Genomic DNA, 144,179 nt, shown 5'->3' with positions numbered 1-144,179 from the left:
CGTTGACTACCTGATACGCTGCAGGAAAGGATGTCCCGAGGCATGGTACATTGGGGAGACCATGCAGACGCTACGACAACAGATGAATGAACACCACTCGACAATCACCAGGCAGGAGTGTTCCCTTCCAGTCAAGGAACACTTCAGCAGTCAAGGGCATTCGGCCTCTGATCTTCGGGTAAGCGTTCTCCAAGGCGGCCTTCACGACACACGACAACGCAGAGTCGCCGAGCAGAAACTAATAGCTAAGTTCCGCACACATGAGGACGGCCTCAACCGGGATCTTGGGTTCATGCCACACTACCTGTAACCCCAACAACTTGCCTGGGCTTGCAAAATCTCACTAACTGTCCAGGCTGGAGACAATACATACCTCTTTAACTTGTGCTTCGTCCTCTCTCCACTCACATTGTCTGTACCTTTAAGACTTAATTACCTGTAAAGACTTGCATTCCAACCATTATCTTGTAAATTGAGTTTGTGTCTGTATATGCCCTGTTTGTGAACACTCATCTGATAAAGAAGCGAGACTCCGAAAACTTGTGCTGCCAAATATATCTGTTGGACTTTAACCTGGTGTTGTGAGACTTCTTACTGTGCTCACCCCAGTCGAATGCTGGCATCTCCACATCATAGTAATCAGCAGAACAGGTATCAAGGATTGTAATAGTTTGCTGTGTGTAATGCTGCACAACCTCACAATCATGAAGGGACAGCCCTTGCCACCAGCTATATGGCAAGCAGCTTAGGACAAGAAGGAAGAGCACAAGGAAAAGGCATCGTAGAGAGCCCCTTTCTGGTCAGGCAGTTAGTCTGATTGTTCTACCAGTAACTGCAACTCCAGTTCCCCATTGAACAACCTTCCCTCTGTCACTGACGTTCATGGCATCTAATTATCCAAAATGCAAAAATAAAAGCCACCACAAATAAATATTTTAAACTAACTTTATAAATTTAAAAAAATCCAAATTACATACCAAAGTCAACAAGTGCCCTTGTGCTTTCCCTTTACTTCTGTCCTCACTAACTGAGTGGCTGCAGCATGGCTGGTAGAAGGCTATGACTTTATGTGGAGGAGACTGCAAAACAGTGATTAAAATTATAAAAAATAGAACTCAAGAGTAAACTAGCCAAGAATATAAAAGTAGATTGCAAGAGCTTTTACAGGTTTATAAAAAGGAAGAGAGTAGCTAAAGTAAATGTTAGTCTTTTTGCGGCAGAGACAGGAGAAATGATCGTACATACTAATGTGCAAATGAGGAGCAGGAGTAGGCATTCAGCCTCACAAACCTGCTCCACAATTTAATTAGATCATGGCTGATCTGATTGAGGTCTCTACCCCACTTTTCCTTGACTCCCTCGTTAGGCAAAAATCTGTGTTCAGAATATTCAATGACCGTGTCTCTATCATTCTGTGGGGAAGAGAATTCACAGTAAGAAGTCTAACAACACCAGGTTAAAGTCCAACAGGTTTATTTGGTAGCAAACGCCTCTAGCTTTTGGAGCGCTGCTCCTTCGTCAGTGGAGTGGGAGATCTGAGAATTCCACAGACTCCTGACCCGCTCAGAGAAAAAAATGTATTTAAATAAATTAATTCATGGGCATGAGGAAATGGCAGAGCCCTTTTTTGTCTGTCTTCACAAATTATTTGACAGAAATAGAGAGTAACCAATCTATGATAAGAGTAAGTAACTTAAAGTAATTAATAGCAGCAGAGAAAGAGTACAATTAGAAAAACGTAAGGGGCTAAAAGCTGACAAATCCACAGGATTGATGGCCGACATGCTAAGGTTCTTAAAAAAGGTGGCTGCCAAGATAGTGTATGCACTGGTTATGATTTTCTAAATTTCCCTAAATTCTAGAATGGTTCTAGAGATTAGGAAATGTGACACTGTTATTCAGGAAGTGAAGGAGAGAAAAAACAGAGAACTACAGAACAATTAGCCTGATATCGTCATCAGGAAAATCTGTTGTTAAGCCCGTTTTAACAACTGGCTTAGAAAATATTGGTATAATCAGACAGCCAACATAATTTTATGAAAGGGACAATATGGTGGAGACAGGTTCAATCAAGGCATTCAGAAGGGAACAAGACTCTTATCTGAAAAGGTAGAATGTGCAGGGTTATAGGGAGAAAGTGGGTGAATGGCACCAAGTGAATTGCTCATCTGAAGATACGGTTCAGACACGATGAGCCGAATGGCCTCCTTCTGTACTGTAACAATTCTGTAATGCTATGATATTTGACAAATCCATTAGAGTTTTCTAAGGATATAATTGGTAGGGCAGGTAAAAGGGATACAGCAGATGTGGTATACTTGGATTTCCAAAAGGCATTTGATAAGGTACCACATAAAAGGATAATATGCAAGATAAAGGCTTATGGAGTTGGGGGTAATATATTAGCATAGATGTAGGATTGGTTAATGGATAGGAAGCAGAAAGTTGGAATAAATGGGGGTATTTTCGAGTTGGTAGGCTGTGGCTAGTAGAGTGCTGTAGGGATCAGTGCTGTGACCTCAGCTATTTACAATCTATATTCTCAAACTATTTTCCAATGTGACCCCATTTCAACATTTGAAAATTAACGTGACTCAAAGCGATACAAAGCTAGCTGAGAAATTAGCTGTGTGGAAGACAAGGAGGCTGCAAAGAGATGCCAATGAAACAGCAACAAATCAGCATACTAACATTCAGTACCTCACTATCTGGAGATTCCCCTCCAAGTCACTCACCATCCTGATTTGGAATTATATCACTGTTCCTTCATTGTCGCTGGGTCAAAATCCTGGAGTTCCCTCCCTAACAGCACTGTGAGTGTACCTACACCTCGGGCACTGCAACGGTTCAAGAAGGCAGCTCACTACCACCTTCTGAAGGGCAATTAGAGATGGCCAATAAATGCTGACCTAGCCAGCGATGCCCACATCCTGTAAATAAAAAACATAATTATTAACGCCTGCCCATATAGTTCAACACATAATACTTCAAACGAAAATCTGTGTTCTAATCTACTTTATGAAAATGTTATTACTTTGTATACGTAAGCAAGTTTCAGTCAAGCCCTCCATATACCTCAGTGATAGAAGACTATGGTGAAGGCCTCCTGGCTCCCAGCCCAGGACAGCTGCATCGTCATCCTGCTGCATATTGCGGTGCCACCCTCTAAAAATGGTGGCAGTTGACCATGGCCTGTCACTGGGAGAAGCTCCGCCGCTGCTGCGCTACTTGGTGCAATTGCGGGCCATTTAGCTGCTTATTTGGGGTTTGCGGCCTACACAAAATATTTATGAAGCCACCCCTCCTACTTTCCAGGTCCATTGCTCTCCTCTGCCATGCATCAGAGAGAAACCAAGAGAGGAGCAGGGCAAGGGCAAGGCTGGACATTGCCTGAGCCTTGGTACGAGGCACAGTCTCGGAGAACGGAGAGCTCCCGATCCCATCCGCTGTTTAAATGAGCCCAACGGGGTTGCAGTTCAGGAAGGAATGATCTATATTAATTATATTAATGGCTTAGAAAAGAAACAAAGAGTAAAGATTTTTGGCAATACAAAGCTAGGTGGGAAGTTAACTATACGGAGGACACAGAGGTTGCAAAGAGAGGTTAAGTGAGTGGGCAACAAGGTGGCAGATGGAACATAGAATCATAGAATCCTACAGTGCAGAAAGAGGCCATTCGGCCCATCGAGTCTGCAATATAATGTGTGGAGTGTAAGATTATTTACTTTGGTAGTAAGAATAGAAAAGCAAAACATTATTAACAGTTATGGAACTTCTAAATTTCATTGTTTGAAGAGACTTGGGTCTACTTATCCAAGCAACACAAAGTTAGTATACAGGTACAGTAAGCAATTAGGAAGGCAAATGGCATGTTAGCCTTTATTGCAAAGGGATTGAAGTAAAGAATAAACAAGTCTTCCGACAATTGTATAGGGTTTTGGTGAGATCACACCTGGATACTGTGTGCAGTTTTGGTCTCCATATGTAAGAGAGATCTTTGCATTGGAGGTGTTACAGTGAAGGGTCACTAAATTGATCCCTGGGGTGAGAGGATTATTCAATGATAAGAAGCTGAATAAATTGGGTCTATTTTCTCTGAAATTTTGAAGAATGAGGAATGATCTCATTGAAACATACAAGATTCTGAAGGGGCTTAACCTAGTGAACAATGTAAGTTTGTCTTTCCTGACTGTAGAATCTGGAACATTTCAAAATAAGTGACCAATCACTTAGGACTGAGATGTGGAGAAATGTCTTCACTCAAAGGGTTGTGAATATTTGGAATTCTCTAGCCCAGCGTTCTCTAGATGCTCAACTGGAGAAGAAATTAAAGCATAAAGATACTGAAGTTTAGTTAGCAAAAGCCATTTTTAGTCAGATGACCCTTCCCTAAAACAAAAAGTGGGAATCAGTATTTGTTGACCATAATGGATGTGTTTACTAGGGGCTCGATTCTCCCATTGCGACCCGCAACTTTTCTGGCGGGTCCAGTCGGGAGAATCGCGTCGTTGGTCTTTTTCTGGGATTTGCGCATGCGTTGGGGACGCATGCAAGCCTCCCAGAGCTGGAGAACAGTCGCAGTCCAGACCAGACTGGAAACCGGCAGGAAGAGAGGTAAGTCATTTGAATCTTTTTTTAATGTAGTTTAAATATGTTTTGCATGTGATTATTGGGCCCGGCACGGAACTTACCGGTCCCGATAGAATCTCCCACCCCGCCAGGAGTAATTCCGGTGGGGTTCAGAGTAGCACCCCACATTCGGGGAACTAGCGGGAGACCCCGCCAGAATGAAGTGGAGGCAATCGGGGGCTGCCCAAGGGGTTGGGTAGGTAGGGGAGGGGGGTGGTGCACCCTGGGCATGGGCACCCTGGCAGTGCCAGCCTGTGTCCCCTGTAGCGCAAAGTGCCCATGTCCAGGGGGCACCTTGGCATGCCCACTGGGCATCGGGCAGTGCCAAGGGGGGTGGGGCCTCTTGTGGGTGGGGTCTAGCAGCGATTGGTGGGGGTGGGGGGGTCCCGCTGCCACTCTGCATGGGGATCAGTCTGGGACAACGGGAGGCCAGCAATCGGGGCTGACTGGTGGGGGGTGGGCGGGGGTGGGGGTGGGGGGCGGATGGGAGTGGTTTGCCAGGGGGAGGGTCTGCCCCCCGGGAGGGGTCTGACCCCGGGGGTAGGTCAGCGGCGGGGGAGGGAGTCTGCCAGGGTGATGGGGCTGGGGGGATCGCCACTGCTGGGGGGGGTTGGGCTGGACATCGGGGTGCTCTGGGGCGGCGGGGGAGGGGGGGGGTGGTCAGGGCTGGCCTGGGAATTGTGGGGGCCGCAATCGGGCTGTGATGAGGGGCTGGAGAGGCAGCACTGTGGGGGTCCTGGGCTGGCCAGCGATTGAGCTGGCTAGCAAATGGGGAGACTGACAGATTGGGCCCATTGCGCGTGCACAGAGTTCTGGAGCTGTCAGATTCCAGCATGAATAGCCCCCCCACCCCCCACACCCCCCACACTCCTCGGGTTTTTAATGAGATTCCCAATTGTGACCTCTGCGTTGCACAAAGTGGGGAGATTCGAGTGTGAAGCTGCACTGAAAAAACAGTGATGATCCAGAACAGTTTTCCCACCAATTCAGCACTTTTGGGAGAATCACCTCCTAGGTTTCCAGAGGCCATTACACAATATTACAGCTAAAAGGATTCTAGGGGAGTTACTTAATTTTTTTTACTAAATACGGTCTACCCATAGAAATACAATCAGATTAAGGATCAAATTTTATATCAAAGTTATTCAGGGAAGTTATGAACAGTTTAGGAATAAAGAAATTTAAATCAATTGCACTATCTTTTAAGCAGGCAGTTTGTTGGTCTTCAGTAAGAATTTGAGTGAGAATGAATTAGCAAACAGAGGAAAGAAACTTTCATCTCATCAGTGTGTCTGGGTTCCAGGCTAATGTTCTGGGGACAAGAGTTCAAATCCCACTACAGCAGCTGGTAGAATTTAAATTGAATTAATAATCTGAAATTGAAAAATGAGTCTCAGTAATGGTGATCATGAGACCATTGTTGATTGGTGTAAAAATCCATCTGGTTCTCTGATATCCTTTCGGAAGGAAATCAGCCTTCCTCACCTGGTCAGGTCTACATGTGACTCCAGATCCACAGCAATGTAGCTGACTCTTAACTGCCTTCTGAAATTGCCTAGTGAGCCACTCAGTTGAAGGACAATTAGAGATGGGCAACAAACGCTGGCCTTGCCAGCGACGCCCAAATTTAATGAATGAATAAAGGGAAAAAAAGCTTGGGTAAATTGATAGAGGATCAGAATCATAGAATCCTTACATTGCAGAAGGTGGCCATTTGGCCCATCAGTCTACACCGACCACAACCCACCCAGCACCTATTCCTATAGCCCCACGTATTTACCCTACTAGTTCCCCTGATACAAAGGGCCAATTGACTACGGCCAATCAACCTAACCCGCACCTCTTTGGACTGTGAAAGGAAACCGGAGTACTCAGAGGAAACACACGCAGACATGAGGAGAATGTGCAAACGCCACACAGACAGTGATCCAAGCCGGGAATCAAACCCGGGTCCCTGGCGCTGTGAGGCAGCAGTGCTAAACACTGTGCCACCATGCCACCCCCTGGAGAAGAGCATTTATCATAATGCAAGCTTAGTCTAATAGAACTTAACGTGGCTATGATTAACCTAATTGAAAGGTACAAAAGCAAAAGGTAGATGCCACAGAAGAAACATATTCACTCTTTTCCCACAGCTTCTTGGTGACCGATCTCTTCGGGTTGACATAGCAGAAGGCAGAAAGCAGGAGAAGGGTGGTTTTGGCTTCAGGAGATCGGAAGATAGAGGAGGTGAGAAACTTGTTCCCTCCAATGTGTTAATAAATTCTGAGGTTCCGAGCATTTCTCCATGCAGCTGCACTGCAATACTAACATAACTATGTTGTAATGTGACAGTGTAAAGTGGTTTTACATAGAATATTTAACTTAAGCTGATTTTTAGCAGAAATGTGCTTATCTAGTCAGCGGGATTGCCAGCTTTTGAAATGTTTGAATTATTTCCCATGTTATATGTGACAAATGATACTCTCATGTGGTAACAACATTCTTCTGTGTTTTTAAACACCTGTGTTTTACCCAATTTCTTTCACAGTGTGTCGCCTTGGTGTAAAATCTACATTAGTCTGAGTTTTATTTTCAGTTTATTTAGTTGCTGAAGAGAATCTATGCTTCTTGGCTTGATGAATGAGTTTTATTATATATTCATAATTGTTGAAAAAGAGGAACTGATAGATATGTCTTGGTGGAACATGCCAAATACCTTTTTTTTATTCCGCTGAATTCCTAATCAACCACTCACAACAAAATTGGGCGACACGGTGGCACAGTGGTTAGCATTGCTGCCTCACAGCACCAGGAACCAGGTTCAATTCCCAACTTGGGTCATTGTCTGCGTGGAGTCTGCACATTCACCCCGTGTCTGCGTGGGTTTCCTCCGGATGCTTTGGTTTCCTCCCACAGTTCAAAAGACATGCTGGTTAGGTGCATTGGCCGTGCTAAATTCTCCCTCAGTGTATGCGAACAGGTGCTGGAGTTTGGTGACTAGGGGATTTTCACAATAAATTCATTGCTGTGTTAATGTAAGCCTACTTGTGACACTAATAAATAAACTTTAAATTCAATTTGAAAGAAATAAGAAAGTCTTACATTACTGTGACACTGAATCAAATCGTCAGGACATCCCAAAGTGCCTCACAACTACTGAGCTACTTTTGGAGTATTCACTATTGTTTTGAATGCAAACATGGTTGCTAACATGCACAGCAAGGCTTTACAAATAATAAATCAGGTGATTGACTAGTTAGTCATTTTTTTGCAGTCTCGGCTGAGGGAGGAATGTTGACCAGGATTCTAGAGGAGTTCTTTGTTCTCAAAAAGCAGTTGGGATCCTGATGTATAATCCCATATACAAAAAGAAAATCTCCAACAATGTAGCACTCCCTAGGTACTGACCAGAGTTGGTAGCTAGATTTTGTTTTTGTTCATTCATGCAATGTGGGTTTCACTGACTGGGCCAGCAATTAATGCCCATCCCTAATTGCGCTTGAGAGGATGTTGTAGGTTACATGCTCAAGGCCTAAATTAGGACTTGAAACCACTGTTTTCTGACTTAGATGGAAGCATGCTTGCAGTGAAACAAGCTGTCCATTCAGCTGGTAGCATGTCCAATACTGACAGAGGAGTGCTGTTTTTCTACAGAGGCACTGACTTAACCAGGTGTGTTGTGAGGTTGTGGTGACAGCAACACACTTTCCCTAGTCAGGGTTTTGGTAGCTGTTGTCCATTTGATCAGTGCAAATTTGCCTGCACTATGGTTGCACTGAGCAGGAGAAGAGGAACTGTTACAGATGAGTATTGGTTTATTGATCAATACAGCAACAGGTTGCAGAACTCAAAACTGGACAAATTCTGGACTTTACTATTCAATCATTTTGTTTCCCTTCACTTTAATAACATTGAAAAGTAACATTTTGGAACAGCATGTTGGAGTCCCAAGATATTCCTCCGTGTAGTGTTAAACAAGTTGACTCCTACAGCCCTTCACATGGTGAGGTGGTGATCTGAGCTGCGCTTTTTGAGGAATTGCCATGCATAACCCTTCCAGATGCAATTTTACAACTCATCCGCTTCATCCTGGACCACAATGTCTTCACCTTCAACAACCAGTTCTTCATCCAGACACACGGAACAACCATGGCGACCAAATTCGCACCTCAATATGCCAACATCTTCATGCACAGGTTCGAACAAGACTTCTTCACCGCACAGGACCTTCAACCGATGCTATACACTAGATACATCGATGACATTTTCTTCCTTTGGACTCATGGTGAACAATCATTGAAACAACTATATGATGACATTAACAAGTTCCATCCCACCATCAGACTCACCATGGACTACTCTCCGGAATCAGTTGCATTCTTGGACACACGCATCTTCATTAAGGACCGTCACCTCAGCACCTCACTGTACCGCAAACCCACGGATATCCTCACGATGTTCCACTTCTCCAGCTTCCACCCTAAACACGTTAAAGAAGCCATCCCCTACCGACAAGCCCTCCGTATACACAGGATCTGCTCGGATGAGGAGGATCACAACAGACAGCTCCAAACACTAAAAGATGCCCTCATAAGAACAGGATATGGCGCTCGACTCATCGATCGACAGTTCCGACGCGCCACAGCAAAAAACTGCACCGACCTCCTCAGAAGACAAACACGGGACACGGTGGACAGAGTACCCTTCGTCGTCCAGTACTTCCCCGGAGCGGAGACCCTACGGCATCTCCTCCGGAGCCTTCAACATGTCATTGATGAAGATGAACATCTCGCCAAGGCCATCTCCACACCCCCACTTCTTGCCTTCAAACAACCGCACAACCTCAAACAGACCATTGTCTGCAGCAAACTACCCAGCCTTCAGGAGAACAGTGACCACGACACCACACAACCCTGCCACAGCAACCTCTGCAAGACGTGCCGGATCATCGACACGGATGTCATAATCTCATGTGAGAACACCATCTACCAGGTACACGGTACCTACTCTTGCAACTCGGCCAACGTTGTCTACCTGATACGCTGCAGGAAAGGATGTCCCGAGGCATGGTACATTGGGGAAACCATGCAGACGCTACGACAACGGATGAATGAACACCGCTCGACAATCACCAGGCAAGACTGTTCTCTTCCTGTGCGGGAGCACTTCAGCGGTCACGGGCATTCAGCCTCTGATCTTCGGGTAAGCGTTCTCCAAGGCAGCCTTCACGACACACGACAGCGCAGAGTCGCTGAGCAGAAACTGATAGCCAAGTTCCGCACACATGAGGATGGCCTAAACCGGGATGTTGGGTTTATGTTACACTATCACTAACCCCCACAGCTTGCCTCCTGGACTTGCAGAATCTCACTGGCTGTCCTGTCTGGAGACAATACACATCTCTTTAACCTGTGCTTAATGCTCCCTTCACTCACATTGTCTGTATCTTTAAGACCTGGTTGGCTGTAGAGATTTGCATTCTAATCAGTATTCTGTAACTTGATTTTGTGTCTCTGTGCCCTGTTTGAGAGCAGATTTCCACTCCATCTGACGAAGGAGCTGCGCTCCGAAAGCTAATGGCATTTGCTACCAAATAAACTTGTTGAACTTCAACCTGGTGTTGTTAAAACTCTTACTGTGTTTACCCCAGTCCAACGCCGGCATCTCCACATCATAACCAGTACTTCCCCAGAATCAGTAGGCTTATTCATATGCATGCCATAGCCAGAGGGCATGTCCCCATCCTGAGGCCATGAACCCAATCTCTCTCAGTTTACAACAGTGAGATTTATGAGCTATGTGAATTCTTCCCTCATAGTTACTTCTGTGCATTTTCCAAATTTATTGAAACCCATCATGACTGAAGCAACGTAGTCATATCAAATCTCACTGTTGTGGGTAACAATTATGTATTTATATAAGTGTGTCACAAACATGTAGTTATGATATTACAGATTTTCAGGACAACTTTTTTATAGGTATATTTCAGATATTTACATGAGTTTAAAAGCCTTTTTCAAAATGGAAGTATGCACAGACAACATGGCACCTTTCTGTGTTTGTTCAAACCTTGTCAGATTCATATCTCTACAGCAGGCTATAAAGAGTGATGACAATACAAAGACAATACCAAGGACGTCCATTGAATCTTGTAAAATGTGTGAAAAATCATTTTATTTCTGAGGGTACAAAATACAGGAAGGTACATCGAAGAAGCAAAACATAATTAACTTCTTTGCCTGTTGTAACAATAACTCCTTGAAAATTAACATAAGTCATTTTTGTGCTTTGTGAACTGTATAAAAGGGGTTGTAAGAAGCCATCCTGGTGTCAGGGTGCAGAACCCCAGGAAGAACTCTGAGACACATCATCATAGAACATTACACTCAACAAATATATTTATCGGATCGAGATACTTCCGTTCACAGAGAAACTGGCCAGGTTCTTCCAGGTCCTTTTGCTTGTAGCTTCTTACAGTGATGGTCTCGAGTTCTGCTGCTGGGGGCTATTCCTTTTATAGGTACTTTACTTATGGATGTTCTTTTGGTCAGTATATGATTCAGTTATCCTCTTGTCTCCATCAACAATCTGTGATTGAGACAATTATCCTTTTAATTCCATCAGCGGTTCATCTTGTTATGCAACAGTATGTGGCTGACACAATTATGTCATGCAGCAGTCTGTGGCCAGCAAACCAATATCATTCTCTTTGGTATTTGACTCATGCACTGGGTCACATAGGTTGTTAACCCACCATATTCCAGTCTCCTTTTACAGCCCCTTGGTCAACACCACAAAGTAAATTGGCAGGGAAAAATTAATGAAAAGAGAAAAGGAAATTGCATTTTTACAAAGTTGTGATGACTTCAACCAGGCTAATGAGGTTGGCTTGCTAGAGCATGAATTACCTGATGAGTCTTACGGGTATGAGGGCGATCTGGCTGCGACATCTGTCACCCCATTGATCGCTAGGGTTGATTCGGCTGATCTGGCTGGCTAGGCGGGTGTCCCCCTTCCCTCATAGCTCCATGTGCGTCCCTCTCGAAGCTCCGCGCCAGGTCGCAGAGGTGACCCCCTAGAAGAGGACCGCTCCGTCGGTCTAGGGTATATGATGTAGTTACACTCCGCTGCTAGGCTAAACCTCCAAGACCATTTGTAGGATGACGTAGGAACCTTAAAAGAGATACCTGATGAGTCTTAATTGATGGGTAAATCAGAGAGCCTCATGCTCCCTATTTAAAGCAGGTGTGTCAGACTCCCAGCCTGCATTCAGCAGGTCGCCCCTGTTCGAGCTGGCTGTGTTACAGATGTGTATGGTGTGAAGAAAGAAAGTGACTTGGTGACGGGACTTTCGCCTTCGTGGAGTGTTCAACCTGAAGGAGGAAGGAAGAGCCATTGCCCCAAAACCTCCAGCCACTGGCACGTGCTCTCTTCTTGGGAGAGGAGAGGGAGAGAAAGAGAGGCCCAAAAAGACCAGAGGCCTTGGGCCTGGATGCTCAGCGTCCAGCTTTCATCTACAGGAGGAAGGACAACACCCAAAGGAGAGGAAATTACATCAAAGGACTGAGTTGTGGGGCTGGTGTCCCCTTTCATCCAAGGTCTGTGCCTCAAAGGGAGGGGGGGGAAAGAATACAGGAACATCGTTTTACAGAGGTGAGGGGTGAAAATAACTTGGATTTTATTGCTGGCCCAATCAGGCTGAAGAGGAGAAGTCCCCCCACCCGCTGCTGCTGCCCCAACACCGGCAACCCCCCCTCCTTCCTCCTGACTGGGGCACCAGCCCTCCTCGGTGCCCTGTCCTTCGTCCTCCCACCTGCCCCTCCGTCCCCCTCTCTCTCCCTCTCTGATGCCTGAACCCTCACCCACCCCTCCCTCCCTCGTTCCCTCTCTGTCCCCCACTACCAGGTCAGAGACACCCCCCCCACACCCATACTCCCTTCCCTCTCTACCCCCCCTCTCTTTGCCTCACATAAAGGACAGGGAGGCCCCTCACCCAACCCTCACTGCACCCCCCACCCTACGGACATCTCTAGTCTCAATACGCCCTGCCGTACATCTGAGCAGTCTCGGGGTGGGCGTAGCACCAGTCATTAAATCATGGCGACCATGACACCGTCGCCGGTGGCAGGGCCCTCCAGGCCCACCTATGCAGGTGTGGCGGCGGCCAGAGCCCCCGCCGCTCCCAAGGCCCTGCCACCATTTCGACTAATTACAAAACAACTCGGGGTGAAGTGCTATGCCCACCCCGACATGACCATCGAGGCATGCGTTCGGGCAATGGCTGGGGTTGTCGGCCCCTCAGCCATTATCGCAGCCTCAAAGATGTACGGCAAGGCTGTATTCTTTCTGAAGGCCGAGCGGGCGGTCCACCTCGCCCTGGAAAAGGGGCTCACGGTGGGCGGGACGTTCTTGGCGGTGGACCCCCTGGAGGCCACCGCCCATTGGGTGGTCATCTCGAACGTCCCGCCCTTCATCCCCATGGAGCTCCTCCTCCCCCACCTCCATCCACTGGGGGAGGTCAGGTCCGAGGTGGCACCGGTCCCGCTCAGTCTTCGTGACCCAACCCTTAGGCACGTGTACTCCTTCCGGCGCCAGGTATATATCCGCCTGGCCCGGGAGGAGTGCCTGGAAGGGGGCTTTAACGTCCCCGTTGAAGGGACCACCTACCGGGTCTTCTGGTCCACGGACGGCATGTGGTGCCATGCCTGTAAGGAGGCGGGGCATATTAGAAAGAACTGCCCCGTCTCCAAGGCGGCCGCCGACCCACAATCTAAGGCGGCCGCAGCTGGCGCCGCAGCCCCCTCTCCCCCCAACCAAACACCACCTGGCCCCCCGCAAGGGGAGACCACGCCGGCAGCAGCCGCCACCTTGGCTGCCGGCGGCGGGGAGTGGAGCCTCCGCGAGGCCAGAAGACCCCGAGAAAAGGAAAGAAAAAGGGGGGGAATGCGACCCCGACCCCCTCCACCCCAGTCACACCGGCTGCCGGCTCAGGGAAAATACCCTCCTCCGGCCCCCCTCCCAAACCATCTCCCGGGCCCGTGGGCGCCTCAGCGTCCTGTGCTGGGCCCGGCGTCGCGGGTGCGCGCGCTCCCGGGTCCGGGCATGGGGGGGTACGCGACCCTGAGCTGGCGCAACTTACACCAACAGGGGACGTGACGGGGAGAAAAAAGGAGCGTGGCAAGGTTAAGAGGGGCGGGGTGCGGGCAGCGTCTCCCACCCATGGGCATGACAACAAAAAGAGGCACTGCCCCTCAGGAGCCGTGGGGTTCGAGGTTTGTGCCCCCCGTTCATGTCATCGCCTGCCACGCCCCCACCTGTCTTTACACCTTGTCCCCAAACCGGGGGCAAGAAGAAATTAAAAATAAAACACCTTGGCTGCCAGAGCCCCCGCCGCTTTCTCAAAGATGTACGGCAAGGCTGTATTCTTTCTGAAGGCCGAGCGGGCGGTCCACCTCGCCCTGGAAAAGGGGCTCACGGTGGGCGGGACGTTCTTGGCGGTGGACCCCCTGGAGGCCACCGCCCATCGGGTGGTCATCTCGAACGTCCCGCCCTTCATCCCCATGGAGCTCCTCCTCCCCCACCTCAGTCCCCCGGACGGGTCTCCCTGAGGCCGGGTGTGAGCGGGGCCCTCGCGGCTCCGTTTAGCCCGGTCGAATTTGACCCGGAGTTCTTTTATAGCTTGCTGGGGGACTGGAGCAGCACCCCAATCTTTGGGTCCGTGGGCGGCGTTGGCGAGGAATTTATCTCCTCCTCTCTGTCCCAATCTTTGATGCTGGGCACCCCCAAAGTGAATCCGGAGGGTTCTCCGGGCTTGGGGGGTGTCCAGGCGTACGGGGCAGGGAGGGGGACTGAGCCGCCGCCGCCCACGGACCCACAAACTCAGGGTCAAGAGCCCGGGATGAACCCCTCCTCCGCCGATCCTGGGGGTGGGACCAGGGGGGAGTCAGGACTAGTTGGCGGCTCCGTGCTGCCCGCCGCACGTTCTGCGGCGGGGGACTCGGAGTCGAAGGGCGATGGCCCCGAGGAGGTAAGCTCCTCGGTGGTGGGCACGGGGATCGTTTCAGGGTCCACCTGTAGCGAGAAGGGGGACTCCCTCGTGCCCCACACCGAGTTGCCCCTCATCCCCTTTGGGGAACTCAGGGCTTTCATCGAAGACCATTCTGGTCGCCCTGACAGCGTCCGACTAGCCCTCGACCGTTGGTCGGACCTGGCGCTGCTCGTCCGGTCCACGCGGGCCTGCTCCCAGGCCACGTCGGACCTGACTGAAAGAGAGCAGCGTCAGGTACGGGAGTTCCTCGACGGGCTCGAGGGGGAGCGGACTGGCGCGTCTTGCGCCAGCACCCCCCCACGCAGTTAGATAAGTGGTGACGGTGGCACAATGCTACTGACATGAAGGTGATTATAGCCAGCCTCAACGTCAGCGGCAGCAGCGAGCCACTCCGCAGGTTCCAGAACTTCTCAATCCTCCGCGACGGGAAGTATGCGGTGTGCTTCCTGCAGGAAACCCGTACCATTCCGGGAGATGAAGCCCGATGGCTCCTGGAGTGGCGAGGGGGGGTCTACATGAGCAACCTCACTCTCGCTTCTAGCGGGGTGGCTATCTTGTTGGCCCCGAATTTTCAACCGGAGATCTTGGGAGTCAAGGAGCCGGTGCCAGGCCGGTTGCTGCACTTGACGGTCCGTGTGGGGGGCGTGGTCATTCACTTGCTGAACGTCTACGCCCCGGGCGCCGGACCGCAGCAAATGACATTCTACGAGAAAGTGTCCGCTCACCTCGACACCATCGCTGGGGGCGAATGCACCATCCTCGGGGGGGATTTCAACTGCACCCTCAAGGCACGGGACCGCGCCGGCTTCTGGCAGCGCACTCCGGCGATGATGAAGTTGCGGGACCTGCTCGGGACCCATGACTTGGTGGACGCCTGGAGACATCTCCATCCTGGCTCCAGAGTTTTCAGTTTCGTGAAGCCTGGAGGCGGAGCGTCCAGAATCGACCGCCTTTACATTTCGAGGGCGCACGTGTCCGGCGTGCCGTCGGCCTCCATACGGCAGGTGCCGTGCACGGACCACCACCTGGTGTGGGCGGAGTTTGCTCCGTCTCGCGTCCGGGGTGGGTCCACGTACTGGCACTTCAACAACCCGCTGCTGGAGGACGAGCGCTTCCTGGACTCGTTCCGTCGATTCTGGGCTGGCTGGAGAAGGAAGCGGGGAGGCTTCCCCTCCTTGAGGCTATGGTGGGATGTGGGCAAGAGTCACGTCCGGACCTTCTGTCAGGAGTACGCGAGGGGGTCGACGAGGAGGCGGAAATCCAGGCTCGAGGAGTTGGAGAAGGAGCTTTTCGACCTGGAGGCACGTCTCAGTCAGCCCAACGTGGACCCAGCCCTGCGGCTAGAGTACAGGGAGAAGAAGGGCGCGCTGCGGGACCTGCAACTGGTCGGGTCCCGCAGCGCGTACGTGAGGTCACGGCTCCAGTTCCGGGTGGACCTGGACCGCGGCTCCCCCTTCTTCTACTCGCTGGAAAAAGGGCGGGCTAACCGTCAGCAGCTCCTTACGCTGCTGGCCAGCGACAGTTCCCCCGTCTCGGATCCGGAGGGCATCCGGGCCATCGCCCGGGATTATTACACCTCCCTCTTCTCTCCGGATCCGTCCAGCGAGGATGCCCGCAGACTTCTGTGGGAGGACCTTCCGCAAGTCAGCCCGGAGGGCGTCGGCAAGCTCGAGGCCCCCATCACCGTGGCCGAGCTGGCCGGCGCCCTCAATGGCCTCGGTCGGGGCAAGGCCCCGGGGCTGGACGGGCTGACGGTAGAGTTCTTCAGGGCGTTCTGGGACGTCCTGGGGGGCGACTACGCGGGGGTCCTGGAGGAGAGCAACGCCACCGGGGAGATGCCCCTTTCGTGGCGCAGGGCCGTCATTGCCCTGCTGCCAAAGAAGGGGGATCTCCGGTGCCTTAAAAATTGGCGCCCGGTCTCCCTCCTCAGCACGGATTATAAAATCTTTGCCAGGGCATTAGCTTCACGCCTTGGGTCTGTGCTGGACCACATGATCCACCCTGACCAGTCCTACATAGTCCCGGGCCGATCGATTCACGATAACCTCCATCTGGTCCGGGACCTGATCCACCATTCCCAGAGGGCTGGTCTGTCGAGCGCCTTCTTGTCCTTAGATCAGGAGAAGGCGTTCGACAGGGTGGAGCACGAGTATTTGCTCGGGACTCTGCAGGCATTCGGGTTCGGGACGCAGTTTGTCGCCCGGATCCGTTTACTCTACTCTGCCGCAGAGTGTCTGATTAAGGTTAACGGGTCCCTGACGGCGCCCCTTCGCTTTGGGAGAGGAGTACGGCAGGGCTGCCCCTTGTCCGGCCAACTTTATTCTATATGCGTGGAGCCATTCCTGCGCCTCTTGCAGAGGAGGTTGTCGGGTTTGACTCTGCGCGGCCCGGACGTAGGGGTGGTCCTGTCTGCTTACGCCGACGACGTGCTCCTCATGTTCACGGACCCGGCTGACCTGCGGAGGATGCGAGAATGCGAGGCGGTGTACTCCGCCGCGTCCTCCGCCAGGATCAACTGGGCCAAGTGCTCCGGACTCCTGGTCGGTCCGTGGGAGACGGACCCCCTTCCGGAGGAGCTCAGGCCTTTCACCTGGAGCAGGACCAACCTCCTCTACCTGGGGGTCCATCTCTGCCCAGCCGAGGAATCCTGGCCGGCGAACTGGCGGGAGTTGGAGGCCAAAGTCTCCGCCCACCTGGGTCGCTGGACAGGACTGCTCCGAGTGCTGTCCTACAGGGCGCGAGTTCTCGTCATAAACCAGCTGGTCGCCTCCATGCTGTGGTACCGGCTGGTCACTTTGACCCCTCCCCCTGGCTTTGTCACCGATATGCAGAAAGCCCTCGTGCGGTTTTTCTGGGACAACCGACTGCACTGGGTCGCTGCCGAGGTGCTGCATCTCCCGATTGAGGAGGGCGGACAAGGTCTGGTGTGCCTCCGCACGCAGCTAGCGACCTTCCGCCTCCAGACCCTGCAGCGATACCTTTACGTCGAGCCTCCTCCACGATGGCGTGCGATGGCGACGTATTTTTTCCGCCACTTGCACGGCCTCAATTACGACGTGCAGCTCCTGCACATCAACCTGGGGCGTATTCCCACCTTCCTGCGGGAGTTGCCCGTCTTTTACCAGGACCTGCTCACGGTCTGGAACACGGTCGCCTCGCGACGCAGCTCTCCCCCGTCAGGAGTAGCGGCTCTCGCGCGAGAGCCGCTGCTCAGGAATCCGCACCTCCAGCCTTACGACTTCAGGTGGCTGGCGGAGAGGAGGGCCGTGGACGCCGGGGTGACGAGGATCGGGGACGTGCTGGATGGCGGAGGAGCGGGCTGGATGAGCCCCGACGTGCTGGCTGAGCGCGCGGGGGTGACCGTCCGGCGCGCGGCCAAAGCCATCCAAGACCTTAGGACGGTCGTGCTCGGCCCCGAGTGCGCACGCGGTCTAGAGGCGGCGCAGGCGTGCGGTGGGATCCCGCCCGAGCGTTCCCCTGCTCGGACGGAATTTCACATTGGCCCGAAGCCTAGACTTCCCCCCCCGGGTCAGGTGCCCCACTGCGTGTGCCGCCTCGCGGAAATGCCCTCCGTGCCCTTTTCCACCGCGCGGAGGCGTTTCCTGTACGGGCTGCTGCTGCACACCTTTCACTACCGCGTCCTCGCCCGTCGCCCGGATACACCTTGGCGGGCCTTGTTGCCGCCGGGCGGCGGAGGTCCCCAGTGGAGGTCCCTCTACGGAGGGATCTCCCCCAATTATCTCGGGGACCTGGGGTGGAGGGTGCTGCACGCAGCAGTGCCGTGCAACCGTAGGTTTTTCCGGTACACGGGCTCCCGAGACTGCCCTTTCTGTGGCCTCGTGGAGTCCGTGGACCATGTCTACGTTCTGTGTTTTAGGCTGCACACCCTTTTTGGTTTCCTCAAACACCTTTTACTGATGTTTTGTTTGCACTTCAGTCCCACGCTCCTGATCTACGGGCACCTGGTGCGGAGAGGGGCGGGTCGGGATGCCGACCTCCTCGTGAACCTGCTCCTGGGCCTGGCGAGACGCGCCATCAATAGGTCCAGGCAGCGGGCGATCGACGGGGCCGTCCATCCCGACTGTCTGCCCCTCTACCGCGGCTACATTCGCGGCCAGGTGTCTCTGGAGAGGGAGCATGCGGTGTCCACGGGCGCGGTTGACGCCTTCCGCGACCGCTGGGCGCCGCAGGGGCTGGGGTGTATTATCGACCCCGATAATCACCTTTTGGTTTGACGTTTTAAGTTTCCTTTCGACTTTGATTTTGGTTCGGGCTGTTCCCCCCTTCCTTTTGGGGAGCCGCCCCTTTTACTTTGTCCCTAAGTTAATTTGAGTTCGTTTACTTGATTGGTGCCGAAAGAGCTACCTGATGAGTATTGATGGGTAAATCAGAGAGCCTCATGCTCCCTATTTAAAGCAGGTGTGTCAGACTCCCAGCCTGCATTCAGCAGGGAGCAACTGGAGAGTTGGCTGTGCACAGATTTATGATGCAAATAAAGTAACTTGGTGACGGGACTTTTGCCTCCGTGGAGTTATTACAAAAGTATACAGGACTCCTTTCTCACTCAGCACATAAAAAATACAACAAAAAAAAATTATAATGGATAATTAACTGGAACAGATAGGAGAAGTTAGACCACCAGAACATCTTCGTAGTAGTGATCGCAACCTAGTAAGATTCAAGATTAGATCTGAGTAGGACAAACACTAAAGTAATAGATTGGAAAAGTTCACATTTTGAGGGAATAATGATAAAATGGAAGAAGGTAAACTAGAAGATATTCTTTGAAAAAAAGAGGGTTTGGAGTTTGGGAGGTATGGGGGGGTGGGGGCAGTGGTGAAAACCTAGATAAATGAGAGTAATCGTGAAACTAACTCCACCCTGCAGACCTCTCAATTTAAACTGCCTGTGTAAAGCTGCTTGCGAGTCTAATCCCTTGGGAGAGGCAAGTTGCCTATTGAGATATGCTAAATTGCTCAATTAGACTGATAATTGAACTCATTTTGAAATTGAACAGTACTTCAATGAGATTCCCTGGATTCTTGAAACTCAGCATTGAAAGCAAATCAAGAACAATTGAGGCTGAATCAAAATCATGGAAATGCTGCAATAAATTCTCTTAAATTACAGCTGCTTTCTGATCTGCTAGTGGGAAAGGTTTTGTTCATAATACTTGTGTTGAGATGTTACGAAGTTTGAGAAGTTTTCTGAATCCCTTCAGGATGGGCGGCACTTTGTTGGACCTCAGATAAGGACCAATATGACCAGTATCTTTAGCTGCAGCCTGCTATTTAGAGATCTGTAGTGGGTCTGCAGGGAGGGGAACAGCAGAGCAACATGACAAGAGGCACAACTTGCAACATAAGGCACATGGGCAGAGGCTGAGTTTCCTTGAATAGCAATGTTTCAGGAAGCTCAGATTGTTATATTCGGTGGCTGCAGAATTTGCAGCCTTCTCGGAGAAGACCTGCTCCTGCTGGATTTGATGGTCCTCGTTATCAGTGGCTGTTGAAGTGACCCCATAGCTTTAACTTTTAAAGCCTCCAGATCATCCCAGGGCTCTGCTGGAAGATGTATCCAGGATCTCCCAGTCAGCAACTCACAAATGCATATGACAGATGACTGATGGATTGTTTGTCCAGGCCAGAGATTGTATAAGTCACAATTAGTGGTTGTTTGAATTTGTGTCTCTGGCCAGCTTCCTACAGCTGCAAAGATATCATCAACTGAAAACACATGGCAGTCCAGACACCCTCAGATCAACCAAAAATATTCTTCTATCACAAGGACTGCCACTCCATCAATGTGCAGCTGGTGTGGAACAAAGATATTTCTGAAGGTATCTGCAAGATTCGGGGAGGAGCTGTCTTTGTCCTGCAGCAGTCCAAACTCCAGAGGGCTGAATTTTCCTGTCCCGCCTGCCATGGGACATGGACCATGCAAAGGTCTGTTGACCTCGGGCAGGATCTTCCCACATGGGGGCGAGCGTGGCGAGAAAACCCCGTCCCATAATGTTTTTCATTCTGAAAGTGCACTTATGGGACATTTTTTTAATGAAACAAGGGACATATCCGGTGAACCTGTCAAAAACCCAACCAGTGAAGCCCAACAATGTTACAACGAATGTCATATAAAATATCAGATGTGTGATTTGAAGAAGTCATCAACAATCGATGTGTAGGCCACTATGGAAGTGTCCTTCAGTATGCACCCCTAGGGTGTTCAGAATGGTCGTGGTGTGCTGTGCTTTGTACACTTTACACAGCAGCAAAGTTTGGATTTGCAGCAGGAACAAGACATAAAACTCAGATCCTCTTTGGATGGTTACGAGCAGGAGGAAACTTGAACTAAACAACAGTAACTTCACAACATTACACTTTCCCATACACCCAAGTGCATACCCTAATCAGCCTCAAAGTTTTCCTTCCACTCCTGTGTGGTGAAAACCTCTGGTTAGAGCACAGGTAGAAGTGGGCTATTCAGATCTTTGCTCTCACTGCTGCCATTCGCTTGATTGACAGCCTTCGTGTTCTGGAGCCTGTTAAAGATTACTGTGCCTGCGTTAATAAAAAGTAAGAAATGTCCATCTGGAGGCACCATGAGGGGTACTAACTAATTGGTGAGAAATTAAGGCACTTTGATGTACCCCCCATTTCCCTGTCTTCTTTCATCATCATCTCTCTCAATGCCCAAGCTGCATATCACTGCTGGAGTGCACTTTGGTGCTGAACAATGCACCTTTGTAAGGCGAAAGCTATGGTACCTGTCATTCTTTTTAAGGTGACAGCATTCCACATGAACTGGAACTTTTGGAAAAATATCACAACAACAAATAAAGTGTAGTAATTGAGTTGAACTAATATGCTGAAACACTCATTACCAACAATGAAGCTACCTATATTCATTATTTCAGAGTCTCTTGCATTGAATGTTATTGTGCTGTAATGTCAATTCTCACCTCAGAACAAGTAACTCTGTTGTAGCATTGCTGTTCGAGCCTTGCCTGGTGAAAGCCCTTCTGATTTAGTGGTCTAATTCCTCCTTGGAATGCCCCTTTAACAGGTTTCAGAGATGAAGACTACAGTGACCGTTCTGTGGGTGGATTTGGAGGAAGTAGGGCCCGAGGTACTCGTCCTGGAGACAGACGAGGAGGAGGAGGAGGAGGAGGCCGCTTTAGAGATGGACTGCCTCGTGGATCTTCCATGGAGTTCAGAGAGGCAACAGAAGGTGCATATACATTATTTGTGTTAGATATATTTGATGCCATATTTTATATTTATGTTCAGTTTCCAATTCATTTAGCATTCTTTAGCATTGGGCAGGTATGATATTCAGACAGTTGCTTAAACTTTTATCTCCCAAATACAGTGACATGAATGTTCTTCCTTGATGTTCACATCCTGGCGTCATCAAGTTTTCATTCCCTCTGCCCCTGCCAGTTTGACTGTGCCCCTTCCCTGTACACTACACATAAATGCCACTAGGTGGTGGAAAGATATGAATGGTATGGCCTGTTGGGAGGAACAAGTTTGAGTCTATAAGTTACCTTATCAAAATCCCTCACAGTTCTAGACATCTACTTCTGACCTGCTTTGATCTTGCTGTCTCGTGAAAATAAGCCATATTTCTTTTGGAAAAATATATACATTCTATGAATCTATGTAAGGATGCTAATTGATCTGTTGAGTGTTTCCCACCTCACCTGTTTTAATTTCAGATTTTCAGCATCATAGAGTACCCTACTTCAGAGAGAATGTCAAAACTCTGGAAAATCATATAAACAATACCTTATTGAGAGGTTTTATTTGAAAAGAGATAGCCTGTGCTATCATTCAAGCCCTAAGCTCTAAAATTTCCTCTGTACACTGTTTACCTGTCCTAATATCTTTCTTGGCTCAGTGTTGATTTTGTCTGATTAATCTGGAATTAAAAACTAGTATCAGTAATAGTGACCATGAAACCATCACGTATTGTCGTAAAAACCCATCTGGTTCACTAATGCCCTTTAGAGAAAGAAGTCTGCCATCCTTACCTGGTCTTGATTATATGTAACTCCAGATCCACAGCGATGACTTTGACTCTTAACTGTCCCCTGAAGTGGCCTAGCAAGCCACTCAGTTCAAGGGCAACTAGAGATGGGCAACTTGCTAGTGATGCCCACATCCCATTGGAGCAGGCTCAAAGAGCTGAATTTGCCTACTTCTGCTCCTAAATCCTGTGTTCCTATGAAAGAATTTTTAAAAAGATGCAAGTTTGTTATTATAAAATGCTCAACTGGGGAAAAGGGGATTCTGCTTTATGGAAACACATCCATCAGGAGCACACATTGCAAATTAACAAATCTACAGTATGCAATTTCAGTATATTTAAAATTATAATGATGTTATGTTCAGTGAAGGCATGCCCTATTCATAATTTCAGACATGGACTGTGTCCCTGTGAAAACTTCTGAAAGAACTGTCTTTTATATTTTAAAATGGACACTCACAAACTATTTAAGATGGCTGCTAAAAGTCAGGTGACTTTTGCAACTTGATAGACTATCTCAAGCATCCAGAAAGTTCTAATTGAATCGCCTAGGTGGGGAACTCCGCTTGGAATAAATATCTGTGGATTTACATCAGCGATTGTCTGTAATTTACCTAAAACTTAAAGTTAATAGACCTCTAGACTTCTCATCCAAGATCAATTCATCTTAAAACAGAGCTGAAGAGATTACTTAGCTACAAAATATATGTGAAAAACCACTATGTATCTCCTATTCTTTAATTATGAACTTTTAACTTTAAGCCATTCTGGGTGGACATTGACTGTTGACCATGTGACTGAAACTGGCCTTTGATACTGAAATCCTTTGTTATCCCTGTTATGGAGCATTGATGCTGTGGGGTGTGATAACAAGTAACATAGAGGTGCCACGCGAGGGTTGGAACAGAATACAGCAAACAGGTTTATTGCTGAAATGTTCATTGTTCAGGGTTAAGATCTAGACTGCCCGCAGCCTCTGGTAGGCTCGATGATGTCATGGGGTGACCACACGATTGTTCCCTTAAAGGAACCATGCCACAACACTGTAACTACCCCAAATATATAACATTCCCCACCTTTACTTCATGGCCACATTGACAAATTACTAAAGTGTTTATATATACCTGATGAAGAGCAGCGCTCCGAAAGCTCATGATTCCAACTGAACCTGTTGAACTTTAACCTGGTGTTGTGAGACTTATCCTGTTCCATGACAGGCACTAGAGGTGTGGCCCAGTCAATTGTAGTAATAGGTTCTAACACACCAGTGTCGACAAGTCACATTAACTCTGTTTCAACCTTTGGACAAATTGCATACAGTACCTCTCACCTTGAGATTTTTAGGCTGGCTGTTTAGCTTAATTTTGAATTTCACTTGTTATGGAGCACTGATGCGATAACAAGTAACATTGAGGTACAGACGAAGGCTGAAACAGAATACAGCAAACAGGTTTATTGCAGAAATGTTGACTGTACAGGGTTAAGATCCCTTGCCCGCAAGCCTCCAGAAGGCCCGATGGCATCATGGGGTGACCACATGATTGTCCTCTTAAAGGGGCCACAATACTATAACTACCCCAAATATTTAACAATTCCTAGACCCAGGAAATGGCCTGGGGTGTCTGCAGAGAACATTGAAAGAGACAACAACTGCAGAAATGTTCTTTACTCTTACTCTTTAAGAACCAGGAGATTGTAAAGTCTTTAAAAACCTACTAGCCTGATCTGTAAAGAAATTTGACCTGCTGATATGAAAACCACAAGTGCCAAGTTTCGTGATTTCCTGAAGATTCACCTCTTCAAGGGAATCCTGTGAGAATCCAAATATCTTCAGCTATTTGAACTACAATCCAAGAGTGCAAATGGACTCCTTTCTCTGCCAGGCCCACAATGACTGACCACCTACAAGCCAAACACATGTGCCAGAATTGTACCGGTCTGCCCGCCATTGAATCGGAGCTGGCAAGGGATGGATAATGGAAACGTCCATTGATCTCGGGCAGGATTTTCTGGTTTTGGGTTGAACGAGGCTGTAAAATCCCGCCCATGATCTGTTATCTCTTCTTTTGGCTTAACACTTGTAGAAATGCACTATCTTCTTTAATTGTCTCTTCCTTGAGGCTGACATAGCATTTAGATTTTCGGGGTGAATCTGTAAATAAGTAATCTCCTTTATTTAAACCCATGGAAATCTGCCATTGGTTCTTTAAATTGATCACATACTAAAGTGGATTGAGAAACTCACACATCTATCTTTCCAAGAAAACCAGACTGATTACCAACCAATTGGGAATGGAATTGGGAGTTTCAGCTTGTCTCTCCACCTCTGTCCATAACAGAATTGGGTGCTGTTTTAGGGATTTGAAACACTTGAACTAAAATGAGCCTAACCTGACATTAAAAGAAAACATTGGAAGCAAGAAGAGGAAAGTTCAATAGCTGAAATTGTGTCTTCAAAGCAAAAGACGACAGCAGCAGGTTTCCTATATTAACAATAGAAAGCAGAATGACTAGCTCTTTGATGTGAAATTGTTCATTGAACAGGAGGATTTAACTTGGCATAAATTAGCAGCCCTAACCATAGAACAGCATAAAGCAATAGCTGATCAGGTGGTACTTCCTGTTAGAAAACAGGCACAACACCCCAAGGTGCTAAACATGCTGGCCTCACCTGAGAATTGGAAGAGGCAGAAGATGTAGAACCAGAAACTGAATAGGTTAAAATTTGCCTCAAAGAGCAGAGTAGACTTCAGGTTTCAGGCAAGAAAGGAGGACCAGAACAGGCAAGAGAAAGAGAGGAGAGAAAAGAATGGAAGATCCTATTTCCCTTGCTTTATCAGGAAAGCAAAAAAAAAAATCATGGGCGGCACGGTAGCACAGTGGTTAGCACTGCTGCTTCACAGCTCCAGGGACCTGGGTTCGATTCCCGGCTTGGGTCACTGTCTGTGTGGAGTTTGCACATTCTCCTCGTGTCTGCGTGGGTTTCCTCCGGGTGCTCCGGTTTCCTCCCACAGTCCAAAGATGTGCGGGTTAGGTTGATTGGCCATGCTAAACATTGCCCTTAGTGTCCTGAGATGCGTAGGTTAGAGGGATTAGTGGATAAATATGTAGGGATATGAGGGTAGGGCCTGGGTGGGATTGTGGTCGGTGCAGACTCGATGGGCCGAATGGCCTCTTTCTGTACTGTAGGGTTTCTATGATTTCTATGAAAAATTTGTTTTTATTCTCAAGCAGCAGGGGCATGTCATGCCCAGTGAAGGCATGGCCTATTCATAATTTCAAACATAGACCGTGTTCCTTTGGAAGCTTCTGGAAGAGTCAGGTGACCTTTGCAACTTCAACACAGACTGTCTCATGCCTTTGGAAAGTTCTAATTGATTCACCCTGAATGGGAGTCCTTCTCTGGAAACGACATACCAAGATAATGTTATCTGTGGCATTTACATATACTGTTGCCCAAAACTTAAATTCAGTAGCTCTCTAGACTTCTGGTCTCCAAGATCAATACCTCACAAAGGAGAGCTGAAGACACCAGTTAAGCACAAACTAAGTTTGAAAGACTACCATCTATCTCCTGTTGAATATAAATGGCCTTTCAGTTTTTAGCCATTATGGATGTACAATGGCCATTGACTGAAACAGCCCTCTGAGACTTTATTATTCCAATGCTAAGAAAAAGTCCTGTGCAGTGTGGAGAAGACACTGAAAGAGACAGCAGTTGCAGAAAAGGCAGTGCCATCTTTGCCTTTTAAGAACCATCAATGGCTGTTTCTACAACCCATGGGTTAGATATTTCTGTTTCTGGGACCTTGATAAATCTTATTTCTAGATTTATGAATTGTTTTTTTAAGTCCTTGCAAGCTGTTTGTGTTCACCTCCTGCACTTTGAGTTTATTTATTTTATTATTTATTAATCACAAGTAGGTTTACATTAACACTGCAATGAAGTTACTTTGAAAATCCCCGAGTCGCCACACTCGGGTGCTGGTTCGGGTACACTAAGGAAGAATTTAGCATGGCCAATTCACCTAACCTGCACATCTTTGGACAATGGGAAAAAACTGGAGCACCCGGAGGAAACCCACGCAGACACAGGGAGAATGTGCAAACTCCACACAGACAGTGACCCAATCTGGGACTCGAACCTGGGTCCCTGGCGCTGTGAGGCAGCAATGCTAACCACTGTGTCACCGTACACAGTGGGTTCTAAAGCTGAATCGTTAGGTCTGGTGAGATTTGAAATTTGAACTTGGCCCTGGGAGGCTATGAAAGCCTCCCATCCTGATTCCAAACCTCCAAGTCCATCTTTAAAAAAATGTAACCTCCTGATATGAAAACCACAGGTGCCTCGATCCATGCCCAGCTGAACATTCATCTTTTCAAGAAAATCCTTTAAATTGACCACATGCTAAAGAGGGCTTAGAAACACACAAATCTACCGTTATAAGAAAACCACACTGATTATGGGCAGTAATGATAGGGGTTTAGGGGTTTCAGTTATCTCTCCTCCCTGTCCGTAACAGTAGACAATCATGGTCTTTGGCTGCGCAGTTTACTGATATGTGCTCACGCAATCACAGCTCCATGCCAAAAAACACCAGTTAGTAATTCATCTTAATATTCCAACTGTGGCTAACCATGACTTTCCTCTGTCTTTTCCTCCACAGCCTAATTCATAAAACCAAGAATTTCCATACATCTTTTTTTTGAAAACCAGCGTTTATCAATTTCTGATCCCACTGCTAAAGGCTTGTGTATATCAACCTCATGTCTTTCTGCTCTTCACTCCATTTTAAAGTTTTACATTCTGTCTGTAGCTCCACTCCTTGTTCTTTCAGCCAAACTTTATCGCCTCACGTGTCTCTATGTTAAATTCCACCTAACATCTGACCCATGAACATACTAATCTGGTAACTATGTCTGAGCTCACTTACAATTCTCTTCACTCTGAATATTTAAATTTTCAGGCAGGAGAAATTATTCAAAGTTCAGACTAGACCAAAGAAAATTACAGCACAGGAACAGGCCCTTTGGCCCTCCAAGCCTGAACTGACCATGCTGCCCTTCCAGGGACCATATCCCGCTATTCCCATCCTATTCATATATTTGTCAAGACACCCCTTAAAAGTCACTATTGTATTTGCTTCCACTACCTACCCCGGCAGTGAGTTCCCAGGCTCTGTGTAAAAAAAATTTGCCTCGTACATCTCCTTTAAACCTTGCCCCTTGCACTTTAAACCTATGTCCCCTAATAATTGACTCTCCCACCCTGGGAAAAAGTTTCTGACTAGAATACAAGATTTTAAAGAAAGCGTCATCGTTCTTAAACCAAGTGGACAACCTAATCCATTCCCTATTGCTATTTTGTTTCCTGCTATCTGCTTGAAAAGAAAAGTATAGTGTGCAGGCTTCAGTCACAGCAGATAGTTGCGACCATTTTTTCTCTGCTGGTGTATCTCCCAACTGACAAAAGTGGGTAAACCAATGACCTTTATTTCACAAATGTCACAGAAGAATTTCCTCCTTCCAATTTTTGAGACAATTTCATCACTTTCCAATTCACATTTTGTATTCTGTATTGACAAAGGTTTTATCTTTGTGTCTTTCAGAGGAGCGTGCACAGAGACCCAGACTGCAACTTAAACCTCGCACAGTCGCTGCTCCACTTAACCAAGTAGCTAATCCAAACTCAGCCATATTCGGTGGAGCCAAGCCTCGGGTGGAAAAATCTGGACATGAGGACCCTTAGCCTGGCTGGACTCATGGAAAGTAGGCACGGCACTTTCCATTTCTACTAAACAGCTTTCCTTTTGTCTTCTCTTCCAATTCTCCACATTGCTCTGAATGCATATTGGCTGTTTACAATGGTTTTTCTCTAAGAACGCTCCAGCTTATTTGTATTTTAAAGTCTGCCTGATACCATCTTTTTGCTTTGAACTGTTTGATTTCTGCCAATGGTAGCTGCTCCACATTACTAAAAAGAAGTCTTAAATGGATTTTAAATGGTACTTGTGAATATTGCAGTATTGAGTTTCTCAGAAACACATTAGGACTTGATTTCATCATCCTTCTCACCAAACACAGTTGTCCAACCAGCATGTAATATTCTCTGATCTATACATACATGTGTATATATTGTATGCATATATACTAGTTACACACCAAGGCAAACAAATATTCACACACACACTCAGACATTTTGTAGATCTGAGAATATGGCACGCCTTGAATATGGAGAGATACCATTTGAACTACACTGAAAACTCTATAGCTACAGATCAAGCAGTTAAGCATTCAGGAAGATATGGGCGCATCTTGTACATTCAGACAACGAGTGGCACACTCAGCTTCTCTCTTTCGTTGCCAATGAAGGCACCCACCAATTTTTCAACATCTTATGCTGTGGTTCTTTTCTGTAGGAGTTCCAAACAATTGACAAACAAAAACAAAAGAGTCCTTTTTACCAGACTGTGATCTACTGTTGTCCTGGAAGTAAACCCCCTTTATCTATTAGTTCAGAAAGATACGGATCCAGCAAATCTCATTTTGACTCCGATCTTCGGAATGTTGGAGTTTTTAAGTCTTATTGAATGTGGAAAACTTTTTTTTAGACCATCCTAGATAATTAATGTCCCACACTAGCTTCACTTTAAGAATTCCTAACATTTTACAAATTCTATTTCATAATATATAAAATAAATTTGATATTTTGTGAATTATCTTTTAAATAAAAGAAAAATATTCAATAACCCTGTCTCCTTATGGGTTCCATATTTGCCATTAAATGAAATTATGGTTTTTGAGTGAGAAATTGTATAATTTTCCCACAAGAGAGATTTCCCACTTACTTCTTCTATCAATGTATGGGAGAGAAAGAGGCACAAGACCGGCCCATATATCCGTTGTCAAGCTAACTTCGGCCATGCTCTCACACCCCTAACTTGCATAGTAGCAACATTCAGAAAAGGTCACCCCTGTCAACCTGACCATAGGAGAAGGGATTCTGAAACAGGATGAACCAAATGAAAGGGAAAGCAGGAATAGTAAATATATTTGAAACTGAGGAATAAAAAAATAATTATCCTGAACTATTTCATATCATATACACTAAGTATTAAATGGAGCAATTACCAATACTGCATAAACTCAAAAGCAAAATACTACAAAATATTTGAAATCTGAAACAAAATGCAAGAAATACTCAACAAGTCAGGTAAAAAGACACAGGCAACATTTCAGGTTGGTGACTTTTCATCAGAACTGGGAAATGTTCCAGGCATATAAGTGTTTAACAAATACAGAGGCAGGGAAAGTGGGGAGGGGAGGAAAGAATAATAGAACAGACCTGTGATAGGTTGGAAGACAGGAGTAATTAAATGTAAATGAAATGAAAGAATGTGGTCAGAGACTGGGAATTCTGCATTGAGTAACTCAGTGCCTGATTCCCCAAAGCCTGTCCACAAGCTACAAGGCGCAAATCAGGAGTGTGATAGAATACTCCTGGTTTGTCTGGATGAATGCAGACAACATTCAAGAAGCTTGACACCATCTAGGACAAAACAGCCTGGTTGGCACCCCATCCACCACCTTAAATTTCACTCCCTCTGCTACAGGTGCACAGTGGCAGCAGTGTGCACATAGATATCTACAAGATGCACTGCAGCAACTCACCAAGGCTCCTTCGGCAGCAACCCACTGACAGAATGGAAGGTAAGGACAAGGGACCCATGTCATGGTTCAGAGAGGAAGGGAAAAAACTAATCTCAGGAATGTGGGAAATGGGGTGGGCACACTGAGGGCCCTATCAAGCAGAGTGAAGGGGAACCCTCGCTTGTGAGAAAAGGTGGACATTGGAAGCTGTAGTATGGAATGTGGCATCTTGCACACTACAAGAATGAAGAGTCCTTAAGGAAGCGGGCTGGGAGGAAACATAATCAAGGTATCTGTGAGAGTTAGTGGGCTTATAATAGATATTGCTTGACAGCTAATGCCCACAAATGTGCAGAGAGCAGTTGAAGGGCAAAGAAGAGCTGAAGATAGAAACATAGAAAGAAACATAGAAAAACTACAGCACAAAACAGGCCCTTCGGCCCCACAAGTTGTGCTGAACATATCCCTACCTTTTAGGCCTACCTATAACCCTCCATCCTATTAAGTCCCATGTACTCATCCAGGAGTCTCTTAAAAGACCCTATTGAGTTTGCCTCCACCACCACTGATGGCAGCCGATTCCACTCGCCCACCATCCTCTGTGTGAAAAACTTCCCCCTAACGTCTTCCCTGTACCTACCCCCCAGCACCTTAAACCTGTGTCCTCTCGTAGCAGCCATTTCCACCCTGGGAAAAAGCCTCTGAGAGTCCACCCGATCTATGCCTCTCAACATCTTATATACCTCTATTAGGTCTCCTCTCATCCTACGTCTCTCCAAGGAGAAAAGACCGAGCTCCCTCAGCCTATCCTCATAACGCATGCCACTCAATCCAGGCAACATTCTTGTAAATCTCCTCTGCACCCTTTCAATCATTTCCACATCCTTCCTGTAATGAGGCGACCAGAACTGAGCACAGTACTCCAAGTGGGGTCTGACGAGGGTCTTATATAGCTTCATCATTATCCCCGGACTCCTAAACTCAATCCCTCAATTGATAAAGGCCAGCACACCATACGCCGCCTTAACCACCTCCTCCACCTGCGGGGCCAATTTTAGAGTCCTATGGACCCGGACCCCAAGGTCATTCTGATCCTCTACAGTACTAAGAGTCTTTCCCTTTATATTGTACTCCTTCATCCCATTTGACGTGAAGATGAGGGCTATAAATTTGAAGCACAGTTGTTAAGCATTTTCCAGTTTGGAGTGACCTTTTGTCGATAATTAGGTGGCTTTATTCTTTTAATTAATACATTTCTCATAGAATTTCTTCAGCATTTGAAGAGACGGTAAAATGTACCAGCAGAATTAGCAAGTGAAGTAGAGACCATGTCAGAATTTAAGAAGTGTTAGATAAATGTTTGAAGCAAAGGGGAACAAAGAACTGAAAGAACAGTGTAGGTACGTGTGTGTGTGTGTGTGAGCCAGTTGATTCTCATAGTTGTTATTACTACAACCCATTGAAAACAGATGAACGGTTCAGTAAAAGTTCCTCCCATGTTTTGTATGCAGACCTTTATTTATTGTACTACATTACAAGAATACTTTTATTTAATCAATCAAAACTTAACTATCTTTGAGGCGATTACATATACATTTGCAACCCTAACCCATCATTCAGTGCTTTTCTTTTCAATGCCCGTTCACTGACCTCCACCAATGCTATTTACACCAAAAATGCGAGGAGGAACAAAATATAATCCTGGGAATGAGGCACTTTATTTTCTCTCTGGGAGGCCCACTTTAACTTCTTACTCTCAACTGCTTAATTTTCAGCATGTTTGCTGGCACTTGCACCCATTACAAGCATTGCTAATAATCTAAGTTTGATCCCAGTCTAGTTTTCAGTTGATAATTCTGAGTGTTGACAATTATAAACTAGAGGCCAAAACTCGATAGGCCCGAAATTCTGATTTTTTTTATTGCTGTAAAATTAGGGTAGTGATCCAAAAAGTCGGACCTGAATCATTTACTCAGGAATTGGTCCATTTTAAAATAAATGCCAAGTTCCAATGGAATCAGCTGCCAGCGGAAGATATGCCTAAGTGATAGGATAACAAGGGCCAAAGCTGCTGGTCTGGAAATTCCAACATTTAAGCCAGAACTGCTCCTTTCTTAAGTTTAAGTGTGTAGAAAAGAGGAATGAGTGGGGTTATCTGTATGGTTTGTCAAGCCAAGAAGTGGTTCAGTTCACAGGCTTCGAATCTCCAGAGACTTGGGATGGAATTTTACCGTCCTGCCCGGCATGGGAATCAGAGTGGGCGAGAGGCGGACCATAGAAAGGTCTGTTGACGTCAGTTGGAATTTTACGGTTCCGGGACGAGCGAGGCCATAAAATCCCACCCTTGATCTGAAGCATCAGGTTTGAGTAAAGCGATTCGAAACATCTTTCCTCAGTTCTATTACTAAGAAAGGATTCTGCAGGCTGCCTTTCAGCAGTTTCAGGCAGGAAAACCTTTTGCAGTGCACCCTTCTGTATTGGAGCTTCGACTGTGGGGTCAGTATGGCCTATATATATCCTAATAATAGAGGCAGAAACAAGGAGAAGGAGAAAAAGGAAATGACGAAGCATGGAGGATAAGGCTTCACCAGAGGAGAAAAACCATCAGGGAGGTAAGGACCATTCCAAAATTCCCCCTGTCTTAGATGAAGATTTTATGTTTGAACTTACCAGGTAGATTTGTTTGACAGTGATTTTCCCTTGCTGAAATTGTTGTGATCCACAGATGCTAGATCCTCCAGTTTCTCACTCAAGTTCCATTATTTATGTATGTGCTGAGACAGTGGGGAGTATATTCCCATATTTCTGCAGAGTGGTGCAGTGGACGGGATCAATGGGGTGGAAGGTACTGGCCCCAAGGAACAATCCCTCTGTCGTATTTTTAGCCACTTAGTCCAAAAAAAAAGTTAAGGGGCAGTTCCCACATGGTTACGCCAGCGGAACAGACTGTGATTGATCCTGACCTGCCAGCAATTTAGGTTTTCCATTTTAAAAATATATAAATAGAACCCCCTGCCATGCAACCACCCCACAACCCCTAGTGGTGACCCCACATAATTCCCCCACCACCATGCAACTATCACCCCCCAGGTATACAGAACTACCTCCTCCCCAACCAGGACTCTCCCACTCCTCTTTCATTTTTAAAATTTTATTTATTAGTGTCACTAGTAGGCTTACATTAACACTGCAATTAAGTTACTGTGAAAATCCCCTAGTTACCACACTCCCCCAGTGTTTGTTCGGGTACACCGAGGGAGAATGTAGCATGGCCAATTCACCTAACCAGCATGTCTTTCGGACTGTGAGAGGAAACCGGAGCACCCGGAGGAAACCCACGCAGACATAGAGAGAACGTGCAGATTCCGCACAAACAGTGACCCAAGCTGGGAATGGTTAACACGGCTGCCCTGGTGCTGTGAGGCAGCCATGTTAACCATTGTGCCACCGTGCTGCCCCCTGTCCCCAGAAAACATCCCCCCCACCACCACCACTGAGCACCCCGCTACTTCATGAAGCCCTCCTTCCCCCCTCCTTCCCACATCACAGAACAACCATCCACGCATTGAAATGGGGATTCTGACATTCAACATTGGGATGCCAATGCAATGGGAATTCTCGTCAACGTTAAACCTGTTTTGGGATTCCTGCGGGATTGTCCTCCCCAGGCGCCGATCTCGTCCCCTGAAACCGGAGCGCAAAATTCCCTCCAGTGTCTACAAGCTCAATGATCTGTGCAGCACTTATAACCAAACCTAGACCTGTCTCCTCACTCCTTATCCATTTTGGCAGGAGGCAGTGGATCATAATCTGGGGGAGGAGAGTAGTTGGTCGACTTTTGCTCGATCCTGGACTGGGGGCATTGAGATTAATTGTCGATCCCAGTTATTGACACAACTGGTGGCAGTTCATTCAGCTGAAACTGTTCTGGAGCAGCCTTATGTATATTTGCTTCAATATCATTCCTGGTGGCACCCATCCTTAAAAACTCATTAGGGAAACTACGGTGCTATCCTATTCACATTCTGTGGGTTGCTGAGTAGTTTTGTTACACAATACCTAAAGGAAATTGCAATGACACATTATTGGTGTAGTTGACGGAAAACTGGAGGGGCCCGGGGAGGGGATTGGGGTAATTTAGCGATATCTGTCAGGTTGCTAGACAGTGAATCAATATAAGTTTGCAGGAAGAGTTTCTACACTGAATCAATACCAGCCAAGACTCAGTTGGTAGCACTCTTGGGAGTCCTGAGCAGGAGGTTGTGGTTGCAAGCTGCACTTCAGAGACTTGAGTGCAAAATCTAGACCAACACATGCAGCAGTGAGAGAGTGCTGCTCTGTCAAAGGCTCCATCTTTCGGACACTGAGGCCCCATCTGCCACCTCAGGTATATAAATAATCCCACATCATTATTTGAAAAAGAGCAAGGTGTGTCTCCCATGTCTTAGCCAATATTTGTCAACTAAGATAAAGCATCTGGCCATCTGTTTCATTGGTGCTTGTGGGAACCTAGCTGTGTGCAAATTTACTGCTGTGTTACAACAGTGACTACACTTCAAAAGTATTCCACTCGGCCAACATTTTTTGCCCATCGCTAACTGCCCTTGAGAAGGTGGTGGTAACTAGAAGCTAATGGAGTAATAGAGATATATAGCACAGAAACAGGCCCTTCGACCCAATTCGTCCATGCCGACCAGGTTTCCTAAACTTAACTAATCCCATTTGCCTTTGTTTGGCCCATATCCCTCTAACCCTCTCCCATCCATATATCTATCCAAATGTCTTTTAACTTCCACAGATGTTTTGTCCAAGTGTTTCTTTTGGGAGAGAAGGAAGGTTTGGATTAGCCGAATGTGGTTGGGGAGCTGGGGATTATACATAAATGTAATCCATGTGACTTTATTGCAGCTGCAGGCAGGCTCTGATGGTTCTATATTAATGCCTCAGTGTTTCACTCTATTTTAGTGATCTTCCTGTGGTTTGCATGAAAGCCCAGCTGCAGACGATATTGACTCCTTGCACATCTGCATGGCTTCAGGAAACAGCAGAAAACCTTTTCATTCTGAATGTACAATGGTTTGTCACTGACTGTCAGATGATTGAATTTTCCGGCCTTGAAACTCGTTACAGCAAAGCCGCATAAGTTACTGCAGAACTTGGGGAAACCTGAAGACAGAGCCAGCTAGGAGGAGTGTACCATTTTGCTAAGACTAAGGTAGGCACTGATCAAAACCACATTTAAATTATTCTGCCATTTGAGACAAAGTAGCTTGCAGCATTTGCTGCACAGTCAGAATGTTGAGATTTTGGCTGATTATCAAACAATGGTTTTCTTTATCAACTTGTCTTGCAGTCTGTGCTAATCTATGCCACTTGCAAATGCCCTACTTTCCGGTGAAATCATGCACTTTAGCAACAATTCAAATTGGCATGGTTCTGCTTTCACTGCCTCTGCCTTTTGTAAATGTCTCTTCCTTACCCTCCAGGTTTCCGCCACCATTCTCCCATATGATATTCCCCGGCCAAGGGAGCAGTCGGATCCCATAAATATCTGTTCTCTAATTATTGCTGAGATATGTCCAACAGCAGACATTTATTCACATGATCTCCCTCCCACCACCACTCCCGCCACCCCCCCCCCCCCCCCCCAAATGTTTCAGCAACCCCTTTGAGTCTTCTGTATCATTTAAACTCCATGTATCAGCCTTGGAATCAAATGGTTCTGTTTGAATTCACTGCTGGTGCTCTGGAATCTACACAGCATCAATTAGATAAACATGTTGTTTTGTTGTAGTTCAATAAATACTTCAATTTTCAGTCTTTCACACTAATGGAAAACTGCATTGCTTGGCCTGTTCAGGTAAACCAAACACTCATTGTGCAAGTGAACCAAACGCTCAGCCTCTACAGGTAAACTGAACTACATGTGATCCAAATGCTCATTGTTCAGGTGAACTGAACACTCAGCCTGTACTGGTGAACTGTACACTCAGCCTCTACAGGTAAACTGAACACTCAGCCTGTACCGGTGAACTGTACACTCAGCCTCTACAGGTAAACTGAACACTCAGCCTGTACCGGTGAACTGTACACTCAGCCTCTACAGGTAAACTGAACACTCAGCCTGTACTGGTGAACTGTACACTCAGCCTCTACAGGTAAACTGAACACTCAGCCTGTACCGGTGAACTGTACACTCAGCCTCTACAGGTAAACTGAACACTCAGCCTGTACTGGTGAACTGAACACTCAGGCTCTACAGGTAAACTGAACACTCAGTCTGTACATGTGAACCAAATACTCATTGTTCAGGTGAACTGAACACTCAGCCTGTGCCAGTGAACCGAACACAGCCTGTACCGGTGAACTGAACACTCAGCCTATACCGGTGAACCGAACACTCAGCCTGTACTGGTGAACTGAACACTCAGGCTCTACAGGTAAACTGAACACTCAGGCTCTACAGGTAAACTGAACACTCAGGCTCTACAGGTAAACTGAACACTCAGCCTCTGCAGGTAAACTGAACACTCAGTCTGTACATGTGAACCAAATACTAATTGTTCAGGTGAACTGAACACTCAGCCTGTGCCGGTGAATCGAACACTCAGCCTGTACCGGTGAACCGAACACTCGGCCTGTACTGGTGAACCGAACACTCGGCCTGTACCGGTGAACCGAACACTCGGCCTGTACCGGTGAACTGAATACTTGGCCTGTACAGATGAACCGAACACTCATACTATACAGCTGAATTGAACACTAGGCCTATACAGGTGAAGAACAAAGACAAGTACAGCACAGGAAAAGGCCCTCTGGCCTTCCAAGCCTGTGCCGATCATGATGCCCTAACTAATCTAAAGGGTCATCCAGAACTCAAACATTGGCTCTATTCTCTCTCCATAGATGCTGTCAGACCTGCTGAGATTTTCCAGCATTTTCTATTTTTGTTACCCATCTCCAGTCCTGCCTCTGCAGCGCCATGGAAGATCAGCCCTGTGTGCATGACGGAGTCAGCATTGCTCACTGAATGACCAACTTTCACCTCTGGAGTTGTAACAGTGAGACTGTTTTTCCAAAATCAAACCCAAAATGTGATACTTGGAGCATGAGCAAGACAAATGATCACAGATACTTCCTGAAGACTACATAAGGGGTAGAAGCAGAACATCAAAATTCTGCAAATATTATCAAGGTGCAGAGAAGAATTCAAACCAATCAGCACACTTCATGTGTTATAAACGGCTCCTTTGCATCTTAAGGTCATTAGAAATGGTTAGTATTATACCCAACATAGGCAGCTGCCGAGGATTAATGGAAACAGTGTGGCTTATTGAAATACTGAGTAAAATTTCAAAATTTGCGAATTATACCAAACTTGGAGTTGCGGCAAACAGTGAGGAAGATGCCAATCATCAGCAACAGGATAATTGCAGAGTGAGCAGACAAATGGCAGATTGAATTTAATACAGGGAAGTGTGAGGTGATGCATTAGGAAGAGACAATAATGACTTAATAGCACAATTCTAGAAAGAATGCAGGGGCAGAGGGGCTTGGAAGTTCATGTATCTTTGAGGGTGGCAGGACATATTGAGGAAATAATTAGCAAAATATATGAGTCTTGGGCTTCTTAAATAGAAGCATTGAGTACAAAAGTAGGGAGATTATGCTGAACCTTTATAAAGTTCTGGTTAAGCCCACCTAGTTTTGCATGAATCATAGAGTCATAGAAACCCGACAGTGCAGAAATGAAGTTCAAGTCACCACACTTGAGGAAGAATGTGAGAGGGTGCAGAGGAGATTTACCAGAATGGTTCCAAGGAAAGAGTGATTTTAGCTACAAGGATAGGTTAGGCTGGAGAAGCTTTGATTTTGATTTGATTTGATTTGATTTATTATTGTCACATGTATTAGCATACAGTGAAAAGTATTATTTCTTGCACGCTATACAGACTAAGCATACTGTTGCTGGGGTTATTCTCCTCAGAGCAAGGGACATTGTGGGAAGATTTGATAGAGGTACACAAGATGATGAGAGCTTTGGATAAGGTAGAGAAAGGAACTATCTCCATTCGCTGATGATGTGAAGATGAGGAGACACAGATCTAAGGTTTTGGGCAAGAGGTGCAGAACAAATGCATAGAAGAACTTTTTTATACCCAGTGGCTGGTCATGATAGATAGGTTCATGGACGAAAAGAAATTGGTTTAGGTTGGAGGGTCACAGTTTTTTTTTTTAACTGGTCGGTGCAACATCGTGGGCCGAAGGGCCTGTTCTGCGCTGTAATGTTCTATGTTCTATGTTCTATGTTCTATGACCTGGAACTTCCTGCCTAGGTGGATAGTGGAAGTGGAGACAATCAATGAATTCAAAATGAAATTGAATGGGAACTTGAAGGAAATAAACCAGAAGGGCGACAATGATAGAGCAGGGAAATGGGACTGACTAGATTGCTTTACAAAGAATTAGCATAGAGTCAAAGGGCCAAAAGCCTCCTCCTCTGATAGAGACTGCATTTCCAATCTATTGTAAGGATTTCCTCCCATGCAGAAAGTGGTAGATGAGATTCTCTCATTGAGAGCACAGGTGTGCCTGGTGAAATAACGGTCTAAAGATAAGTCGATCCTACGGATATGAATCAGTACTGTTGTGGGAAGCACCTTCCTGCCTAAACCACATTCAGCTATCTAACACAAAGGGGCAGCGAGACAGTGCGAGCATGCACTCATTTGCATTAACACAATCCCTCCATACTATTCAGGCTCACAATAAGGTATTGATTGGGATCATATCATGGAAGAGGTCATAATGATGTGATTTGGGCAGGATAACAGAGAAGTGAGGAATGGGATCACAGCAGGATATAGGGGTCATAACAAGCTGGAAAGGGCAGAGAAAGCATGGGGTGAGATCACAGCAAGACGGGGTGGGGAGAGGGTCGAGGACGTTATCTTAACAAGCAGCTTCAAACTAACAGGTTAAGTTTGAGAATACTCAAGTGGTTTACATGGAGAAGTGCTGTGCATGTCAGTTCATGATATAAGATGTGGGGTTGTTTAACAATATCGGGTAATGTCTATTCACTCTTCCATGATTCACTGAATGTGCTTGCATCAATTTCTCATGATCATTTGTTAGGGACCAATTCAAAAACTCCAAGGAACATTATGAAGTTAGCTAAGACCCCAATTATTTTTGATTTTGGCATTAGCGTGAGCTTATGGTTTTTTTGCTCCAGGTGTGATTCTATTGACCCACTAGGAAGCTTTTATCAAAACAAACTTTATTTAATAATACAGTTTAAATATAACAGAATTAGCATAACCTTTAACAGTTGAAATACTTAAGCATGACAAAGTACAATTCTTAGCTGCTAGTCTATCTCTATTAGTTCTACTTTAAGCAATATTCCTCATAGACTGAACTCTTTTTCAAACATCAGTTAGCAAAAACAACACAGGCTTTCTCAATGTAAAGTGTCAATCCATATAAAGTTTTGAATGTTTCCTCCTTCGATCATGTCGGAATTAGATATGTCCCCATTGTATGAAGATCCACGTCTTTTGCCAAGTATAAAACAAGGCAGTTGAAGTAGGTTTGGGACCACAACAAGGTATTGATTGGGATCAGGATAGCAGGGAAGTGAGGAGTGGGAATCACAGCAGGATATAGGGGTCATAACAAGATGGAAAGGGCAGACAAAAGCATGGGGTGGGATCACAGCAAGATGAGGGGAGTCAAGAAAGTTATCTTAATGAGTAGCTTCAAACTAACAAGTCAGGTATAAGACTACTCAAGTGGTTTACATGGAGATGTGCTGTGCACGTCAGTTCATGAGCCTGTATGGCAGGGAAATCTCAGCAAGCAGCGTATATCTTGGTCTGACACTTATAAGTGACAGAAAGGAGTCTAACAACACCAGGTTAAAGTCCAACAGGTTGTTATAAGTGACACAGACAACATACAGGAAATGGAATTTGAGACCAGGGAAACACGAAAGGATTTGATTTGATTTGATTTATTATTGTCATATGTATTAACATACAGTGAAAAGCATTGTTTCTTGCGCGCTATACAGACAAAACATACCGTTCATAGAGAAGGAAAGGAAACAGTGTAGAATGTAGTGTTACAGTCATAGCTAGGGTGTAGAGAAAGATCAACTTATTGCAAGGTAAGTCCATTCAAAAGTCTGACAGCAGCAGGGAAGAAGCTGTTTTTTAATTTCAAAAATATACTTTATTCATAAAAAAAACTCTCAAATAAGCCATTGCAAAACGACATATCCGATAATTACAAACAGTGCAAAAAAAGAGATGCTTTTACAATACTGCACAATGCTTATTTACAAGACATTACATTCATTACATTTCAGTCCTTTAAACTATATATGTTCATCAGATTTCACTGTGTGCTGTTGTTTTTTCAGATTAGCACATAATTACGCAGTCCGAGGGTGCTCTACAGTTACCAGGCCCTCGGTCTACCTCAGTTGAAAGGCTTCAAATGGTGGCCTTTCCCCATTGTGCCTTTGCGGCGGCTGCCCCAAGCTTGAGCACGTCCCTCAGCACGTAGTCCTGGACCTTGGAATGTGCCAGTCTGCAACACTCGGTCGAGGACAAATCTTTACACCGGAAGATCAGCAAGTTTCGGGCGGACCAAAGTGCGTCCTTCACCGAGTGGATGACCCTCCAGCAGCAGCAGTCGGTGTGCGTCCTTAAAAACAGCCCGTAGAGCACAGAGTCCTGCGTCACTGAGCTGCTCGGGATGAACCTTGACAAATACCACTGCATCTCACTCCAGACCTTCTTTGCAAAGGCACATTTCACAAGGAGGTATGTGACCGTCTCATGACCCCCGCAGCCGCTTTGAGGGCAGCACGCGGTGGTATTGAGACCACGAGTGTGCATGAAGGATCTGATGGGAAGTGCCCTTCTCAACACCAGCCAAGCCAGGTATTGGTGCTTGTTTGTAAGTTCTGGTGATGAGGCATTCTGCCAGATAACACTGACAGTCTACTCAGGGAACCATCCGACAGGATCCACCATCTCCTTTTCTCTCAGGGCCTCAAGGACATTACGTGCTGACCACTGCTTGATCGCCATGTGGTCAAAGGTGTGTTTCCGGAAAAATTTCTCCACGAAGGACAGGTGCTGCAGTACGGTCCAACTACTTGGAGCGTTCTGCGGCAGTGTGGCCAGACCCATTCTCCACAACACTTGGGACAGGTAGAACCTCAAAAAGTAGTGGCACTTGCTGTCAGCGTACCAAGGATCTACACACAGCTTGATGCAGCCGCGCACAAAGGTGGCCATCAGGATGAGGGCGGCGTTGGGAACATTTTTCCCCCCATTCTCTAGAGATTTGTGCATCGCTTCCCTCCAGACACGATCCATCTTTGATCTCCAGATAAATTTGAAGATGGCCTGGGTCACTGCTGCTGTGCAGGATTTGGGGATAGGCCAGGTCTGTGCCACATACAACAACACGGACAGTATCTCGCACCAGATGACCAGGTTTTTCCGGTGATAGAGAGGAAGCGTTGCTCCCACAAGCCCAATTTTTGCCTTGCTTTGGCGATGCGCTCTTCCCAGTTTTTGGTGCATGACCCTGCTACTCCAAACCATATCCCCAGCACCTTAAGGTAGTCTGCCCTGAAGGTGAAGGGGAAAAAGAATCTGTCAGCCCAGTTCCCAAAGAACATAGCCTCGCTCTTGCCCCGGTTGACGTTGGCTCCCGAGGCCAGCTCGAACTGCTCACAGACTTGGAGGAGCCTGCGAACAGACGACGGGTCCGAGCAGAAGACAGCCACGTCATCCATGTACAGGGAGGCTTTGACCTGCGTGCCTCCGCTGCCTGGGATTGTAACCCCTTTGATGCAGGGAAGAAGCTGTTCTTGAGTGATCAGGCCCAGTATAATTTGTTACTCTAAAATATCAAGGACCAGCAATCAGCCATTTAACTTTAAAAGGATCACTTTAAATGAATGAGGAACTCACTGAATCTAATTGATTGGGAAGGCATTCAACAGCATTTAAACAAAGGGTGGGTAGAATGCCTTTAAAGACCTTTTGGCTAAGATCACGCATCGGATCAAGCCCAAGATGTCAGATTCGATCTTGTATGTCTCTCTTGTGGGGACCATGAATTGGTTCAATTTGAATGTGTTTTTTCAAGCAAGCAAGAAGATGGATTCAGGTCTGTCTGGTCCATGGTTGAGCATTGGCTTTGTAACTTAAAGAGTGGAGTAAAGTTTTTTTAAAAGAATGCCTTTAAAGACATAATGCTGAACATGGGGGCCAAATAAATTGTGGATGAAAGAGTACCCTGCGGAGGTATAAATTTATTCGCTGTGACAAACGGGCAAGGCAGTTCAATGGGAGGTATACAGGAACATACAAAAACACATTAAAAGAGCAATCAGTGGGGCAAAGAGAGCTCTGGGAAAACCATTACTGTTCATCCAAAATGACATAAGAAGAAATTCTTTCAGTATTTCAGCAGTAAGAAGATAAAGATCAGGTAAGAACAACAATAGGGTGTTGGTGAGGCCTCACCTGGAATAATGCATACAGTTTTGGTCCCCTTACCTCAAAAAAGAATATCGTAGCATTGGAGGCAGTTCAAAGGAGATTCACCAGGCTAATTCCTGGGATGAGAGGGTTGTCCTATCAAGAGAGACTAAATAATCTGGGTCTGGGTAGATGGTGAGGTGTTTTCACCAGTGGGAGAGTCTCAAACAAGGGGACGTAGCTGCAAGATAAAGGGCCGGTCATTTAAAACTGAGCTGGGAGAAATTTCTTCTCGCAGAGGGTGGTGAATCTCTAGAATTCTGTGCTCCAAAGGGTGATGGAAGCTGGATCATTAGAAGTATTTAAAGTGGAGGTGGATAAATATTTGATAGATCAGAGAATAGAGGGCTATGGGGAAATGGCATAGCAAAGGAGTTGAGGCCGGCATAGATCAGCCATGATCATATCGAATGGCAGGGCAGGCTTGAAGGACCAGGTGGCCGATTCCTGCTTCCATTTCTTGTGTTCTTGTGTGTATGAAAGATATACTCTGCTTAACAATAGGGACCAAAGCACACCATGTGAAAATTCTAAATGATTACTTCCTCCACTAGAAAGATTATGGCCAGAATTTTACCGTCCCGCCCGCCACGGAAATTGGAGTGGGCAAGGGGTGGACCAGGAAAAGGGTCTATTGACCTCGGGCAGGATTTTACGGTTTTGGGACGAACGAGGCCAGAAAATCCCACCCTATGAATAATGCGCCTTCCATAAGCAGGATATACTAACTGGAGTGAATAACAAGGCACAATGAAGGTTTCAGACAACAGGGTTCGAGTCAAGTAATGGGACAAGTCATGCTGACTGTCCTGAAAACATCCACACTGATAAATATTTATCCCAGACTCTTCCCTACCATTTTACACTGAGCACCTGAAAAACAGGCCAATTCTAACCTTTCCATGTCAAGGATGTGCTGGCACGTATGTTTTAAGTGATGCTAATTTTACATGGGAGGTTTGTGATAGTGTCCCTACCTCTGAGCCATAAACTCTGGGTCCTGGGTCCCACTCACCTGAAGAAGGAGCTTAAGGCTCCGAAAGCTTGTGGCTTTTGCTACCAAATAAACCTGTTGGACTTTAACCTGGTGTTGTTAAACTTCTTACTGTGTTTACCCCAGTTCAACGCCGGCATCTCCACATCCTGGGTCCCACCCCAGGGCTGGGATTTTCATGCCCCATCCACCGCCGCCAGAATGTTCCAGTCCCGCTGGAAGTCAGTGGCCCACAGTAGATCCTGCCACACCAGGACTGGAAAATCCTGGCCCAGGACTTGATGGTTTATAATGCGACAAAACAGGCCGAGTACCAACCTGCAAATCCTTCCAATACTTGCCAATGGCAGGTGGTAAGAGTGGGAGAGAATCCTGGTCAGTCATGTAATGGAAAGAATGTTAGAGCTTCTACCATCACTATCCATAGCTTCAGACTACAACATACATGTAAAAAGGTGCATACTGCCATAGCAACGCAAATCCTTAAGTGAATTGTAGCACGCCGCCACTGATTTTACAAGCAGCCCCTTATAATGCTCCACCTAGTGGGCTACAGGGAAATTGACAAATCAACCAAACCCAGAAACCAGATTGGTGTTGAAAGGCAGATTATTGTGCCTGTCAGCGAGTCTTTCATACAGAAAATTGAGATGGAGTATTTTATTTTAATCTGCGGATGCTGTTAAGAACTTTCTCTGGAGACTAGATTACTTTTTGTTTTGGAACACATTTTGGGCCGGTTAACCAAAATAAAAAGTTGTCCACCTACACTATTAATTTATACAAATACACCCACTCCAATCCCCCATTCAGTCTTGAGTAATTGAAGTCTTTGAACTCAATGCGTCATGCAAAGGTACAATACCAACGAGCATGTTTACTTGTGCTGTGGTGAAGCTGGAAAATACTGACATATTAGTTAATAAATTTAGCTATGTAAACAAGTAGGCTTTCCATTAGACAATTATGTGATATGTTTTTGAAATTCTAGGAAGGATAAAGGTTACCGCACTATATTTAGAAATGTGACTTTTACATAATGAGTAAATCAATGTGGTTATTGTTGAACTGTAGATGGTGTGTATTTTGTCATCAATTTTGGTCATGTATAATTATTTTTAACCTTTATTTCTTGAGGAAACATATTAAGCCATGGTATGGTTCTGTGGGCAGTGGTAGTCTTCCTAGAGATTGTCCTTCAGATGGACAATGGCCGTGGGAGTTAATCATAGAATCCTACAGTGCAGAAGGAGGCCATTCAACCATTGAACCTGTACCAACCACAATTCAATCCAGGCCCTATCCCCATAATCCTATGTATTTACCCTAAGGGGCAATCTAGCATGGGTAATCCACCTAACCCACACAACTTTGGACTGTGGCAGGAAACCAGAGCACCCGGAGGAAACCCATGCAGACACAGGGAGAATGTGCAAGCTCCACACAGACCCAAGGCTGGAATTGAACCCGGGTCCTTGGCACTATAAGACAGCAGTGCTAACCACTGTGCCACCATGCCACCCAAGAGTAATATAAGAGTTATTTGACTAGGAGATATTTACCTACAGGTGTGTTCAACTTGGATCTATTTACTTGTAGTAGTTTTTTACCACTTTGCACTATTTCCCTATAAGGCTGTTTAACAGGCAGCTATTTGTTGGAGCTACATACATGTGGGAGCAAGCAGTTTAGGCAATTAAATGGGCCATAACTTCCAAGCTCCAGGGCAGTGTATCTGGGGTAGTGCCCCAAAGATGTGCCAAGGACTCCACCCCCCCTTGCATGTTCCCAGATAAGGATTGCACAGTAATTGCTTGAGAAGTGCAAACTTCCGATGGGGAATTACCCTGCACTGGGAACCATCCAAAAAAACTTTGGATGGTTCTGATTGTGTTACAGCTAGAGTTACCCAGAAAAAGTTAGAGGAATTAAAACCACTTCTAACTTTGACATATGTGACTTCCCCCAACCCACAACAAGGCTCCTCCCATGCCTCCACGACCAACCCCCAACTTTTCCAGTCTCTCCATTGGACTCCTCCCACCCCCCCTCAACTAACCCACCACGGACTAACCCCTGACCTCTCACAGGATGACTCCACCTCACCCTCTCTGATACGCACCCTTGACTACCCAACTCAATTGCCACTGCACAGGAAGTTATGGCATTTGGTCAGGAATGCGATGGGAGTTATAGAGATGAATGACTTGGTATATTGTGGACCAGCAAGGACAAGGATTTCTGTTTGACTACTTGATAGACAGTGATTTTCTGGGGTAGAAGAACAAAGGATCTCGGAAGTACAAAACTACCAATCACTAAAGGTTACAACACAGGTTAGCAAGACCACTAAAAAAGGAATCTAAGCACTCGAGTTTATTTCTAGAAGGACAGAATTGAAAAGTAGGGAAGTTATGATAAACTTGTAATGAACCTTGGTTAGACCGCATTTAGAGCACGGTGTGCATTTCTGGTCACCATATCATAAAGAGGATATAGAATAACTGGAGAGGGTGCAGAGATGATTTACAAGAATGATACAAGAAATGACAGGCTTCACTTTCCAGGAAAGGATTAACAAACTGGATCTCAGCCTTTTGGCTAAGACTAAGGTTGGATCAAGCCCAAGATGGGTGCAGTGTCTTATCTTGTCAGCTTGGATCTTGTTTGTCTCTCTTGTGGGGACCATGAATTGGATTTAATTTGAATTTGGTTTTTGGAGCCAGTGAGGAGATGGGTCTGCCTGATCCACTCTGAGCATTGGCTTTGTAACTTTAAGGATGGTGTGAAAATAATTTTTAAAAATGATTAATAAGCTGTGTCTCCTCAAAAAATAGGGTTGAAGAGTGATCTAATATTAAAACTTTGACAAGTGATGCAGAGAGATTGCTTCCACTTATGGGGAAGAGTATAACTCTTAGCATGGCAATCTCAAGCAGCTTTCAGTCCAGCATTGTCTGTGTACTGTTAAACCCTTGAGGTACCCTCCTCATTTTAGTATCCATGCTCCATGGAACACCTGGAAGCCTTCAAAATCACAGTAGCATTCCATCCCACAGAAGGGATTCCCCTTCTCTCTCAGAAGCCACAGGTGTTAGAAGATCCCTTTGAAGTCCTCAGACTGACAGGAGATGTCAGTTTCAGTAGGAGGGGGGGTGGTGGGGAGATTCCCTTCTGTAGCCTGAATGAGCAGCAGGTGCAGCCTGGCCATTTTGATCTGCTCTGATTAACAGCTGCACAGCAGATCACACAGTTCATAGTAGACATAATCCAGTAAGCCTCATTCCACCAGAACTGCTCCCTCAGCCCCATTCATTTAACACTGCATTTTTTAGGTTTCTGAGCCTTCCAGAAAAGCTCAGAAGCCTCAAAAAGCTTTGTGTTCATTCAATTTTGTGCTCCATTACCTTTAACTAGCCTTTCATTGACAGGTTACATAAATTACCCACTAGCTAGGAGCTTTGTTTGGTTTACTTTCCCTTTATGGGGAATGCATCTCGAGTGCTTTCTAATATTGCAATTAGAAAAGAGGATGCAAAACCTCATGGCTAGTGGGTAATTGATACAACCTGTCAATCAAAGGTAGAATGTTTATAAACATTGCGGTTAGGAACAAAGCAGGCATTTCAGATGCATTCAACCGTCAAAGGAAAGAAAAACAAGACAAAGCTCTGGCTAGTGGGTAATTCTTTTTGTAATTGATGCTGGCAGGACAGGTGGACAAGGTAGTCAATAAAGCAGATGAAATGTTTTCCTTTATTGGGCAAGGTTTTGAATACAAAAGCAAGGATGATGGAACAGTCTAAAATGCTAGCTAGGCCACAGCTGGAGTCTTGTGTACAGTGCTGATCATGGACATAATTACTCTGGAGAGAGTGCAGAGGAGATTTACAAGAATGTTGCCAGGACTCAATAAATGCAGCTATGAGAGATTGGATAGGCTAGTGGTGTTTTCCTTAGAACAGAGGAGGCTAAGGGTGACCTAATTGAGGTGTACAAAATTATGAGGGGCATAGACAGGGTAGACAGCAAAGATTTGTTTCCCCTGACTGAGGGCTCAATTACTAGGGGGCATAGATTTAGGGTGAATGCTAGAAGGATTAGAGGGGACCTGAGGAAAAACATTGTCACCTAGCGGATGATGGTGGGCGCCTGGAATTCACTGCCTAAATTGATTGAGGCTGAAACGCTCAACTCATTTAAAAGATACCTGGATCTGTGGCTGAAGTGCTGTAACCTGCTGGAAAATGGGATTAAAATGAGCGGCTAGTTTCTTTCTTCGCTTTTTTGGCCAGTGCAGTCATGATGGGCTGAATGGTCTCTTTCTGCATCCAATATCCTCTCCCCTTGACTTTCCTCAGCAACTTCCCATGCAGATGATGCCACACCTAGCCCTTTAAACCCTCCCTTCTCATTGCCCAAAGCCTCAAATACTCGTTCCAGATGAAATAGCGATTTACTCATACCTCTTTCCATTTAGCACACTGTGTTCACTGCTCAAGAAATGGTCTCCTCTATCCTGGAACATAGGAACAGGAGCAGAAGTAGGCAAATCCAGCCCTTCGAGCCTGTTCCGTCATTCAATCAGATCATAGCTGATCTCTCCCTGGTCTCAAATTTACCTCCCCACCTGTTCCCCATATCCCTCATTCCCTTTTTTATTAGGAATATGTCTATCTCCCTCTTGAAACCATTCAACGATTCAGACTCCACCACGCTATGGGGTAGCGAGTTCCACAAATTCACCACCCTCTGCGAGAAGTAGTTCCTTCTCATCTCTGTTTTTAAAATACCGCCTCTCAACCTATACCTGTGACCTCTTGTTCTAGATTGCCCATAAGAGGAAACATGTGGTCTACATTTACTTTATCAATCCCTTTAAAATTTTTATATACCTCAATCAGATCCCCTCTCATCCTTCTAAACTACAGTGAGTACAAGTCCAAACTATTTAATCTCTCCTCATACGTCAAACCCTTCATCCCCAGCATCAATCTAGTGAACCTCCTCTGAACTGCTTCCAATGCCACTACATCCTTCCTCAAATAAGGAGACCAAAACTGGACACAATGCTCCAGATGTAGTCTCACCAATACCCTATACAATTGCAACAAAACTTCTCTACTTTTAAACTCCAGTCTTCATGCTATAAATGCCTATATCCCATTTGCCTTTTTAAATACATTCTGTACCTACATACGGGCTCTCTGCTATTCATGAACATAAACATCCGGATCCCTCTGCCTGGACACATTTTGAATCTGCTTTCCATTTAGGTAATAATGTGCCTTTTTATTTTTTCTGCCAAATGGATAACCTCACACTTATCCATATAAACTCCATCTGCCAAATTTTGGCCCATTCTCCTAGCCTATCCTCATCCGTCTGTAGAATCTTTACATTCTCTTCATTGCCTGCTTTCCCATCTATTTTAGTATCATCCATAAATTTAGCTATGTTACACTCTGTCCCTGCTTGCAGATCATCTATATAGATTGTAAACAGTTGAGGTCCGAGGACTGACCCCTGCGGCACCTCGGTAGTTACATTTCACCAGCCAGAGAAGGACCCATTTATTCTGACCCTCTGCTTTCTGTCAGTCAGACCAAGCACAGACTGAGTGACCGCTTTTAGTTTTATTCCTTCATGGGATGTGGGCATCGTTGGCTAGGCCAGCATTTATTGCCCATCCCCGAGGGCACTTAAGAGTCAACCATATTGCTGTGGTTCTGGAGTCACATGTAGGCTGGGGGCATTGCCAGGGCAGTGCCTGCCCATGTCCCTCTCCCTGGGGCTATACTTACTTTCATGCCCTTGGAGGGGATCCCCTCGACAGGTTTACTTTTGGCCAAACCTATTGAGGTGTGTATATATAGTGAGGGGAGATAATTTGGTGAGCGGACTAGATAATTATGTTTGAACTTATTGAAATCTATTAAAATCAGGTTCATGCCCATTATGGGCATAAACCTGATTATTGTCACCAGCGAAGGGCAGGGAAAATCAGAAATTGCGATTTCCAGTTTGCTTTGGATTTTGCGCCCCCCCCTCCCCCCACCCGCCCCTCCCCCCGCCCCCACCAGCGATCCTGCGCATGGTGTGCGGGCTCAAGATCCCACCCTCTGTTTCTGTCTCCACAGAAGCTGCATGGCCTAAGAACATAAGAACATAAGAAATAGGAGCAGGAGTAGGCCATCTAGCCCCTCGAGCCTGCCCCGCCATTCAATAAGATCATGGCTGATCTGACGTGGATCAGTACCACTTACCCGCCTGATCCCCATAACCCTTAATTCCCTTACCGATCAGGAATCCATCCATCCGCGCTTTAAACATATTCAGCGAGGTAGCCTCCACCACCTCAGTGGGCAGAGAATTCCAGAGATTCACCACCCTCTGGGAGAAGAAGTTCCTCCTCAACTCTGTCTTAAACCGACCCCCCTTTATTTTGAGGCTGTGTCCTCTAGTTTTATCTTCCTTACTAAGTGGAAAGAATCTCTCCGCCTCCACCCTATCCAGCCCCCGCATTATCTTATAAGTCTCCATAAGATCCCCCCTCATCCTTCTAAACTCCAACGAGTACAAACCCAATCTCCTCAGCCTCTCCTCATAATCCAAACCCCTCATCTCGGTATCAACCTGGTGAACCTTCTCTGCACTCCCTCCAATGCCAATATATCCTTCCTCATATAAGGGGACCAATACTGCACACAGTATTCCAGCTGCGGCCTCACCAATGCCCTGTACAGGTGCATCAAGACATCCCTGCTTTTATATTCTATCCCCTTCGCAATATAGGCCAACATCCCATTTGCCTTCTTGATCACCTGTTGTACCTGCAGACTGGGCTTTTGCGTCTCATGCACAAGGACCCCCAGGTCCCTTTGCACGGTAGCATGTTTTAATTTGTTTCCATTGAGATAGTAATCCCATTTGTTATTATTTCCTCCAAAGTGTATAACCTCGCATTTCTCAACGTTATACTCCATTTGCCATATCCTCGCCCACTCACTCAGCCTGTCCAAATCTCTCTGCAGGCCTGTTGAGTATTTCCAGCATTTTCGGTTTTAACATTCTGTATCAAGCTATGCTGCTCACCATTCCACTCATACTGGTACCCACTGTCCACTTAGAGCTCAGACCCACACTTATCAGTTGTCCAGTCACCAATGAATGACTCACTCCCTTGAGTGAAAATGGGGTTTCTTTAGGGTCACAGTGACTCAATTCCAATTCCCTTTTGGTAGGCTTAACGATCCAATACCTGACTCAACCACTCCTGGATATTGCTAATAATGGTACATTGAGAGGTCATGTGGTCAAGATTTGGTCCCAATGGTGCTAACTTGCAATGAGTAGTGTAGATCTAGTTGGACAAGAAATGAGAGGCTAATTAGTGCTCTGCAAGGAAGTTAATTAAACTTCAGCAGTACCCCAGGCTCTGCTAGGCTCTTGACTTGGAAAGTGCAGTGTTCCTAACCAGGGAGATAAACATAGAAACATAGAAACTAGAAGAAGGAGTAGGCCATTTGGCCCTTCGAGCCTGCTCTGCCATTCATTTTGATCATGGCTGATCATCAAATTCAATATCCTGATTCCCCCTTTCCCCCCCATATCCCTTGATCCCTTTAGCCCCAAGAACTATATCTAATTTCCTCTTGAAATCTCACAAGGTTTTGGCCTCAACTACTTTCTGTGGTAGTGAATTCCACACATTCATCACTCTCTGAGTGAAGAAATTTCTCCTCACCTCAGTTCTAAAAGGTTTACCCCTTATCTTCAAACAATGACTCCGAGATTTCACACTCAGTTTCACAAACAAGAAATCTCCAATGATGTGAAATTTCAAATTTGTTGGTTTAGAGTCTCTTAAACTCAATTCCATGTGTGACTGAAAAAGGACTCTGATTATCTTCATAAAAGACATAGGAGCAGAAGTCTGCTTCATCATTCAATGAGATCATGAATAACCTGATGTGATAATGCTCAACTCCACTTTCCTACCTTATCCCCACAACCTACCTGTCTGGGTGGAGTTTGCACATTCTCCCTGCATTTGCGGGGTTTCCTCTGGGTGCATCGGTTTCCTCCCACACTCCAAAGATGTGTGAGTTAGGTTGATTGGCCATGCTAAACTGCCCATTAATGTCAGGGGATTAGCAGGGTAAATACATGTCCTTACATGTAAATACATGCATGTACTTTTCCCGCACTCCCATCACATAACCACATAAGTAACCACATCATCATGTGACCACTCCGTTTATACTGTTGAGGCTGGAGAATCAATTAAACATTTCAAAAGTGAGACTGATAAAAAGTTTTGCCAGGCAAATGGTGTTAAGGGTTGCAAAACCAAGACGGTTTTATGAAGTTGACATATATCTGTAATTGAACGATGATCTAATTCAGTGGTCAAACATGCTCAAAAGGCTCAATGCCCCCTTCCCATTAGGGTTGCCAATTGTGGTTGGATGTCTTTCTGAGGAGTTTCATTTCCTGATGAAATATATCCTAGGATTCTTTGGGAGGCAAGGGATGAGATTGCAGAGCCTTTGGCTTTGATCTTTGGGTCCTCACTGTCCACGGGGATGGTGCCAGAGGACTGGAGAATGGCGAATGTTGTTCCTCTGTTTAAGAAAGGGAATAGAAATGACCCTGGTAATTATAGACCGGTTAGTCTTTCTTCGGTGGTTGGTAAATTGATGGAAAAGGTCCTTAGGGATGGGGTTTACGACCATTTAGAAAGATGCGGATTAATCCGGGATAGTCAGCACGGATTCGTGAAGGGCAAGTCATGCCTCACAAATTTGATAGAATTTTTTGAGGAGGTAACTAAGTGTGTTGATGAAGGTAGGGCAGTTGATGTCATATACATGGATTTTAGTAAGGCGTTTGATAAGGTCCCCCATGGTCGGCTTATGATGAAAGTGAGGAGGTGTGGGATAGAGGGAAAGTTGGCCGATTGGATAGGTAACTGGCTGTCTGATCGAAGACAGAGGGTGGTGGTGGATGGAAAATTTTTGGATTGGAGGCAGGTTGCTAGCGGAGTGCCACAGGGATCAGTGCTTGGTCCTCTGCTCTTTGTGATTTTTATTAATGACTTAGAGGAGGGGGCTGAAGGGTGGATCAGTAAATTTGCTGATGACACCAAGATTGGTGGAGTAGTGGATGAGGTGGAGGGCTGTTGTAGGCTGCAAAGAGACATAAATAGGATGCAAAGCTGGGCTGAAAAATGGCAAATGGAGTTTAACCCTGATAAATGTGAGGTGATTCATTTTGGTAGGACTAATTTAAATGTGGATTACAGGGTCAAAGGTAGGGTTCTGAAGACTGTGGAGGAACAGAGAGATCTTGGGGTCCATATCCACAGATCTCTAAAGGTTGCCACTCAAGTGGATAGAGCTGTGAAGGCCTATAGTGTGTTAGCTTTTATTAACAGGGGGTTGGAGTTTAAGAGCCGTGGGGTTATGCTGCAACTGTACAGGACCTTGGTGAGACCACATTTGCAATATAGTGTGCAGTTCTGGTCACCTCACTATAAGAAGGATGTGGAAGCGCTGGAAAGAGTGCAGAGGAGATTTACCAGGATGCTGCCTGGTTTGGAGGGTAGGTCTTATGAGGAAAGGTTGAGGGAGCTAGGGCTGTTCTCTCTGGAGCGGAGGAGGCTGAGGGGAGACTTAATAGAGGTTTATAAAATGAAGGGGATAGATAGAGTGAACGTTGAAAGACTATTTCCTCGGGTGGATGGAGCTATTACAAGGGGGCATAACTATAGGGTTCGTGGTGGGAGATATAGGAAGGATATCAGAGGTAGGTTATTTACGCAGAGAGTGGTTGGGGTGTGGAATGGACTGCCTGCAGTGATAGTGGAGTCAGACACTTTAGGAACATTTAAGCAGTTATTGGATAGGCACATGGAGCACACCAGGATAGGGAGTGGGATAGCTTGATCTTGGTTTCAGATAAAGTTCGGCACAACATCGTGGGCTGAAGGGTCTGTTCTGTGCTGTACTGTTCCCTGTTCATCCCGGGGTCTTCCATCTCCAACTGTCCCCCTTCTCACCCTCTCACCCAATCATCCCTCTTTATAATGGGCTGCCCTCCCACAGCCAATTGGAAGCAAACAGGCTCTTAATGACCCAACCTGGACTACCAGTCACCAATACTTTACAACTAATACAGGAAGTAAAATAAAGGAACATTAAAAAAAGTGTTTCTTCTTCACAGTAGCTTGCAGCAAGTTCTGGGAGATGAGTGCCTGGAGAGTTGGTAAGCCACAGTCCAAATGCCAGTAATGCTCCTCATCGAGGTGAGGATTTGGACTGATGGGTATCAGAGACTCAGAGCACACGGGGGCGGATGTGGTGCAGGATTCCTGTTAAACAGCGGAAACTGCCGCTCGAACGGCTTTTTAATTTGCCGTTCACATTCAGTATCTTCCCCTCAGCGAGATCGGAGAGAGACAACAATGAGAGGCCGTGAAAGGAGTCCCTGAGATTACAACCGGTAAGGACCCCTCCACTGAACCCGGGGACCCACCTGCCCCCTCCAACCTGACCTCTCCGCCTCGCATCTAGTTGCTGAAATTAATATGATCTTACTCAGTGTGTCAGTTTCCAACAATGTTCTCCAAAGGAAGTCGCTGCATTGAATAGTTATTAACTGAATGCAAAGACAACCCCAAATAATTCAATCCGGGGGTACTTCTCTAAAGTTACTGAATTACTGTAACATTTTAAAGTAGAAACCCAACCAGTAAAAGTAGTTTACGATTTAAGGTGTGAGGGCAACTATCAATGTAATATTCCGTGTTAACTGTGCTTCGCTCGGACTAAACTTCAACTTTTTAATTACAACCCCTGTGTTAAATTTATCTTGTGGAGATGCCGGCGTTGGACTGGGGTAAACACAGTAAGAAGTTTAACAACACCAGGTTAAAGTCCAACAGGTTTATTTGGTAGCAAAAGCCACACAAGCTTTCGAGGCTCTGAGCCCCTTCTTCAGGTGAGTGGGAATTCTGTTCACAAACAGAACTTATAAGACACAGACTCAATTTACATGAATAATGGTTGGAATGCGAATACTTACAACTAATCCAGTCTTTAAGAAACAAAACAATGGGAGTGGAGAGAGCATCAAGACAGGCTAAAAAGATGTGTATTGTCTCCAGACAAGACAGCCAGTGAAACTCTGCAGGTCCACGCAACTGTGGGAGTTACAAATAGTGTGACATAAATTCTGATTCTAGGATCGCATGATAAAGACTCAGGAGGAAAAAAGCAGAAATATTTATGTGAAATAGTGTGACATAAACCCAATATCCCGGTTGAGGCCGTCCTTGTGTGTGCGGAACCTGGCTATCAGTTTCTGCTCCGCGACTCTGCGCTGTCGTGTGTCGCGAAGGCCGCCTTGGAGAACGCTTACCCGAATATCAGAGGCCGAATGCCCGTGACCGCTGAAGTGCTCCCCAACAGGAAGAGAACAGTCTTGCCTGGTGATTGTCGAGCGGTGTTCATTCATCCGTTGTCGCAGCGTCTGCATAGTTTCCCCAATGTACCATGCCTCGGGACATCCTTTCTTGCAGCGTATCAGGTAGACAACGTTGGCCGAGTTGCAAGAGTATGTACCGTGTACCTGGTGGATGGTGTTCTCACGTGAGATGATGGCATCTGTGTCGATGATCCGGCACGTCTTGCAGAGGTTGCTGTGGCAGGGTTGTGTGGTGTCTTGGTCACTGTTCTCCTGAAGGCTGGGTAGTTTGCTGCGGACAATGGTCTGTTTGAGGTTGTGCGGTTGTTTGAAGGCAAGAAGTGGGGGTGTGGGGATGGCCTTGGCGAGATGTTCGTCTTCATCAATGACATGTTGAAGGCTCCGGAGGAGATGCCGTAGCTTCTCCGCTCCGGAGAACAGTGACCAAGACACCACACAACCCTGCCACAGCAACCTCTGCAAGACGTGCCGGATCATCGACACAGATGCCATCATCTCACGTGAGAACACCATCCACCAGGTACACGGTACATACTCTTGCAACTCGGCCAACGTTGTCTACCTGATACGCTGCAAGAAAGGATGTCCCGAGGCATGGTACATTGGGGAAACTATGCAGACGCTGCGACAACGGATGAATGAACACCGCTCGACAATCACCAGGCAAGACTGTTCTCTTCCTGTTGGGGAGCACTTCAGCGGTCACGGGCATTCGGCCTCTGATATTCGGGTAAGCGTTCTCCAAGGCGGCCTTCGCGACACACGACAGCGCAGAGTCGCGGAGCAGAAACTGATAGCCAGGTTCCGCACACACAAGGACGGCCTCAACCGGGATATTGGGTTTATGTCACACTATTTCACATAAATATTTCTGCTTTTTTCCTCCTGAGTCTTTATCATGCGATCCTAGAATCAGAATTTATGTCACACTATTTGTAACTCCCACAGTTGCGTGGACCTGCAGAGTTTCACTGGCTGTCTTGTCTGGAGACAATACACATCTTTTTAGCCTGTCTTGATGCTCTCTCCACTCCCATTGTTTTGTTTCTTAAAGACTGGATTAGTTGTAAGTATTCGCATTCCAACCATTATTCATGTAAATTGAGTCTGTGTCTTATAAGTTCTGTTTGTGAACAGAATTCCCACTCACCTGAAGAAGGGGCTCAGAGCCTCGAAAGCTTGTGTGGCTTTTGCTACCAAATAAACCTGTTGGACTTTAACCTGGTGTTGTTAAACTTCTTATTAAATTTATCTGACAACCTGTCTGATCCTGTACTGTCCCCAGATCCATAACTAAGTGCACAACTGTCTCCAGATCCTATCTTCAGGTGATCTCGAGACACATCCCCCTCCCAGTTCCAGATGTCTTTGGAAAGGGGGATGGATGATGCCAGGGAAGACCGCCCTCTTGAGCATTTCAAACTATTCTGGATTTTAGCTTGGATCTCAGATTTGCGGTACTAAGTATGTAAATAAATAAATACAGGGAAACTTGGGAATTCTGAACTGGAGTAACTCCAGGCCAAACCACATTGAACTACGCATTAGCTCCATGAGTCGGGGTGGTGGCTGTTATTACCTTTTTATTTCAAACGTCCTAAGGGGGATAGGCTGAGCCAACAAGATAGAAATATTGTTCAGATTTTGTGTAGGAAGTCTTCAGTTGGGTCAGAAGGCTACACCCCCGACCCACTTGGAAGTTGTAGGTCTGTCTCTCATTGATTCAGACCTTTTCTATATTTAAAAACATTTGTTTTAAAAACTTTTCAGTAACAAGTTTTAACAACGAAACTGATGTATTTAAAAGTTGAGCCGTGTTTGTGGTTCTGGGGCCTGTCAAATACAAATATATAACGACCATTCGGCACCTGGCTGTACAGCAACACTCTGACCACAAGCTCTCATTTCTATCAATTCCCAATGTTGATGGTTCCACTTATTAGGGGAAAGCAGTATATAAGAACAGGAGGAGGTCATTCTCCGTTTTTTGACTAAGATGAAGCATCCGATTAAGCCCAAGATCAGATGCAATGTCTTTTCTTGTCAGCTTGGATCTTGTCTGTTCCTCTTGTGAGGGCCATGAATTGAAGTTGAATTGGTTTTTGGAGCAAGCAAGGAGGCGGATTATGGGCTTGCCCGGTCCACTCTGTACATTGGCTTTGTAACTTTAAGAATGGAGGCCATTCGGTTCCTCCGTCCTGTTCCACCACTGAATTAGATCATGGCTGATCGCTACCTCAAACCCATTTGACCACCTATTGCTAGGAGCCCTTGCTGAACAAAAAACAGCAACTTTGCATTATTTTCTTACATATTGTATGTTTTGTGACAAGTCCTTAGGAGGTTTTTGAAGTTGTGGTGACTTGTTTGTGTCACTTGGCATTAACAGCAGAGCACATGGTCTCAAAAACTCTGTGCTCTCCCCTACACCCTGCTCAGAACATTATCAGTAAATGTTGATAAAGCTTGGATGCTTCTGACGAACAATCATTGTATTTCAGACCATAAGACATTGGAGCACAATTAGGCCACTCAGCCCATCGGGTCTGCTCCGCCATTCAATCATGGCTAATATTTTTCTCATCCCCATTCTCCTGCCTTTTCCCCATAACCCCTGATCCCCTTATTAATCAAGAACCTATCTATCTCTGTCTTAAAGACACACAATGACCTGGCCTACACAGTCTTCTGTGGCAAAGAGTTCCACAGATTCACCACTCTCTTGCTGAAGAAATTCCTCCTCATCTCTGTTTTAAAGGGTCGTCCCTTTAGCCTGAAGTTGTGCCCTCTGGTTCTAGTTTTTCCTACTAGTGGAAGCATCCTCGCCACGTTCACTCTATCCAAGCCTCGCAGTATCCTGTAAGTTTCATAGAATCATAGAAACCCTACAGTGCAGAAGGAGGCCATTCGGCCCATCGAGTCTGCACCGACCACAATCCCACCCAGGCCCTACCCCCACATGTTTACCCGCTAATCCCTCTAACCTACGCATCTCAGGACTCTAAAGGACAATTTTTAACCTGGCCAACCAACCTAACCCGCACATCTTTGGACTGTGGGAGGAAACTGGAGCACCTGGAGGAAACCCACGCAGACACGAGGAGAATGTGCAAACTCCACACACACAGTGACCCAAGCCGGGAATCGAACCCAGGTCCCTGGTGCTGTGAAGCAGCAGTGCTAACCACTGTGCTACCATGCCGCCCTAAGATTCTCCCTCATCCTTCTAAACTTCAACGAGTACAGACCTAGAGTCCTCAACCATTCCTCATACGACAAGCTCTTCATTCCAGGGATCATTCTTGTGAACCTCCTCTGGACCCTTTCCAAGGCCAGCACATCCTTCCTTAGATATGGGGCCCAAAACTGCTCACAATACTCCAAATAGGGTCTGACCAGAGCCTGCGACAGCCTCAGAAGTACATCCCTGCTCTTGTATTCTAGCCCTCTCGACATGAATGCTAACATTGCATTTGCCTTCCTAACTGCTGACTGAACCTGTATGTTACCTTTAAGAGAATTTTGAACAATGACTCCCAAGTTGTGTTTCTGATTTTCTAAGCATTTTCCCATTTAGAAAATAGCCTAAGCCTCCATTCCTCCTTCCAAAGTGCATAACCTCACACTTTTCCACATTGTGTTCCATCTGCCACTTCTTTGCCCACTCTCCTAACCTGTCCAAGTCCTTCTGCAGCCCCCCTGCTTCCTCAACACTACCTGTCCCTCTACATATCTTTATATCATCTGCAAACTTAGCAACAGTGCCTTCAGTTCCTCCTTCCAAATCGTTAATGTATATTGTGAAAAGTTGTGGTCCCAGCACTGACCCCTGAGGCACACCACTAGTCGCCAGCCACCATCTTGAAAAAGACCCCTTTATCCCCACTCTCTGCCTTTTGCCAGTCAGCCAATTCTCTATCCATGCCAGGATCTTACCCATAACACTATGGGCACTTAACTTATTTAATAGTCTCCTATGCGGCACCTTTTCAAAGGCCTTCTGGAAATCTAAATAAATCACGTCCACTGGTTCTCCTTTATCTAACTTCCTTGTTACCTCCTCAAAGAACTCTAACAGGTTTGTCAGATATGATCTCCCCTTGACAAAGCCGTGCTGACTCAGTCCTACTTTATCATGCACTTCTAAGTACTCTGCGACCTCATCTTCAATAATGGACTCTAAAATCTTGCCAATGACTGAAGTCAGGCTAACCGGCCTATAATTTCCCATCTGCTGCTTCCTCCTTTCTTAAACAGCGGTGTTACATTAGCTACTTTCCCGTCCTCTGGGACTCTCCCTGCCTCCAGTGATTCCTGAAAAATCACCACCAATGCCTCCACAATTTCCTCAGCTACCTCTTTTAGAACCCTGGGGTGTAGTCCATCCAGTCCAGATGATTTATCCACCTTCAGACCTTTCAGTTTCCCCAGAACCTTCTCCTTGGTGATGGCCACTACACTCACCTGTTCCCCCTGACTCTCCTGGAGCTATGGCATCCCATTGGTGTCTTCCACCGTGAAGACTGATGCAAAGTAACTATTCAATTCCTCTGCCGTTGCTTTGTTTCCTATTATTACTTCTCCAGCCTCATTTTCCAGTGGTCCAATGGCTATTTCTGCCTCTTTTATCTTTTATATATTGAAAAAACTCTTCCTATCTTCTTTCATATTATTAGCTAGCTTAAGCTCATATTTCATCTTCTCCCCCCTTATTGCTTTTTTAGTTGTCCTCTGCTCACTTTTAAAGGCTTCCCAATCCTCCGGCTTCCCACTAATCATTGCCACTTTGTATGCTTTTTCTTTTGCTTTTATGCTGTCCTTGACTTCCTTCATCAGTCATGGATGCCTCATCCTCCCCTTAGCATGTTTCCTCCTCCTTGGGACGAATTTCTGTTGTGCCTCCCGAATAACTCTCAAAAATGCCTGCCATTGCTGTTCCACTGACTTCCCTGCTAGGCTCCCTTTCCAATCAACTATGGCCAGCTCCTTCCTCATGTCTTTGTAGTTACCTTTATTTAATTGTAATACCATTACATCTGATTCCAGCTTCTCCCCCTCAAACTGCAGAGTAAATTCTGTCATATTGTGGCCACTGCTCCCCAAGGGTTCTTTCACCTTAAGTTCCCTAATCAAGTCTGTATCATTATACATCACCAAATGCAGAATTGCCTGTTCCCTAGTAGGCTCTGTTACAAGCTGCTCCAAAAAAACATCTCTTAGACATTCCACAAATTCCTTTTCTTGGGATCCACTACCTACCTGATTTTCCCAGTCCACCTGCATATTGAAGTCTCCCATGATTATTGTAATATTTCCTTTTTTAATATGCCTTTTCTATCTCCTGATTTATTTTCTGCCCCACATCCTGATTACTGCTAGGGGGCCTGTACATAACTCCCATCAGGGTCTTTTTACCTTTGCGATTCCTCAACTCTACCCACATTTAATTAGATAAGTCGTCCAAGAATCATTCTGTAAGTGGTTAAGTAGAAGTGAAGAAAATACGCGGAACTCCTGATTTCTTTTCTCTATGTGGGTGACGTTGTGGAAAATCAATATTTCTCAGCTCATCCCTCGATGCATTAAAAGCATTGTGTGTGGGTGTGGGGGCGGGGGGGGGGGGGGGGGGGGGGGGGGAGAGGGGGGGGGGGGGGGGGGGGGGAGGCTGAAGTCCGAAGAAGACCAGACCAGGTAGGGGATGACAGGTATCTAAGAAAATTGAGAGGAGGGAATCGAGGGGAATTATAGACCAGTTAGCCTAATATCTGTTGTTGGAAAATGAATGGAGTCTATAATTAAAGTTGAAGTGATGAACCTTGAAGAAACTCAGCTGATCTGAGACAGCCAGTCTGTATTTGTCAACGATAGGTTCTGCTTTGAATTTTTGAAGCGGTGACTGAATAGGGATTTTTTTTTTTACAGATTTGTAGGAGGCGTTTGATAAAGTTCCTCGCAAGGGACTTTTAGCTAAAGCTGAAATTCATAGGATTGAAGGCCAACTATTGAGCTGGTTTGGAATTTGACTGAACTAAACTAAGCAGAAAATAGAGTTAATGTGCAGTTACTCAATTAGCAGTGACTAGTGTTGTCCCACAAGGATCTGTGTTGTGACTTTAACTCTTCATTGTATTAATTAATGACTTAAATTCTTCTTCTTGGCCCCAGTGTCCTGAGAAACAATGGGTGTGTGCCAATGGGACACTGGCTTGGCAGCATCTGGCTCTCTTTGTGGTGCCCTCTCTTGCCTTGCCAGCTACTGTGTCTCTTCTCTTCTTCTCTTTTCACTCCCACCTCCTTCACTGTTGTCTCTGCATCAGATAATGGGATGGAAAGCCACAAATGTAAGTTTGCCAATGACACCAAGATAATGGGTATTGTAAGCAGTGTAGGTAGAAGCATATTACAAAGAAATGTGAATAACAGTCACTTGGTAGTAAATAACTTGAATATTGTTGTAAAGAGAGACAAGTTGTGGAGGTTTTTCCCATTAACAACACAACTGTCATCCTGAAAAGACATTCTGCCTACCACACAATTGAACAACATTATGTATGAATTTCAGTGCCAATAGAGTGATAGATACGTAGGCTGTATGTCCTAATGATTGGCTGATCGAATCAAATAGCTCATTCCTTCGGTTGTTTGCAGTAGGCTGAGTACAGACTTGTACAACCAACTTGCGAAACCCAAAACAAAATGCCTTTTGTTAGATGTGATTCCACAATTGGACAGCACTTGTTAAACAATCCTGAGTGTGCTAATAGTGACACGAACGACTAATTTAATATGATTGTTCAAGCTCCTAATTTGACTCATTTATGCTTGCTAGAAGTGACTTGCATTCATAATCAGAGAGCCGTTCTCTGCAAACAAAGGAATATGTTCAAGCCTCGTGCCTTTTTGGAATTTCCCAGAGCTTGGGGAGCCTATAGTTCCCCATTGCTTTCTCCATGGCAATGCTTCAGCCAGTCAGAATTGACTTGCCAGCTCATCAACACCCTCTTCTCCTGCAGTATAAATTGTTGTGATTGTTTGAAACTTGACATTCTTGTGCTTGTCATCATGTGTGCAAGATGAAAAGCTTGGCAACATGCCTCTCCTTAATATTCAAATATTAATAAGTTAAGTGAATGAAAAATTGTGTTAAATGTTGCTAAATGTGTGGTAACTCACTTTGGACCTAAAAAAACCCAGTATATTTTGTAAATGATGAAAAGCTGGAAACTCCAGACATCCAAAAGAAATTTGGGGGTCCAGGTACATCGATCATTAAAATGCTGTGACTGTAAGAGAAAATAATCAAAAAGAGCTAATAGAACGCTAACCTTTATATCTAGCAGAATTTAAGAGGATAGACATTATGCTTCAGCTATGCACAGCTCTGATTAAACCACATCTGGAGTACTGTGATTAGTTCTGGATAGCGCACCTTAGGAAGCTTCTATTGGTCTTGACTGGCATGCAGTCGATACTTACTGAATGATAGTTGGACTCTGGGTTAATTTACAAGGTGTGATTTCATAAACTAGAGTTGTATTCCTTGGAATTTAGCAGTTTAAGGGATGACTTGATCAAAATGTTGAAAGTATTAAAGTAGATAGGGAGGAAATATTTCCACTGGGTGAACAGGCCGGAGGGGTTAATGGTCTACTCCTCATTCTTCCTTCCCTGAAGGAAGCCATTGAAGAATGTTGGTAAAACCACAACTTAACACACTTCGTGATCAATTTCCAGTGCCAAAACTTTCTTGCCTTTCCTGTCAATCTCGTGAAAACCTCAGCAGTGCAGCCTGTAGTGACCTGAATTTATTCCTTCTCTTCCTTGTCCTCTTCCATTGCCTGTTGAGTTGTAGCTTGTCTCATAGATTGGAAGTGGAGAAAACATACTGTTTTGCTGGGGTCATTTTCTGTTATGTCATATTGCTGATAAGAGGTCAAACTGAGAATACAGATTAGTTCTGACTAAATGCTATGACAGGAGATAATGTAGAGCAGCAAACCACCAGTTCCGTAAAGCTCTCACGCCTTGAGGTTGGTTCACAGTTTCTCCCTTGCCATTCAAGATGGGGCATATAGTGTAGGTGGGAAGGAGGGGGAGGTGTGATGATGTCCGTGTATGTGCCCATCACATACAGTTAATTAATTTGAAGTGTGTAGGTCTTATGTTTTGCACAACAAGATCCCACAAGCTGCAGTGAGAGAAATGGGCAGCGGGAATACAGAAATTTTTTGATGAAGGCCAGAATCCATCTAGTTTTCTTTCTGCCATTGCATGATATAATGATAATGGCATTATTGATTAATTATGGAAATCAATCTCTTATTGATTGATCGTGCACTCAGATCCTGCGTGGATCAGCTGGCGGAGGTATTCAGACATCTTCAACCTCTCTTTACAACAATCTGAGGTCCCTATCTGCTTCAAGAAGACAACCATCATCCCCTTGCCCAAGAAAAACTCAGCAGTGTGCCTTAATAACTATCGGCCGGTGGCTCTGACATCCATCATCATGAAGTGCTTCGAAAGGTTAGTCATGGCACGAATCAATTCCAGTCTCCCGAACTACCTGGATCCCCTACAGTTTGCCTACCGTCGCAACAGGTCCACAGCAGACGCCATTTCCCTGGCCCTGCACTCAACCCTGGAACACCTAGATAACAAGGACACCTATGTCAGACTCCTGTTTATTGACTACAGCTCAGCCTTCAACACTATTATTCCCACGAAATTCATCTCCAAACTCCGTGGCCTGGGCCTCGACCCCTCCCTCTGCGACTGGATCCTGAACTTCCTAACTCTCAGACCGCAATCAGTAAGGATCGGCAACAACACCTCCTCCACGATCATCCTCAACACCAGTGCCCCACAAGGCTGTGTTCTCAGCCCCCTGCTAAACTTCTTATACACCTATGACTGTGGCCAAATTCTCCTCCAATTCAATTTTCAAGTTTGTTGACGACACTACTGTAGTGGGTTGCATCTCAAACAATGATGAGACAGAGTACAGGAATGAGATAGAGAATCTGGTGAACTGGTGTGGCAACAATAATCTCTCCCTCAATGTCAACAAAATGAAGGAGATTGTCATCGACTTCAGGAAGCGTAATGAAGAACATGCCCCTGTCTACATCAACGGGGACACAGTAGAAAAGGTCAAGAGCTTCAAGTTTTTAGGTGTCCAGATCACCAACAACCTGTCCTGGTCCTCCCATGCCGACACTACTTTCTCAGAAGTCTAAGGAAATTTGGCATGTCGGCTATGACTCTCTCCAACTTTTACAGATGCACCATAGAAAGCATTCTTTCTGGTTGTATCACAGCTTGGTATGGCTCCTGCTCTGCCCAAGACCATAAGGAACTACAAAAGGTCGTGAATGTAGCCTAATCCATCACGCAAACCAGCCTCCCATCCATTGACTCTGTCTACACTTCCCGCTGCCTCGGCAAAGCAGCCAGCATAATTAAGGACCCCACGCACCCCGGACATTCTCTCTTCCACCTTCTTCCTTCGGGGAAAAAGACACGTACCAACCGACTCAAGAACAGCTTCTTCCCTGCTGTGTCAGACTTTTGAATGAGCCTACTTTGCATTAAGTTGATCTTCCTCTACACCCTAGCTATGACTGTAACACTACATTCTGCACTCTCTCATTTCCTTCTCTATGAACGGTATGTTTTGTCTGTGTAGCACGCAAGAAACAATACTTTTCACTATGTTAATACCCGTGACAATAATAAATCAAATCAAATTATCAGATCCAGGCATAATGTGAGAAGGGCCCCAGTGATGCAAAGCTTTGGGAACCTATCCTTCTTCAAATAAACTGCACTTTACCACATGTTGTACCAGTTAATTTGTTTCTGGCAGCGCCTAGTGTTCAAGAATAAATCAAACCTTATTGCAATATGCTTAATGTTTTGGTCTAGGCTGTTTAATAGCATAGTGCAGAGAGTTAGTAAGCAATGCCCTTAAATAAAAATGCACCACTCAATAGCAGGGTTTGTTTTGGGGGGCACAAAATCAGAAATGTTGTGCGCTTATGGGGTTGGGAGAAGAGACAAATAGTCAGAGTTATGAACATAACCTCTGTTCCCCAATGATTTGGGAGATACATTTATGGAGTTCTTCAGTCATGTGGAGACACTAGAGACCCCCCCACAACAGAGAAGGACATTTAATAGAGAAGTTCAAAATTCTGAGGGCTTTGAGTGGATAGGAGGAAACTGTTTCCACTGGCAGGAAGGTTAATGCACACAAATTTAAGATCATTGACAAATAAACCAGCTGGGAGATAGCAGATTTCTCTTTACACACTCATGATCCAGCAGTTGTAGTCTGGGAGTGCAGTGTTCCTTGGCAGAAGGAAATTCAGTCATAACTTATATTTTACAGCTTTAATTTAAACACCTTCCATGCATTCTAGTTTAATGAGATAAACAAGGACAGTAATTCAATTATTTCTTTATTGAACACTTCTAGTACCAACTCAAACATAAACAGTTGCAACACATCAACTTAACTGAACGTCAACTTTAACTGAAAATAGATACTACCGAGTTTAGGAAAACCTTGGCCAAGAAATATCCTCGCTGTAGAATCAATCATCTTCTCTCTGAAGTATTCTTCAGGGTACAACCTCTGTTACAATGGTCGGTCTCTTCCGAGTTATTGCTGTTAAACAAAGAACTCGCATGTCTTTTATCCACAATTCTCCACTTGCTTCTGGAAGATTCTCTGTCATCCAGCCAATTATGTCACCAGAAACCGATCACATGGCTTGAACATGCAATGAAATTACTTTTGAATGAAACCATTACACTTCGTTCAAACTGCATACTCCATACATAACAGCCATAAAGCGGAGCCACGCTGTCTCAGTTAATGTAACCAACGTCCCTGATCTGACCAACACAGGAAGCTTCAGATCACAGCTCCCAGACCAGAGCCTCTTTACAACCTGTATCTGGTTTTAATCTATAAACTGACCAAAATTCCCAGCAGGCTTCACTCTTAGTCATTTTAAAGCCACTATTGCCATTATTGTTGTTAAATTATTGTTGTAGCTGTTCTTTCTCCTTCCACACTTGCAAAAGGAAATTGGATATATACTTAACATGGAGTCATTTACAAGGCTTTGGAGAAAGAGCAGGAGAGTGGTAAACTTGTCAAAGAACTGGCATGGGCATGATGGCCTGAATGGCCATGTTATGTGGTGTATGATTCTTTAGAATTTCAAAAGCTTTACTTCAGATGTTCTAAATTCATTAGAGACGTTCACTGATCCAACACCCACAACCCCTTGGGTGAAGGTTCCAGATTCCTGCTATTTTTAATCTGGGGGAAAATAAGTGCTTCCTGATATCACTGGAAAATGGGCTAGTTCTAATTTTAAGATTGTGCCTCCTTGATATGCATGAGATCAGATTACCAAAATGTCAGTGCTTAGAACCCAGTCAGAAAACGGTTATACGTGAAAAAGCTTTTTTTTGAGATTGAGAAAACGCAAGTACTGTCTCGCCCTCAAAAGGGCAAACCGTTCTCATGCGCTCTGATATTTTCAAAAAATTTGTATGACGTTTTCTTTGATCACACATACCTTTAGCGTGCAGAACGAACTCTTCCTGTTTAAGTTACGTTTTACAGTTATTATAAAGCAGAGTATTTTCCTGGCCCATCAATATTCCCAATGATTGTACTATGAAGATTTCTATGATATTTCTAGCTACTATACAGAGTAACTGATAGCTACTTATCTAGCTTTTGGTTCCTGCCATAAATAATGGTAAGAAGTTTAACAACACCAGGTTAAAGTCCAACAGGTTTATTTGGTAGCAAAAGCCACACAAGCTTTCGTGTGGCTTTTGCTACCAAATAAACCTGTTGGACTTTAACCTGGTGTTGTTAAACTTCTTACTGTGTTTACCCCAGTCCAACGCCGGCATCTCCACATCATAAATAATGGTCCCAGATATTCGTCAAGTTTACAATAAGGTCAGTAATTGTAAGAAAGTTATCGATGTGACTTTTGATTCATTATGCCCCCATAGGATTTCTTTGTCTCTAATGAAATGACAAGGGCTCAAACGAAAGGTGAAGTTTTAGTTGCTGAGGAAAATAGGCTTTGAATGCAGATCTGTTATAAAGGGAGTTTGAGTTTCAAAGTTTATTTATTAGTGTCACAAGTAGGCTTACATTAACACTGCAATGAAGTTACTGTGAAAATCCCCTAGTCGCCACACTCTGACGTCTTCTCGGGTACATTGAGGGAGAATTTAGCATGGCCAATGCACCTAACCAGCATGTCTTTCGGAATGTGGAAGGAAGCCAGAGCACCCGGAGGAAATCCATGCAGACACTGGGAGAATGTTCAGACTCTGCACAGGTAGTGAAATAACCCATAATAAATCCAACATATGTGCAATTGTCAGGGAGGAAATCCAACATGTGATGCATGTCAAAAGGGTGGATTAAGACTTGGGTCTACAGGTAGCATTGTCAAGATGAATTCTGAGAAGCTCCAACACATGACCTCCTGCCTTCCAATGCCCTGTCCCCAAACTACCGCTATAGGTTGCCTGACCTGTCTGTCCTCAACACACTACCTCATCTTGGCCAATTGGAAACCAAGCAAGCTCTTTGGTACCTAAAACCAAAAGAGAAAATGCTGGAAAATCTCAGATCTGGCAACATCTGTAAGGAGAAAAGAGCTGACGTTTCAAGTCCAGACGACCCTTTGTCAAAGCTCTTTGGTACCTGACTGGATGATTCTTGACTTTCCCATCCTCTTTCCACCGTTATGATAACTAATAAACAAAAAGTGTTTGAATAAATTGGTAAGCATACAGTTTACTTTCCTCGCAACAGTCTCCAGGGGATTACTTTCATTCCTTGGAATTTCAAGACAATCTGAAGGGTCAGTATATAACACCCACCCACTCAACCTCCCTCAGCCCTGAGAGTCTGAGCCAAGAGCCACACGGCCCTGTGCAAATATAGTTAATGCAAGAGCAAATGTCTTGTGGTTTGCTTTCTTATTAATGCAGTGTGTGAACATGGCTATTTTTTCTCACATTTTTCTACACGTTTGTGTTCACATATTGTAAGAAATCCCACAACACCAGGTTGAAGTCTAACAGGTTTATTTGGTAGCAAACGCCACTAGCTTTCGGAGCGCTGCCCCTTCATCAGGTGAATGGGAGTTCTATTCACAAACAGGGCATATAAAGACACAAACTCAATTTACAAAATAATGGTTGGAATGCGAGTCTTTACAGGTAATCAAGTCTTAAAGGTACAGACAATGCGAGTGGAGAGAGGGTTAAGCACAGGTTAAAGAGATGTGTATTGTCTCCAGCCGGGACAGTTGGTGAGATTTTGCAAGCCCAGGCAAGTCATGGGAGTTACAGATAGTGTGACATGAACCCAAGATCCCGGTTGAGGCTGTCCTCGTGTGCGGAACTTGGCTATCAGTTTCTGCTCAGTGACTCTGTTGTCGTGTGTCGTGAAGGCCGCCTTAGAGAACACTTACCCGAAGATCAGAGACTGAATGCCCATGACCGCTGAAGTGTTCCCCAACAGGAAGAGAACACTCTCTTGCCTGGTGATTGTCGAGCAGTGTTCATTCATCTGTTGTCGTAGCGAATCAGTTGCATTCTTGGACACACATCTCCATCAAGGACGGTCACCTCAGCACTTCACTGTACCACAAATCCACAGATAACCTCACGATGCTCCACTTTTCCAGCTTCCACCCTAAACACGTTAAAGAAGCCATCCCCTACCGACAAAACCTCCGTATACACAGGATCTGCTCAGATGAGGAGGATCACAACAGACACCGCCAGACGCTGAAAGATGCCCTCATAAGAACAGGATATGGCACTCGACTCATCGATCGACAGGTCCGAGGCGCCACAGCGAAAAACCGCACCGACCTCCTCAGAAAACAAACACAGGACACAGCGGACAGAGTACCCTTCGTCGTCCAGTACTTCCCTGGAGCGGAGAAGCTATGACATCTTCTCTGGAGCCTTCAACATGTCATTGATGAAGACGAACATCTTGCCAAGGCCATCCCCACACCCCCACTTCTTGCCTTCAAACAACCGCACAACCTCAAACAGACCATTGTCCGCAGCAAACTACCCAGCCTTCAGGAGAACAGTGACCATGACACCACACAACCCTGCCACAGCAACCTCTGCAAGACCTGCCGGATCATCGACACGGATGCCATCATCTCACGTAAGAACATCATCCACCAGGTACACGGTACATACACTTGCAACTCGGCCAACATTGTCTACCTGATATGCTGCAGGAAAGGATGTCCCGAGGCATGGTACATTGGGGAGACCATGCAGACCCTACGACAATGGATGAATGAACACCGCTTGACAATCACCAGGCAAGAGTGTTCTCTTCCTATTGGGGAACACTTCACCGGGCATTCGGCCTCTGATCTTCGGGTAAGCGTTCTCCAAGGCGGCCTTCATGACATACGACAACGCAGAGTCGCTGAGCAGAGACTGAGCCAAGTTCTGCACACATGAGGATGGCTTCAACAGGGATCTTGGGTTCATGTCACACTATCTGTAAGCCCCCACGACTTGCCTCCTGGACTTGCAAGATCTCACTAACTGTCCTGGCTGGAGACAATACACACCTCTTTAACCTGTGCTTAACCCTCTCTCCACTCACATTGTGTGTACCTTTAAGACTTGATTACCTGTAAAGACTTGCATTCCAACCATTATTTTGTAAATTGAGTTTGTGTCTTTCTATGCCCTGTTTGTGAACAGAACTCCCACTCACCTGATGAAGGGGCAGCGCTCTGAAAGCTTGTGACTTGTGCTACCAAATAAACTGTTAGACTTTAACCTGGTGTTGTGAGACTTCTTACTGTGTTTACCCCAGTCCAACGCCGGCATCCCCACTTCGTATATTGTGCCAGATGGGAGATGGAGTTTGTACCGGCAAGTTAAGAGCCCCCAGAATTTTTAATCCTTATTTGTATAGTAACTAAGCAGAGCTGGGACACGGGAAATATCAGGGAATATGAGTGTCCTGCAGAATTAGTCAAAAGTGATCACCCTGAAAAATACTTCAAAACTCTCATGCTCCCATCCAATAAAGGAGGAGGGCTGGGCAGAACAATGAAGGCGAGCTTTCAACCTCTGACAGTTTGGCAATTCTGGTGGTGAAATCAGGGAGATTTTGTGGTTGGGAAGGAGAGATGGAATTGTGGAGGAAAGGGTGAAGCTGTATTTGTGGAGGGAGGCGGGGGGGTGGTTAAGATGATGAATTTGGTGAAGGGCAGAGTAGGGGTGGAAAGGGTGAAATTCAGCAAGACAGAATGAGAAGGGATGAAGTTGGAAATAGTTGCGGCAATATTGGTGGGGTGGAGGTTTGGGCCCTAATGTTTCTTTGGACATGTTCTCCACAAGTAGGCCTACATCAACTCTGCAGTGAAGTTGTGAAAATCCCCTAGTTGCCACACTCCAGCACCAGTTCGGGTACACTGAGGGAGAATTTAGCATGGCCAATGGTCCTAACCAGCACGTCTTTCAGACTGTGGGTGGAAACTGGAGCACCTGGAGGAAACTCACGAAGACATGGGGAAAACATGCAGACTCCACAGACAGTGACCCAACCTGGGAATCGAACATGGGTTCCTGGTGAGGCAGCAGTGCTAACCACTGTGCCACCCGTTTTTCCCCCAAATTCCTGCCCCCCTGCCATGGCAACCATGCAGAATCTGAAGCAATAATCCTCTCTCCAGGCCCCATGCACAGTCTCAGCTGAGCTGATGTAGCCTTGTTCAAATATCCTGTTTACCTGGTCCAGGTGTTGATAAAGGGCGTGAACACATTTTAGCAGATATCTGACCAAGTGTTAAATCTTTTTGTCATGTCTTAGTAATTCACTTTTAAAATTTTCAATTGCTGAATATTAGGAATGAAAATTTCCCACTGTATGGATAATTATATCTCCACCGCACTGACATCAGAAACAAATAGATTTCTATTTTGAGTGTTGGCTGGTTGTGGACCAGTGAATGAAATGATAAGATATTTTGCGTTTGTCTCCACTGGAAGATACAAATAACTTCCTAAAAACAATTGTGAATCAGGCAATAAAAGGGAGGAATTTAAAACAAAGGATATTTAGAATTAATTAATAGATTAAAAGTTAGTATGTCCCAGGTCCTGATGGGCCCTCACCCTAAATCTTAAAATAAGTGGCTGAGGAGATGGCAGGTGCATTGGTTTTACTTTTCCAAAGTTCCCTAGATTCTGGAAAAGTCCCATCAGGTTGGAGAACAGTGAATGTAACTCTTCTATTCGAAAATGGAGGGAGGCTGACAATAGCAAACTATAGGTCAGTTAGCTTAACATCTGTCATTGGGATATTTCTGGAATCTATTATTAAGGAGATTATAGCGGGCCACTTAGCAAGTCCCAATACAAGCAGGCAGAGTGAACATTGATTTATGAAAGAGAAATTGTGTTTAACTAATATATTGGAGTTCTTTGAAGAAGTAACAAGCAACATGGATAAAGGGGAAACTGTGGATGTCATAGAGTCATAGAGGTTTACAGCAGGCAAACAAGCCCTTTGGCCCAACTTGTCCATGTCGCCCTTTTTTTTTAAACCCCTAAGCAAATCCCAATTGCCCGCATTTGGCCCATATCCCTCTATACCCATCTTACCCATGTAACTGTCTAAATGCTTTTTAAAAGACAAAATTGTACCCTCTGCTATTACCTCTGGCAGCTTGTTCCAGACGCTCACCACTCTCTATGTGAAACAATTGCCCCTCTGGACCCTTTTGTATCTCTCCCCTCTCACCTTAAACCTATGCCCTCGAGTTTTAGACTCCCCTACCTTTGGGAAAAGGTATTGACTATCTAGCTGATCTATGCCCCTCCTTATGTGAGGTTATCCACTTTGGAAGAAATAATAGTAAATTGGAATATTATTTAAATGGAGAAAAATTACAACGTGCGACTGTGCAGAGGGACCTGGGGGTCCTTGTGCACGAATCGCAAAAACTCAGTCTGCAGGTGCAGCAGGTGATCAAGAAGGCGAATGGAATGTTGGCCTTTATCGCAAGGGGGATAGAATATAAAAGCAGGGAGGTCTTGCTGCAACTGTACAAGGCACTGGTGAGGCCGCAACTGGAGTACTGTGTGCAGTTTTGGTCCCCTTATTTGCGAAAGGATATATTGGCCTTGGAGGGAGTGCAGAGAAGGTTCACCAGGTTGATACCGGAGATGAGGGGTGTAGCTTATGAGGAGAGATTAAACAGATTGGGTCTGTACTCGTTGGAGTTTAGAAGGATGAGGGGTGATCTTATAGAGACATATAAGATAATGAAGGGGCTGGACAGGGTAGAGGTGGAGAGATTCTTTCCACTTCGAAGGGAAACCAGAACAAGAGGGCACAGCCTCAAAATAAGGGGGGGCCGGTTCAGAACAGAGTTGAGGGGGAACTTCTTCTCTCAGAAGGTAGTGAATCTCTGGAATTCTCTGCCCATTGAAGTGGTGGAGGCTTCCTCGTTGAATATGTTTAAATCACGGGTAGGTAGTTTTCTGATCGATAAGGGAATTGGGGGATATGGGGAGCAGGCGGGTAAGTGGAACTGATTCGCTTCAGATCAGCTATGATCTTGTTGAATGGCGGGGCAGGCTCGAAGGGCCAGATGGCCTACTCCTGTTCCTATTTCTTATGTTCTTATTTTGTAGACCTCTAAGATCACCCCTTAGCCTTCTACGCTCCAGAGAAGAAAATCCCAGTCTATCCAGCCTGTCCTTATAACTCAAACCATCAAATCCCAGTATCATCCTAGTAAATCTTTTCTGCACTCTTTCTAGTTTAATAATATCCTTTCTATAATAGGATGACCAGAACTGTACATTTACTCCAAGTTTGGCCTTACTAATGTCTTGTACAACTTCAACGAGACGTCCCAACTCCTGTATTCAATGTTCTGACCAATGAAACCAATGAATCCTTCTTCACCACTCTGTCCACCTGTGACTCCACTTTCAATGAGCTATGAACATCTACCCCTAGATCTCTTGTTCTGTAACTCTCCCCAACGCCCTACCATTAACTGAGTAAGTCCTGCCCTGGTTCAGTCTACCAAAATGCATTGCCTCGCATTTATCTAAATTAAACTCCATCTGCCATTCGTCAGCCCACTGGCCCAATTGATCAAGATCCCATTGCAATCAGAGATAACTTTCTTCACTTTCCACTATGCTACCAAGCTTGGTGTCATCTGCAAACTTACTAACCATACCTCCTATATTCTCATCCAAATCATTAATATAAATGACAAATAACAGTGGACCCAGCACTGACCCCTGAGGCACACCACTGGTCACAGGCCTCCAGTTTGAAAAACAACCCCCTACAACCGCCCTCTGGCTAATGTCAAGAAGCCAATTTTGTACCCATTTAGATACCTCGCCCTGGATCCCATGAGACTTAACCTTATGCAACAACCTACCATGCAGTACCTTGTCAAAGGTCTTGCTAAAGTCCATAGACAACATCAACTGCACTGCCCTCATCTACCTTCTTGGTTACCCCTTCAAAAAACTCAATCAAATTTGTGAGACATGATTTTCCATTCACAAAGCCATGCTGACTGTCCCTAATCAGTCCATGTGCCTCTTAATGCCTGTAGATCCTGTCTGTCAAAATAGCTTCCAACAACTTACCCACCACAGATGTGAGGCTCACTGGCCTGTAGTTCCCAGGCTTTTCCTGCAGCCCTTTTTAAACAAAGGCACAACATTTGCCACCCTCCAGTCTTCAGGCACCTCACCCGTGACTATCGATGATTCAAATATCTCTGCTAGGGGACCTGCAATTTTCTCCCTAGCCTCCCACAACGTCCTGTGATTCACTTCATCAGGTCCCGGGGATTTATCTCCCTTGATGCGTTTTAAGATTTCCAGCACCTCTTTCTTTGTAATATGTACACTCCTCAAGACATCACTATTTATTTCCCCAAGTTCCCTAACATTCATGCTTTTCTCAACAGTAAATACTGATGAGAAATATTCATTTAGGATCTCACCCATCTCTTGTGGATCCGCACATAGATGACATTGTTGATCCTCAAGAGGCCCTACTCTTTCCCTTGTTACTCTTTCCCTTGTTACTCTTTTGCCCTTTATGTATTTGTAGAAGCTCTTTGGATTCTCTCAGATGTGCTGTGCTTAGATTTCCAGGTGGCATCTGACAAGGTGCAACTTCAAAGGCTATTATGCAAAACAAGATCTTATGATGTAGGGGTTAACATATATTAGCATGAATAGAAGATTGGTTAGCTCACTGGAAATGTAGAGTAGGCATCAATGGGTCATTTTTGGGTTGCCAAAATGTGATGAGTTGAGTGTCACAGGGATCAGTGCTAGGGCCTCAACTATTTACAATTTATAACTTGGATGAAGGTACCGAATGTACAGTTGCTAAATTTACTGATGGCATGGGGATAGATAGTGTTAGGTGAGCATGTTTTTAAAAAAAAATTAGATGGAGTTTAATGTGGGAATATGTGAACTTGTTTACTTTGACAGGAAGAATAGAAAAGCAGCAAATGATTTAAATGGACAGAGATTGCAGAGCACAGAGATCTGGGCGTCCTTGTACATGAATCAAAAAAAGTTAGTATGTCGGTACAGCAATTGATTATGATGACAAATAGAATGTTGTCATTTATTGCAAGGGGAATGGATTATAAAAGTAAGGATGTTATTCTACAGTTGTGCCGAATGTTGGTGAGATCACATCCGGAATACCCTGTACAGTTTTGATCTCTTTACTTCAGAAATGCGTTGGAAGCAGTTCAGAGAAGGTTCACTCAACTGATACCTGGGATGGGGGGGCTATCTTATGAGGAAAGGTTGGACAGGCTGGATCTGTATCGGAGTTTAGAAGAATGAGAGATGATCTTATGCAATGGCGAAATTATGCTCAAACATAGGGAAAAGACAGGTAGGAAAAGACTGCCTGATTCACACTTGTGATGGCTGAGGTGTCAAGACTAGACAGCCCCCACTTGCACCATACCCCTCCCCTCCCTGTCTCTGCAGCCAAGTAATCTTTCAATATCCCTCACTGGATGGAGCAGAGAACGAGATATGGATATCGCTGTGGAATGTCTGTGTTTTGGGGGAAATCTTTCATCACATTCTTCCTGAAAAGTTTAGAGAAGTTCTTCATATTGAATTAGTTGTAATGCTCTTTTTCTCTGCTGCTATTGTGTGTAGCTACTCCTACCAGGAGATCTGCTGTTATAGTATGTCTCACTTGTCTGTCTTGCTCCATCCTTGCCTATCCACTGTAGTTTGTCTGCAACCATTCTGTGATGTCTGTCATCCACCTATGTCTAGGGTGACCCCTCTTCCTGCTATCCATTTTCCCCTCTGGAAGAGATCACCTGTATTTTTCAGCTCTGATCAAATGGTCAAAATGCTGACATTTTCTTTTCTGGATGTCACTTTTTAGAGTTTTTTCTGCTCTTGTTATTTCAAGCATCTCTTCATTTGTCTCTATATGGAATTTTTAGCTTGCTCTTAGCATCCACATTCTAAAGGCCTCTATTTTCTTCCGGGGATCTTATTGTCCAGGTTTCTGAGGCAGACTGGAAAGTGGATAGAATGTAGCAACTTGAGTTTTTTTCCTTGTTACAAGTTTGAGTTTTCTCATTGTTAGGGCATTCTTCACCTTCACAAAATTACTTCTGTTATCTCAATCCTAAAATGCATCACAAAGCATCTTCCCTTATCAGTTGTTCTAAGTGTGTATACTTATCTACTTTGTTCCACTGTGACATCAACCATTTCAATCTTCACTCTCATTTCTTGTCATCTATTTCTTCATAATTATCATTATTTTTGTCTTTTTTTGGTGTTCAGACTCAATCCATATTCTAAACTTCTGGATTGTACTTGATCTACCATATTTGGTATGGCCTCTTCTGATTCTGTAAGTGCCATTGCAGTGCTATAAATATCTTCTTTGTCATTTGTTTTAAATTTCACAAGTACTTGTAAAATTTGTGTCATTTATTTGTATTTGATAGTTATTTGTAAAGTCAATTTCTGAAATGAAAACTACCTTGTGGTTGGAAGGTCAGAACCTTGACGTAGGGGGTTGGGTGGGATTTTGTTTTATATTCTGTCACGGGATGTGGGTGTTGCTGACAAGACCAGTAGTTATTTCCCATCCCTAATTGCTCTCCGATGTTTCTATTTTCTTGACCTGATGCAGTCCATGTGGTGTAGACCATAAGACCTGAAGAAATAAGAACAGCAGTAGGCCATTCAGTTCTTCAAGCCTGCTCTTATTTAATAAGATCATGACTGATTTAACACTCATTAATAACGCTTAATTCCCTTACTGATTAAAAATGTGTCAGTCTCAGCCCTGAAAATGTTCAAGGGCTCGGCCTCCACAGTTTCTTGGGGTAAAGAATTCCAAAGATTCACCATCCTTTGAGAGAAGAAATTCTTCCTCAAATCCGTCTTAAATGAATACCCCCCCCCCCACCCCCATTCTGCAACTGTGCTCTCTGGTCCTACACTCTCCCATGAGTGGAAACAACCCAACATTTATCCTATCTAACCCTTGAGAATCTTATATGTTTCAATCATATCACCTCTCATTCTTCTGAACGCCAAGGAGCTCAGACCCAACCTGTTTAATCTTTCCTCATATGAAAGTCCCTCCATATCCAGGATCATCCTGATAAACCTCCTCTGTAGTGCCTCCAATGATTAATATATCTTTCCTTTAGACCTATGTTAGCTCTGAGTCCAATTCCTCTGCCCTATCTCTGCATGCTTTTTAATCTTTTTCAAATGTTTATCTATTTACCTGTCCTTTTAAAAGTTGCTTTTGATTTCTGATTCCACCATTTCTTTGGTCAGGCATTCCTCTGCATAAAAGAAATCTACCTCACTCTTCTTTCTGATGAACTTGAGATTTTCCTTTAGTACAACTTACCAAGTAGTGAAAACAATTTGTCCCTATTCTATATGTTGATCAGCTTTCATCTTAAGCTTCTTTGCAAAAGAAACTTCAATTTCTTCATAACTAAACCCTCCTGCCATCGGTAGCATCTTTGTGAATCAAATTTGGATTGCTTCAATGGCCTTTGCATCTTTACTAAAGCAGGGCTCACATAACTGCACCCAGTATTCTAACTGTAGACTTAACTAATGATTTTGTGTATCTTTATCTCTGCTTCAGTGCTCTATGCTTTTTATTAATAAAACTTAAAGTCCTGATTTTAATGTAACCCTACCCACTCTTACACTCCGTGGACTCAAACTTGCTCCGTCCCATCTCCAAAGATGTGCAGGTTAGGTGGATTGGCCATGCTAAATTGCCCCTTAGTGACTCAAGCTGTGTAGGTTAGTGGGATTAGCAGGGTAAATATGGAGGGTTACGGGGATAGGCCTGGGTGGGATTGTTGTCATTGTAGGTTCAATGGGCCGGTTGGCCTCCTTCTGCACTGTAGGAATCCTATAATCCTATGATCCCAAGTTTGGTTAAAATTGAAGCTATAAATTCCATATACTTTTTATTAACTTGTTCTCTCACTACTTATGCGACAACAATAACTACACTTCACAAACTCTTCATGGCTGTATGCAGTCCGGTGATCATGAAAGCTGTTCTATAAATACAAGTGTTTTTCTTTTTAAAAGATGTATGTCTGAGCTCTAAGTTTCTTTGCTTTTAAAAAATGTTTTCCCAGTTATTATCTATTCGTTCCCCCAAATGGTGTCACCTTGCTATGTTAAGTTTCATCTGACATCTATCATCCAAACATCTGGTTTGGCCATGCTTCTGGGGAGATCCCCCAATGTCTCCAGTTGTGAAGCCAACTGATTGTGGAAACTTTTATTCACTGCACAGCCTGCCTTGCTAGCAGAGAGATTCAACACCTTGTGACTGTCATTCACGTGTTACTTTGATGTTGCTGTAGAGAATGGAAGCGTTCCACAATGAGAACCATGTTCTTTATTTGAATAAGTACTGATATCCTGCCAGAGCAATCATTGTTTCTGGCTCTGTTGCTTCTCATTAGCATTGACTAGAATGACCTTCAGTACATTTGTTTTAAGTTCCTATATGCTTTTTAAAAATCCCTCCTTTCCCAAAGATGTCAGTTTACAAGATATATAGTTCCACATCTGCTAACCTCTGCCCTGTACTCAATAAAGTGACCTTTCTTCATGTCATGCTATTTGATGTGGGAGAATTGCAACCAAGCCCAAGACAGGCAGACAGACACGTCCCAACAGAAGGTAATAAGCAGTGATAGAGTGGGAGCACTAGTTGAGTTCTCCCCCCTTTTGATACAGGTTACTGAAGTGGATGTTTGACCTGAACGCTCAAACCAGGGATTGAATCTGTAACCCTCCTGTTCAGTGTTAATCAGTCCTGCACCTACCAGCCCATTGCTAAACTGCGATTTCAGAGAACTCCTGTGAGTTCTTAATAATGGATAGAATTAAATAAATGCGCAGAGCTTCAAACCATACCTGAATGTGGAGCAAAGATGAATAAATAGGGTTGACATACAAATCAGCCACCGTCTTAAGTGAATGGCCCATTTGTTTTTAAATTTAATCCTGTGACATGATCATTGTTAACAAGGCCAGTGGTTATTACCTAGTTGCCTTTGAGAAGATGAAGGTGAGCCACCTTTTTGAGCTGTTGTAGTCAACTTGTCTTAGGTACACCCAGTGTTATTGGGGAGGGAGTTTCAGCATTTTGATTCAGCAATAGTGAAGGTACGGTGTTATGGCAGCAAGTCAGGATGTGTGACTTTTGAAGGGGAACTTGGAGGTAATGGTGTTGCCAGGCATCGCATGCCTTTGTCCTTTTTTTAGGTGGGTTTGTAAGATGCTGTCAAAAACCACAGTGTGTTGCTGCAGTGTACCTTGTACATGGAGCACTAGAGCCATGATGCGCTGGTGGTGGAGGGATAGATGGTCTGCTGATCCCCAATCCTCTGCTTCATTCACCTGCACTGTGGTCCTTTGATCTTGATAAGTGAGGTGTGCCCAATGGGAATCCACATTGGGCAAGTGGAAGCCCTATACGCGTATACTGTATTTTGGTGATGTGATTTGGAAACTCTCATACCCATGGAATAAAGTTCAGATCACTGACCTACCAGGAACTATCATTTCTTCCAAACTGAATTTTGGCCGTGATTTAAAAAAAAAAATTGTTTTACATTAGAATCATGGAATCCCTACAGTACAGAAGGAGGCCATTCGGATCTGTACCCAGGCCCCATTCCTGTAACCCCACACATTTGCCCTGCTAATCCCCCTGACACTAGAATGAATTTAGCATGGCCAATCAACCTAACCCACACATCTTTGGACTGTAGAAGGAAACTGGAGCACCCGGAGGAAACCCACGCAGACACGGGAGAAAGTGGAAACTCCACACAGTGACCTGAGGCTGGAATTGAATCTGGGACCCTGACGCTGAGGCAGCAGTGCTAACCACTGTGCCACCCATGTCACTTGATTATTTTATTTCTGGGGTTTATTTTTCACAAAGCTTATGATTGACCCAAAAACATAGTAATTGTACCACATTATAAAAATAGTTAGATTCACAATGGTGAAAGGGTAAAGTGTTTAAATATCGTCGACAATGTTAAAGGCAGAGAGTTAGGAGTTAGAGGAAAGCTTTAATTGAAATGTATCAACAGGAAGGCTGAGGGTATAAATGAGAACTGAGGCAATGAAACTGGGGAGAGAGGGAATTGTGCGAGATGATGAGAAAGCATTTCAGATCTGTGAAAAAACTCATTCCATAAATTGTATTGAAATAACTATAGATGAGTCTGGACGATACTTGAAAGTCTTAGAATGTCCAATTGTAATGCAGAATACAGGTCAGAGGAAGTCGTAATCAGGGTTGTGGTCAGACCACACCTTGAGCATCGTCTCCACTCAGAGTCGCCAAGGCTCAAAAAGAGAAGAGCAAGAGGCTAATGTAAGGATACCGAGTAATGCGGAAAGACTAAAACAAACGTCCAGGGCCTTCAGCTTGGTAACAGACATCTGCGAGGTGATCTTTAAGAATTGTGCAAGGTAGTTAACGGCATGCATCAAAAAAAAGTAATTGCAGAAAATAATTGGGGTTGCAGATTCCAACAAATAAAGTGCAGCATTTATATCCAATGTATTCTTGACACAGGTATTGATATGTGGAATCAGTTTCTAGGTAGAGAAGAGGAGGGAGAAGTGTGAACTCGTTTTAAGAATCATTTGGATGCTGCATTGGGGGAGGAATCTTCCCAAATGGGTGAATTAAGATAGGCTGAAGGGCCCACCTTTTCTGTACTTCTCTTCTGACCTGACGCAGGTTTATTACCTAGAAATCTTTACACTTTTATTGCTCGCTGTAGGAACGGGGCAACAGTCAAATGACTGACATTTTGTGGATGTTTAATAGTCTTGGTCTTCAGTACTGTGTTAATGTGTGTCTCTTTTCAACTTCTTGTACAGGAATGAATCAAGCAGAGCTGTGGTGGGGCATTCTCTCCATTCTTCCACTTGGGATCCTTGTAATGTTCTGTGCCCGGTGTCGGCTATTTGGGAATCGTAGTAAGTAACCAGTTTCTTGGCTCCAAATGGAGTCTTTGGGCAAGTGAGAGAATCTTTGAAAACCAGGCAATGAATCGGATGATTTGTTTTCTGAATGTGCTTCTTTTCTATATTTTGCTCCAATTGTTTGCTGTCTGCACATACACCAGTCTGTTGGGATAGGTCCCAGCTCGACACCGGTCACTGAGGTCCAGCCCCATTGTATTGATGAGGAGCTCAGTAGAGTCGTTGATAAACTGGGCTTTGTTTTTTCATTGCTCTGGAGTGTCTGCTTTGTCCTGAATACCCTATTCTACCAAATTGCATCCTGCCACGTGCATCCCTCTGCTTTGCTCTTTTGGTACCTTCATGCTCCATTTGGAAAGTACAATTAAAACGTTAATAGTATTTGTCGAGCTGAAACCATTTGGCTTTTTTTGTTCATTATCAAGTTAAAATTTTTCTAGCCAGATCTCTACAGTACTAAACACCTTTTGCAATTCTTTTTAGAGCATGTTATATTATATTATAAAAATAATAACAATTAAAGAATATAAAGTAGAATCTGAGAAGTGCATAAGCAGTCACAAAGTTCCTAACTTAGAGCAGCTCTAGAAAGCATCTTCTAATTTTCTGTTTCGCAGCATGTCGTTTCCTTTTAATACAAGTTGGAAAAGTCAGCTGTTTTAGATATAAATCTAGTGAATGATTCTTCTATGTTAAGATTCTGCCATGCTCTTCGGATCCCATGTTTTGTAGGTCAAAACTGTAAATGTCATCGAAATCGAGAGGTCTAAAAATAATACAGGATGGAAAGTGAAATAAAACTGACTCTGTTCCAGTCAGTTTAGTTGTTTTCTGAAACTGTCACAGCAAAATGCAACATTGTCATCAGACATGCTCTGAGAATCGGTCCATTTCAGTAAGTTTCTGCAGACAATGAGTTTGCCCTCGCTTTCGGGTGTCGAGTGCTGTTTGAAATGTATGTCGCTGTGAAACTTAGGCTTGGCACCGCAGGCTCCTCTGCTGAAAGTTGACGAGAAACTTGAGCACGTTGGTGTGGAGGGGGAGTGTTGGAATCAGAGATATGTCAGGAACCAGAAGTGTATTAACCCCTGGAGCATTGCATGATTAATTGTTGCTTCATTTACAAAATTAATGCAAAATTTGAACACTTGATGCACTTGCTGTTAATGGAGATGTCTCCCACATGCTTGCGACTTGTCGATCTCCTGTTGTGTAACACGAAAGAAAGCTCTGCATTCCTGTAGTGCCTTTTATGACCTTAATATCACAAAGCACTTTGCGGCCAATTAAGTATCATTTTAAAGTGGAGACATTGTTGTAATGTGGGAAATGCAGTAGCCAACATGTGCACAGCAAGCTCCCACATGCAGCTTTATGATAATGATTGAATAATCTGCTTTAGTGTCTTGGGCAACTGATAAATATTGGCCAGGACTCTCCTGACCTTATTCAAAATAGCACCGCAGGATATCTTTTACTTTGTGAAAGGACAGGTGAAGCTTTGGTTTAATAATTTATCCAAAATGTTGCACCTCTGATAGTACAGCACTCCACCTATACTGCACTGTGTGTCAGCCTGCAGTTTGTATTTAGACGGAGCCAAGGACATTGGTGTAGTGATAATGTTACTGGATAAGTGCTCCAGAGGCCCCGGCAACTGCTCTGGGGATACGGGTTCAAATTCAAGCATGGCGGAATTTAAATTCAAAAATTAAATTTAAAAGAAAATCTGGAATTGAAAACTAGCCCCAGTGACAGTAACTGTTAAATTCTCATTGATTGTTGTCAAAATTCATCTGGTTCACAAATGTCTTTAGGGAAGGAAATCTGCCGTCCTTACCCGGTCTGGCCTACTCCAGAGCCACAGCAATGTAGTGACTGCTCTCACGGGCAGTAATGGATGGATAACAAATGCCAACCTTGCCGATGATATCCATATGTGATGTTGGCAACACTCACATCTGTGGAGAGAGAAAGAATGAATGTTTCGAGTCCATATGACCTTCTTCAGAACTGAAGAAAGGAAGAAATGTGATGGGTTTTGTGCTGTTGATAAAGGGTCAAGGCAAGGTGTGGGGGAGGGGATCAGGGGGAACAAAAAGAAAGGTTAGAGGGTGGGTGAGATTAAATACTAAAGATGTCATGGAACTAAGGGCAAAAGGAGTGGTAATAGTAGTAGTAAAGGAACAAAGCATAGGTGTTAATAGTAGAATAAAGGTCAGCTTTATCTGAAAGCAAAAACATGAAAAGATAAAAACTGGCACATGTAGAAAACACCTCCGCAGGCAAGACCCTGACCTTCTGGTTGTTTAACATTTCAATTCACCATCTGGCTCTTATCAAAAAAAAAAGAAATGTGAGTATATGTTTATTGACATTTTTTTATTTTATTATCCTCGCATTTCTGTCCTTGGCTTGCTGCAGTGTTTCAGTGAAACCAACATGAGCTGGAGGAACAGCACCTCATCTTCCAGTTAGGCACTTTAAAGCATTCTGGATATCAACATTGAGCTCAACAACTTCAGACCACGAACTCTGTCCTCTACTTTTCCTCAAGTGTCAGTTTTTGTATCTTGTTTTTATGTTTTTGCTTTCGGACGTAAATGACCTTTATTCTGCTATTAACATCTACTCTGGCCCTTCTTTACTACGACCATGACCACTCCCTTTGCCTGGTGTTCCATGACGTCTTTAGTATTTAATCTCCTCTAACCCTTCGCTGACCCTCTCCATCTTTGATGTCATAAAACCCATCACATTTCTACCCCTCTTCAGTTCCTACCTTTCAATAGGCAGTATTAAGGAAGCTCTTTGTTTGAGACATTGCCATTCGGATAGTATTAACCCAAAGTCCCATCTGTCTGTTCAAGTGGTGATGCGCGTTATCATACACGAGGCTTGATGCTCAGGAAATAAAGGCTTTTATTTGCTGTAACAAAGCAGCTAACAATTATATACACGATCCCAGACTGAGGGGTCCCAGCCAGAGCAGGTACCTTTATACCTCTCCCAGGAGGCGGAGCCCGACTGGGATGTACCACAACACAACAATACAAAGGTGTAACAACCCCACCCTAACCCCAACAGCAACAAGTAGCACAACCCATCCCTAACCCAACAGCAACATATGTACATACTTGTAATACTGGCCAGACCCTGGCTCAGTACTATCCAGTGGGAACCAACGATGGTTCACCACATTCACCCCTCCTTTGAGAACAAAGGCCGGCAGGGTACAAAAACAGAATAATTTGTCATCAGTCTATAAGTTCAGACGGTCAGGGGGACCGCACCGTCGTTGTGACCTCCTCAATACCGGCGGTGACACCGGAGTAGGCACTTGCGGTGGCGTTCTCCCCAAGGCGATGTCCAGCTGTTCCTCCACAGACTCACAGGCCGGTTGACCCTGAGGTGACGGTAATCCATGGAGTCCCGACACGCCCTGAAGTGTCGACCATCCTCTGGACTCGGGCAAGCTGTATACGGGAGTAAAAGGGTTAAGCAATGGTCCCGATGCTGCCCGCGCCGTGTCCGGGGGAGAAACAAGAGTTAAGGGGTTTGTAACAGGGGGTATGGGAGCGACAGGGGTTGCTACGTCCCCTGCTGGCGCCAGGTCTTGGATTGAGACCGTGTCCTCTCGCCCATCAGGGTATGCCACATAGGCATACTGAGGGTTGGCGTGGAGGAGATGGACCTGTTCGACCAACGGGTCGGACTTGCGGGCCCTTACATGTCGCCGCAGGAGGACGGGTCCTGAGTACGTCAACCAAGACAGTAATGAGGTCCCCGAGGAAGACTTCCAAGGGAATGAAAACATCCTCTCATGGGGAGTAGCATTGGTTGCCGTACACAGGAGTGAGCGAATAGAATGGAGCGCATCAGGGAGCACCTCTTGCCAACGGGAGACTGGAAGACCTTTTGACTTCAACGCCAGTAAGACAGCCTTCCAGACTGTAGCATTCTCACGTTCCACCTGTCCGTTACCCCTAGGGTTGTAGCTCGTGGTCCTACTAGAGGCAATCCCGTATGAGAGCAGGTATTGCCTCAAGTCATCGCTCATGAACGACGAGCCCCTGTCGCTGTGAATGTAGCCGGGGTACCCGAACAGGGTAAAGAGATCACGGAATGCCTTGATAACCATGGCAGCGGATGTATCAGAGCAGGGAACAACAAAAGGGAACCTAGAGTACTCGTCAATGATGTTGAGGAAGTACACATTCCGATCTGTTGAGGGAAGGGGGCCCTTAAAATCGACACTCAGTCTCTCGAAGGGACGAGTGGCCTTGACTAAATGTGCCCGGTCAGGTCGGTAAAAGTGCGGTTTGCATTCCGCGCATACCCGACAGCTTCTTGTTATAGAACATAGAACATAGAACATAGAACATTACAGCGCAGAACAGGCCCTTCGGCCCACGATGTTGCACCGACCAGTTAAAAAAAAAAACTGTGACCCTCCAACCTAAACCAATTTCTTTTCGTCCATGAACCTATCTACGGATCTCTTAAACGCCCCCAAACTAGGCGCATTTACTACTGATGCTGGCAGGGCATTCCAATCCCTCACCACCCTCTTGGTAAAGAACCTACCCCTGACATCGGTTCTATAACTACCCCCCCTCAATTTAAAGCCATGCCCCCTCGTGCTGGATTTCTCCATCAGAGGAAAAAGGCTATCACTATCCACCCTATCTAAACCTCTAATCATCTTATATGTTTCAATAAGATCCCCTCTTAGCCGCCGCCTTTCCAGCGAAAACAATCCCAAATCCCTCAGCCTCTCCTCATAGGATCTCCCCTCCATACCAGGCAACATCCTGGTAAACCTCCTCTGCACCCTCTCCAAAGCCTCCACATCCTTCCTGTAATGTGGGGACCAGAACTGCACACAGTACTCCAAGTGCGGCCGCACCAGAGTTGTGTACAGTTGCAACATAACGCTACGACTCCTAAATTCAATCCCCCTACCAATAAACGCCAAGACACCATATGCCTTCTTAACAACCTTATCTACTTGATTCCCAACTTTCAGGGATCTATGCACACATACACCTAGATCCCTCTGCTCCTCCACACTATTCAAAGTCCTCCCGTTAGCCCTATACTCAACACATCTGTTATTCCTACCAAAGTGAATTACCTCACACTTCTCCGCATTAAACTCCATCCGCCACCTCTCGGCCCAACTTTGCAACCTGTCTAAGTCTTCCTGCAAACTACGACACCCTTCCTCACTGTCTACCACACCACCGACTTTGGTGTCATCAGCAAATTTGCTAATCCACCCAACTATACCCTCATCCAGATCATTAATAAATATTACAAACAGCAGTGGCCCCAAAACAGATCCCTGAGGTACACCACTTGTAACCGCACTCCATGATGAATATTTACTATCAACCACCACCCTCTGTTTCCTATCCGCTAGCCAATTCCTGATCCAATTTCCTAGATCACCCCCAATCCCATACATCTGCATTTTCTGCAGAAGCCTACCATGGTGAACCTTATCAAACGCCTTACTAAAATCCATATATACCACGTCCACTGCCTTGCCCCCATCCACCTCCTTGGTCACTTTCTCAAAAAACTCAATAAGGTTAGTAAGGCACGACCTACCTGCCACAAAACCATGCTGACTATCACCTATCAATTCATTACTCTCCAAATAACTATAAATCCTATCCCTTATAATTTTTTCCAACATCTTGCCGACAACAGAAGTGAGACTCACCGGTCTATAATTCCCGGGGAAGTCTCTGTTCCCCTTCTTAAACAATGGGACAACATTCGCTAACCTCCAATCTTCTGGTACTATACCAGAGGCCAACGACGACCTGAAGATCAGAGCCAGAGGCTCTGCAATCACTTCTCTTGCCTCCCAGAGAATCCTTGGATAAATCCCATCCGGACCAGGGGATTTATCTATTTTCAGACCCTCCAGAATATCCTGCACATCCTCCTTATCAACTGTAATACTGTCTATTCTACTCCCTTGCAACCCAGTGTCCTCCTCAGCTATATTCATGTCCCCTTGCGTGAACACCGAAGAGAAATATTGGTTCAATGCTTCACCAATCTCCTCCGGTTCCACACATAACTTCCCTCTGCCATCTATAACTGGCCCTAAACTTGCCCTAACCAACCTTCTGTTCTTGACATACCTATAGAACGCCTTAGGATTCTCTTTAACCCTATCCGCCAAAGTCTTCTCATGTCCCCTTTTAGCCCTTCTAAGCTCGCTCTTCAACTCCCTCTTAGCCAATCTAAAGCTTTCTAGTGCACTACCCGAGTGCTCACGTCTCATCCGAACATAAGCCTCCTTTTTCTTTTTAACCAACAAAGAAACTTTTTTGGTGCACCACGGTTCCCTAGCCCTACCAATTCCTCCTTGCCTGACAGGGACATACCTATCACAGACTCGCAGTAGCTGCTCCTTGAAAAAACTCCACATGTCGGACGTTCCCAGTCCCTGTAATCTCCTAGTCCAACCTATGTTTCCTAATTCTCTCCTAATAGCCTCATAATTACCCTTCCCCCAGCTAAAACCATTGGCCCCGAGGTTCATGCCTATCCCTTTCCATCACTAAGGTGAACGTAACCGAATTGTGGTCACTATCACCAAAATGCACACCAACTTCCAAGTCTAGCACCTGGTCTGGCTCATTTCCCAGCACCAGATCCAATATAGCCTCACCTCTAGTTGGCCTGTCTACATACTGAGTCAAAAAACCTTCCTGCACGCTTTGAACAAAAACTGACCCCTCTAACGAGCTAGAGCTATAACAATTCCAGTCAATATTAGTCAAGTTAAAATCCCCCATAACAATTGCCCTATTACTGACCTGACGTCCTCCACCGAGTAGGGCAGATTGCGGGCTTTTATAAAGTGGTAGAGCCGAGTGACCCCAGGATGGCATAGGTCATTATGGAGAGCCTGCAAACGGTCCTCCTGTATACTGGCGCATGTTCCACGCGAGAGGGCATCCGAGGGCTCATTGAGTTTCCCTGGACGATACATGACGTCATAGTTATAGGTGGAGAGTTCAATTCTCCACCGCAAGATCTTGTCATTCTTGATCTTGCCCCTCTGCGTGTTATTAAACATGAACGCCACGGACCGCTGGTCCGTGATCAGGGTGAACCGTTTTCCCGCCAAGTAATGGCGCCAGTGGCTGACGGCCTCCACAATGGCCTGGGCCTCCTTTTCCACCGCTGAATGCCGGATTTCGGGGCCTTGAAGGGTGCGGGAAAAAAATGCGACAGGCCTGCCCGCCTGGTTAAGTGTGGTGGCCAGGGCGAAATCAGATGCATCGCTCTCCACCTGAAAGGGGATGGACTCATCAACAGCGTGCATCGTAGCTTTCGCGATGTCGTCTTTTAATTTATCGAAGGCCAATCGGGCCTCTGGCGTTAGGGGAAAAGTAGTGGACTTAATGAGCAGACGGGCTTTGTCCGCGTAATTGGGAACCCACTGCGCATAATAAGAGAAGAAGCCTAAGCATCTTCTCAGTGCTTTTGCACTAGCAGGCAAGGGAAGTTCAGAAAGGGGGCGCATACAGTCTGGATCAGGGCCAATGACCCCGTTTTCCACCACGTATCCCAGGATGGCTAAACGGCGCGTACGGAACACACACTTCTCCCTGTTGTAGGTCAGGTTCAGGCGAGATGCAGTGCGTAGGAAATTCAGGAGATTCGTGTCGTGGTCCTGCTGGTCATGGCCGCAGATGGTGACATTATCCAGGTACGGGAAGGTAGCCCGCAGCCCGTTCTGGTCCACCATTCATAGCACGCTGGAAGACCGAGACCCCATTGGTGACACCAAAGGGAACCCTGAGAAAGTGATACAAGCGACCATCCGCCTCAAAAGCCGTGTATTTTCGGTCCTCTGGGCGACTGGGGAGTTGGTGGTAGGCAGACTTGAGGTCTATGGTGGAGAACACCCGGTACTGCGCAATCTGATTGACCATATCAGATATGCGCGGGAGGGGATACGCATCCAGCTGCGTGTATCGATTAATGGTCTGACTATAGTCAATGACCATCCGGGGTTTGTTCCCGCTCTTGACCACCACGACCTGCGCTCTCCACGGACTAGCGCTGGGTTGTATGATCCTTTCTTTGAGGAGCTGCTGAACCTCAGATCGAATGAAGATCCGATCCTCAGCGCTGTAACGCCTACTCTTAGTCGCAATGGGCTTGCAGCCTGGCACAAGATTCTGGAACAGGGAGGGTGTGGTGATCTTCAGCGTCGAGAGGCTACAGGCGGGGCGCGTTGGGCAATTTGGAGGCTGCTGCTGTTCTCCCACTGAAAGCGAAGGGAGTGGCCCACCGTACTGTAGGGTTACACTCCTCAAGTGGACCATGAAGTTAAGTCCGAGAAGTATTGGCGCGCAAAGGTACGGCAACACTAGGAGCTTGAAACGCTCGTAAATTGTGCCTTGCACCGTTAAAGTTACCACGCAACTCCCTAGCACGGTGACAGACCGGGACCTCGATGCCATAGAAATTGTCTGTTTGACAGGTTGAATCCGGAGTCCACACCGCTTCACAGTGTCTGGGTGGATAAAGCTCTCAGTGCTCCCGCTGTCAAACAGACAATTAATCAAGTGGTCATTTACCTGGATGTTCATCATAGATTTGTCAAGTCTATGAGGCTTGGCCTGGTCCAGGATGATCGACGCCACCGTTGGTTCATGAGCGCCACTGCAGGCAGCTGAAATCGACGAGGATGACCCCTGCTGGTCGTTCGCGGTCAGTGCCGACCAACATGGCCGCTCCCATAGGTCGCACGTGGGTGATGGCGCCAAACTCAGCGACCCCTGGTGGTCACACATCTCCGACTCCGTCGACCGTAATGGCGTCGTCCTGGCCTCACACGTGGACGAAACCCTCGATGATTTCGACGACGAAGAACCGGGCTCTGAGGAATCGCAGGCCGCACTGCCGTTCCTAGATTTAGATTGGCACACTTTCGAATAGTGCCCCTTCTTACCGCAGGCGGAGCACAACACAGCCTTAGCGGGACACCGTTGCCGAGTATGCTTCGCTCCCCCACAGAAGTAACACCGCGGGCCGCCCGGAGCTGCTGCCGTCGTCTGGCCCGAGTGTGAGCACGCCATTACGCAGCATTTCGAACCCGAGGGACGAGGAGGGATTGGCGACTGCTCCTGCCACGTTGTCTCCACGTGGTCTTCAGGATACAATACTAGGCTTTTGGAGGCCGTCTCCAGCATCTCCGCTAGCTCTATTGCCTGGGTACGGTCAAGGTTACCTTTCTCCAGTAGTTTAAGTCGAATGTACGACGATCCGACTCCCGCCACAAACGCATCTCGGGCGAGGTCGTTCATACTCTGCTCAGCCGACACAGCTTTGCAGTTACAGCCCCTGGCTAGCTGTAGGAGCTCGTTCGCGTATTCCTCCATCGTTTCGCCAGACTGCCGTCGTCGAGTGGCTAAGAGGTAACGAGCGTGTATTTCGTTGGGCGGTTTGATATAACGCTTCTTCAGAAGCTCGAGGGCCTTTGTGTAATCGGTGGCCGCACGGATCGCGAGGTAGACAGTGTCACTTACCCTCGCATGGAGGACCCGGAGTCTGTCATCATCTGTGGTGACCGCTGCGGAGGCTGCTAGGTAGTCTTCGAAACACTTCAGCCAGTGGTCGAAGGTGTTAGAAGCGCCCACCGCACGTGGATCTAGTGTAAGGCGTTCCGGCTTCAGTATCTGCTCCATACTCTCTTTTTTTTTCTTCGACGAGAGTTTATTTACAGCAAATAAAATTGATGCACGTTATCATACACGAGGCTTGATGCTCAGGAAATAAAGGCTTTTATTTGCTGTAACAAAGCAGCTAACAATTATATACACGATCCCAGACTGAGGGGTCCCAGCCAGAGCAGAGACCTTTATACCTCTCCCAGGAGGCGGAGCCCGACTGGGATGTACCACAACGCAACAATACAAATGTGTAACAACCCCACCCTAACCCCAACAGCAACAAGTAGCACAACCCATCCCTAACCCAACAGCAACATATGTACATACTTGTAGTACTGGCCAGACCCTGGCTCAGTACTATCCAGTGGGAACCAACGATGGTTCACCACAAGTGGGTACATCAAGCTGGTAGCACGATTGACAGAAAACTAAAGCTGATTTCCTCAATGTCCTGGTCAAAGATTACCCCTCTGCCAGTATTACTAAGAACAAATGATTGGGTCATTATCTCATTGCTGTTTGTTGGAGAATGCTGTGTCCAAATTGACTGCTGTGGTTCCCACAATGAAACAATAACTACACTTCCAAAATATTTGATTGGTTACAAAGCACTTTGAGGCTCGTAAGGTTGTGAATGAAAGGCACTATACAAATTCAAGTCTTTATTTATCTCACTGCTGTTTGTGGGGCATTGCAGCACACAGGTTGGCAGCTGCATTTGCTGACTTTACAATAGGAATTACGATTCAAAAAATAATTTGTGGTTGTGTTGTGCTCAGGACGTGGAAGGTGCTGTATATGTGGAAGATGCTTCATCCTTTACACTATCCCTTGTTGATTATTCAGTAAAGCAATTTCTGCACACTCCTTTTGTTTAAAACAGATCTTCATCGAGTTTTGAAAATACCAACAACCTCGCTACAGATAGCTGCTGCAAACAAAGTGTAACCATTCATTTCGGGATAAGTGACCTGTCAATTCCACTAGCCCAGACAGACAGTCAGCCGTGGGAGAGTGATAGCATTCAGTACTCTGAGTCAGCATGTTATGGGTTCAAGCCCCATTCCAGACTTGAGTGCATGATCTAGGCAATGCAGTACTGAGGGAGTGCTGCAATTTTGGATGTGCTGTCTTTTGAATTAGATATTTTCCTGAGGCTCCAGCTGCCCTCTGAAAGATCCCGTGAAGCTATTTGAAGAAAGCGGAGTAACCTTCTCCAAATATTTATCCTCCATCAGCAGCATCATCCAGATTATCTGGCCTTGTTCCTGCTTCTGGGATCTTGCTTTTCACAAATTAGTTGCCACATTTCTGAATATTAGAACAATAAGTAAAGATCAGTGGACGAAAATAGAGGCCTTTTGGAATGTGGGTGCCAAGATGTATGCCTAAAATTCTACATACAGACCTTGGGACAAACAATGCGGTGCTTGAAATCGCAAGAGCAAAAAGAACTCTTTAGGAAGTGACATCCAGAAAAGGAAACGTCAGTATTTTGACCGTTTGATCAGAGCTGAAAAACGTCAGAGATACAGGGGAAACTGGAGGGCAGCAGAAAGGTTTGACCTAGGTGTAGGTGAGTGATGGACATCACAAGCGGGCTCGAGTAGATGTGTGAGGATGGCACAAGATAGACGAGCACAAAGCACCATTACAGCAGATCTCCCGGATGGAGTAGCTGCAAGTAGCAGCAGAACAGAGACTGCACTGCAATGGGGGTTGAGTGTTTCGCAATGTCTTGAAGCTGAGAGAGTTACAATGCACATGCAAATTCTTTCATCCTTTATGCATTTATAATTCATTCTTGAGATGTGACAAAGGCAGCATTTATTGCCATTCCTTAGTTGCCCGTGAGAAGTTGGTGGTGAGCCATCTTTTTTCACAGCTGCAGTCAATGTGATGAAGGCACTCCTATACTGACTGCTGTTAGATAAGCAGGATTTTGAATCAATGACAGTGAAGGAGCATTGATATATGTCCATGTTGGGCTGTTGTGTGATTAAAAGGCAATTTGGAGGTGATGACTGTTCCCATACACCACCTGCCCGTCTCTGGGTGGGTGATAGAGACATTGGGTGTTGAGCTCCATAGAGGAGGTGTTAGCAGACTTCCTTTCTGGGCTTTCCACTCGCAATTTCTTTGATTAGTATTTTAAATTCAGGTCTGTGGTTATATCCAATCTTATCATCCATCTTGAGCAAACAGAGATGATTAAACTTTGATCAGCAAGAGAGGAATTGGTTTTCAGTTTAAAGATGGGATTGTTGTTTAAAGTTGAATTTAGGGATTTGGATGAAGTTGCAAAAACATCCAATGAGATAATTGTAGAATTAGAATATATTTTATTATCAGATTGTGCCTTTAGACTCCAGCAGGTGCAGGAAAATTCCCTGAACTGTCTAGTTTCTTGTTTTTAGCTGTATTGTAACCCTTGTGCAAATACTGATACTACAGTAAAACCAATAATCTGATCACTTATCTCATTGGTAATTGGGGAAGTTTTCTGTGCACAACTTGATAGCTACATTTCTGCACTATAATAGTGATTACACCTCGTATCTGGTCTTATGGCGCAGTGGGTGGTGGCCCTGCTTCTGAACCTGAAGCTCCGGTTTCGAGTCTCTATCCAGGACTTGATGACCAAGGAAGATGTGTTCATAATGCAGCCAAGCAGGTTGAGTATCAACCTGCAAAATCCTTCCGACACTTGCCAATGGCAGACGTAGGAGTGGGAGATTCCTGGTCAGCCACATCTTGGAAAGAAATTGAGGCCTCCACCATAGTTCAGCTATGCATGTAAAAGTACGTGTTGCTACAAATTTGCAGCAAATCACCACCACACTTCAGATATGAGTATGTGCTTTAGGAACAGGAGTAGGTACTTGGCCATCCAATGAGAATATGGCTGATCTAGTTGTAACCTCAACTCCACATTCCTGCCTACCCCGAATAAACCTTCACCCTCTTGCTTATCAAGAATCTATCGAGCTCTGCATTAAAATTCTCCCAAAAATTTTCTAAGTGTCGTAGCGGCAAGAATAATGAAGTGATCTGTGCCGGTCTCTCAGGAGCGTGCCGCACCGCAATCCTCCCACAGAGGTAGGAGCAGTACAGGGGGGGGGGGGGGGGGGGGGGGGGGGGGGCCTAAACACACCAGTGAGCCCAGCTTCAGAGCTCTCGGGCACCATTTCACAAGGGCACCCTGATCTATCAGTGCACTCCCCCACCTCCTCCCCCCTGTCTCCATAGACATCGACACACCCATCCTCATCAGCATATTTCCCCTGCCTGACCCCTGACATGCCCCCTCATCATGACCCCTGACACGCCCACCCTTTGGCATTGCCCCGTCATATCCAGGGTATCCAACCTGCACACTGGCACACCGAGTGTCCGGTAGTCACTACTGGGGCCCTGTCCAATGGGCACCACCTAGCCATGTCCCCGACCGCCTAGGGGGCTTCAATGGCTTCCGAGCCCCCCCTGGCATGACCATCGCAGAAGTGATTCTTGCTGTTATCACGCTGCGCTTGAAGATCGGAGACTTCCGTGCACTGGGATTTCAACAGGCTATGCATTTTTAAATGCTACATTAAATACACTAATTGACCTCAGGCACGATTCTCCTGGCCATTATAAAAGGGCCAGGAGACTTGCAAACTGCTTGGAGCTGGGCTCAAAACCGATTTATAGGTCCCCGCACTATTCTCCGTAATAATGTGATGGCCTGAGGATATGAACAATGCGATATAAGTGCAAGTTCTTTTTGTTTATATTTTAACATGAGGTTGATGCTTTTCATCTTTATTTCGGCCATTTTTATCTCGTGCCTGTTTTCTCCCTTGTTCCTGCTTCTTTCTGACTCTCTCCGAAGATTTTGGAAGCGACAGAGTAAAGCTAAAGGGTGATTTTTGATTGGCTAAGTGTCAAATGCCGCACCATTTTCTTTGTTCAATTAAACAGCAATCCCTAATTGTGTTAAAGTTCATCGTGACAGGAAGGGCTGCTAACATGAATAAGCTTGTAGACAGTCGGCAGAGTCAGGGCACACCCACGTGAGTGTGCGTTAAAGGTTAATGGAGCACTGTGAAAGGCCAGGGCAAAGCAAGATATTAAATATAGAAAACTGCACAGCTCTGGGAGAAGGATGTGCAATTCTCTTCTTTGTTGTCCAGCCCTGATCATTTAGAGCCTCTGTCCTTCCCATCCTAATCACCCAATGCCTCAGAGCTTATGGTAGGAGGTTATCTTGCAGGAGGTACCTCCAGGAGGCCAATTCACATTGTTATCTGTGGGAATTTACTGTGCATCAGTTGGCTGTTGCATTTCTTATGTAATGTCATTGACCATACTTTCAAAGCATATCACTGTCTGTGAAGAACATTGGGGACATCATGAGGATCTGTGAGACCATGTATGGTTGCAAATTCCTCCTTCTGTTTTTTTTTTGTTGATTTCTTGATGTTTCCTTTGTTTAATTCAAGAATGCAAAAGATGCACAGTCTTCGGAATGGGCTTTTCCTGTGCTGAAATATTAATGAATCATTGAGAGCATGATTCTCCACTTCGGATTTGGTGATCTGAAATAAGAACAGAAAGTGTCAGAAAAACTCAGCAGGTCTGACAGCATCAGCAGAGAGAGGAACAGAGTTAATGTTTCGAATCCAATGTGATTCATCTTCGGAACTTTCTTATCTCAGTCCTAAACATTCATCCCCTCATTCTGAGGCTATACCTCCTTGCTCAACACTCTTTTTGACCCAGGGAAACATTCTCTCAGCATCTACCCTGTCAAGCCCTCTCAGAATCTTGTATGTTTCAATAACATCTCTCACTCTGCTAGGCTCTAAAGAATAGTTTATCTAGTGGTGTCACAAGTAGGCTTACATTAACACTGCAATGAAGTTAGTGTGAAAATCCCCTAATTGCCACACTTCAGCACCTATTTGGGTACACTGAGGGAGAATTTAACATGGCCAATGCACCTAACCAGCATGTCTTTCGGACTGTGTGAGGAAACCGGAGCACCCAGAGGAAACCCACGCAGACATGGAGAGAATGTGCAGACTCTGCACAGACAATGACCCAAACCAGGAATCAAACCTGGGTCCCTGGTGAGGCAGCAGTGCTAACCACTGCCACTGTGCTGCTCGTTGTGCCACCTTGCCACTGGTAATAGGGGACTCTTTCTACTCGGTCTCTCCTCATTTACAACCCTCCGATCCCAGGAATTAATTTAGTGAACCTTTGCTGTACTACCACCAAGGCAAGTATAGTCTTCCTTAGATCCAGACCAAAACTGCGCACACTACTCCATGTATGGCTTGATGAGCACCCTTTATATTGCAGCAACATTTCCTATTCTTGTACTTCAAACTGAACATACCTATTATCATCTGAATTGCCTGTTGCACCTGCATGTTAACTTTCTGTGTTTCATGTGAAAATGGCACCCAATTCCCTTTGAACATTTAGGTTTCTCATCATTTAAAAAAAATAATTCTGCTTTTCTATTCCTCTTACTCAATTAAATAACCTCACATTTCCCCATACTATAGTCTATCTGTGATGCACTATCAATCAAGCAAAGACTAGTTAGTATGCAAGAACAAATAGGCTTTTATTCACAAAAGACTTGGAGCACACCCATGCTGATGAACTGGTCCGGCGACTGAGGCAGGGGGGCAGTCACCTTTATACCTGGACCAGGGGGGGAGGAGTCTCAGGCAGGGCCGGCAGGGGCATGCCCAGGCATGTCACACACACACACACAGGCAATAAGCTAACAGTGGTTTACCACATTCACCCCCTGCTTTTAAAAAAGAGTCCGGCGGGGGTGAGGTGGGTGGAACGATATTTACAGAATTACAAATTTACAAGTTCAGTCTCTCTGGGGGCTTGATCTGCCGCTGCGACCGCCATAGTGCCGGTTGTGGTGTTGGTTCCGGTGGCCGCGGTGTTGGTTCAGGCTCCAGGCCGTAGTCGCTCGTCGTCTGTAGTCCCTTCCGATTGTCGGGTGCATGGTGGCGGCTCCTGGGGCTCAGGCGTGCTGTATATGGGGGTTGGGGGTGTGGGGTTGTGGGTCTTCGTGGTCCCTGGGGCACCTGCGGGTGCCAGGTCTCGAATGGAGACCGTGTCCTCCCGCCCATCGTGGTACGCCACATAGGCGTATTGGGGGTTGGCGTGGAGGAGCTGGACCCTTTCAACCAGGGGGTCCGGCTTATGGGTCCTCACGTGCTTCCGGAGCAGGACAGGGCCTGGGGTCGTCAGCCACGACGGTAGTGAGGTCCCCGAGGAGGACTTCCTGGGGAAAACAAACATCCTTTTGTGAGGGGTAGCATTGGTAGCTGTGAAAAGGAGTGATCTAATAGAGTGTAGTGCATCAGGGAGGACCTCTTGCCAGCGGGTGACTGGAAGACCTTTAGACCTCGGAGCTAGTAAAACGGCCTTCCAGACTGTCGCGTTCTCCCTCTCTACCTGTCCGTTCCCCCTGGGGTTGTAGCTGGTGGTCCTACTCGAGGCTATGCCTTTGGAGAGCAAACAGAGAGTGGGGGAAAAGGCCCATTATATTCCATGGTGACGCTCTTAAGGTGACACAGGAAATCTAGCCCCAGGAGTACGGCAGGGCAGAGTTGTGGCAGCACGAGAAGCCTGAAGTTTTTGTACACTGTGCCCCGTACAGTCAGGGTCGCCACGCAGTACCCGAGGGCAACCACCGAGTGGGACTTTGAAGCCATGGAGATCGATTGCTTCACTGGCAGTACTGAAAGGGCGTAGCGACTCACTGTGTTAGGGTGAATAAAGCTCTCCGTACTCCCACAGTCAAATAAACAGTTTGTAGTTCGACCGTTTACCTCTGTCCATCATGGACCTGGCGAGTTGATGAGGCCTGGATTGGTCCAGCGTAACCGAAGCCACCGTTGGATTTTGCGACGCAGCTGACGGCCTCCAAGATGGCGGCCCGCATGGCTCACACGCAGCTGAAGGCGTCCAAGATGGCGGCCCGCATGGCTCACACGCAGCTGAAGGCGTCCAAGATGGTGGCCCGCACGGCTCACACGCAGCTACCGGCACCCAAGATGGCGGCCCCCGTGGGTCGCATGCGGCGCAACTGGGCTTGGAGGTCGACTTCGTCCTGCATACCTTCGCATAATGGCTCTTCTTTCCACACCCGGAGCAGATCGCATCCTTCGCCGGGCAGCGTTGTCGGAGGTGCTTCCCCAGGCCGCAGAAGTAGCACTTCAGGCCTCCAGAGACTGCTGCAGCGGTCGGGTCATTGGTGGGACGTGGCGTGGCGTAGGCCTGCGGCCCTCCTGAGTACAGAGGTGGTGGCGACTGCGGCGTCCACAATGCGCCCCCGTGGTCGGGGGTATAGGCCTCGAGATTACGGAAGGGCACCTCTAATGAGTCGGCAAGCGCTACAGTCTTTTGTAGGTCCAGCCCACCTGTTCCAGCAGTCATTGTCGGATATAGTTTGATCTGATACCCGTGACATAAGCATCTCTGATTAAGTCCTCAGTGTTTTGGGCGGCTGTTACAGCCTTGCAGTTGCAGGCCCTGCCAAGTGCTCGCAACGCACGCAGGAATTGGTCGCCTAATTCTCCTGGCTGTTGTCTGCGAGTAGCCAGAAGATGTCTGGCATAGATTACATTAGTCTGTTTGTTGTACTGGCCTTTTAAAAGTTCGATTGCATCCTCGTAAGTTTCAGCGTCTCTAATCATCGAGGATACTTGATTGCTTACCCGGACATGGAGCACGTATAGCTTGTCGGTTTCGGTCCAGACGACAGAGGGGGAGGCGGTGAGGAAAGTTTAGAAACATCGCAGCCAGTGATCGAAGCTGTTAGAGGCTCCTACGGCTTGAGGATCCAATTCTAATCTATCGGGTTTTAGTATCTGCTCCATCCCAAAACTTTTTGCGAATAAAATTGATGCACTATCAATCAAGCAAAGACTAGTTTGTATGCAAGAACAAATAGGCTTTTATTCGCAACCAGTTCATCAGCATGGAGCACACCCATGCTGATGAACTGGTCCGGCAGGGGGGTTGGGAGCATTCACCTTTATACCTGGACCAGGGGGGGGAGGAGTCGCCGGCAGGGGCATGCCCAGGCATGTCACACACACACATACACAGGCAGTAAGCTAACAGTGGTTTACCACAATCTGCCACCTTCTTACCTGCTCACTTAACCTATCTATATTATTGTGCAAATCCTTTGTCTTCTCGCAGCTTATTTTCCCAGCTAATGCTGCAATGTCAAACTTGATATGTTACCTCAGTCCCCTCATCTAAATCATTTAAATAAGATTGTGAATAGCTGAGGCCCCAGCACCGATCCTTGTGACAGTTCACTAGTGATGGCCAGTTTACTGTCTTTTTTTTTGTCCTTTAACCAATCTTCTATCCATGCTGATATATTACCCCCAGCCTTGCAAGCCCTTATCTTGTTAAAATGCTGGCAAAGACAAATATGCCCACATCCCGTGAAAGAATAAAGTAAAGAACCTGTTGTGTGACATCTTATTGAATACCTTCTGAAAATCCAGATGTACTACATCCTCTAGTTTCACTTTATCTACCTTGCTTGTTGTTGTATCTTTATAAACGTTAATAGAATTGTCCTTAAATAAATCTATGCTAATCATACAATTTTCCAAGTGTTCTGTTATGATTTCCTTAAGAATAGATTCCAGCATTTCCCAGAGAACTTGTTTGCTCTTCTGTAGTTCCCTGTTTTCTCTCACCCTTCTTTTCATGAATAGCAGTGTTACATTTGCTGACTTCCAATCCTCTGGGATTATCCCAGAATCTAGAGAATTTTGGGAAAGCAACCACCTCTTCTAGAACCCTGGCATTTAGGTCTAATGGATTTGTTGAATTTTAACCCCATCAATTTCTTCAGTACTTTTTCCATACTAATGCTACTTTAAGATCTTCACCCTCGTTAGGCCCTTGGTTCCTCATTATTTCAGATTTTTAAAAATGTAACTTCTAATTTCCGGCCGTTAACACCAGCAAGATTCTCTGGTGAATTGAGATTTGGCTGAGTGCCAAATTCTCTCTCCTCGCTTGCAGCAGTGGCAGGACGTGAATGGCTGAAAAATATTTGTTCAATATCTCTGTCGTGATTCCACATTACAATTTCTCGTCTCCGTTTCTAAGGGACCCACGTTTGCTTTTACCAATTTTCTTTTTTACATACTAGTAGAAACACCACAACTGGCCACAATTAGAAGAACAGTTAATTTTCATTCTATTTTCACCCTCTTTAACATTTTCTAGACATCCTCTGCGGGTTTCTAAAACTCTTCCAATCCTCCGGCTTAGTCCGCTTCTTGGCATATCATAAGCCTCTTCATTTAATCTAATACTAAGCAACAGATCACTTTCCCAAGGTGTTTCATCTTTTCGATGTAATGTGAGTTACACCATTGCTTACCTGCTGAAATATAATTAGTGGAGAGGAATGAAAGAATCTGTACTGAGAAGTCCCAAGCAAGGTAGCAGTACCACTTTAAGAAGCACCACTGCATTTTCCCATGCTAGGCCATTAGGTTGAAGCATTTGCAGTGAGAAAGCAGTAATCGATGTGAATGTGCAATAGACTTACTGCAGATGAGACGTCTGCATGTGTTCCCAGAGCCTCGCAGGCCAGTTTCGATTAAATATGCAAAGCAGCCACATGATGTGTCTTAAAACACTTCAGAAATGGTGAAAGATGTTGTACTCGAACAGTAAGCAAACCAAATTGAAATAAACTAAGGAGAGAGGAGTGGAAGATTCCTGATCAAAGAAGGGGGCATGGTCAAAAACCTGAAAGCAACGAAGACAGTAAATAAATTGAGAAAAGGTAAAGAGAGAGAGTGTGACAGGTTTGACGAGGTAAGAAGAGATTGTGCGATAAGATATGTCATAGGCCTGTGTGGTCCAGTGTGCTCGGAGGCCCCTTATAAAAGTAGCTACATTCGGATTGTAGATTAAACTGACCACTAAACAGCATTAACCACCACAGCTGGAGCAAGTCCTTCTTCACTTCCTGTGTAGCTAAAACCTTTGAAGAGTGTTTCACCATCAGTGTGCTGACATTTTCGACTTCAGTTCTCTCTCTCTCTCTCTCTCCCCACACCCCCCCCACCACCCACCCTCATGACAGAAGACTACATTTTTTGATAGTTTTAAACTGCTGCTAGTGATTGTGGTGCGGCCATTGAAGTAATGGTGACTGCTTGAGCCCTATGCAGTGCCATCGGCACTGAGAGCTCTTTAGTCCTCAGTCTGATTCTCCCATGCAGCTGGGGGAGGTGCCATTATCTGGATGGGATGTTAAAACTAAGGTCCTGACTGCTCTCTTGGGTAGGCTAGAGGGAGATGGTGGTGTAGTGGTAATGTGATTGAATAGTAATCCAGAGGCCCAGGCTAATGTTCTGGGGACATGGGTTCAAATCCTACCATGGCAGCTGGTGGAATTTAAATTCAATTAATAAATCTGGAATTGAAAACTAGTGTCAGTAATGATAACCCTGAGATGATCATTGATTGTAGTGAAAACCCATCTGGTTCATTCATGTCCTTTAGGGAAGGAAAAAAGGGTGGTACAGTTGTTAGCACTGCTGCCGAACAGTGCCGGGGACCCAGGTTCAATTCCGGCCTTGGGTGACTGTGCGGAGTCTGCACGTTCTCCCCGTGTCTCCAGGATTTCCTCCAGGTGTTCCAGTTTTTTCCTATACTCCAAAGATGTGCAGGTTAGGTGGATTAGCCATGGTAAATTGCGCCTTGGTGTCAGGAGGATTGGCAGGGCAAATGCGCGGATTTAAGGCATGGATGGGATTGCTGTTGGTGCAGTATCGATGGGCCAAATGGCCTCCTAATGCACTTTGGTGATTCTATGATTCTATGAAATCTGCCGTCTTTCCCTGGTCTGGCCTACATGCGACTCCAAACCCACAGCGATGTGGTTGACTCTTAACTGCCCTCTGAAAGGGTGTGGCAAGCCACTCAGCTCAAGGACAATTAGAGATGGGCAACAAAGGCTGGCCTTGCATCACTAACATTTTCTAGACATCCTCTGCGGGTTTCTAAAACTCTTCCAATCCTCCGGCTTAGTCCACTTCTTGGCATATCATGTGCTCTGGGAACACATGCAGACGTCTCATCTGCAGTAAGTCTATTGCACATTCACATCGATTACTGCTTTCTCACTGCAAATGCTTCAACCTAATGGCCTAGCATGGGAAAATGCAGTGGTGCTTCTTAAAGTGGTACTGCTACCTTGCTTGGGACTTCTCAGTACAGATTCTTTCATTCCTCTCCACTAATTATATTTCATGAAAGAATAAAAGAAAAAAGTATATATATATTTTTAAAAACACTGGTGCTATTTCGGAGAAGAGTAGAGGAGTTCTTCCTAGTGTCCTGGACCAATGTGAATCCCGCAACCAACATCATTAAAGCAAACCTTTTCTGGTCATTATTATGCTGTTTGTGTGATCTTGCTAAGCGCAAAATTGCATTACACACTTCAGCCGGAATTGTCTGGCCATTCACGCCAGTGGGATTCTCTGGTCTCGCTGTGGTGAATGGAGATTTGGCTGAGCACCAACTTCTCTGTCCTCGCTGGCAGCAAAGGTGGGCCCAATGTTATGGAACTACATAAATGTAAGAGAATCATGAAGGGCCTCCCCGGGAATAACAGTGTGTCTGTTTCTTTCAGGGGCTATCTATTTCCAGTTGTTAATTGGTTGTCAACAGTTGTGTTTTTCGTTGTTGTTGTTAGCTAAACCTGACTTACTTGTCTTCTCATGATTCTCACTTAATATCATTTTCCAATCTCCCCCATTTTCTTGTATTATTCTGGAGCCTTGTGTGAGGACGGTTTTTCAGAGTGGGTAAAATGTAACTATTTCATGCCGCGTTTTTAAAAAAATCATCTAATAAATTGCAGTCTCAATTTTTTGTCATTAACTGTAGAACAAAAGCAGAAAATGCTGGAAAAACTCAGCCGGTCTGGCAGCATCTGTGGAGAGAGAAAAACAGAGCTAATGTTTTGAGTCCGTATGACTCTTCCCTGGAGTTAGAGAGGGAGGAATGTGATGGATTTTATACTGTTTAAGGGAGGGATGGGGCACAATGAGTCAGGGATAGGTGGGAGCTCAGAGATTTGAGTAAGATGTCATGGGACAAGACAAAGGGAGTATTAGTGGTAGTGTTAAAGACTAAAAAAGGTGCTAATAGAGGCAGAACGGTAAGATAGCAACACCCAACTATAGCACAATCTGTTTGGAGATAAGGACCTACAGTCTTAGCTGGGACTTTTATCCTGTCAAGCTCACAAAATATATTTCTGAAATTTGGTGAAAATGAGCTATAAAAACACACATTAACCCATTAATTACAGCAGGAGCTGAATAATTGTCCAGGGCCTCATTTGTTTGGCTTTGGCTGGGTACCTCTTTGCCATGTTTGGAGCGGTTCTGTGATCTATAGCATTCTTTATTCGTGGTGACGATTTGATGGTAAGAAAACTTGCATTTAAAGCACCTTTATTCTGTTCTTGATGATGCCCAAAGTGAGAATTAATTCTGAAATGTAGTCACTGCTTTATTGGCAAATGCAGGAGGATATGTATGCACAGCAAGACTCCAGAACACACCAAACCAAATGAATCAATGTTAGCATTGTTGATTGAGGGATAAATATAGGCCAGCAGCATTCCCTGATCCTCTTCAAATATTAGTATAGGATCTTTTGCATCCCCCATGTATTCCTTCTGCCATTACGTCCACTCTATCTTTTGTCTTATACTTGCGTTACTCTGTACTTACCATTTGATGTAAGTACATTTCTTGTTTGTTTCTTTGCCCATTTTTCCCCTCCCCACCTTGAAGACATTGATTTGTTACTGGGCTGTACTTCCATGAATCCCCATTATTTTCAGATAGCTTACATTTAAACCATTACTGTGAATGTCAGCAGCCATTCAGCCTTTCGGTTAAGACCCAGTGTAGGATCATACCGGAGATCAGGTGTAACGCCTTTTTTGTCAGCTTGGATCTAGTATATCTCTTCTTTGGGGGGCATGTGTTACAGTGCACCATTACAGTCTCGCATTACGGTTCACCATTACACCATGTGTATCACAAAAATGATTTACAAGATAGTACCATTTATTTTCCAATTCTTTTCCCGCACCTAGTGGTGCACTAAGGTAGACTTTCATCTGTTTCCATAGCTAGTAATTCCTGGAACAGGTCGCTAGTCAGTTGCCAGGGGCTTATAACTTGAAAGGGGCGCACTCCAAATCCAGCATGACTGACCAGGAATCTCTCCTGCTCTTGCAGCATGTTGGAAAGGTTTTCAGGTTGACACTCAACCTGGTTGGCCATGTTATGAACGCACCTTCCTTGGACATCAAGTCCTGTAGTGGGACTTGAACCCAGAACTTCTGACTTGGAGGCAGGGGCACTACCCACTGTGCCACAAGACCTCCCTGCAGACGTAGACATTTCGGCCAAATAGTCTCTTTCTGTGCTGTAAATCTCTGTGTAATATTAGTAAAATTGGATCAGGTCCTTTAGGACCCTTGGGGGAGAATCTGGTTGTGCCCATCTTTTGGTTGGTTAGTAGGACAAAGACATAATTTTCCCTGAGCAGTCTACCGCAAATGTTAATGTGGGTCCTGGTTCCTGTTTCAGGATGTTTCCTGAAAACTTATCAGAAGTGGCCACAGCAAGTTTGGGCACACTTTACTCAGATTTGTGGATTCTTTTGGTTTTCTGTGAACTTTTGAAGGCCATCACCAAAAGGGAAGCATTTTCCTTTCAGCTTTCATCTGGGCAACAGCAGACATGTTGCTCCTGAATCCACAACATGACTGCTAACTCTCCCATTCCCCTCCAGGATTTAACTTGTGCGGTGACAGGATAACCGGCCCAAGTTGTTCCTCTTCAGCCCGATGAGCTCCCTCTGGATATTTACTTATTGTCAGCAACCTGCTGGAAACTAGCTGATAAGGCCGAAAATTCCTCATTTTGACCGAGTCTTAGACGTTTGGGTTAGTGTTCGGGTCAGCCTGCCGCCTTTCAGAGTGTATGGGATCAGTGTATGTTGAGTATAGAGTTACTCAATTTTTCCCTCTTAGTCTGCAAGGGTTAGTGTGCACTGAGTAAACCTGTGCTGGGAGTGAGTGCTCACTCCTTCCCAAGAGACTGCACTCGTGCAGATAAGCTCTCACTCCCTGTGTCTGAGTGCTTTCACTTAAGCAGATAGCTAGGTGATCTCAAATCATTTCCAGATATTGAACAGAGAATTAACTGTATTTCGGTTAATACGTCTTGTTTTCATGTATTCATAGATTCATAGAAGCCCTACAGTACAGAAAGAGGCCATTCGGCCCATCAAGTCTGCACCGACCACAATCCCACCCAAGCCCTACCCCCCTATCCCTACATATTTTACCCACTAATCCCTCTAACCTACGCATCTCAGGACACTAAGGGGCAATTTTAGCATGGCCAATCAACCCAACCCGCACATCTTTGGACTGTGGGAGGAAACCGGAGCACCCGGAGGAAACCCACGCAGACACGAGGAGAATGTGCAAACTCCACACAGACAGTGACCCAAGCCGGGAATCGAACCCAGGTCCCAGGTCCCTGGAGCTGTGAAGCAGCAGTGCTAACCACTGTGCTACCGTGCCGTGCTCTGAAGTAACATTCCTTAACTTCGATATCAGGCAGAATAACTCCATGCGAGCCAGTACTTTAGGCTTTAACTGCAAATGCTAATAATAAAATAATAGCAGCACCATCACAATATAGATTCTCCAGAAATTGTTACATTTTATTAGCTCCTACATTAAGAAAAAAATAACAAATAGCTAAAGTTGCTGTCCTGCAGTGTAACTTACTTAAATTCATAGCATGGTTGTTTTTCTCACTATCCCCAAGGAAGCTATCTCTCTCTAACTCTCTGAAGTCTTCAACTGAACTCCTTAATTTGAGCCAGACAGGTGGCAAAATATTCTCCCAAAAAATTACAGAACCAAGCAAATTTAAATAACTGTGAAATTCCAAAAGACCAGCCCAAGAGTAAATATATTGAACACCTTCCACGGGGTGTTTGTATTTGAATTGAATGGACTGTCATCCATTGTTATCCATGCCCTCCTGGAAGATAAAAATGAATTTTACAACTTGTTTCCCCGCCCCCCCCCCATTCATTCCTATGATGTAGTTACTGTTAACAAGGCCATCATTTATTGCCCATCCCTAATTTCCCTCGAAGGTGGTAGTGATGCCTTAAACCTCTGCAGTCCATGTGTTATAGCTACATCCACAGTTTTGTTAGGTAGGAAGTTCTGGATTTTGACTCAGTAATAATGAAGGAATGGTGATAGATTTTCAAGTCAGGATGGCGTGTGACTTGAAGGGAAACTTGCATGTAGTGGTGTTCCTATGCATCTCTGCCCTTGTCCTTCTAGGTGGTAGAATTCAAGAGTTTTGAAGATTCTATCCAAGGAGCCTTGGTGAGTGAAGACAGCACATCTTGTAGATGGTATGCACAGCTGTCACTGTGCCCTGGTATTGCAAGGAGTGAATGTCTAAGGTGATGAATGGGTTACCAGCCAAATGGGCTGCTTTATCCTGAATGGCATTCAGCATCTTTGAGTGTTGGAGCTGCACTCATTCAGGTGAGCGGAGAGTATCCCATCACACTCCTGACTTGTGCCTCAAATTGTGAAAACTATTTGAGATGTTAGTGGGGGGTTATTTGGAAATTGCCTCCTGTCAATACAGTATTTATGTGGCTGGTCCAGTTAAGTATCTGGTCAGTAGTGATTCACAGGATGATGATAGGTGATTCAGCAATGGTAATCACATTGAATGTCAAGCCAAGATGGTTCAGCTCTCCCTTGTTGAAGATGGTTTTTACTTGGCACTTGTGTGGCATGGTGGCACAGTGGTTAGCACTGCTGCTTCACAGTGCCAGGGACCTGAGTTTGATTCCAGCCTTGGGTGACCTATATGGAATTTATGGGTTTCCTCCAGGTGCTCCAGTTTCTTCCCACAGTCCAAAGATATGCAGGTTAGGTGGATTGGCCATGCTAAATTGCCCCTTGGTGTCCAAAGATGTTTAGGTTAAATGAATTAGTCATGGTAAATGTGTGGGGTTATGGGGATGTTCTTTCGGAGAGTCAATGCAAATTTGATGGGCCAAATGGCCTCCTTCTGCACTGTAGGGATTCTATGGTGGTTCTAAATGTTATTGCCACTTATCAGCCCAAGCCTGAGTGTGCTGAATTGGCTAAAGACTGGCAGCTGTGATAGTGGGAATCTCAGGAGGAGGTTGAAATGTACTCAGCACTTTCGACTAAAGATGGTTGTGAATACATCAGACTTGTCTCTGATCAGCTGGGCTCTCCCATCACTGAGGGTGGGGATATTCAGGGAGCCTCCTCCTCCCCCGAGTAGTTTAGTAGTCTACCAACATTCATGACAGGATGTGATCTGACCCATTGGTTGAGGGATTACTGGGCTCCGTCTACAACATAGTTCTGCTGTTTGACATGCATGCCATCTTGTGTTGTAACCTATCAGGTTGGCACCTCATTTATTGGTTCAGTTGGTTCTGCTCATTATATGCTCTTCTGCAGTCCTCCGTAAACCAGGGTTGGTTGTCTGGTTTGATAGTAATGCTACATTGAGGGATAGATTGTGATGGAATGTAATTCTGCTGCTGCTGACAGCCCACAGTGCCTCACAGTTGCCCAGTTTTGAGCTGATGAAGTCAGTTACTGTAGTGGTGTACTCACTCAGGCTGGTCGCAGAGTTTTTACATACTGGCCATTCCACTGACTCTAAGCAGACCAGTAGGAGATCATCAGTACACTTTGGCAAATCAGACCACAAGGCTGTGCTCCTGCTCCCAGCTTACAAGCAAAAACTGAAATGGGAGAATCTGTTAAAGAAAGTCGTGCAATGTTGGTCTGAGGAATCTGATGATCTCCTACTGGTCTGCTTAGAGTCAGTGGATTGGTCAGTATGTAAAAACTCTGCGACCAGCCTGAACGAGTACGCCACTACAGTAACTGACTTCATCAGTAAATGTGTAGAAGACTGTGTGCCAAAGAAGCAAATCTGTGTGTTTCCCAACCGGAAACGATGAGCAGGAATATCCACTGCTTGCTGAAGTCCAGGTCTGAGGCATTCCAGTCAAGCAAGAAAGTCAGATATGGCCTACAGAGATCCATCAAAGATGTCAAAGGACAGTACCGAACCAAGCTAGAATCCCAGGCTAGCCACACTGACTTCCACAGACATAAAAGGCTACAAGATGAAGGCATGTAAAATGCACTTCTTCCTGATGAGCTCAATGCATTCTATGACCGTTTTGAGCAAGAGGTCAGTGAGAGCATGCCTTCCACCCAGACCCCAGAAGCCTTGGACGAACCTGTATCTGAGGTCACTATTGCAGATGTCAGAGCAGCCTTCTCGAAAGTTAACCCCTGGAAAGCGACTGGCCCGGATGGGGTACCTGGACGAGTACTCAGATCCTGCGCGGACCAGCTGGCAGGGATATTCACAGGCATCTTCAACTTCTCTTTACACCAATCTGAGGTCCCTATCTGCTTCAGGAAGATGACCATCATCCCAGTACCAAAGAAGTGCTTCAAAAGGTTAGTCATGGCACGAATCAATTCTGGCCTCCCAGATTGCCTGGATCCACTACAGTTTGCCTACCACCTCAACAGGTCCACAGAGGATGCCAGCTCCCCGGCCCTGCACTCAACCCTGGAACACCTAGATAACAAAGACACCTATGTCAGACTCCTATTTATCGACTACAGCTCGGCCTTCAACACCATTATTCCTCCGAGATTCATCTCCAAACTACATGGCCTGGGGCTTGGTTCCTCCCTCTGCAACTGGATCCTGAACCTCCAACCCACAGACCGCAGTCAGTAAGGATAGGCAACAACCTGTCCTCCATGATCATCCCCAACACTGTTCCTTATACCCCTATGACTGTGTGGCCAAATTCCCCTTCAACTTGATTTTTAAGTTTGCTGATGACACCACAGTAGTGGGTCAGATCTCGAACAATGATGAGAGGGAGTACAAGAAAGAGATAGAGAATCTCGTGCAATGACCGTAATCTCTCCCTTAATGTCAACAAAATGAAGGAAATAGTCATCGACTTCTGAAAGCGTAGTGGAGGACATGCCCCTGTCTACATCAATGGGGATGAAGTAGAAATGTCGAGAGCTTTAAGTTTTTAGGTGTCCAGATCGCCAACAACCTGTCCTGATCCCTCCATGCTAACACTATAGTTGAGAAAGCCCACCAACGCCTCTACTTTCTCAGAAGATTAAGGAAATTTGGCGTAACTGCTATGACCTCACCAACTTTGGCAGATGCACCATAGAAAGCATTCTTTCTGGTTCTATCACGGCTTGATATGGCTCCTGCTCTGCCCAAGACCACAAGAAACTACAAAGGATTGTGAACGAAGCACAGTCCATCACTCAAACCAGCCTCCCACCCATTGACACTGTCTACACTTCCTGCTACCTCAGAAAAGCAGCCAGCATAATTAAAGACCCGTGCAACCCGGACATACTCTCTTCCAGCTTCTTCCGTTGGGAAGAAGATACAAAAGTCTGAGGACACGTACCAACAGACTCAAGAACAGCTTCTTCCCTGCTGCCAACATTCTTTTGAATGGACCTACCTCGCATTAAGTTGATCTTTCTCTACACCCTAGCTATGACTATAACATTACATTCTGCACCCTTTCCTTATCTATGCTTTGTCTGTGTAGTGCGCAAGAAACAATACTTTTCACTATACGAATATAGGTGACAATAATAAATCAAATCAAAGTAATGATGTTATCCCATTTAGCACGGTGACAGTGTCACACATCACAGTGGCGGGTCTCCTCCATTTGAAGACAGGATTTTGTCTCCACATGAACCTCCTATCAATACTGTCAAAGACAAACTCTTCAGTGACAGGTAGATTGGTGAGGATGTGGTCTTAAATGATTTTTTATTCAGTTTGATACAACTGAATGACTTGCTAGGCCATTTTGATAGGGTTTTATGTCAAGATAAACTAGGGCACTTTTTTCTGCAAATAATGTTGGGTTTTAACCCCTTGTGTTCTAATGTAGAAGCAGGAGTAGGCCATTTGGTCCTTCGAGCCTGCTCTGCCATTCATTTTGATCATGGCTGATCATCGATATCCTGAACCTCCACCCCACCCCCCCCACTCCCCATATCCCATGATCCCTTTTACCCCAAGAACTATATCTAATTTCTTCTTGAAATCAGACGTTTTGGCCTCAACAACTTTCCGTGGTTGTGAATTCCACACATTCACCACCTTCCTGGGTGAAGAAATTTCTCCTCACCTCAGTCCTAAAAGGTTTACCCCTTATCCTCAAACTATGACCCTTAGTTCTGGACTCGCCCACCATTGGGAACATTCTTTCTGAATCTACCCTGTCTAACCCTGTTAGAATTTTATAAGTGACGGAATTAATGAAACCCACTTTATCTGAGACAAAAATGCTTCACTTCAGGATCATTTCTTTCTGTGTGTTAAGAGTGAGCCATTCTTCACTGTTCAATAAGATCATGGCTAATCAGATTGTGGCCCCTATTCCACATTCCCTCCTACCCCGGTAACCTTTGACTCCCTTGTAAGTCAAGAATCTAATAAGATCTCATCTCTAGGAATAGACACATCAGCGCAAGGTCTGAAAAGTGGAATGTGTCAGAAGTGTTAATCTTGTAGTCATCTTCAGGCATCCCACAAAACCACAGGTTGCTCACTCTGGACTCTACAGTACAGTCTCTGTACATTAGGGATGGTTATACTAGGACATATTTGCGTAGATTATTTTCAAGGAAGAAGCAAACACTTTCATTTCCACAGCACCTTTCACAATCAGAGATTCTCAAAGCACTTCACAGTCAATGAAATCCTTTTGAAGTCATTGTTGTACTGTTAGAAAATGGATCAGCCAAGCTGGATACAGCAAACTCCCACAAATGGCAAAGTGACATTGATAAATCTGTTTCTGTGATGAGGATTGAGAGGTAAATATTGGCCGGGACATTGCGGTGATCTCCTCCCTCCCTCTCCCCCGCCCCCCCCCCTCCCTCCCCCCGCCCCCCCAACCAGCTCTTCCTTCAAATAGTGCTTTGGGACCTTTTACATCAACCCAAGAGGGCAGATAGGATTTCATCTGAAACATGGCACCTCCAACAGTGTGACAGTCTCTCTGTAGCATACTGGAGAATCAGCCTAGATTCATTGGCGACAAAACCATTTTTGCTCCAAACACCAAGAGGGGGTGTCCCGGCGACAAACTACAGCTGCAAAAAATGCAAGCGTTCCAAATGGTGACTTGCATATTTTCTTCCTATTAGTATTAAAATTAATGTGGAAATAGCTGTCTCAGTGACATTAACTTCAACTCATCGGGTGGCACAATGGTTAGCACTGCTACCTCCAGCGCCAGGGACCAGGGTTCAATTCCCGGCTTGGATCAATGTCTGTGTGGAGTTTGCATGCTCTCTCCGTGTCGGTTTCCTCCCACACTCCAAAAGATGTGCTGGTTAGGTGCATTGGCTGTGCTAATATTCTCCCTCGGTGTACCCGAACAGGCGCCAGAGTGTGGCAACTGGGAGATTTTCACAGTAACCTCATTGCAGTGTTAATGTAAGCCTGTCTGTGACGCTGATAAATAAACTTTAAACTCAACAAACATAAATTCAGATCTTTTGACAGTCAAAGAATTGGAACAGCTCCTGATGAGGTTTGCCACAGTGGCATACATCAGAGACACAAAACGATGCAAGCCATGGCCAATTTGGATTAGTTTCAATTCCCTTATGGGGATAGAGGAGATGGATGATATAATTTTCTGGAGTTTCTATCTCAAACTAGATTTGGTAATTTGCCTTCTCTGTAGTTAGTGGTGCTTGATGGCCAGGTCCTAATCGTGGAGCAGAAGACACCATGATTGTATAGGGTAGGGTAGATGTACCAACAGATATTTTTCCGTCTGCCAATTTTTAAAATCATTGGAACATAAGGCCATCCAACCCGGTCCATAAGACATAAGAGCAGAATTAGGCCACTCGGCCCATCAAGTCTGCTCCACCATTCAATCATGGCTGATATTTTTCTCATCCCCATTCTCCTGCCATAACCCCTCATTCCCTTATTAATCAAGAACCTGTCTATCTCTGTCTTAAAGACACTCAATGACCTGGCCTCCACAGCCTTCTGCGGCAAAGAGTTCCACAGATTCACCACTCTCTCTGGCTGAAGAAATTCCTCCTCATCTCTGTTTTAAAGGATCGTCCCTTCAGCCTGAGGTTGTGCCCTTTGGTTCTAGTTTTTCCTATTAGTGGAAACATCCTCTCCACGTCCATTCTATCCAGGCCTCGCAGGATCCTGTAAGTTTCAATAAGATCCCCCCTCATCCTTCTAAACTCCCAATGAGTACAGACGCAGAGTCCTCAATCGTTCCTCATACACAAGCTCTTCATTCCAGGGATCATTCTTGTGAACTTCCTCTGGATCCTTTCCAAGGCCAGTACACCTTTCCTTAGATATAGGGCCCAAAACTGTTCCCAATAGAACAAAGAATAAATAAAATTGCAGCACAGGAACAGACCCTTCAGCCCTCCAAGCCTGCACCAACCATGTTGCCTGACTGAACTAAAACCCCCTACCCTTCCGGGGACTGTATCCCTCTATCCCATCCTATTCATGTATTTGTCAAGACGTCCCTTAAAAGTCACTATCATGTCTGCCTCCACTACCTCTCCCGGCAGCCACCATCCTCTGTGTAAAAAAAAACTTGCCTCGTACATCTCCTTTAAACCTTGCCCCAAATATTCCAAATGGGGTCTGACCAGAACCTTATACAGCCTCAGAAGTACATCCCTGCTCTTGTATTCTAGCCCTCTCAACATGAACGCTAACATTGCATTTGCCTTCCTAACTGCCAACTGAACTTGCACATTAACCTTAAGAGAATCTTGAACAAGGACTCCCAAGTCCCTTTGTGCTTCTGATTTCCTAAGCATTTCTCCATTTAGAAAATAGTCTATGCCTCCATTCCTCCTTCCAAAGTGCATAACCTCACATTTTTCCACATTGTATTCCATCTGCCCCGTCTTTGCCCACTCTCCTAGCCTGTCCAAGTCCAAGTTCTTCTGCAGTCCTCCTGCTTCCTCAATACTATCTGTCCCTCTACATATCTTTATATCATCTGCAAACTTAGCAACAGTTCCTTCTTCCAAATCGTTAATGTATATTATGAAAAGTTGTGGTTCCAGCACTGACCCCTGAGGCACACCACTAGTCACCAGCTGCCATCCTGAAAAAGACCCCTTTATCCCCACTCTCTGCCTTCTGCCAGTCAACCAATCCTCTATCCATGCCAGGATCTTACCCGTAACAGTTATTTAACAGTCTCCTATGCGACACCTTGTCAAAGGCCTTCTGGAATCTAATAAATCATGTCACTGGTTCTCCTTTATCTAACTTCCTTGTTACCTCCTCAAAGAACGGTAACAGATTTGTCAGACATGACCTCCCTTTGACGAAGATATGCTGACTCAGTCCTATTTTATCATGCACTTCCAAGTACTCCCCGATCTCATCTTTAATAATGGACTCTAAAATCTTGCCAATGACTGAAGTCAGGCTAACTGGCCTATAATTTCCCATCTGCTGCCTCCCTTAAACCATCCAATGTCCAGTAAAACAATTCCATCATGGAATCCACCTTCTTTCAGGAATCCCTAATGAATGCACTTTTCATATCCCGAATTACCTCTGAGCCAGAAGAGGCTTAGAATTGTTTGCTGAAACATGTAAAATTCTGAGGAGGAAGTGGTAGATGCTGAGAGGATGGTTCCCCTCGGGGCGGGGGGGGGAATCTCGAATTATAACATGACCACATGGACTGCAGCGGTTCAAGGAGATAGTTCACCACCACCACCTGATCAAGCCCATTTAGGAATGGGCAATAAATGCTGGCTTAGCCTGTAGTATAAGGGTCTGGCACATAAAGTGTTAATGTGGGACTGAGTACAGTACTGGTCACACAGTGATGTAAGAGGTTACATGACCCATACCTAGGGGGTCAGTGTAGTGTTGACAGAGTGTGTGTAGAAGCAATGGAGACAACTCTGAGCTTGGACCTGCACTTTACCTATGTATATAGTTTCTTGTAGTTAATAAATACTTATTGTTGAACTACCTCAGAGCACAAGTTCCTTAATAACCTACTGAGCTACGCCCAATACCTTGTAGCATAGCCAATGATTCACACATCCCCGTGAATTAATAAGTAAAAAAAAAAGGGATCCACCAATTAAGATGGAGATGAGGAGGACGTTGTTCTCTGAAAGTCATTAATGTTTGTAATTCTCTCCCTCCAGAGAGCAGTATCATTTTAATATATTCAAGGCTGAGTTGGACAGATTTTTCATTGGCAAGGGAACGAAGGGTTATGGGGGAGAGGCTGGAAAGTGGAGTGAAGGCTGCAAACCGATCAGCCATGATCCTATTGATGGGCTGAATGGCCTAATCCTGCTCCTGTTTGTCATGACCTCCTGATAAATGTGGCAGCCAATTTGTACACATGGTGCCAAGAACAGAAAGGAAATAAATCATATAATCTGAATAAAAGCAAAATCCTGTGGATGCTGGAATCTGAAACAGAAACAGTCTCGGCAGGTCTGGCATCATCTGTAGGGACAGAAAACTAAGTTAATGTTTTGAGCCCATTTGACTATTTGACTATCCTTTAATGTTGGGGTAAGTGTTAGCCAGGACATAGACAGAACTGCAAATTGCATAGAGTGAGCTTCTAAGTCCACCAAAGAAGGCAAATGGAGCCTGGTCTCATCTCAAAGAAAGCACTGCAATTTGATTTGATTTATTATTGTCACATGTATTAGCATACATTGAAAAATATTGTTTCTTGCGTGCTATACAGACAAAGCATACCATTCATAGAGAAGCAAAGGAGAAAGTACAGAATGTAGTGTTACAGTCAAAGCTAGGATGTAGTGAAAGATTTAACTTAATGTGAGATAGGTCCATTCAAAAGTCTGATGGCAACATGGAAGAGGCTGTTTTAGAGTCAGTTGGTACATGACTTCAGACTTTTGTATCTGTTTCCCGATGGAAGAAGCTGGAAGAGAGTATGTCCAGGGTGCGTGGGGTCCTTGATTATGCTGGCTGCTTTTCTGAGGCAATGGGAAGTGTAGACAGTGATAATGGGTGGGAGGCTGGTTTGAGTTGCAATATTTATTTACTTATTTATCTTTATTGCCATACAATGCAAAGCATATAGGCACAATATTAAAAACAAGAACAGCAACAACAGCAGACAATACATATATAGGATTAGACTATGGGTGAGATTCTCTGGCCTCCCTTTGGTGTGTTTCTCAGCAGCGGGAAGCACTGCACCATTTACTGGTGGTGGGATCCTCTAGTCCCGCCACTGTCATTGGGAATTCCCACTGAAGCCACCCCAAACTTCCGGGAAACCCATGTCGGGGGTACATTGCCAGCGGGACCAAAAAATCCCACCCATTGTGAATGGATGGAGAATTCTGGCCTACGTTTTGAACAAGTCTTCTGAAAGGCCATACATTTTCAGCATTCATAAAAAATCCGGCAAAGCATTCCAAGTATCAACAATTCTATGTTGGGGTACAGCTGGGGGGTGGGGGAGGATTGTGAATATGCCAGTTTACGTTATGTGCTCAAGCCGCTGCAGTGGGCCTTGAAGTCGAGACCTTCTGCCTCTGAGGTGAGAATGCTATCACTGAGCCAAGGCTTGGAACAAATATTATTTCCTAACTACTGTCAAAAAAGTACCCAAAGTACCTTGAACATCCTAAAGGATGGGCCAACAAGGGATCTTGCTGAGCTGAGAAGTGATTAGTTGTGATACAAAGGTAAAGTCTAGTCAAAAACAGAGCATGAAAACCTTGCCCTGAAAGAACAAAGCAAATGTGGTGAGGGTAGAGTGGGGGAGGAAAAAGCAATCTGAGCCAAAAGAAAACCTGTTAATGTGACCAAAATGCATAGATTTGGAGAGGCTGCAAGTTACAAATGTGTGTAGTAAATTGACGGCGACTCAATGTGGCTTAAAGTAACAAAGGCTTTATGGCCAATGAATAAATAAGTATCGACAATAATAGGGTGGGCATACTGTGGATGCTGGAATCTGAAACAGAAAATGCTGGAGAAACTCAGCAGGTCTGGCAGTACCTGAGGAGAGAGAATAGAGTCAATGTTTTGAGTCTAGATGACCATACATCCGAAGGGGCAGAATGTGGTGAGTTACAGGTTTGAGTTGCATGGAGGGCGAGTGGGATGGAAAGCTGGGAGCAATATGGTTTGGGGATAGACAACGAGGAGAGCCCTTGGCTGTATTTCATATCCCTGCCAACCACTATATCCATGCTAAATGGAGAAAGGATAAAACTTGGCTCCTTACTCTGTACTGTTCATTGAAAGGCCAAAATCAATACAGTTGCTTACCAGTCAGTGAAGTGAAAGAAATTTGCATGGTGGCACTGCTGCCTCACAGCACCAGAGACCGAGGTTCAATTCCGGCCTTGGGTGACTGTGCGGAGTTTACACATTCTCCCCGTGTCTGTATGGGTTTGCTCCGGGTGCTCTGGTTTCCTGCCACACTCCAAAGATGTGAGGGTTAGGTGCATTGGCCATGCTAAATTGCCCCTTAGTGTCAGGGATTAGCAAGGTAAATGTGTGGGGTTACGGGGACAGGGCCTAGGTTGGACTGTTGTTGGTGCAGGCTTGATGGACTGAATGGTCTCCTTCTGCACTGTAGGGATCTGAGTCAATTAGGCAGATGATGCTAGCCAGAATATGGTGCAGGAAGTTTGTTGCTTTGAATTTGATGAATATAGATTGCATGCAGATATAAACTTCTAACATCATTAGCAGATCAACCATGGCATAGTGCGGAGAGAGGTCAGGAAAAGTCTTGTTGTACATGAAATGCTTTATCACAAGTGAAACAGTAAAATTATTTGAAACAGGAAATTACAGGACTCTACGAGAGAGTGGAAGTGGAGTTAGTTTGGATTGCTTTTGCAAAGAGCCAACACAGTGGACCTAATGCCCACCTTCATTAAAGAGGGACAGTGTCGAGGGGAGTACTGAGATGCAGGCTGTTGGACTGGATGGGATTGATGTTCATAAGGAGGAGGTGTGAGCAATTCTGGAAAGGGTAAAAATAGATAAGTCCCCTGGGCCGGATGGGATTTATCCTAGGATTCTCTGGGAGGCTAGAGAGGAGATTGCAGAGCTTTTGGCTTTGATCTTTGGGTCGTCATTGTCTACAGGAACAGTGCCAGAAGACTGGAGGATAGCAAATGTTGTCCCCTTGTTCAAAAAGGGGAGTAGGGACAACCCTGGTAATTATAGACCGGTGAGCCTTACTTCTGTTGTGGGCAAAGTATTGGAAAGGATTATAAGAGATAGGATTTATAATCGCCTAGAAAGGAATAATTTGATTAGGGATAGTCAGCACGGTTTTGTGAAGGGTAGGTCGTGCCTCACAAACCTTATTGAGTTATTTGAGAAGGTGACCAAAGAGGTGGATGAGGGTAAAGCGGTTGATGTGGTGTATATGGATTTCAGCAAAGCGGTTTGATAAGGTTCCCCATGGTAAGCTTTTGCAGAAAATACGGACACATGGGATTGAGGGTGATTTAGTGGTTTGGATCAGGAATTGGCTAGCTGGAAGAAAACAGAGGGTGGTGGTTGATGGGAAATATTCATCCTGGAGTTCAGTTACTAGTGGTGTACCGCAAGGATCTGTTTTAGGGCCACTGCTGTTTGTCATTTTTATTAATGACCTGGATGAGGGCGTTAAAGGATGGATCAGTAAATTTGCGGATGACACTAAAGTCGGTGGAGTTGTAGACATTGCGGAGGGAAGTGGCAGGTTACAGAGGGACCTGCAGAGCTGGGCTGAGAGGTGCCAAATGGAGTTTAATGCGGAAAAGTGCGAAGTGATTCACTTTGGAAGGAGTAACAGGAATACAGAGTACTGGGCTAATGGTAAGATACTTGGTAGTGTGGATGAACAGAGGGATCTGGGTGTCCATGTGCATAGATCCCTGAAAGTTGGCACCCAGGTTGATAGGGTTGTTAAGAAGGCATACGGTGTGTTAGCTTTTATTGGCAGAGGGATTGAGTTTCGGAGCCAGGAGGTCATGTTGCAACTGTACAAAACTCTGGTGCGGCCGCACTTGGAGTATTGCGTACAGTTCTGGTCGCCGCATTATAGGAAGGATGTGGAAGTGTTGGAAAGGGTGCAGAGGAGATTTACCAGGATGTTGCCTGGTATGGTGGGAAAATCGTATGAGGAAAGGCTGAGGGGCTTGAGGTTGTTTTCGTTAGAGAGAAGAAGATTAAGAGGTTGTTTTCGTTAGAGAGAAGAAGGTTAAGAGGTGACTTAATAGAGGCATACAAGATGATCAGAGGATTAGATAGGGTGGATAGTGAGAGCCTTTTTCCTCGGATGGTGATGGCTAACACTAGGGGACATAGCTTTAAATTGAGGGGTGAGAGATATAGGACAGATGTTAGAGGTAGGTTCTTTACTCAGAGAGTAGTAAGGGCGTGGAATGCCCTGCCTGCAGCAGTAGTAGACTCGTCAACATTAAGAGCATTCAAATGGTTATTGGATAAACATATGGATGATATTGGAATAGTGTAGGTTAGATGGGCTTTAGATTGGTTTCACTGGTCGGCGCAACATCGAGGGCTGAAGGGCCTGTACTGCGCTGTAATGTTCTATGTTCTATGTTCAGTTTCAATGATAAATTAGAGCATATCCGTTTTCCTGCTTTTTGAAGACAGTAAGGTTAGACCATGCAACATCTCATCAGTGATGTTTTGAAGTACTGATCGTCTTCTCCATTCAGTGCTAACAATGAAGGTAGCTACTAACTGGTAATTGTCTGCTTGTGCACTGGGCATGTGCTATAACTAGTGGACATTTTAAATCCAGAATCTATTTTAAAGTGTCAGTTAGCTGTATGCTTGCAGACCGTACTGTCAGCTAGAAACTTACTTGAGGTATGAGGTGAATATACCAAGACACAACATGGGCATTTCAAAATGTACTGCTGATTGGAATTGGGTTTGGCTCCAACTTGTTCTGACTCTTTTCCTTTGTGTAAGTATGTTCTTGATTCTCCTCTCTGCGTGCCTTTCACACAGCTATCTTTCTCTCTCTTACTGTGCATGACATTCTCACTTTCACAATGCTTTATATCTTTTTTTGTTTACTGGTTCATCCTTTCTGCTGTTTCCCCTTTTCACCAAATCCTCATACTTCTATCTGTCTGTCCTTTCCCATTGTAACAGTGAGGACACTTCAAAAGTACTTAATTGATTATACTGTGCCCTAATTGGGACATCTTGAGATTATGACAGACACAATATACATGTTCTGTCTGTCTTTCTAACAGCCGGTTGTTCTGACTTTTGGCGGCATTTTGCGCCATCATTCTGTCATTTGGTTCTTTGGTCTATCTTACTCGCACTGTTTCAGTCTGCCTGTCTCCCTCTCTAAATATTCTGTAAACGTAAGCACTTGAAATATTTTTCTTGCTAGAACTTAACATCAATATTTAAAAATCGATCCTTTTGAGTTTATTTTGTAGTTTGTGCAAAGCAAACTCGTAAAGTCTGATGAAAGACTTATTTTCGGTATTGTACCTGAGGAAATTGTATTGGAAGGTCAAGACAAATGTACTCCAAGTGAAAGCTGCTGTTAACTGTGCATTCAGGGATTTGCTGAGAATTCATTTTATTCATGTGATGGGTGGTGCTGTCTGGGTCATTTCAGAGAGAACTTAAAAGTTGTGGATCTGGAGTCACATGTAGCCCAAGTCAAGATGGCAGGTTCAAATGGGCTTTTATGACAACAGTTGTATGGTCGTTATTAAACTTTTAATTTTTTTTTAACTGAATTCAAATTGTGGAATTTGAACCCAGGTCCCCAGAGCATTGCCCTGGGTCTCTGGATTGCTAGTCCAGTGACTATACCACCATTGCCTCCCCCTGGCTACAGCAATTGACCTGTGCACAATGTCAATGGAATCCTGACCTTTACAAAATGGCTGAAATCTCAGAATAAAAATGTTAAATTAAGTTACTCAATGGCAGAAAAAGTAATTTGATAAATTTGGTCTCATTACTGAGGTTTCCCTGTCCTCCCACATGTGATCAAGCAACAATCATTTTCTTATGTCTCCTTTCCATTTTAGAATTAAATTGAATTTACAATGCAGGAAGAGGCCATTCAGCCCAACTAGTCTGTGCAAGTGTAGATGCTCCTTTTGAGTCTTGTTCTACATTAATTACCTCATCCTAAAGGCCTGTCTCCCTCTTTCCTGTTTCCTTTGTGCATCTATCAATCATAGAGTCAAAGGGCGGGACTTTCCAGGTCCGGGCGACCTAAGACGGAATTTCCCACATAAGGTCTATGGACCTTTAAATGGTCCACCAAATTCTTTGTCCCGCCCGCTACGATTCCTGTGGTGGGCAGGATGGGAAAATTCCACCCATAGTCAGATAGTGTAGAAAAGGCCTTTCGGCCCATCGAGTCTGCACTGACAAAACTACCACTAAAGACATGCTAATCTCATTTTCCAGCCCTTGTCCCATAGCCTTGAATGTTATGATATTTCAAGTGTTCATCCAAATACTTTTTAAAGGTTTTAAGGTTTCCAGCCTTGATGCGCGATTAAATCACTCGGGAGGCTAGATTGTACCCGGGAAATAAAGGCTTTTATTACTAACAAGAATGGAGCACACTATATACAATACAATCCCAGACTAAAGGGTCACCAGGCAGTGCAGTGACCTTTATACTTCCCCAGGTAGGCGGAGCCAACTGGAGTGTACCACAGAACAATATCAACAGGTAGAACAGCCCAACCCTAACACCAACAGTGACAACAGTAAGATATCTACAAACACCCATAGTGCTGACCATCCATGGCTCAGCACTCATAGTGGTAACCAACTATGGTTCACCACAAGCCTCCATTACCTTCACGGGCAGTGCATTCCAGATTCCCACAATCTCCTGAGTGAAAAGATTTTCCTCAAATTCTTTCCGAATCTCCTGCCCCTTACCCTAAAATTATGCCCCCTTTTGATTGACCCCTGAACCAAGGGGAACAGCTGCTGCCTATTCACCCTGTCCATACCCCTCATAATTTTATATACCTCAATCATTTCCTTCCTCGGCCTTGTCTGATCCAGAGAAAACAATCCAAGCCTATTCAGCCTCTACTTATAGCTCAATGTTCCATCCTAGTGAACCTCCTCTATATCCCCTCTTGTGCAATCCTCTTTAAATGCATCAGTGCTATCTGTTTCAACCAATCCATATGACACATCACATTTTTACCACTCTAAAGAAATTCATCCTAAATTCTTTATTTGATCAGTTAGAACCTATATTTATGCTTTTCCCTTGTTCTGGTCTCTGCTCCGTGGAAACAATTTTTCCACATCCACCCTGTTAAACTCCTTATCTGATCTCCTCTTTTTGGGAAGTAATTCGTAGCCTGTTTAATCTATGCTGACAATTTCATCTCCTCAATCCTGTTATAAATGGGGAAGGGAGGAGGATAGGGTAGCTGCATTATTTGGTGATGTGGGAGGAGAAATTGACATGACAGAAATCATATTAGTGGAAAATATCAAAGGAGATAAAGCCATTTGAGACAAAGGAAGGGGGACATTTGATGAATCAGACTAACTTAGAGAGGGAAGCATGGTGGCAGTGTCCCTACCACTGGGTCAGAAGCTCAAGACTTGATGGCCATGGAAAGTGCATTTATAACATGGCCAAACAGGTTGATTATCAGCGCTATCTCTCTAACCCTGCGCATTTACCATGGCTAATCCACCTAACCTACACATCTTTGAAGTGTGGGAGGAAACCCACGCAGACACTGGGAAAATGTGCAAACACCACACAGACAGTCGTCATCCAAGGCTGGAATCAAACCCGGGTCCCTGGCGCTGTGAGGCAGCAGTGCCCTAAGATAAAAAACTTATTGATTCACTGAAGGTGCAATAAAGCTTTTGTACAATTATGCTAGAACTGAGAGGTTTTGCCTACCAGGATGATTGAACAGGCTGGGGCTCTTTTGTTTAGAAACGAGAAGATTGAGAAAGATCTTTGAGATTATTAAAAGGTTTGATACCATAGACGTAGAGAAAATATTTTGACTTCCAAGGGAGACCAGATCTAAGGGCTATAAATATAATAAACTTAATAAGAAAATTGGGAGAAACTTCCTGACCAAGTGATCAAAATATGCAGTGGGAATGCTGGAAAGTACTGGAGAGAGAACTGGTATGTTGATGGAGACGGGAAAAGATGTGTGTGAATCTGGTGTTGAATAGTTTGTTCCTGTGCTGTAAATACTTTGTAAATAATTTCTCTACTTTCTCCATTGCTTTAATATGCTTTTTGTAACATGGAAGTTTGATGATTTTTTCAATATAGAATAATGGATTATTTGGAATAATTATTTTCAACAATTTAGCTGGCAACCTTTTTAAAATGAACAGGTTTTGCCCCTCAGTTTTTGATCTGAGAACAGAATGCAAGTTCGGTGGCTAATGTTTCTTCAGAATCTAATTTTTACTTTGTCACCTTTTTAAAAAAATAATCAATTTGAGAATAGACTTGAGGCAAACAAACAAGTCTCATTTTTTGCACTAACTTTAACCATATTTTAATGTGCACAGGATAAGAAAAGGTTGTTGTCTGTGATTCACACAGTTGGAAATTCTTGAGATGGTCTTTCTTATCTATCTTTTATTGACAATTTTTTGATTTGGTTTTCTGGGTCAAATAAATAGTCTTTACTTTGGTTCTTGTGATGTGGGTGTTGCATTTAATTCCCATCCCTAATTGACCTGAAGAGTGAACTCTGGAGTGGGGCCCACAGTCTGGGTTCAGATCAGGTAGAGGGTGGCAAGTATCTCCTTCCTAAAGGAGATTGGTGGACCAGTTTTTTTTTGTTGGCAACTTCAGCAGCGTTCATGATCATTTTCTGCTCCCAGCCTAAACAATAGTTGGAGGAAAAAAGTATTTGCATTTAAAAAACTTAGAACCTTAACTTAATTAATACCATCATTAGTGCAGTTCCTTAGTTTGCCCGTGAGTTTAATGGAGCAAATTCTAATTGGTGATGGTGGAAAGCTAGGGGTACAGACCACCTGCCACATGTTCTAGTCCTTGCCTGGTTTACCTACAATTGAACTGAATGTCGTACAGGATGTGTAGCAGACAGTGACAGGGTGAAGCCAGTATAGAGCCCATGTTGATGTTGGAAATCAGCCCCAGCCCAATAATGACTTGGAATTTCCTTGGAAGGTGCTGCTGTAACTTGATAGGAAGCAAGCCAGAAAGCGCGCAAGATATCACCACCATTCTGGAAAGTTATGAAGCAGATCCAAATAAATTCCCCAGTAAGGAATTCTGTTCTGCTGCCTCATGTCACCTCTCAAAGAAATATAGATGGATGGCACTGTGGCACACTGCTGCCTCACAGCACCAGGGATCTAGGTTTAATTCCCGGCTCGAATCTGTCTGTCTGGAGTTTGCACGTTCTCCTCGTGACTGTGTGAGTTTCCTCCGGGTGCTCCGGTTTCCTCCCACAGTTCGAAAGATGTGCTGGTTAGGTGGATTGGCCAGGCTAAATCCTCCCTCTGTACCCGAACAGAGTGGGGATTTTCGCAGTAACTTTGTTGTAGTGTTAATGTAAGCCTACTTGTGACATTAATAAACTAAAAAACGAATCGATGGACAAGGCATCGCAAATCACATTGCCAGTTGGCTGTCAATGAGCTGTGCATTGAACCATTGTGCCCCCCTGTGGCTTTGTTAGTTATGATGTATTAGCAAAGTCATACAGACCAGAGACATTCCAGGTTGGATCCCTGTTGACTTTGCTGGACTCTCATGGGAAAGCACCAAGGTTCACTGGGACTGACCTTGGCTATAATATTCCCTGTGGCGACTTCACACATGAATAAATGGCTGGAGTCTCAGGAGGCACCCACGTGGAATTCTGTAGAACATAGAGCACAAAAACAGACCATTTGGCCCAATCCGACCCTCCTTCCAATCTTTCCCCAATGACTCATCAACATAATCTTCTATTCCCTTCATCCTCTTATACTTGCATAGCTTTTGTTGAAACATATTTTGCCTCAGCTGCTTCCTCTGATAGCGAGTCCCACATTCACACCACTCTGGCTGAGGAACTTTCTTCTCAATTCCTATTTGATTGTCTGGTGATCACCTTGTATTCGTGGCCTCAAATTTTGACCTTCTGCACAGGTGGCTACAGTCTCTGTGTTAACATCAAAACCTTTCATAACCATAGCGACCTCAGCCTTCTCTTTTTATTTTATGTTTATTCTTGACGGCTATAAACTTGCAGCTCTGGTACCATTCTTGCAAACATATTTGCACCTTCCCCAACACCTCTATCTCCTTTTTATAAGACGCTGTACACAGTAATCAAAGTGTGGTCTAACCAAGGTTTGATATGACTTTAGCACAACTTCTCTTCTTTGCAATTCTATCCATCCGGAAATAAGTCCCAGTGCTTGGTTTAGTCATGTTAACGTGAACCACTCATTCTAGTGATTTGTGTTTGAATCCTCAGATTCCTTTGCTTCTCTACCCCTTGTTGATGCCTCTCTTCTAAATAACACATGACCTCTTTACTCTTATTAACCAAATGTAACATTTCTCGCTTATCTATTTTGAAATTAACTTGTAAATCATGTGCCCATTCGGCACACTTATTAATATTGTCTTGTTGCAATCCTCTTTAGTATTAAATATCCCACCTAACTTGGTGTCATCTGCAAATTTATAAACCAATATTTTGATTCCAAAGTTTAAATCATTAATATAAATAGTGAACAGTGGTCCCAGCACTGATCCTTGTGGGACTCCATTTCCCACCTTGTCACCCTGAAAAGCTTCCCTTTACTCTGGTTTTCTGTCTCCCAGCCAGATACCTTTCCGTTATGTTACTTGTCCTTGGCCTCCTTTTGTGGGTGTTTGATTAGCACAGTTGGCTAAATGGCAAGAATGTACTGCAGAATGACACTAAGTGTGAGTTTAATCTGCATAACAGCTGCTATGGTGGTTCATGGAGGCTTGACTCCTCATCTTGCCCCATGCTTGCAGAGTGTTGCCCCTCAAGCTATATATAATCAATTGTCTCTTTAATGGAGAGAGCTGCCAACAGGCCCTCATGGACTATGGCCAATTACCTCTGGCTCCAAGTTCATTCATCTGTTATGTGGTACCTTATTGAAGACTTGCTGGAAATCTAGATATATTATATCTACTCCATTTCCATTGCCTACTCTCTCTCTCACACCTCTTTAAAGAGTTAAATGAGGTTGGTAAAGCAATACTTTCCCTTTTGAAATCCCACATTGAATATTAATTTTTATATTTATGTTTCTGGATCTTTTTATTTTCTCCTTTATTAGATTACCTTTCCTACCATTGATATGTGGGTCCACAGTTCCCTGGTCATGATCTAACTCCATTCTTAAGCATAATTATAATGTTAACTATAGACCAGTCACCTAGCATTGCACCTTTTTCTATCAAACTAAGTATGCATAACAGCCCCTCTTCAATCTTTTCCCTAGATTATGATTTGAATGTGTGAATGCAATCCTTTTGAGGTTTTTACCATTGTTGAGTTGGATCAGTTTAAGGCTCGATGAGCTAACAGATCTTCTTTCTCCATCTACAGCTATAATCAGAGAAGAGACCAGGAGGAAAGGCCAGAGTATCAACATGTAAGTAGCAGCTGGATTACTCCATTTAAATCTGCATTGCTCTGTTTTGTATATTGGGCATTGAGATCTGCATGATTGATATGAAATGCTCTGTCAGAAAATGACACAATATTGATCAATACGTGTAGGATTGTGGTGCACTGGATTGCATCCCTGCCTCTGAGCCAGAAGCTCCGGGTTTGAGTTGCACTCCAGGACTAGGGCATTGAGATAGAGGATCAGCCATGATCATATTGAATGGTGGAGCAGGCTCCAGGGGCCAAATGGCCTACTTCTGCTCTTATTTTCTTTGCCTGTTTCTAATAATTGTGCGTTCATAACAGGGCTGAACAAGTTGATTATCAACCTGCTGCAAATCTTTCCAACACTTGCCAACAACAGGCAGTAAGAACAGGAGAGATTTCTGGTCAGCCATGTTGGAGCCTCTCCCATCACTAACTGTAGCTCCAGACTCCAACATGCTTGTGAGAATTGGGGCACTTTCTCTGTAAACAGCTATTGGATTTCTGCATATCAAACATGAGATTTCAGCCACTGGAGAGAAACGTTCAGTTTTCATCCAATTCAACATCTCGTTTTAGGAATGAAGACAGCAAGCGATTTGAAGTAGTGAGATCATATACAGGTAAATATTAACATGCAATGATGTGAAAAATATTAAGGTCCAGATGTGATCATGTCTGGATCGACTCTGGTAGAAATATTCAATTCTCCTACAATTTTTGCCATTAAATATATATTTCCAATTCCTTATTGAAAGTTACCATTGAATCTGCTACAGTCAGAGAGTGCATTCCAGATCATAACAGCTCGCGATGTTTGTTTCCAAAAATATATCCTCCTGTCATCTTTGGTTGTTTTGCCCATCACCTCCTATCAAATATCCTTTCGACCTTCTGAGTTCTAATGAGAACAATCTCTACATCACTGGTTTCATTCTAGTAAATGTCACGATGGCACAGTGGTTAGCACTGCTGTCTCTCAGCGCCAGGGACCCAGGTTCGATTCCCAGCTTGGGTCACTGTCTGTGCAGAGTCTACATGTTCTCCCCGTGTCTGTGTGGGTTTCCTCCGCATGCTCCGGTTTCCTCCCACAGTCCGAAAGAGATGCTGGTTAGGTGCATTGGCCATGCTAAATTCTCCCTCAGTGTAACCCGAACAGGCGCTGGAGTGTGGCGACTAGGGAATTTTCACAGTAACTTTGTTGCAGTGTTAGTGTAAGCCTACTTGTGAAACTAATGAATAAACTTGTAATCTCTTCTGACATCGCTCCTAAGTATGGTGCTCAGAATTAAGCACATTGCTCCAACAGAGGCCAATTCAATGTTAGACAAATTAACATAATTCCCTTGCTTTCCTACTCTAATACTGAGCTCTAGGAAACATCATTGTATACTTCCTGCACTCACCACTACTCTCTGCCTTTTGTTGTTTAACCACATCAGCTTTTCTCTTTAATCCAATGGACTTTAATTTTGTTTACAAATCTGTTATGTATTTACTTTATTGCTTTTGAAAGTCCGTATCCACAACAACAGCTTGCATCAACTTTCCCGGTTACTTCAAAGAACACAAACCTGGTTAACCAGGCTTCCCTTTAGCAAGTCTATGCTTCCTTTCATTTATTAATATATAATTTCCAAGCACTAATACATTTGCCTCAAGTTATTGCCTCTAAAGATTTCCCCACCAACAACATTAGGCTGTCTAACCCATTGTTCCCAGGATTAAATCTCTTTTTCATCAAAGGTGTTCCATGTGCAATCCTCTAGTCATTTGGCAACGCAAGGAGAATTGGAAGGTTGTGGCCATTCTTTTGGGTGAAGCAACTTAAACAAACTGAGAGACAAAGCAAGAAGGGCAGTCCTTAAAAGGGGACTGACCAAAACAAAAACAAAGCACAAATGAAACTTAAAGCATCAAATCAAAAGGTGATTAAAAGGGTCAATAATGCACTCCAGTCCCTGCGGTGCCCACCAAGTACAAAAGGCCTCGATGGTGCCCGTGGACACCGCATGCCCCCTCTCCAGGAACACCCCGCTGCAAATATAGCCGTGGCAATCAGGTTTGATGGCCCCCTTGGTTGCCCATTGCCTGGACCTGTGGAAGACCCTCTTGAGGTTTCCACCCTTAATTGCCTCATTAACCTAAGCAGGATACATCCTACCTGGACTGGTGACATTTCTACTTTAAGTTCTGCCAACCTTTTAAAAAACATTTCAACTGATTTAATTCCAGCCAATATCATACCTCCCCCTTTATTGGCAGCATCCTTTTCTTTAGTGAAAACAAGTGCAAAGCATTAGTATCACAGCCATGTCTTCTACCTCTATGAGAAGATCATCTTTATGGCACCCAATTTAACATGCATTAGAAGCGGTCCAGCAAAGGTTCACTAGTTTGCTTCCTGTTCTAGAGGGTTGTCCTATGATGAGAAGCTAAGTAAACTGGGTCTGTATTCTTTGGGGTTTAGAAGAATGAACATTGAAATTTGACAGGGTAGACATTGAGAGGTTGTTTCCCCTGGCTGGGGAATCAAGAGCATGGAGGTCCAGTCTCAGAATATATGCTCAATCAGTTAGGACAGAGAAATTTCTTCACTGAGTTGTGAATCTTTGAAATTCTCTACCCCAGAGAATTGTGGAAACCCCAACGATGGACATATTTGAGGCTGAGGTGGACAGACTTTTGGGGTATCAGGGAATTGAAAGGTTTGGGGAGTAGGTGGAAAAGTGGAGTTGAGGCAGAAGATTGGCCCTGATTGGACTGAATGCTGGAACAGTCTCGAGGGGCCGAGTGGATTACCCCCTGCTCCTAATTATGTTCTTAGTTCATCGTCTGTAAAACACTTCCTGAGGCAGGAAGAGGACAATGCAAGTTCTTTCTCCCTTTACAGTTCAATACTCTTCCTCTGTGATAAACATTATAGTATTGTTACAGGTAGCAAACAGTATAAGATGGTGTTTTCGTCAAGATAGAACAGAGAAGAACATACAATAGTGAGACAAACCTCTACTTTGATGCTAAATTAAATGTGGGAAGCTTAAGGTTTGGGAGCGGTGCACGTTTGGGCCCAAACACACAGCTATAACTTGGCAGATAAATGCTTAATATATCAAATAGTCCTTTTGGCTAAGATCAAGTGCAGTATCGACATGCTGTGCTTGGTTGAAGTCATTAGGTTACATTTTAGCTTCATTTGAAGCAATTTTTAAAAGCGACATCTCGGCCTTTTGGCTAAGATGCAAATGAGATCAAGCCTTGGAGGAGGAGTTATGCCTACTCCAATCAGCTTGGATCATGTAGATCAAGCCCAAGACGGGAGGTGAGAGCCCTGTCTTGTCAGCTTGGATCGGGAATGTCTCAACTTGTTGAGACTCTGAATTGGACTTGATTTGATTGAATTGGAATTTAAAAAATCAAAGACTAAATTAGTATTGCCACACACACAAATTGATTCAATTGGTATTACTTTTAATTTTCACTGAGTATAATGTTTTTTAATTTTTTTTCCCCAGTGTCTCGACCAGAGCAAATACCAAGGCCAGAACCAAAGACTGAGTAAGATATGTGGTGCAAAATATGATCAAAAATGTAAAAAAAAGAACCTAATTTCCCTCTGAGTTGACCAGATGTAAAGTGGTGTGTGTTGTGTGTATGTGCATGTGTGTGTTATAATAGTAGGATATGGTACCTAAAGAGTTACCGTAGGACTAAATACAGTCCACACAATGATGTAAGAAGGCACATGACCCAGAGCTAGGGTCGGTTAGGGTTATAGATGGATAGAGAAAGGTAAAGACCATTTCTGTATCCTCTACTGTAAATATGTATATAGTTAAATATTAATAGAAACTTGCTGGTAATATACTAATGACTATGAGACTGCTTCATAGGGTTTCTTTATTCATGCATGGAATGTGGACATCGCTGGCTGGGCCAATACTTGTTGTCCATCGCTAATTATCCTTAAACTGGGAGACTTGCTAGGTCATTTCAAACGGATTTTAAACAGTCAACCACATCTGTGTGTCTGGAGTCACATGTTGGGCAGATAGGAGATAAGGAGATAGATTCCCTTCCTTAAGGGACATTAGTGAACCAGATGGGTTTTTATGACAACTGACAATTTTTTAATTCCAGATTTTTTTAAAAATTCAAATTTCACCATCTGTCCAAGCAGATCTTTTCAAGGTACTGATCTAGAATACATAGTGTGTGTGTGTGTGTGTGTGTGTGTGTGTTATTGATGCAAACGGCCTCATTTATGGTTGATTTGCTAAGTACGGAAAGAAGGTTATTCATCTTTAATAGCATGCTTCTGAACTCTTTCAGGAATGTGACCACCTCAAATGATTTACAAGTTTACCAAGGTTTGTATGAAACAGATTCAAAGCTCTTCACAGGTACAGTCTGTGTTAATTATTTACCTCATCTACCTCATAATTATTTAGATCATCTACCCTATTACTCACAGGCAAAAATATCCAGTTGTGTGTCAGGGTAGGATTTTGTGGTCATGCCCACCGTGGGAATCATTGTGGGTGGGACAGAAAATTTGACGAACCAGCAAAACGTCCGTTGACTTTGGGGGGGAATTTAACCCGTGACGGCACTCATGGTGGTGGGACTGGAAAATCCCACCCTCTGCTTCTGCCCTTTAATTTCTTCGTCATACTCATTCAGTCTTCTTTCTGTCCCTCTTTCTTGCATTGTTTCTATTAATAACCTATTTTTCTCCGTTACTCTGGTATCTCTTTGACTGTAATGCTTACTTCCATTTTGTCTGTCCTTTGTTGCCTTTTCTCTGTATTTCCAACCCGCTCTCTGTATTTCCTGTGCCCTCTCTGTATTTCCTACCCACTCTATGCCTGACTTTGCTCCTAACCTTTCATGTAGGACTGCCATGTTAGTGATTCTACCATACAGTGTCAGAAGAAGAATGTCACTTCTTTTAAATACATTCCCTTAATTTGGGAGCCTTTCCTTAAGATTTGAAATTGGCACATATCTCTCTGCATTTTAAGAAAGTGAGAGAGAATCCAGTGGATTACTAGAGTTTATGATTAAAGTTAGGATATCTGAACACCTTGAAATCTTTCAACTGATCTGAGAGAGCCTGAATGGATTTGTAAAATGTATTTCATGTCTGATGAACTTGATTGAACTTTTTTGAAGAAGTTTTGGACAGGGGAATGTCAATGGATGTTATTTATATGAACTTCCAGAAGACATTTGATAAAGTTCCTCCATAAGAGACTATTAGCTAAAGTTCATGGAATTGATGGCAAATTATTGACCTGGTTAGGAAATTGACTGAGTGGTAGGTGACAGAGAGCAGAGATAATGAGCCGGTATCCCAATGGGTGGAATGAGAGGAGTGGTGTTCCGCAAGGGTCTTTGTGAGCCCTCACCTATTCCCTGTACTTATTGATGACTTAGATGATGGGATATAAAGACACATTTAAGTTTTCCAATGACTCAAAGATAGGTGAAACTGCAAGCTATGATCTACAAAGTGATATTAATTGATTTAAGTGAATGGGTAAAACTGTGGCAAATTGGGAGTTCAGAATAGGCGAATACAAAGTCATCCACTTAAACAGGATAGAACAGGGTACTTTCTAACTAGTGAGAAACTAGAAACTGTAAAGGTTGAAGGAGACTTTGGGATTCATGTATAGAGATCATTAAAACGTTATGGACAGGTTCAGAAAAGAATCAACAAGACTGAAGGAATGCTGGCCTTTATATCTAAAGGACTTAAATACAGGGAGATAGAAGGCGTGTATAACAATACAAAGTCTAGGATAGACCACACCTGAGGTTTTGGACACCACATCTTAGGGAGGATATATTGGCCTAATGGAGAATACAGCATAAATTTACCAAAAGGAGACATAGACTCCATGGATAACAGAAACTAGGGTTGTACTCCCTGGAGTTTAGAAGGTTAAGGGGTAATTTGATTGAACTTTTCAAGGTATGAAGGGTAGAGAGAAACAATATTTCCACTGGGTGGGGAGTCTAGGCTGCGAGAACGTGGTACCAAAATTCCGGCTAGATCTTTCAGGGTGAAGTTAGGAAACTTCTGCACACATATAGAATCCTCCAGTGCAGAAGGAGGCCAGTTGGCCCATTGAGTATGCACTAACCATAATCCCATCAGGTCCTATCCCCATAACCCCATGCATTTACCCTGCTAGTCCTCCTGACACTAAGGGGCAATTTAGCATGGCCAATCAACCTAACCCGCACATCTTTGGACTGTGGGAGGAAACTGGAGCACCCGGAGGAAACCCACGCAGACACGGGGAGAATGTGCAAACTCCACACAGACAGTGACCCAACCTGGGTCTCTGGCGCTGTGAGGCAGCAGTGCTACACTGTGCCACCGTGCTGCCCCCATATGGTGGTAGAAGTTTGAAATTCTCTTTGCAAATGATGATTGATGCTGGGTCACTTACTAATTTTGAATGTGAAACAGAGATTTATGTTAACCAAAGATATGAAGGAATTTGGGGCAATGACAGGTAGATGTAGTTGGATGGCAGATCAGCCATGATCTCATTCAATACCTGAACAGACCCGAGGGGATGACTGACCACCTCCTATTCCAATGTTTCTACAAAGAAACATCATACTCCATATTCCCTTGCCCCATAGCTCCTTTAAGATATATTCAGAATTGCCACTCCGGATTGGTGACCTGCTAGAGTGAGGATTGCGTTTGTCTTGCGGTGATATTCTGCACAGTCAAACCCCCACCATGCTGGCAACCTGTGTTCACCAGTGGAAAAAGAAAACTTGGAACAGTTAGTGGATAGCAATTGTTACCCAAGGAACTGGAACATAGCAATCAAAGCTCTTTCAGAAAAGGGATTAAAGAAAATTGGGATGGAGGGTAATATTAACACTTACTGATGCTAATGTTAAACTCCAATCTCTTTCCTAACAGCTGCAGACACACCAAGCTACGGCAACATCATTATTGGTAGGTGAATGATTTCCAGAGTGTGGTTTTAATGGAGCGCAGGTAGACGCAGGTAGTTGTTGGTAACCATTGGGAATTAAAGTTTTAACTCAATAATTTTGATACTATCACTTGTTTTCAAATCCAAGAAAAATTAAAGGGAGGTCATGATTGAACTGTGCAATGCTCTGGTCAGACCCAATTTAACACCAGACAGACCCACCTTTAACATTATCCAATTCTGATCAAACTACACCATAAGAACTACTAGAAAGGCTGCAGCTAAAAAGTTATCTTATAGAGCAGTGATGAACAACCTAAACTAGTGAGTGGCCCTCCTTCATCTCAGTGGGCCACAAGATTGAAATCAGGCTTGTTCACTAACCGTGACCTCATGAATAAGATTAAATACATTTAATACATGCTAAATATTTCATAACAGGTTAGAGAAAATGCTTAATCATTTATATATTAATAGAACAGTCATTAACTTTAAATAATAAAAGAAGAAATATTGACACTTTGGACACAGAGGGAGCACACTCTCAGTCAATGTTATGAGCAATCAGCACACGCCTCACTTCACTTGCCCTTACTTTACGTGTGAATCACCTCAGTCAGACCGGTAGGAAACGACACGGATGGAAATCAGTGGAATGTGCCAACTCTGTGCATGGGCAACGGTCAACAAAATGTCTCGTGGGCTGCACTCAGGACTGTAGGTTACCCACCACTGTAAAAGGGGGAAGATATGGGAAGGGTTAATCCTTTAAATTTAGGGGAGAGTTGTCATCTTACTGAAATGTAAATTTGTTTTAATCCAGCCAAATCTACTGGGCAATTTTACTCTACCAAAAGTAGATGGATCATTCTGCAATTGATTCTTAATCTAGCCTGCTCCTATCAAGAACTGTAGGACACCATTAAGGTGCAAATTAACATTTAACAGCCAGGTATAAATGGGAGAATAATTATTTTGGACCAGCATTTGTTGCCTATCCCTAATTACCCTAGAATGGACTGGTTTGCTCAGCCATTTCGGAGAGCAGTTAAGAGTCAATCACATTGTGTTGGAGTCACATGTAGACCAGTTAGATTGCCTTTCCCATAGGAACCAGATGGGTTTTGAATGGCAATTTCATGATTTTTTAACTAATTTTAAATTCCACCAGCTGCCATATTGGGATTTGATCCTGTGTCCCCAGAGCCTGGGCCTCTGGATTACTCGTCCAGTGAAATTACCACAATGCCACTGTCTTCCCCATTGGATGGGAAAGTTACTATTGAAATATAAATTGGTTTCTTTCTTTATCTGAACCGTTTGACAATGTCCTCACACCAGGCCATTCTTTCGATAGGTTTTTCAGATAGTTGTAATTTATTCCCGATGTTCTTGATGGTGGGGGTGTCCAGAACCAGGGGTTACAGTCTGTGGATACAGGATAAACCACTTAAGACTGAGATGAGGAGAAATTTCTTCACCCAGAGAGTGGTGAGCCTGTGGAATTCACTACCACAGAAAGCAGGTGAGGCCAAAATATTGAATGTTTTCAAGAAGCAGTTAGATATAGCTCTTGGGACAAAGGGGGTCAAAGGATAGGGGAGGTAGGTGGGATTGAGTTGGATGATCTGCCAAGATCATAGTGAATGACGGAGCAGGCTTGAAAGACTGAATGCATCCTCCTTTATATTTCTAAGGATCCTCTTGCCTATTGCTGGTATGTTGTTGCCTCCTGTAGAAACTATTATGATAAAATAACAAGTTCCTTTCTTTTCCAGCAAACAAACATGAACAAGACCAAAATTACATGTAAGTCACAGTTTACACTCTGTTTATAGAAACTGTAGTTGGGATTCTTCCAGGTGTAGCATTGGAATCTTGAGAATAGAATCCAGCAAAGTAGGCAATTGCGAAATATAAAACAAAATGGGGAGAGAAAGACTATGGAAAGATTTTAATGATCAGATATCATGTCATAGAATCATAGTACATAAGGAGGCCATTTGGCCCATTGTGTCAGTGCCAGCTCTCTGTAGGACATTCCCCCCCCCCTTCCCATCTATTTTTCACAACCGTGCAGAACCCGTGTTGGAAATGTGTCTGTGGGGGACAGTGAGGGGTAGAGATAACATTATCTTGCATTCATGTTACTACAGTCTGATACATTGATCCCGCCTCCTTGCACACATTCTTCACCGGAAAAATTGGATTTTGGAATTGTTGGAAGGATGCAGACGAGAAGAGTTGGCCTTAATTGAATATCGAGGGGCTTAAGAGGTGTGCTAGACCTGGAATACTGAGTTCCTGGTTAACCCCAGTCTGGAGTGATGGATTGTGAGGCTGTTGCTGGAGGGGTCTGAAATGGACTGACTTTGTGCAGCCATAGCCCGTTCCAATGGACAGGAGTCTGCAGACTGGCAAAATTGGCACTCACTGAAAGAGGTCATGAGAGTGATAAATAAAGGATGGCACAGTGGTTAGCACTGCTGCCTCCCAGTGCCAGGGACCTAGGTTCGATTCCTAGGCTTGGATCGCTGTCTGTGCGGAGTGTGCATGTTCTCCCCCTGTCTACGTGGGTTTCCTCCCGGTGCTCTGGTTTCCTCCCACAGTCCAAAAGACGTGCTGGTTAGATGATTTGGCCATGCTAAATTCTCCCTCAGTGTACCCAAACAGGCACCAGAGTGTGGCAACTAAGGGATTTTCACAGTAACTTAATTGCAGTGTTAATGTAAGCCTACTTGTGACTAATAAATAAACTTTAACTTAAATTTGGAAGGCGCCACAAGTCACAGTGGTGCTGTGGAAATTTGATTTCATTTTTTCTCTTTGCCCAGGATTTTAGGGATAATTTTTCACTTGGATAGAGCTGGACAATTGGTGGCAGGTGGTTATCTGTCCATCCTTATACCCTATTTAAATCGATGGAAAATAAAATAAGGTGTGGCATATAGGAGCAGGGGTAGGCCTCTCGAGCCTATTATACAGGAACAGGAGGAGGCCATTCTGCCCCTCAAGCCTGCTCCATTCTGGGTGGCTGATCCATCAATTGTTCATTATTGCCAAGACTCCAAATTACCTCCCCACCCTCATCTTTGCCAGGGCCAAACATAGGAGTTAGGAGTCGGAGGAGGCAATTCAGCCCTTCCAGCCCACTCTGCCATTCTATATGACTATGGATGATCTTGTCTGGGTCTCAACTCCACTTCCCTGTCTGCTCCCCTTAGCCCTTTATCCCCCTTTTGATCAGAAACATATCTATCTCTTTCTTGAATCTGGTGATTGATTCTACCTCCACTGCACTCTGGGACAGTGAGTTCCACAGATTCACAACCCTCCGAGAAAAGTAGTTTCTCTTCATCCTCTTACCTCTTCTCATCAGTAGGTGGGATCTTTCCGGTTGCACTCACCCCAATGTTGGAAAATCTCTGCCCGAATCAACGGACCTTTTTCATGGTCTGTGTCCTGCCTGCTACAATTCCTGTGGCGGGCAAGACGGTAAAATTCCGTACTATATCTATGACCTCTTGTTCTAGACTATCCCACAAGGGGGAACATCTGTTCAACTTATCAATCCCCTTTATCATTTTATATACCTCAATCAGATCTCCCCTCATTCTTCTGAACTTCAGCGAGTACAAGCCCAAGGTATTCAACTATTCGCTCCTCATATGACAGCCCTCTCATCCCTGGAATCAATCTGGTGAACCTCCTTTGAACTGCCTCCAGTGCCACCACATCCTTCCTCAAGTAAGGAGACCAAAACTGCACACGATACTCCAGGTGTGGTCTCACCAATGCCTTGTACAATTCTAACAACACTGCTCTATTTTTAAAATCCAGTCCTTTTGCAATAAATGCCACGATTCCAAGCACACACATACCTCATAACCCTAGACAAAGGAGATGCACAAATGAGTTCGACTGACTACACTGGAATCCCAGTGACTGAGACAGCACTGGGTAAGTTTACACTGGAATTCTAATTACTGAGACAGCACTGGGTCAGTCTACACTGGAATCCCAGTGACTGAGAAAGCACTGGGTCCATCTACATTGGAATCCCAGTGATTGAGACAGCACTGGGTAAGTTTACACTGAATCCGTTACCGAGACAGCACTGGGTAAGTTTACGCTGTGCTTTTGGATTTAATTCCACACATTCACAGATTATTTGTTGACGATTGCTTTGAGTTTAATTTCTGTCTTTTATTTTCTTTGTCAGAAATCCCTTAGCAACAGAATATTATTGCTTCCCTCAGGAATTTCTCAAGCCTCCTGTTGGTAAGTGACACCCCGACATTAGCTTGGGTCTAGCTGCATGTCTGTTAATCGATTGATGCATTATTCTGAGGCAGTAGTAGGGCATAGAGTGACAGGTTCAAGCTGGCAAAAGGCAGATTAAGGGTTGATGCCAATCAATACATAAAGACCTGTAGTTAGAGTGCCAGTGAGACTTCTGGACACCCCAGTGCATTCAGCCAATGAAGTGCACTCGTTCTTGTGATGTTGGTAAACACAGCAATCAATTTACGCAAAGCAAGGTCTCGCAAACAACCACAACGAGATCATTGTTTATAGTGGTGGTTAAGGGATAAATGCAGGTTAGGGCATCGAGAACAGTTGAATTATTTCAGAAACTGAAAGCAAATTTCCGCACATGTGAGGATGGCCTCAACTGGGATCTTGGGTTCATGTCACACTGTGTGTAACCCCCACCGTTTGTCCTGGGCTTGCAAAATCCTACTAACTGTCCTGGCTTGAGACAATTCACACCTCTTTAACCTGTGATTATCCTTCTCTCCACTCGCATTATCTATATCTGTAGAGACTTGATTACCTGTAAAGACTCGCATTCCAACCATTATCTGGCAATTGAGTTTTTGTCTATATATGCCATGTTTGTGAACCTACCGCTCCACTTACCTGATGAAGGGGCAGTGGTCCGAAAGCTCATGATACCAAATAAACCTGTTGGCCTTAAACCTGGTGTTGTGAGACTTCTTACTGTCCATAATAACTGTTAGTGGCTTTGCATTTTCATCAGACCAGGACAGGAACATCTGATAAAACTTAGAATATTCTGCAGTCAGAATTGGCAACACTTGTTCATTCGACATGTGGAGCTCAGGGCACACAAGGAGGGCAATCCAGTGTCAGCCCCTTGCTCTATCCCTGTAGCCTTGCAAATTTATTTCTCTGAATGAGATGGCAATATTTATGCTGGATAAACTCAGCACCTCTGGCAGCATCTGTGGAGAGAGTAACAGTTTTGCGTCCATTGACCCTTCTACAGAACAGGTAATGTTGTATGCACTGTCATTTTCCCTACATAAGCTTAAAGTAGATAATTTCCATAAAAATTACTGATTGAAACCATGATCTTTAGCAGCAATCTCCCCTACTCTGCTATACGTTCTGTCTGGTGAATGTCAATTCCCTCTGATCAGTTGCTGTATCTGGCCATCGGATGGTGCTCTAAGCACACAGATTAGAATCGGACAGCAAACACCCAGCCACACTCAACCCAAGGACCTGAGTGAACAGAGAGCAGATTTCTGTTAGATTACAAATCCAATTCACCTGAAAATTATTTTAAAATACTAATTATTTCAGAGGAATACTTTTTCGAATTAGAAGAATGCAAACCATTAAAAATTTCACAATGTTAATTTCAATGAAATGCATTTTTAAATTATGTGAACTTTTGCGTCCAGATTTCTTGGTCCTTTAGTATCATAAAGTATGGTGGACAGACACTCGGCCCATTGTGCTTGTGCTGGCTCCTTGACAGAGCTATCTGATTAGGTCCACTCCCTCTGCTCTTCCCCCCATGTCCTGCACCATGGCAGATGCACTTGACAGAATTGAATCAGCTTCTCTGTGGGGTTTCACTCTCCTTCCCTCAGATCGAGATGTTCTACACCTCATACAGCATAGCTAAGAAGCAGTGGAAGGCAGGGCTGAGATTCAAGATTGGTATCAGACCCCTAGTGTCCCATACAGCAATGGTGTTCCTCTGTCCCCACCCTCAATGGTATGGGGCAATCTCGCATGTCTCTGGTTTGGGGGCTGAAATCCAGGGCAGTTGTCGAGGGTTAAAAAGCGAGGGATATTTCTCTGGTTTTGTAATGTGACTTTGTTTTATTTTTGCCCAAAGACGATGATTCAACTTCCTATGAAAATGTGGAGATCGATAAAACAGAGACTCGTACATCAGGTAGGTCCACCTCCATTTACAATATTCTAAAACAATTCAGGGGTTGCTGCTAACTGTGTTTTATCTGATTGCAGTGGAGTCAGGTGGAAGTTATGAGAACTGTGAATACGTCACAAAGTGGAAGCAGCAGGAGAAACCAGAGGGTAAGTTTATCGTTCTGTGGAACCACTAGTGACACTGAAAGTATCAAAATCCTGAAATTTATATCTGAGAATGGGATCAGCAGTGATAGCTGGAGAGGTCTGTGGCTTATGGAAAGCTCAAACAAGCCTCACTCAACTCCAGTAGACATATCAGGGATTATCAAAATAAGTTTCACTTCCAACTCTAGCAAAAGGATGTTCAAGGGGTAAGGTCAGGACAAGTCACTGAGTGAAAAGGTAGGGATTAGATCAGAGATAGTCTACACAAATCAACCCAACAACGTTCCAGTGAGCATCAACTGAGAGATCAAGATGGGGAACTTCACAAAGCGGATGGATGTTAATCCCCAGATGAAAGTAACCTGTCAGTAATGGTGGTTGTTTGACAGCAAAAACATTGGAATACATGTGCACAATGGTGGATCTTGCAGTCGTTATGATCCGAGACCAGATCCCCAAATTTTGGTATAATCCTGGGCGAGACCTCCAAATTCCGCTGTGATCCGGCTAGGGATTTGTAACCTTTAGTTTGTTTAGACAAAATTTGAAGTCCCAGTTGTTCACGAAGAATAAAGCTACAGTATTTCACAGTTTTAATACACACACACACGTTACTGTACAAAAGTCAGCCCACAGTCAATATAATCTATATCTTGCATCCAGAAAAAAAGCATGGGGTAAACAGGAATTATCAGGCAAACTGCAGTCGAACACACCATAAACTGCACATTAAATAGCAACACAGCATCCCACCCAGACATCAGTCATCACTGTGAGTCACAAAAATTATTTCAAGCTATGCCTTCCTCACAAAGGATTTCAACTCCTCTCCTTTCCAGCTGACAGCAGCTCTACTCCACCAGAGTTCCACTGGTACCACCCTCGCCCATAAAGCAAACTATTCTAGATTTCTTTCAGATCTGCCGCCTTAGTCTTTTCCAACTGAGTTGACCTATCACCGTGACTGCGTCCCCGTATTTCAGCCAGGCTACTCTCCAGCATTTTATACACACATGGCCCCAGCCTCTCAGCCACACTGCTGCCAACAATTCCTCGATCCTCAATCTCCTCAGCAGCATTGAACAGTCAATCTTCTGAGCCTCTCGGAGACTCAACTTTCAGCAGCATGAAGCTACCAATGGCTCCTGGGGCTTTTCTGAGCTCCAGTTGCCCAAGCAGCACAGAGCTAACAACAACACTTTGGTGTAATGGAGTCAACCTTCCTCTTTGTCTGCTCCTGACAACTGCTGTTCACTGACCCATGATTTCTCCCAAGTGTTCCGCCCCCTGCCCTGAGACAATTAGGGAGTACATTCTGTACCTTAAACATTACATCTCCAGTCAACCAAGGGTCACTCTCAGTTACGAAATTACACACATGAAAAATATCCCCCCAAAAATTATAGATTTCATCTGCACACTTCGAAAAGGATGTTAGAAAAGATGCAAGTGAAAGCCAAAAGAATGGAGTGGGAAAGTGAACGAGAATTGGAGAAACATTCTGAAACCCACAAGCCCTACAGTCTGGAGAGAAGGTTGAGCTGATATCATTGAGATATAAGGTAGAGTGATTCTCACAAATGAGGTAAAATTGAAATAGTTGTTTGGTAGCACAGAACTTGAGTATTGTTGAAAAAAATGCTTTTGTTGAAGCTTTTTGTCTTGCACACATCAGGACATTCACAAGAACACAATACAATGGAAATCAACACATTTGCTGATTTGTTGGCAAGTAGACTCTGGACAACCAATTTAAGATAGTTAATCAGGCTCGCAGTGTGGCACATTTGCGCGTACTGGAAGCTGCATATATTAATACACAGAGCCCTGTTCTTTGCGGACTGAAAGAACATGTACACACATTGCACCTGTTTTAGCTAAACAAAATAAATGACAGCCATTCGCTGGTTCATTCCTCAAGGCAATGCCTTGACTAATCAGAGTCAATCTGCTAAGTTTAAATTTCAAACAATACTTGGCAGTTAACTGTCAGTTGCCATCAACCGGGGCATTCTCCATGGCAACGCAAGACTGCCTTAAATGATCTCTAAGATGCTATCCTCGTTCTTATTGAAACCAGCAGCGCAGTAGCAAGAAATTGTACAAAATCCAAAGAGATTCACTATTATTGTATGTTTATTTTAAATCCTCAGAAAAGAGAGTTGAGAATAACGATGAAAATGATGATGATGATGATGATCCAGATTATGTCAATACTGTGCCTTGTCAATCTCTGTAAAAGGTAATAATCATTTGGAATTTGACCAAATGCATTGACTCTGCCTGTTTCACTAAATGGAATGTTACTACAGCAGTAATTCTGACGTGGGCTGGATGTAGTAAGAATGTCGAAAATGAAACTGCATGAATGTAAATATTGAACATTAATTCCATAGAACTGCTCCAACCTTCCTAATACGAGCATCTTGGGAATCTTTTCATAACCCATTACCTGAAAATGCCCCAGGCCTGACCAGAGAACACAGCTCAACATAGTTTGAAGTATTTATTAGTGACACAAGTAGGTTTATGTTAACACGGCAATGAAGTTACTGTGAAAATCCCCTACTCGCCACACTCCGGCACCTGAGGGAGAATTTAGCATGTCCAATGCACCTAACCAGCACGTCTTTTGGACTGTGGGAGGAAACCGGAGAATCCGGATATGGGGAGACTGTGCAGATTCCGCTTAGACAGTGACCCAAGCCAGGAATCGAACCTAGGTCCCTGGTGCTGTGAGACATAGTAAGAGTTTTAACAACACCAGGTTAAAGTCCAACAGGTTTATTTGGTAGCAAATACCATTAGCTTTCGGAGCGCTGCTCCTTCGTCAGATGGAGTGCAAATCTGAGACATGTCAAGATAGCTGTGACATCCCAAGGAATATTCAGTTGCCTTCTGATAAGTGTACTGAAACATGTAAGGAACTATCATTACCCAAAACTACGGGCATAAATATGAGGTAGTCATCAATAAATGCAATGGGGAATTTGGCAGAAACTCCCTTAGCCAAACAGTGGTTAGAATGTGGAACTTGGAACCACGTGGAATAATTGAAGCTATTAGCATTTAAGGGGAAGTTGGAGAAGCACATGGTGAAGGAGAAAAGGGAAGGACATGCTGATGGGATTAGATGAAGAGGGGTAGCAGGAGGTTCACATGTAACAACAGCCTAGAACAGGGCTGAATGGCCTGTTTCTGTGCTACAAATTCAATGTAGAAGATTAGCAGAGATTTGAGGATTCTGGCTGGAATTTTCCGACCACAATCCCCAAATTTCTGCTAATTTCATCCCGCTCTAGTGAACTGAGATTTGACTTGTCGCCAAAATCTCAGTCTTCGCTGCAGCGGGAGCATGGTGTGAACAGGCGGCACGAATCAGACGAAAATCATGTCATAGTGAGGGGAGGGGGGGGGGGGGTGTTAAAAGCTGAGTTAATCTGAAATTAAAAGCAGGAAAATATTGGAAATTTATTCCACAGAATGTGGAATTCTGAAACCTTGGCATCTTTTAGTTGCTGACTGACTTGCTGTTGCCGTAGCAATGAAAAGGGTATCTGCACTGCTTGTGTTGTACAGCAACAGTTTGCATTTGCACTGCAGTTTTAACAGGCAATTTCCTTTCCCAGACATTTCAAAGTGGACAGCCAGCCTATGAAGGAGCTACGATGAGGTCTGTTCGAAAGTTAGGCCAAAGAGGAGAGATTGAAGGAGCATTGAGAAGAGGGGGAGGTGGGGAAAACTGACAGCTTTAGGAAAGGAGTTCCAGAACCTAAAGCTTAGGCAGCTTAAGCCAACGTTGGATCAACAGGGGAGCAATTTGCAAGGGGTTACAGCCCAAAAAACAACAGTAGTGGAAGGTTTGGTGCTGGACAAGACTGTGGCGATGGGGACTCTACAGTGTTTTAAATGGCTTTTCTGTTCATGAGCAAGCTTGTGTTTAGAAACGATTAGGGCAATATCATAAATGTCTCTGTTTAGTATAAATATTCATTCATTGATAAACATATATCCACATTATTTCCTTTAGTATACGGAGTTGGAAGAAAACTTAACATTTAAGCCTCTCTCAGACCGTGAAGTTAAACTCAAATGGGCTGTCGAATATGAACATGGTCTAGAAGCCCCTGGAGAATTCCTTTCTTTTTCTCCCAAAGCAAAGCTTTTTTTTTGTGTTTCTTAGTTCTGCTAAGAATACTTAAAATTGCAACATTCACAAACATTAGAGACCAAGATTTCCATTAATTTATTACACAAGAATCACCTACTAATGGTGTTTACCCAATCAACAATGTTAATCTACTCTGTTTAAACATCTCATCTGAATTGGAAGATTTCAATAATGACGATCCATACTGTTCCAGTCCTGTATCTGCTGAAGTGATCTGATGGAAGTCTGGTACCACTGTGCTTCTGACATGGCAACCATTCAAGACTGTTTTCATTTCAATCCACAAACTCTGAATGCACCAGCAGATCTACTTTCATTTTTCATACTCAGTTGGTGTTTTAGTAAATTATTGTATCTATTATTGAATTTTAAATGTTCATGTACAATCTAAGACAGTTTAGAGCTGTTATCTCAAGACTCTCCAAATAGAATCAAAGTTACTGAAGAGCATCTGAGCTCAGTTGATGCTATTTTAAATTGTGCTTCATCTTTCTATGCATCGGTGAGCATACTGAAATCCGTTAATGAACAGCACACCATTTTATCCAGGAGTCATGGTAAATGTAATCCTACAGAGATTAGAAGCTATTTTATGGATCAATGGAAATTTCTGCATCAATTTATAACAAGCTATTGTGTTCATATTTGTAATGTTGATGAAAGTTTTATAATCTATATATTAAAAACATTTCCGATTTGGATGATCTGATGGTTTTAGAGTGCTGTTGTACCAGTGGAACAGGTTATTAGTGAATTGACCAGTATGTAAATACAGTTAAGATGCTGCTCTTTACTCAAGCAGCCAGTTAGTTAGAAAGGTTTTGATCTATGGTCCTAAGATTGTCTTATTTATCAAACGGTGCAATAAATGATGCTCATTCTGTACAATTGCCAGGGATTGAAGCAGAGAAATTCCTGGCAAGGCTGCAAATGA

The 144,179-nt window shown here is 44.8% G+C and overlaps 2 protein-coding genes across 4 annotated transcripts in view; both read left to right on the top strand.

Moving 5' to 3' along the window:
- The window catches only part of eif4h (eukaryotic translation initiation factor 4h), a 55,723-nt gene extending 27,042 nt beyond the window's left edge, over nucleotides 1-28,681 (top strand). The window contains exons 4-6 of the mRNA XM_078226027.1: nucleotides 6,765-6,858; nucleotides 21,722-21,886; nucleotides 28,297-28,681. Coding sequence (XP_078082153.1) covers nucleotides 6,765-6,858; nucleotides 21,722-21,886; nucleotides 28,297-28,436 — 399 coding nt within the window. The 3' untranslated portion in view covers nucleotides 28,437-28,681. The remainder of the gene's footprint in view (nucleotides 1-6,764; nucleotides 6,859-21,721; nucleotides 21,887-28,296) is intronic.
- Nucleotides 28,682-54,297: 25,616 nt separating this feature from the next.
- On the top strand, nucleotides 54,298-143,953 carry LOC144501427 (linker for activation of T-cells family member 2-like). Of its 3 annotated transcripts, none has more exons than XM_078225167.1 (13): nucleotides 54,298-54,409; nucleotides 80,960-81,058; nucleotides 125,696-125,741; nucleotides 126,323-126,366; nucleotides 129,259-129,301; nucleotides 130,076-130,113; nucleotides 132,699-132,734; nucleotides 134,493-134,523; nucleotides 136,937-136,995; nucleotides 138,872-138,931; nucleotides 139,006-139,074; nucleotides 141,228-141,316; nucleotides 143,105-143,948. In XM_078225167.1, exons 2-12 carry the CDS (start codon nucleotides 80,962-80,964, stop codon nucleotides 141,311-141,313), a joined length of 609 nt encoding a protein of 202 aa, XP_078081293.1. In that variant the 5' UTR covers nucleotides 54,298-54,409; nucleotides 80,960-80,961; the 3' UTR covers nucleotides 141,314-141,316; nucleotides 143,105-143,948. The 3 variants fall into 3 exon arrangements, with proteins under 3 accessions (XP_078081293.1, XP_078081292.1, XP_078081294.1); XM_078225166.1 differs by having other exon boundaries at nucleotides 54,343-54,409; nucleotides 130,076-130,146; nucleotides 143,105-143,953; XM_078225168.1 differs by lacking the exons at nucleotides 54,298-54,409; nucleotides 80,960-81,058 and adding an exon at nucleotides 100,457-100,630 and having other exon boundaries at nucleotides 143,105-143,951.
- The last annotated feature ends 226 nt before the right edge of the window (nucleotides 143,954-144,179 follow it).

The sequence above is a fragment of the Mustelus asterias genome, chromosome 12 (assembly GCF_964213995.1).
Source record: "Mustelus asterias chromosome 12, sMusAst1.hap1.1, whole genome shotgun sequence".
Classification (NCBI taxonomy): Eukaryota; Metazoa; Chordata; class Chondrichthyes; order Carcharhiniformes; family Triakidae; genus Mustelus; species Mustelus asterias.
The sequence above is the reverse complement of the archived record's forward strand: the minus strand, read 5'-3'. Positions and strand labels throughout refer to the sequence as shown.

What these genes read in the sequence shown, in the direction of transcription:
- LOC144501427 (XM_078225166.1), top strand. Translation starts at nt 80,962, where the DNA reads ATGAATCAAGCAGAGCTGTGGTGGGGCATTCTCTCCATTCTTCCACTT. An exon ending in AGGCCAGAACCAAAGACTGA is followed by an intron (nt 129,302 to 130,075) that starts GTAAGATATGTG and finishes GAACTCTTTCAG; the next exon opens with GAATGTGACCACCTCAAATG. An exon ending in AGATTCAAAGCTCTTCACAG is followed by an intron (nt 130,147 to 132,698) that starts GTACAGTCTGTG and finishes CTTTCCTAACAG; the next exon opens with CTGCAGACACACCAAGCTAC.